Here is a 144,179-nt window from a genome sequence, read left to right as displayed (position 1 = left end):
ATCATCCAAGCCTCACTACCTCTAGTAGCTTCACTCTCCCTGAGCCTTTCTCTTAACCAATCCACCCCATTCTAGCACCTTCTAACTTTTGCTCAACTCTGAAGTTGGCCTATTCAGGTAATGAAGAATGAGAAAGCCAGATCAAGAGCAAACTTTATGTTTGTGCCAAGGCTGCAGAACCACTCTGCTGGCCAAGCTGAGAAATGAGTCCCTAGTACAATCCCATGTGTCTGGCTCCAGGTCTCAAAATACCATCAACAACAAGCATGCAGTTGGCAACTACATCTTTCAGACTTGCTCATAAACACACACCTATATATATACTCACATATCACATTTCCTTGCCCAATGAGGTAAGGATGCCTTTTTTGCCTTGAGTTTCTAGTAATAACCTAAACTATGGTGGGCTAAAATGTCACCCAGCTTATGGTGATATCCACAAGTGCTTTCTTAAGAGGTTTCCTGACACCAAGGCTTCCAATTTTGGTATTTTTAAAACTGCTTGCACATTAAAACCCCCAAACCTCTGGTATTAAAAAGCAAGTGTGCAGATAAAACAGAAACACAATCTGCCCATGAACAAGGAGATTGTTAAGCTAGTTTCAGTGTCAAAATGTCATCTCTGCTGGTATATACTTTTTTAATTCTCTGAAAAAAAATGTTTCTTTTCATCTGTTAAAAATTTAAAGTGAATTGAAAACTCTTTGGGAATGCAACCCCTGTGTGATTGACAGTGACAAGCACACATACCTTGAAAGCTCCACTGTAATGTTTATACTTAATAAAAACAAATACTGTGGCATCTGAGAGTAGCCTAGTCAGCCATGCAGCTTTCTACCTGGCATCTTGTAAATTAATCTGGGTGTTTATGCTGTAGATCATTCATGATGAACATATTGCTATAGCAACATGCATTTCTTCCATTTTTTTCCTGCTAATTACACTAACATCACCATCAGCTACTAAATCTTTGAATTACTAATGAATGTATGTGAAAAGCACTGTCTTGATAACACTCTTTCAATATGTTCTCATCTACAAAGTAAGAAAGATGCATATAATTTCATTATATTTAATTTATTGTTAAAACTTGTCAATAGAAGGTTAGTCTATACTCAAATTTGCATATGCTGAAGGATTTAAAAGGTGTCTCTATAGAACAATATATATCTCAAAGAAAGAGGGCCTGGTAATTCTGGGTAGAATTATTTATTCTGATGCCCATTATCATACCATCTTCATCAGTTGTATCTATATTAAACTAAGAGTTGATCACAAGGAAGTATTATTTAAACCTATGAACTGCTCAGACTCTCAAGTTTCTGTAGCTCAACCACCAATATTATAAACATTCAAATATACTTAAATTAATCCTCTATTATTAAATTAAGCCTCTATATTAAATTAAGTCTTTTAATAGAGCATCTAACCAATGACTACAGATTTTAGTTGATATGCAGCACGTAGGTAAGACACCTCAGTAAAATGTATGTTCATCAACACTGTAAGAATAAAGACAGCCCCATCCTAGTAATTCCCCAAAACACTGCGTCTTGAAAAGTTCTGTTTGGTATTCATCTCAGTTGCACATTGAGTATGTTGAAAAAAGCTTTTACTCTTTCAGGCCATCAAAGTTCGATATAGGTCACAGAAACAGATACTTACCAGTCATTTACTGATGTAAATTATTAGTGCTAACTCCAAATATATCCAAACCCCAGCCAAGTTGTTTAGGCCCCAAAGCCTGGCTTTTTAGTAAAGGTGAAAATTTCTCAGATGATCCAAGAAGGGTGAAAATAGAGGTTCTCATCTACTCAGTACACACATGAATATCAGGAAAAGGCAAATGACGAATAGGGTGGTCAGGAAGATACTGGCATTGTCCTAACTAAATAAACGACTTCAGTAAAACTTGATGATCATTTGGTAGCCATTTCAGCCAGACTGTCTCCAAACAATTTCCTCTTCCGGATTTTTCTACCTATTCTAGATTAACTAGAATCCAAAAGGAAAGGAAGGAAGTGATCCACTGAGACTTTAATATGGTACCCAACATACTAATTTCTTATATGTTTTTCCTAAGCTTGAGAATTTTGATATATTATTGCATCTCTTTCCTTGTAAGAATTATGAATATGTGAAACTATTTCCACATATTTTAATGTTGATGTGTAGGAATGAGAAGAAAACATTTGTCCTGCAGCAAAACAGAAAAAATTAACCATCAAAGATTAATGAATCATAAAGATCATCAAAGCAATTACATTTGTTGAGATCAATATTATTATTTCTCTTACCACTTGCTCTAGCATCACTAAATTAAACACTGAAAATTCTGAAATGATGTACTTATCAAACATATTTCTTCTTCAAACAGACTTTTTTCTAGCTGTGCTCAATTTGATACTGCAATATCCCCTTCTTCACACAAAAAGTAGAGAGGAGAACCCAGAGAAGATTTTCATCTTGTGATCAAACCATTCGATAACTGATACTCTGGGGACACAGGGTTTAGTAGAAACCACTAAAGTGAGGGACGGGTAGTGAGGATCAGCTATTTTTCTCTGAATGAAAATGGAGCATTCAGAATCAGTCTGTTGCTGGTAAGGTTGCTGAGTATCCATCACAGACCACACACAGCCCTCAGGAACTCTTCTGCCAACACATAAAGAAGCTGGTGTGTGAACAGATTTGACAGAAGTTATTTAAGGGCAAATAATTCAAGATATCAGGCTATTAGTTTTATTACTTAACAACTCTAAATTCATAATGTATGTACACGTAATTTATCAAAGGAAAGGTTAGAAGGATGAAAACTGCTTGGCCCTTCTATTGGTCTTGGCACAAAAAAATATCTGGCTTCACTACAGGGATAGGATTTATAAGAAATAAGCCAAATTTGACTTTTTAAAATGAAGTGGGGGAAAAAAAAGTGTAGGTGTTGGTATAAACACAAGGAAATATATAGGAGAACATATAACAATAGTAGTTACTAGGCAGGTGAGGTTAAGAAAGGAGCAAGTTTCTAATATTTTCTTCCTGTGTCCTTTCTATTTAAACTCTTAAAACAAGCATGAGTTCCTCTTTTAATCAAAAAAATAATGCAAATATACTTTTCAAAAGAAGTGTTCTACCTGAAGAGAAAGGACATGAGATGTAGAAATGAAGTGCTTCCTCTTTTACTTATATATCAAGAAATTTCCATTTAGAAGACCCATACTTGAAACTTTTTATGAAAGAAAAATAAGTACAAAGCTTTACAGAGGAAGACTTTTTTTTAGAAAATTTGTAAAAAGAACATTGCTTTCTAGCTGAGACCATGAATGGCAAGTTGCAGCTGAAAGTGAATTTTTAATGCTTAGTTAAAAGTCCTTGATAATAGAGGTTTATTATACAAGCATTAACAAATTCTTAATTATATCGGTGTTTGCAACAAGTCCAACTGCATTATCCTAGTGGTTCAGCACCTTATGTATATGTCTATCTGATTCCATTAGACTTCCAACATAATCAATACAGAAAAGACTAAAACAATTAGCTTCCTTTTCTCACTCTCAAAGTTGGTCAGAGAGTAGCCTAGAAATAAATATTCTTCATAATGTGGATTGTTATGGGCCTCCAGTACCCAGGAGGTTTCCAACATGGTCCTTACAATAGTTATCATCATGTACTTTATGTTCATTCACACTCAGTCTGGTCTTTCAAGGGTAGAACCTAATCCAAAGTGTTCTTTTAAGAATACTAAATGATGGGGCGCCTGGGTGGCTCAGTCGGTTAAGTGCCCAACTTCAGCTCAGGTCATGATCTCGTGGTTCACGAGTTCGAGCCCCGCGTTGGGCTCTGTGCTGACAGCTTGGAGCCTGGAGCCTGCAGCCTGCTTCCGATTCTGTGTCTCCCTCTCTCTCTGACCATCCCCCCATTCATGCTCTGTCTCTGTCTCAAAAATAAATAAACGTTAAAAATTAAAAAAAAAAAGAATACTAAATGAGAAAACACATTTTCAACTTTTTGAGGCAACAAGAACTATTATAAACATTAGAAAAGGATGAAAATATTTCTGCGTTTTCTCCCGAGAAGGAGAAAAACTAGACTTTCCAGTTATCTTATTTCTGTACTGAATCCAACTATGGTTTGATTGAACAGAGTTGTTTTTTTTTTTTTTTATTGTTCTGTTTTTGGCCAAAAAGCCACATGCCTCAAATTTTCCTTTATGATAAGAGCAAATATAATCATTGAACTATTTAAATATGAATAAAATCCCATTAAATTCCTATACAGAAAATCAAAGTCCCTTCTTAATAAAAATGCAAAAACCCAGTGATGCCTTATTTAGAGACCAAATGAAATGTACTCTACAAAATGTGATTTGAATTCACATCAGAGAAAGCTTATAACAGGCCAACTTTTGTTAACTAACATCATCTTTGCATTAACTAAGTATCAGTTATGGAAGCAGAGCAATTCTGAGCCAGGATAGTAGACTGTGGTTTGGGTCCCTACTGCAGAGTGCAAGGAGCAGCAGCTGAGGAATCAGAGATGCCAGCTATGCCAACAGGCAGCAGTGTGACCCCAGGCAAGGACCTTCACCCAACAGAGAGGCTGTTTCCTCAATGATCAGATGCAGATAGCAATGTCTCCTCTTCTTATCTCAAAAAATTACAGGACAGCAAAAATAGGATAAAATTAGTAGCCTTCTCATCTTTCTTCTTCATATTTCCTAGACAAAATTATTAGGTAGAATTTATCATGTGTCATTATATGTTATCCTTACATATCTCCCCCCTTACATTGCACATTCTTCTAATGCAGGTACTGTGTCTTTTTTTCCCCTTTATATACCAATTATTGTAGGATCACAGTACATGCTTGTGGAATAAAAAAAATTGCTTATAAAAACTAAAGCACCACATAAGTGCAAGATGTTGGGTATGTTTTTGCATTAAGAGAAGAGTCAGTCTCAAGAGGAAAATCTTGGGGCACTCAGTCAGTTAAGCGTCTGACGTTGGCTCAGACCATGATCTCACGGTTCATGAGTTGGAGCTCGGGTCAGGTTCTGTGCTGACATCTCAGAGCCTGGAGCCTGCTTCAGATTCTTTGTCTCCCTCTCTCCCTGCCCCTCCACCACTCACGCTCTGTCTCTTTCTCTCTCAAAACTAAATAAACATTAAAGATGAAAGTCCTTCTGTGAGGTAGCCATTTTATTCTCCAGGACACTGTGCCCTGAATTGATGGGATCCAGATTTCTCTCTGAATTCAGTACTAGACCACGGCCATCATCTACTAAGCCCGTGCTTCCTCATGAACAAGTTCTTTGAAAAACAACTTGCCTTTATAGTTTATATTTCCCATGTCACATTGAATGAAGTATATTTCATGGCAGAAGTATGTGTTAAAAGGAATGCCAATAATCCAAATAAAATTGAATATTAAGCTGGAGGCTTTCTAAATAAGATCCCTAAATACAACCATAAGATCACTGCATTTGAAGAATAGTTTGCACAAACATGTGCTCTTTATTCTCAAATAAACAAACAAGAAAATCCAACATTTCCAACAAGAACAGTGCCCAACATTAGAAAAATAGTCTTTTCCATGTACAGAAAGAAATCTACTTCAAAGGCAACAATGGCTACCTGTATTCTAGCATCACATATATATTAATAATGATTTCTTTGCTTCTATTTTTAGAATGATAAGTTATCTTTTTTGGCTGGAGAGAAATTCCAAAACTATTGACCAAGACCTATAAATTTCTGGAATCACTCAAATAGTACATAAGAGAATATCATAGCAGCAGATGACCAACAAGACCAAATAACAAGTCAATGGATGTGGATAAAAACATTCCATTTTAGTAATAAAAAGAATTCCTTTAGCAAAACTAACATTCTTTAGATAAAAAAGAGAATTTAGTAAAATAGTAATTTTCATGCCATGACTGCCTAGTACATAGTAAGTAGCCAACAAATGTAAAACAAATGATTAAAAATCAATACAGTGATTGAGAAATATGTTAAAAGAAAATACAAGCCTCTGTACCAATTCCACTTCTTAATCTTTAATATAAAGTCCTAATTTAGCATTTCAAGTTGTTCATTTTCTTTTTTTCTTTTTTGTGTTATCTATTATTTGTCGTATTTCATTAGGACTTCTTTGCTGCAACATTTTGCAAGTGTGAAATTGAAGAGAATCCCAGTGACTTGAATAGGATCAAATAGTAAATTGATGACAGAGTTGCCAATGCACTAGAATTCAGTGTCAGAATCTTCATTACCACCTCAGACCACTGTGTTGTTCTATTCAATCCCCTATTAATTTTCATCCCATTGGAAATATATATAAAAATACACACACATACATAAATTTACATACAGTGAGCAAAGCTGGTATACTAATTTTGATGGAAGAAAACATATATTTCAATTATATTCCATAAAATCATATTGCTTCTCCATTAAAAGGTCAAATTTTTTGAAGGAAACTTTAATTGTTGAAAATATAGGAAACTGGAATGTGGATAATAAAAGATTATTTTATAAAAGCTATTTTTTTAACTTCCCAAACCCACACGCGAGTAATTTAGTCACTGGAATTCCTTGCTACTTTAGACAAAAATTAACAGAGTGGAGAAAAACAACTGGTAATTAAATCAGATGAGAAGGAAAGAAAAGAGGTGGCTTAGCTAATTGATAAAAATCTCCAAAATCTAAGTGGTAGTGTTCTAAATTTTTTGCCACCAAGGATTTCCTCCTTTAAATATTCTCCACCAAGGGATCTATGTTTTGAAAGATCTACTTTATGATACAAATTACACTTAATAAGTTTTTAACAAATATGAGTTAAATCTTACAGCACTGAGTTGATACAATTCTAGACAAAAGCAAAGACCCTTATTATCTTCCATAACCATATTGAGGGTAAATATATACTTCCTCTTCGGTGCATTGAAGCAGTGAAATGTCTTACCCTAGATCTCTAAGGATTCATACTGTCAACTAGTGTATGGTTGAGAATCCAATTTTTCCTTCACACCCCAAGGTTCATACCTCCCTCCTATTTTGAATCCTCATGACACAAAGAGTCACTGATGAATTCATCCATTATTTTCCTCTTGGTACTCAACCATCAGGAAGTCCTGCTAAATGTACCTCCACAGAGTATCTCCAATTCTTCCACTTCTGTTTCCTCTACCACCTCTCCTATTTAAAGCACCATTATCTTTTCCATGGACCACTGTAATAGCTGCCAACTAGGGCTCCCTGCCTCTATCTTCCTCTTTCTAAAATTCATTCTTCATATAATACTTGAAGTTTCCTTCTTAATGTGCCAAGCAGATCATGATGCTCACATATTTAAAGTTCTTCAGTGATTTCTCATTGAATTTAAAATAAAACCTAAGGGGTGCCTGGGGTGGCTCAGTCGGTTAAGCATACAATTTCAGCTCAGGTCATTATCTCCTAGTTTGTGGGGTCGGGCCCTGTGTCGGGCTCTGTGCTGACAGCTCTGAGCCTGGAGCCTGCTTCGGATTCAGTGTCTCCCTCTCTCTCCGCCCCACCCCTGTTCATACTCTGTCTCTGTCTCTCTCTCTCAAAAATAAACATTAAAAATTTTTTAAAAATAAAAACAAATTAAATTAAAATAAAATAAACTCAGAATCCTTATCATGACCTATAAGATTTTATAATGATTTGACCCATTCCTTCTTCTCCACCTTTACTCTAAAACCACTCCTTCCCTAGACTAGACTCACTAGTGAGGTCATCAGCCTCACTACACTTCTTTACTTTCCTCAAACAGGTCAAATGCATTCCTTGAACATGCCGTCACCTCCACCTGAATTCCCTTGTGACTGATCTTCCCACAGCTGATCCTCCTCACCATCCCGATCCCACTTCAAATGGTACCTATTTATAAAGGGCTTCCCTGATGCCTCAATATCTCATAATTCTTTGACACATCTTCTACCATATTACATTTTTAAATTTTTTACTAGCACTTTTATTACTACCTGAAACCATCATATTCATTTATCTGCTTACTTGTCAATATCTCCCAATTAGAATGTTAGCTCTATAACAATGGGGAGTGGCACATGGTAGGCATTCAATAAACAGCTGTTGAACAGAAGAATGAATTATTATAAACTAATTCTTTCAACTGAACCTATGTGGGAATATGTCTGATCTTCTCTACTAAATGTGTTTATTCATTATGGATGTTCACTTCTGTTCTCCTTTTCCTGCACATGGTAGATAATTAATCAATTCTTTGAGTGAATGAATTTAAAAAATCCATAAATCATTTTAGTTCCATCAGAGACTTCTGTGCTAGAAACAATGATACACTCTGGGTTATGAGGAGTAGAGTTTGTAAGTGGAGGACCAAAAAGGAAAATAAGAATCAATCCTTGCCCTCTATCTGGAGAAATGCAAGGAAGCAATAAACTATACACAAATGGGGTAAAATAAATACAACTGGAAAACAAGAATTGAGATTAGGGAAGGCAGCTGACTGTGAACATGAGCTAGAGCCCAAGGCAGGTGTAGGCATACAAGGAAAATACAACTGAAGGTGGAGAAGATTTGAGTGCCTTCTTAATTTTACAGAAGTAAGAAATTCTTAAAGAAGAGGGAAGAATGATAAATTAGTCCTCCATTTACATGTAATTTCCTCCAAGAGGTTTTCTCCTTCCTTCAAGGTACTGGACAGGGGACCCCATAGCGCTCCTTAACTTCCTGATTAGAGAATCTACTCCATTGAATTGTAATTGCCAGTTCACCAGTTTGATTTCTTCACTGTCAGAAAAGCAGCACTGTGGTTATTTTACCCTTTATCACCAGGTTCTGGCAAAGTACTTAAATCATGGTAAAGGTTCAATAAATGATTTTAGAACAAAAGGAGGAAGAAAGTAGGTAAGGAGAGGAGACAGGAGGAAGGAAAGGGGAAAAGGGGGGCGGGAATGCAAGACAGCCTCCTTCCTACCCTGCAACCCCCACCCAGCAGTGGGGTGAGCAGCATCTACTCTGCTGCCCACCATTCAAAAACCTGGATATGGTTCATCAAATGAATGTAGTTGGCAGAAGAAACTATTAGCAGCACATCAAATACACCATATTCATAGTAACAAAAAATAAAGCCAGTTCCAAAAGTTGTATTTATAGGTTATATCTTTTGCAGGCTTTAATTGAAGAAACATTTTAAACATTTATCCAGATTTTAAAACCATGTATTAGTCATTTATTTATTTTATTCTCATACATGTGTTCAATATTTAGGCAATTTACTATTTTTATCTTAATTAAGATGTGTCTTTTTTAACTTGTAGCAAGCTAAATCCCACATACTGTCACAGCCAGAAGTCTAACCTCTAAACTCCACTTGTTTGACTGGGTGGGTCCTTACCATAACAGCCATTCTGTAGTGAGGGCATTTGAAAAAATAAGTTTATATGGTGCCTCATTTGAAATTACCCATATATTTAATACTTGAAACATAAACGGGACATGGTATGAAAGGGTTTCAATTCTATGTACTGTGCATGTATTTCAGTCTTCCATTTTGCAATGAGACAAGGTCACTCAGAAAAACTGAATTTAAAATATACATGAAATAACCTTCCTTGTCCTTATTTAACAAGGAGATTGTGCTAACCTTTGATTTCACCTTTTGCTTTGGAAGAACATGTACAAAGCTAAAATTGCTCCTTAGACAACACAAGAATGGACAAGTGCAGTTTTAAACCCAGACTGACAAAAGGCTTCCTATTCAACAACTCAGTGCCTTCATTAATATCAGTTTCTTCAGTTATAAAACTGAACTTTTAGGTGATAATAATCAATGAATAAATCATTTAAATATATAAAAGCAATCTTATTTTTATATTAGCATATTTACTTTTAAGTGGTACTCACTTTTAATTTATAGTAATGTGAACCCTATTTATCATATGTCTGTCAACTTAATGTGTTTGTGGCATAAAACTTATCACAACCAGCTAAGAATTTCTGAAACAAAAGTGGGGTGTTTCCTGCCCTCGCAATCAAAATTTCCAAAGGGGTCTCAGAACATATCCATATGTACCGAAGTATATCTAGGCCAATTCAATTTTTAGATCTTGAAAATATGGCCAGAGTTTTCTAAGACCTATACTATATTTTCTGCTTCTAGATCACATAAGTTAATCTTAAGAATATTCGTTTATGAACTCAGTTTCTTTGCCTTTATTGCATTGGGAAGGAAGGCAGCAGTATGGGAAACACTGAGCACAGAACTCGGAATCAGAATTTCTGACTTTCAGTCCTAGGTCCATCCTTTACTACCTCCAGTTTTGAGAATCTAATTTTCTCTCCCTGAGGGTCTTGGAACCCAGTTTCTTTGTCAGCACACAGGGATAAGAATGCATATGCTGGAAGAAGTTAATTGACCACAGTGAAAATATTATCCTAGGAGCTATGTATACAGTGCTATTATAAATGCTCATTATGACATTTCCATAATCTGTACAGTTCATTCTTTACTAAAGGAAATGTGTTAAACCTTCCAGACTCAAAAAAGTAAGAAGTAAGGAGTTCTGACAAGCTTTCTAATCTGGTGTTAGGTTATCTGCATGGAGTTGTATGTTCCTAGATCTAAACAGAGTCATATCGCACAGACTCCTTATACTGAATATTTTCCTTGACAGTGACAAATTCCTGGTTGCCAAACTGTACCGAAGATGAATGTACTTGGGCAAAATAAGAACAGAAAGAAAACACCTCACTTTGGATAGTGTCTGGCAGGCCCTCGATATAATGGTTGAATGAACCTTCTCTATGGATAAGATGAAGGTCTTTTTGGTCAAGGCTTTCATGGGACAACAATCTATCAGTCAAATTCCCCCATTTTAGTTTTTAATCCAATTTCCCTGACATTGTCCTAATAAATAAGGAAGTTTTGCATTAATGTCCCCGTAGTCTTATATGAAGCCAGACTTCATAATACATTCAGCTATTATGGGCCAAAATTTCCTCTTAAAAGTCAACTTTTCTATATATGTTGGGTTTAATAATTTTGCCAGCCAGTCCAAACATGGAGTAGTCTTTCATGTATCTTTATTCTCCTTTTTTATAACAATATGAAAAAAAATCATGTTTGTGAGAGAAATCTTTGAGCATATTTTCTCCATGCAGATTCTGGAATTCACCTAAAATAAAAACATGAAGAGGCATGGAATATGATTGGGATAGCTAGCAGACCAGAGCTGGCACTAGTGAATGCCAACTAATACAATTTTTATGGAGTAAATATATTATTTTGCTGTTTTTGAAATGAATTGCAGAAAATGAAATATAATTCCTTTTTAGGCAATTTTTATAACTCTAATGGATTTAAAACAAACAAACAAACAAACAAGAAGCAAGTGGACCAAAAAATAGAGCTGTTTGACATCTGGGACACTCCTACTTTGCTATCAGTTCCAGGGTCTGCTGCTCGGCTCTTATTGACCATGTGCTTCTGATCTGGTCTGGTGTCTGAGTGCTGCCTTTTTCCTACTTAAAAATGAAGTCAGCTGCCCTGCCATCATGGTGTCTCTCCCACCTTTAGTCTCTGCCTTACACAGCTCTGTCTTATGATGGTTCTTTGTGTGGATTTCTTCCTCCGAAATTGTTAAAAAGGAATAGAGGTTTAGCAGACTGTGGCAATGGGCAAACAGCCTGAAAATTACAGGGGCAGAAGTTGAACAACACTGTATGTTGTTTTTATGAAAATACAAATTGCTAAGAACAATTTGTTAAATGCAGATATATCTTAAATAGAGAAGTCCTAACATTGTAGTCTTAAATTTTTTACAGTTATACATAGGTCAATATTATTTTAACATTTAATTATATTAATGGTAAGCGATTTCCATATTCATTAGATTCCATATGTAGTCTGAAAGACCTGTACATACGGAAAAATGGAAATAACTCTTCCTAGCTGCTGGCAAGAAATAGTGTTTTGTTGTGTTGCTGTTGTTGTTGCCATCGTCCATGTTTGTGGTGATAGTTGTTTTTGTTTTTTCGTCAGATATGAATGTGCAGCAGAATTAGATGAAAAACTGAATTCTAAACACACTCTCTTCTTTATAGATTGAAATAACTTCCTGGTTATCCTTCTAGGTGTATACCTACATAAACATACCACTGGTACTTTAAAATTAAATGTAGGGAAGTCATTACAAAGGCAAAATCTACTCAGAGGAGCTATTAAAATTGTTTCTATGTTTCTTTGCCGAGTAAGCTACAGAAACAATATGATGATCATTTATTTGACGTGTACTTTACATTTCATGTGGTTACCATATCAAAAGCAACAATTCTTTGAAGAAAATAAAATGAGGACATCATTTGTCCTCAAAAAAAAAAAAAGAAATATATATATATATATATATATATATATATATATATATATATATATATTTAGTGAATGGATGCAAGGCTATACTACCGAATGACTCCAAGCAAGGAAAGTGAAGCTCAGAGAAACTAAGTGAATCACCAGAGATGGAACACTAATAAAATTTAAGATCCTGGTCTTGAACATAAATATTTTGATGCTAGTTTCATTGTGCTTTTGAGTTTCCTATTATTCTTTTTCCAACAATCAACACTGACTTTCATCTACTTTTCTGCTACAGATCTAAGCTATGTCAGGCAAGTAAAGTCTAATACAATTTAAAAATATATCAACCATATGTAGCCATTAATTCTTAGCATTCACTCTTTGATCTTTGGACAAATCTGGACTGTGGGAAACATACTTGGGAAGAGATGCAGTCAAATCAGAGTCAGGAGAGAAAAAAACAGGGAGCCCTTACTGATGTAAGAGTAGAATGAAAGGAAAATACTGTACTCACTTTCAATTCATACTGGGGATTCCACTAAAAGCAATTTTTCCTCATAAAGAACAGAACAGCATTGGACATTTCCTGGACCCAGAGTTCTCAACCAGAAAGGCCTAATCAATTACAGGGTGAGCAGAAACTAACTAGTTTCAAATTACATTCAATTATTATTACATACTATAAACCTAAGTTTCAAATGACTTAAGCAAAAGTTAGAGTCACTACAAGCTTATCCTTATAATAAAACCACTTTTCATGCACATCTCAGTATTGCTTCTCGAGTCTTAAAAGACCGAATGGAATAACCATTGAGACTCTGACTTGCTCAGATTCCAAAGCTTATCCGACATTGTCTATGGGAAGTTTGAAGATTTCAAAATATTCTCCCAGATAGATGGGTCTAACCTGCTGAAACATTTTGTACATATTTCCAAAGACCTGTAAGAAGAGTAAGTAGGCATTCACTGGGGCCACTGATTTCCCAAAGGATGAGGAAATGAGAAAGAAGCAACATTTAAATGAACCTAGCTGCTCTGGACAATTAACCCAATGAACCAAGAGGGACTGTTCTTGTATAATCATTTTGCTAGTATTTGGCTGCAATCTAAGAGTGAAACAAACATGAGTAACTGAGAAATATTACACTGTATATGAGTTCCAACTATATTAATCCCATCTTTATCAATGTTCTTAGGTATGTTCAGAGAATGATGGCATTTTTTCTTGTCTGATGAAGAAAGGTTTTTCTGCGACAAGAAATTCCATCATTTCTGAACTTTTACAACTGTGTGCTCTACCTATCATTTTTGTATGCTTCCTTAACCAGCAAATGATGTGGTAAAATTGTGGGTAGTGGCAGCATGAAGAACAGAACCATTTTAATTTCTCCCATCTGGCATATTAGCATTAATAAAAGATGTTTAAAAAGAGAAGCCTTGAAAGGCTTTCACCTCTTGATTTAACAAGATAATAAGGAAAGCTTGCAATCTGCCACTAAATATAACTGATAAGAATAAGAGTAAGTATAATGTGATGATCACCAAGATTAACCTTTGAGACAATTTTTTTAAAACCTTGATGATTATAATACAATCATGTTAAGACTAGCACTGAAACTGTTGTTGTTACTTTTTAGTACAAAAACAATTGGAAAAATTCTATTTCATAGTAAAATAAACTATACACATTAATAGAGCCAAAATTAAGAAGATACCTACAACTGCTTTACCTGTCAAATTGATGATAGTGGATCTCCCACTCTGTGGAGTTAGATGGCTTAGTATTGCTACGGAATCATTACATTACTGGTTTAAATTAAGTACAGGATAATACTGATTGTGCATTTCTATCTTTGTTTCACCTAGTTTTGTTGTTTTTATAGCACCACTCTTCTTACTAACACCTCATTAATATTTTCTCACTTACCCTGGGTTTTTGATGGGACAAGGGGGAAGATTTTACTTACCCTGGCAGTTTCTCAATTAAAATGGGATTTGGGGATCTTATTCTTCTTAATTGAAAAATTACCTGAGTGGTTTGTCCAAGTTTTTCGTATCTTTGTTGGTTGATCTTTTTGACCACAACTACAGTTCAGAAGAACACCACAGCTGACGACTACATAGAGTAATAAAATTGAACAGCTCACAGAGGAGTATAACACAAATGTAATCTCAATTCATTTCTTCAGGTTACCCTTGACTGTGCATGAGTTATTTCAGATGGTTATCACACAGGATAAGAAACCAGGCTGGGAATAAAATTTTGCTTACAAATATACTTGTTTCTACCAAAACAGATTTATAATAGGGTCAATGAAGTCATCTGCTAATCCTGATATCAACATGTACCTAGAAAGATAAGAACATACCTGGTTACATAAGTGATACCCATGTTAATCACTACTTTTAAGTAAAGGCCAAGTTTTGTTTTATTTTGTTTTGTTTTGTTTTGTTTATTCAAGGCAAAATTTAGTAGTGTGCTGCTTGGAGCTGAGTAATAAAAGATGTTCCTAAGATATCCTTACTGCACATTTTAAGTATCTGCAAAGCAGGAAATTTATTTATGTAATGAACTGATAACCACATAAGGAGTGTATGAAGACTTGTTAGTTTCACCTTTGCACATATGGTATTCAATCCTGAAAGCTACCTTTGTATTACTAAGACAAAAAAACAAAACACAACAACAACAAAAGATCTACAGCAATCACAATGAATATATACATATCCTGTAATTATCTCTACTATATATTTTGTTTAAAAGTCCAATGCAAAAAGCAATGGAGACTGAGAGACAATAACAAGAATTCTGTGCACAGAATGAGGGCTGTGGTCAATAGGAGAAATGACAAGCCTATGGTAACCATGGCAGATTTGTATTTTTAGACAGTCTCGATCAAAATCATTTGCCTAGAATTTTTTTAGAGTGGAAATCCAACTATAAAAAATATCCTACACAATATTGAGGGCCACAAAAATATCTAGTGTACTTAAATCACTGAAAATTAGGAAAGAAGTCTTTATTCATTCTTCATCTAAAGAAAGCAGGGTATTTGGACCTTTGATAGTATCCAGTAAGAATCATAATTTGTCATATACTGTGTTCAATACTGTTTTTACTAATCCCAAAAGTAAGTATATTTCATTTTTGTTTCTTTTAAAAATCTAAAAAGCATTGAACGTTGAGTTTCAACAAAGTGCAGAATAGATAACATGTTCTAACAGCAATGAGTATTATATTTTAGATGAAAAGATTCACATGTATCACAAAATTGTTTTCTCTCAATTTTTCATTACTAAAGACTGCTAACTCTTGTTTTAAAATTTTTTTAACGTTTATTTATTTTTGAGAAGAGAGAGAGCATGGGCGGGGGAGGAGAGAGATAGAGGGAGACACAGAATCTGAAACAGACTCCAGGCTCTGAGCTGTCAGCACAGAGCCAGATGCTGGGCTCGAACTCATGGACCATGAGATCATAACCTGAGCTGAACTCATATGCTTAACCAACTGAGCCACCCAGGCGCCCCAAGACTGCTAAATCTTCTAAAGAGCACATCATTACTACTTTCATTAAAAAGAAACATAACTGGGGCGCCTGGGTGGCGCAGTCAGTTAAGCGTCCGACTTCAGCCAGGTCACGATCTCGCGGTCCGGGAGTTCGAGCCCCGCCTCGGGCTCTGGGCTGATGGCTCAGAGCCTGGAGCCTGTTTCCGATTCTGTGTCTCCCTCTCTCTCTGCCCCTCCCCCATTCATGCTCTGTCTCTCTCTGTCCCAAAAATAAATAAACGTTGGGAAAAAAAACAAAAACATAACTGTATTTCTCTTAAAGGCACAGAATTAAAATGGGATAAGAGGCAATTGGTTAATTTTCCCAGAGCTAAAGGATATGAATAAACACTGTTTTCACTATTTCAAAGACTGTTTAAAAATACCAGTGAAAGGGATGCCTGGGTGGCTCAGTCGGTTAAGTGTCTGTTTTCAACTCAGGACATAACCTCATGATTCCGAGTTTGGGGCCCCACATCAGGCTCCGTGCTCATGGTGTAGAGCCTACTTGGGATTCTCTCTCTCTCTCTCTCTCTCTCTCTGCCCCTCCCCAACTCATGCTTTCTTTCTCTCTCAAAATAAACACACATAAAAAATACCAATGAAAAAGAATTTTTTTCCAATTACTCTTAAACATCTACCTTTTGCAAAGTAAAGAATACCTGACTGAATGCCTTTCAACCAAAAAGAGTAAAAAAGTCTCTAGTAAATAATTATTCACTATGGATCTGTTGTCATGGCAAGTTTTTTCTGGAAATTTTGGAATGCCCTTGATAGTGAATTTTCTAAGAATTATACGTAATGTTAAGACATTTTCTATTGGGGAAATAAGTCATAAAGGTCAATTCTTTGTTTAACAAAACCACTGGACATGTATGTTTACTACACTGCTTGAATGGCTTTGGTTTTCTTGAGAAGAAGCTGATAAATTCAAGGTTTTCTACTTCCATTTCTCAGAAGTTCTCAAGACTCTCAAGGTCATGAACAACAAGGAAAAACTGAGAAATTATCACAGATCAAAGGAGACTAAGATGCAATGTATTATTCTTCATTAGATCCTGAAACATTAATAGAAAAATCAGTGAAATATGAATAGCATAGGGTTTAGCTAACAGGTTTCTTCATTTTAAGAAATGTATCATGGTAATATAAGATGGTAAAAATAGGGAAAATTAGGGAAGGGGGTATATAGCAACTCTCTGTACTATCTTTCCAACTTTTATGTAAGTCTAAAATTATTCCCAAGCAAAAAGTTCATTAAGAAATAATTGAGTAGAGGCAAGGAGTATATGGGAAATATCTGTACCATCTTTCAATTTTGCTGTGAATGTTAAACTGCCCTAAAAAAATAAAGTCTTAATAAAAACAAGTATTAGTCACTTGCAGAAAATGAAGTAATAGTCATAAACAAAGAGCCCAAAAGTAAACCCTTGCATATATGATCACATTGTTTTCAAAAAGGGTGTCAGGGGCGCCTGGGTGGCGCAGTCGGTTAAGCGTCCGACTTCAGCCAGGTCACGATCTCGCGGTCCGGGAGTTCGAGCCCCGCGTCAGGCTCTGGGCTGATGGCTCGGAACCTGGAGCCTGTTTCCGATTCTGTGTCTCCCTCTCTGTCTGCCCCTCCCCCGTTCATGCTCTGTCTCTCTCTGTCCCCCCCCAAAAATAAATAAACGTTGGAAAAAAAAATTTTAAAAATAAAAAAAAAAAGGGTGTCAGGACTATCCAATGGAGGAAGGACATTGTTTTGACAAACAATGATGGGCAATCTGGAAATCCACATGCAAAAGAATGGTGTTTGACCCATGACCTTACATTATATACAATAACTAATTTAAAATCAATCAAATCCAAACATAGGAGCTAAGATAATAAAACTCTTAGGACACATAGGGGAAAAGCTGCATGGCCTTGGATATGGCAAAGATTTATGGGATATTGCACCAAAAACCCAAGCAACAAAAGAAAAATGGATAAACTGGACTTCATTAAAATGAAAAAATGTTTTTTGCAACAAAGCCCACTAAAAACAGAGCAGGGGGGAAAAAGGCAATCGAAAGAGGGAAAGTATTTGTGAATCACACATCTGATAAGGGATTGATATCCAGAATATATAAAGAACTCAAATAATTCAACAACAAAAACATATAATCAAATTAAAAATGGGCAAGAACTTGAATAGACATATCTCCAAAAAAGATACACACTGGCTAATAAGCAAACAAAAAGATGCTCCACATCACTATCATTAGGGAAATGTTAACCAAGGCTGTAACGAGATTCCACTGCACAACCATCAATATGGCAATTATCAAAAAATAATAATAAATAGAAAATAACAAGTATTGCTGACAATGTGGATAAACAAAATATATTCAGCCTTACAAGGAAAGGCAATTCTGACATAAGTTGCAACGTGGGTAACATTACAACCTTGAAGACATTGTGCAAAGTGAAATGAGCCAGATACAATAAGACAATATGGTATGATTCCACTTATATGAGGTCAAACATATAGAGACACTAAGTAGAATGATGGCTGCCAGGGACTGGGGGAAGAAGGAAGAGGGAAATGGTGTTTAATGGGTACAATGTATCAGTGGAGAATATGAAAAAGTTCTGGAGATGGATGGCAGTGGTGGTTGTACAACAGTATGAATATATTTAACACCACAGAACTGTTCACTTCTAAACATGGTTAAAACAGTACATTTTGTTATGTATATATGAACACAATTTTTAAAATTAAGATAGTTTTCATAATAACACGTTCAGTTTTTCTTTTTAACTGATGTATACACATTGCTGTGATTATTTCCAGAGACAGAAATCAGATGGCTGAATATAACAAATGGAGAGAGGAAACTAGATTATAAAATCAATTGTGACTAGAAAGTTAAGAAATACCCAAAACCAGCTAACGATACATCATTTAAACATGAGAGAGAGCTAGCAATAAGCAATTTAAGCTTGTTAGGTAATTTAATTTAGAAGAAATCTCTAGAGATTATTAATGACTAACATACTATTAACTTTTTTTAAAAACAATAGTATTTAAAACATTACTTTTCTTGATACTAGTCAAAGAAGCAAAAATAAAAGATAATTAAAAAGTATTCTTTTATATAAGTAAAAAAAAATTTTATCAAACATTTCATCTTTATTGAGATATATGCTTAAAGCATAGCATTATAATAAGTGAAACAGGGGCACCTGGGTGGCGCAGTCGGTTAAGCGTCTGACTTCAGCCAGGTCACGATCTCGCGGTCCGTGAGTTCGAGCCCCGCGTCGGGCTCTGGGCTGATGGCTCAGAGCCTGGAGCCTGTTTCCGATTCTGTGTCTCCCTCTCTCTCTGCCCCTCCCCCATTCATGCTCTGTCTCCCTCTGTCCCAAAAATAAATAAACGTTGAAAAAAAAAATTTTTTTTTTAAATAAAAAAAAATAAGTGAAATAATAAACTGGCTTAAAGAAAAAATCTGAAAAATATCAGCAAATTGGTTTTTACTTTTTATTTTCTTCTAAAAATATTTTCATTCTCTTGATATGTTTTTCCTCATTACAATTCCTTTTTTCCCAATGCCATCCTTTTCATTCTTTGTCTAGAACAGTCAATTAATAAGAGGCAAAGAGATTTTTATCTGTAGAATTTGTCATGGTAGTCTTTATGACATGGAAATTGAAAAAAGAGTTATTCACTCATTCATTCACTCCTTATTTAATTAAAAGCCTATTGTGTAAAAATTTGTTCTTGATATTGTGTTCTAGTCAAACATTTTATTTCTGGTCTTATTTTGCCTTATAGTATAGGTCTCCTCTTTGTCACTATTAGTCTTGCCTTTTTATTTTCTCCTTTCCAACCCTAAGGCCCTTTTTTTCAAAGCTTTCCAAAATTCCTTTTGATGTATCATTTCTTCTTGATGAATCTGAATCTTACATGCCAGTGCCCAGCACACAGCAGTTGTTCCATAAATGTGTTGAATGGATCCACTGAACAAATGAAGAGGTAAATCTTTACGATCTACTCCCACCATCAAGATGTAGAATGCTAGGTGCACTACCCTGAGTTACAAAAGCCTTAAAGGTAACCAAGTAACAAAAACAAACAAACAAACAAACATAACCAAATAACTACCTTTAAAATGTTTATAAATGTTAACTTCAAAGTTCAATTGAAAACAAAATCAAATTTATACAAAAATCTGTTCTTACATGTTCTTCAAACTCATTAGGTTGCTAGTAACTTCTTTTTTTTATTTTTTTTAATTTTTTTTAACATTTATTTTTCAGACAGAGAGAGACAGAGCATGAAGCGGGGAGGGTCAGAGAGAGAGGGAGCTACAGAATCTAAGACAGGCTCCAGGCTCCGAGCTGTCAGCACAGAGCCCGACGTGGGGCTTGAACTCACGGACTGCGAGATCATGACCTGAGCCAAAGTCGGACGCTTAACCGACAGAGCCACCCAGGCGCCCTGTAACTTCTTTTTTAAAACCAAAAAGCAATTACAATGCTTAAAATGTACTGTCTATGTTTGATGATGGCATTATCTATCAATGCTGAAAGTATTCAACATTCAACAATATTGTTTAAATTTCACAGAAGTCTAGCAAAAGGAAAACAAGAAGTATGCATCTAGCTAATTCCCTGAGTTATAAATTTAAAACTAGAATTTTACCAAGCTTTAGATACTTAAGGACTTAATTTATCATGTAATTCTGAAATTCACTACAAGGATTCTATCACACAAAACGCATGGCTATATGTACATAGCTTAATGATGACAAATCCTGCACATCAAATTCTACTTTTATTTAAATTTCTCTTTTTTAAAAAAGGCTTACCCTTAAATCAGAGACATAATCTCTTAAAACACACCATATGTCTTTTCTTTTGTAGCACATGGTTTAGAAGCAGCCTTAATTAGAGTCAACGTATTGTTTGGATTCTTCACTGCCATTTCCCTTATCCTGTTAAGCACTATAGCAAAGTTAGCCCTGTACCTTTGTGCAGGTTGAAGATCAAATTAGTGTAGAAAAGGCTCTGAAGAGTCTAGAAAACCCAAGTGGCTGCTGCACAGCATTAACTTGAATCAACACCATGTATTTACCATTCTTTTAAGAAAACAACATAAAAGACCTTAATTTTGTTCATAGTGTCAAATAGTTATGACACAAATGTTACTAAATATCAAGTGAGAGGAAATAAGTTATAAAATAACTCTGGACTTGTAATCCACTGAGCCAAGAGTATATGGTCATATAATTACAGAATTCCAGGAAAGATCTAGGGCTGAGTGTCCTTCATAGAATTGTAAAGCTTATTTTGGTTTGAAGAACTGAATGTCTCGTCAAGTTCACTCAGGAGAATTTAATATCATTTGATTATCTCAAAAGCATGCAAAATACTAAGTCATTTTATTTAACATCTGACCTGATATCCCTCATTCCTTTTCTCATCCTCAAATTTCCAACTCAGTATGTTTTTTTTTTATTTCAAGTTTTTATTTAAATCCCAGTTAGTTAACATATAGTGTAATACTAGTTTCAGGAGTAGGATCTAGTGATTCATGATTTACATACAACATCCAATGCTCATCACAAGTGCCCTTCTTAATTTCCATCACCCATTTAATCCATCTACCTACCCAGCTTCCCTCCATCAACCTTCAGAGTTTGTTCTCTATAGTTAAAAGTCTGTTTTATGGTTTTCCTCTTTGTCCCCCCCCCCCAGTGTTCATCTGTTTCATTTCTTAAGTTCCACATATAATTGAAATCATATGGCATTTTTCTTTCTCTGACTTATTTTGCTTAGCCTAATACATTCTAGCTCCATCCACATCATTACAAATGGCAAGATTTCATCTTTTTTATCACTGAGTAATAGTCCATTGTACATAAATATACCACAACTTTTTTTTATCCATTTGATGGATATTTGAGCTATAGTGATCAAGACAGTATGGTACTGGCACAAAAACAGAAACATAAATCAATGGAACACAATAGAAAATCCAGAAATGGACCCCCAGCTATATGGTAAACTAATCTTTGACAAAGCAGGAAAGAATATCCAATAGAGAAAAGACAGTCTCTTCAACAAATGGTGTTGGGAAAACTGGACAACAACATGCAAAAGAATGAAACTGGACCACTTTCTTATACCATACACAAAAATAAATTTAAAATAGATGTAAGGCCTAAAAGTGAGACAGAAAATCATCACAATCCTAGAGGAGAACATAGGCAGCAAACTCTCCAGCATTGGCCATAGCAGCTTCTTCCTAGATATGTCTCTGGAGGCAAGGGAAACAAAAGCAAAAATGAACTATCGGGGCTTCATCAAGTTAGAAAGCTTCTGCAAAGAGAAGGAAACAATGCATAAAACTAAAAGGCAACTTCTGGAATGAAAGAACATATTTGCAAATGGCATATCTGTTAAAGGGTTAGTATCCAAAATCTATACAGAATTTATCAAACTCAAAACCCCAAAAAACAAATAATCCCATTAAGAAATGGATAGAAGACATGAAGAGACGTTTTTCCAAAGAAGACATAAAGATGGCTAACAGACCATGATAAGATATTCAATATCACTCATCATCAGGGAAATCCAACTCAGTGTTTGTATTTAAAATAAAATTATTTCAGGGGCGCCTGGGTGGCGCAGTCGGTTAAGCGTCCGACTTCAGCCAGGTCATGATCTCGCGGTCCGTGAGTTCGAGCCCTGCGTCAGGCTCTGGGCTGATGGCTCAGAGCCTGGAGCCTGTTTCCGATTCTGTGTCTCCCTCTCTCTCTGCCCCTCCCCCATTCATGCTCTGTCTCTCTCTGTCCCAAAAATAAATAAACGTTGAAAAAAAATTTTTAAATAAAATTATTTCAGGGTATTTGGGTGTCTCACTCGGTTAAGCATCCAACTTTGGCTCAGGTCAAGATCTTACAGCTCATGAGTTTGAACCCTGTGTCAGGCTCTGTGCTGACAGCTCAGAGCCTGAAGTCTGCTGCAGATTCTGTGTCTCCTTCTCTCTCTGGCCCTCCCCCCTGCTCATGCTCTGTATCTCTCCCTCAAAAAGAAATTAATAAACATTTTTTAAAAATGTTTAATAAAATTATTTCATATACACAATAGAATATTAGTCAGCCATAAAAAAGCATGACATCTTGCCATTTTTGACAACACAGATGGACCCAGAGGGTATTAAGCTAAGTGAAACAAGTAAGAAAGAAAAAGTTAAATACCACATGATTTCATTTACATGTGGAATCTAAAAAACAAAACAAATGAACAATTAAACAACAAAAAATGAAAGAGACACCTAAACATAGAAAACAAACAGGTGACTGGGGTGCTTGGGTGGCTCAGTTCGTCAAGCATCTGACTCTTGATATCAGCTCAGATCATGATCTCATCGTCCATGAGATTAAGTAGAGCATTGGGCTTTGCTCTGAGCATGGAACTTGCTTGGGATTCTTTCTCCCTCTGTCCCTCCCCTGCTTGTGCTCTCTCTCTCTCTCAAAATAAATAAACAAAAACACAAACAAAAAACTGGTGGTTGCCAGAGGAGAAGAAGGGTAAGGGACGGGAGAAATAGATGAAGGAGATTAACAGATACAAACTTCCAGTTATAAAATAAATAAGTCACAGGGATGAAAAGTGCAGCATAGGGAATACAGTCAATAATAATTCAATAATTCTGTATAGTGAGAGAGGATAACTATACTTAACATCGTAAGCATTTCATAATGTAGAGAATTGTCAAATCACTATGTTGTATATTGAAACTAACATATCAACTAAAGCTCAATTAAAAGTTTTTTAAATAAGCTAAAATGAAATGATTTATCTTGTAAAAGAATTTAGTTAGCCTGCCTTCTTATACAGTGTCTTTTTTTTATCCAAAGGCTTTAACCAGCTATGCTTTTGCTTTGGTTCAATTTCTCCCTTCTTTGACCTTTACATACAATTCTATTCATGAGCTTTTCATCTAAACTGCACAGCAACGTCATGAGTTCTCAAAAACCCCATCTCTGTCGACTATGCTTGTGAGAAAAGTTTTAAAAATAAAATAATCACAACACACATTATTCTCATTATTTTTTCTTAGAATATAATTAGATATCAAGAATAATTTGGGGATAACAATTGTTTAAAAAACCATCAGTAAGCATCTGTTTTTTACAAATGACTCTCCCAGGCTCTATGGTAGAAACCAAAACACAGGACCTGTGTCCTCAAAGATAACTGAAGTATAAATCAGTCATTAATAGAAGAAATAAAATGTCTCCAGTACAGTAAAATGAATGTACTATCAGAGGTTAAGATTTATCACAAATGTTTAACTAGCCACCTTCATTCTTATATTTTTAATATACTAAACTTTGAAACTCATCCTTACTTCTTTGCGTATCCTTATCAGCTGATTACTCCCTCACAAATTCTAAGTCACTTAACATTAGACCAATACTTGCCTCTCTTCTAAGTTTCTGACTCTATTTTCCTTCTATTTTTTGCTACTTCTCATGTGCCTACCTCCTAAGTGCTGGAATTCTCAAGATTTTATCTTCTTCTTACTCCACACACTCTCTGAGGGGCATGGTTCTGACACACATGTTTCAGAAGTCCTTTGATACTGCGTCTTCAATTCTGTGGTTTTGATGTCATGGACATTTTTAATAATTCCTCAAAAACAATCATTAAATGTTACATAGATTTTTTATTTTTTTAATGTTTATTTATTTTTGAGAGAGACAGACAGAGCATGAGTGGGGAGGGACAGAGAGAGAGGGAGACAAAGAATCCGAAGCAGGCTCCAGACTCTGAGCTGTCAGCACAGAGCCCGACATGGGGCTCAAACTCACAAGCCATGAGATCATGACCTGAGCCGAAGTTGGACACTTAACCAACTGAGCCACCCAGGAACCCCATTAGTTAGATATTTAACAATTGCCAATCCTAATCCTCTCACATTCCAAAAGGATACAGCAAAATGACTTCATCAAAATATTCCATGAATGACAATGGGAACATTAAATTAATCAAGTTCAAAATGTTTTCCTCACATCCTTGATAATAAAATCTTTCTAAATGTCCTCTCTGATGATGATATATAATATATTCCCCAGACTTCATTTGTCTTTCATCTTTAGGCTTATATTTTTAATAGTTCACTAGATATGTCTACATAGATATCCTACTGGTTCCTTTAAATCAACAAATTCAAAGCTGGATTCATTTTCTTCTCTTCCCAAAGGGATTGACCCTCCTCTCTTGATTAACAGCACCAAGATAGGCCCAGCTGCCCCAATAAGAAACTTAAAAGCCATCTCTGATTTCTTTATTTTCTCCTACATACAAAGCTTTTTAAATCCAGTCACTTAAGATTTTTAAAAATCTGTCAAATATGCCCCATCTTTCTATCCTCAGTGCATGGTTTGGCATTCAAAGCCTCCATCATCTTTGGGTGCAACAGTCTTGTAACTGGTCTCCTAATATGACTTGAAGATCCTTCAATCCATATTCCATGCCAGAAGCATCTTTCCACGACTAAACCTGATTGTGTTATTTCTCTGCTTCTAACTGTGAATAGTTTCTTACTGGCCATAAGAATATGTTCCGCTTCTCTTTTCAGAGTTATCACTGCCACTCCCTCACATGCATCCTGAAATCTAACCATACAAAATGCAGTACAATTCTTTTAACAAGTGCATTTTTAACGGTTCCCTGCTTTTGCAGATGCCCTTATTTCTTCCCGCCCGTGTCTATCTAATGAATGCCTAATTAGTTCAGAATTCCCACTGCACCTTAAATACACTTCCAGGAGTGTATGTCTCCTATACTACTGTAATCATTTTTTTAAATGTTTTCCTTTTCTTCTGCTTGAGTTATTCAAGGCCTAGTATCCCAGTTGTATTTGGATATCAAGGGCATGGAAGAATGTGGAAATTTGGCAGTAAGAAAATTTTGGTAAAGAAATAAAGGCAATCATTATGCATATTTACATAGTATAAAAGTTTCTGATATACTTCTTTGAAGAAATACTAAGTCTATGGAGAAGAGAGGTGCATGTGTATGTATGACTAAATTTGAATCAAGAGCAAACCTTGTGACGGTATTGGATTTTGGGCATGCAAGAAACAACTTCTGTCCATCATAAGCTCACTTTAATACTCTATTTAGTTAGGATTAACCTCACCTTTTTCCTAATATTTTATCTGCAAAGTCAATCACTAGAAAATCAACTTCCTCTACAACGTTGCCTTTTAAAAGTCCATTGACTTATGATAAGCACAGGGTGTTGTAAGCACTAAATCACAAATTATACACCTGAAACTAATATTACACTGAAAAAAAGAAGTCCATTGACTGTTTCCAAATAGTATAATCAGAAAACAAAGGGACAATATAGCTGTTTAAAAATAATCATGACAAAAGCGTTTTCAATGTGGTTATTAGCTTGCCCAACACAGAAATAGTTCACTAATCTGGGATTTTCAAAAAGTTACAAAGAATAAACCTTGCCTTAGTAAGATTTTGTAAGCATTTAATTTTTCAATGCTGCAAAATAGACTTGATCAACTGTTTTCCCCCATAAGGTTCTACTTTAAGACCTCCATATGCTCAGTTTTAATAATCTGCTTCCAAAACCAGGAACCATTCCAAATATGAGTTATGGAAATATTGTGCTTCTTATTAAAAACAACATGAAAAGAAATATCTGAAACCCAGGTATCAATCTGTAAAACACATAGTGGCAGATCCATGTGAAAGGTTTGTATGAAGAATTACTACTTAAAATCACTTTTACTGAGGCAGTTTAACTCGTTTCACTAGAAGTGAAAATTGCTATGACAAATATGTCACTATGGAGGTCAAATGGTAATTTGCACATGCTAAACAGCTCAGCAGGAAATTACATGTGATCCTCAAAATCACTAGCATTCCCACCAGAAATCATTTTATAAGACATGGAGGTCACATGGATTGTGTTAGGGATAAAACTCTTTCAAACACATGTTCCACCCTCCCCCTAGGGAGGAAGGAATTGAAAGGTATGGAGAGACGTATGATCAAGGTGTTTGAAGTTAGAGAAACGTAAATTAGCATGGTTATGGAAAAGGGAACTAGAGAAAAGTATCATAAGAGACCAAGAGAAAATATATGCTTAACTTATTTGAATCTTTTGATACCATTTTATCACATGGTATTAGTAAAATGTAGTTATGCTTATGTATTTTGTTATCAAAAATATTATATGAAAAAGAAGAATATTATGGAAGACTACTTCATGTTACCTCAAAAGGAGTTGCTGGGGTATTTAAACATATTTACTTCGTCTGCATATACCTCTTATAACAAATAAGATTAAAGTGAGTAGTCTGGTGCTCTGGATGAGTGTGCAATGGAAAGGGAATGACATTTAGCAGTATCCTGTACTCTTTTATTCACCTGTTGAAGAATGCTGTTTCCTGTTAACAATCCTAGGTAAACAGAGATTTTGAACACTGCAATAAAATTGCCTTAAAGTATTATTGCGCTTCCTTTATTTCAATGATAAAGCCCTGTGAAAAATCTCTCAAGGAAAAAAAGTCCAGGAAAGAAATAGTCCTTTCTTTTTGGACAAAAGAAAAATACACCTATAACTATCTTATGTTAAAACTACATCATCCTGGGGCACCTGTGTGGCTCAGTCAGTTCAGTATCTGACCATTGATTTAGGCTCAGGTTAATATCTCACAGTTCCTGGGTCCAAAGCAAAGAGCCTGCTTGAGATTCTCTCTCTCTCCCTCTCTGCTCCCTCCTCCCCAGAATAAACATTTAAAAGAATTTTAAAACTATCTCATCTTATCTCAAGCTTTGACGTCTCACATCTTTCCTCCCGTCTTGTATAAAGCTTTCTACATCTGGATGTATACTCATCCACTTATTTATTCATTTTTTAATTATATTTTAATGTTCATTCATTTTTGAGAGACAGAGCATGAGCGCAGGAGGGGCAGAGAGAGAGGGAGACACAGAATCCGAGGCAGGCTCCAGGCTCTGAGCCAACAGCACAAAGTCCCACATGGAACATGATCTGAGCTGAAGCTGGATGCTTAACTGGCTGAGCCACCCAAGTGCCCCCACTGATTTATTCTTAACTGAGCACTTATTTTGTCCCAAGGACGATGCCACAGTGGTAGTGGCCAAGATACACTGCACTATTCTCAGGGAGCCTTTGGTTTAATAAGTAGTACAAAGGAAGATGGCAAGTACTAAAAAAAGGGAACTATAAGCTGCTGCAGGAGCACTAAGCAAAAGTGTCTAGTCCAATTTGAATGACCAGCAAGAATTCCTAGAGAAGACACACCTAGGCTCAGACATAAAAAGCATGTAGGTAGAAGTGGGGCAGTAAAATATGCTAGGCCAAGGAAATGTATAAACTGTCTAAAAGTATAAATGTATAAAATGGTCTAAAAGTTACATGAAGCCAAGTTCAGTCAAGAAAAGTAAATATCTTTTATACAACTAAAGCCTGGAACTCATGGAAAACTTCTGAGTAACTAGGCTGGATTGACTGAGATCATGGAGGACTCCTGTGAGCCACAGCCCACTACCTGGTGTAATGGGAAGCCTCTGGAAGTTTTCCAGCAGGCTGTGGTAATCAGCTTTGAACTTAAAAACATGATACAAGGGTGCCTGGGTGGCTCAGTCAGTTTGGTTCAGGTCATGATCTCACAGCTCATGAGTTTGAGCCCCATGTCGGGCTCTGTGCTAAAAGCTCAGAGCTTGGACCCTGCTTTGGATTCTGTGTCTCTGTCACTGTGTGCCCCTCCCCCACTCACACTGTTTCTCTCTCTCTCTCTCTCTCTCTCTCTCTCTCTCTCTCATGCTCTCTCTCAAAAATAAATATTTTAAAAAATGTTTTTAAGTATAAAAACATCATTCAGACTGGCATATAGGTAAGGAGTGGCCAAGCCTGGAGGCTGAGAGGCCCTTAGAAGATTGTTTTAGTGATCCAGGTGAGACATGACTGTAGTATGGATGAGAATGTGGCAGTGAACTAATGTGTGAATGCGAACCAATGCACAGAAGGAAACTGGTTACATATAACTGGGCTTAACAGAGGGGCAGAGATCAAAGATGTGAGTTGAGAGCCATCTGAACATAGATGCTATAGAAACTACAGCAAAAATGAGTGTATCTAGTGAGAAAAGTAAAGGGTCAATAATAGAGACCAGAAGAAACCCAAATTTAACAGGTAGTTAAAAGATCCCACAAAAGAGATGAAAAGAAATAAAAGAACAGCAAGAAGAATATGAGGTTTCTAAAGCCAAGAAAGAGAAAGGGCTCAAAGGAGTTTATGTTAGATAGTACCTAATGTTCCTAAAAAAAATCAAGGCAATGTACATTAAGAACCGTCTTTTGGATTTAATAATAAAGACACAGATGAGTGAACTTGGCAAGACAAATTCAGCAGAGACCTAGAAGCAGAAGTCAAGTTATTTAGGTTCAAGTGTAAGCAAAGGTAAGATATAAAGGCAGCTGAGTGTACCACTCATTAAATAATTCTAATCAAGAAACACAGTAGAGGTATATGTCAAGTGGAAGGGCTCTGAAAGAATGTTTGTATATAAGGTTTTTTTTTATATGAGAAATATTTGAACTGTGAAAACTGATCAATAAGAGACCAAAGTAAAAAGAAAGAGGAGATACTTGAGAAGATGATAAAAATGCTTCAGACCATGGGCAATGGCATTAATCAGGGTAGAAGGAAGCACTGTCACAGTGGAAAGTTGGTGGATAGTTGACAGAGTTTCTTTATGATGGCTGACATTTTCTCTTTGAAGTTAGAGACAAGATTATCTGCTGAGAGTGAGGGAGAAGGGAAGATCAGAGGTTCAAGGAACATGAAGAAGTGTTGAAAGCACCACTGTGGAACGCAATAGAGACAGCCAACTAATGAAGTGTCACTGGGTTCTGCTGAGGGACACTGATTTCAGCGATCATGAATATAGAGTGGCATCTATGTTCAAGTTTGTTTGATCTTCACAGGCTGCCAAACTGCAGTGATCTAGGTCTGGCCCAATGACATTTATCCAGCACTGGGACTTTTCAGAAAAGTTATGACAGAAGGACAAGGGGGCAAGACAGTTGAGGATACTGATAGCACATCTAAGTTGGGCTGAGAAAGATGTGAAAACAAAAGTAAACTTGTCCAGGAGGGTGAGGAGTTCCCACATTTCCCAGGAACTATGTGGTAGAAAAACATAACTGAAAGAACAGGAACCTTAAAATTCAAACATTATGGAGTGAGAGGGTTGAATTTGATGCCTTAGAAGAAGCTTGGGGTTATAACAAGATCTGAAGTACAGTAATAGAATAGGATAGTTGAAGTGGCTTTGAGATAGACATCACAATGGCATTGAAGAGAAGGAAGTGAAAGCCTAGGTTGTCAGAGGTCATCCAAGTGAATACTGAAACCCTCCAGATGGACAGCAGGATTTGAGATTAAGAGAAGTCACTGTTGAACTCTTCACTGAAAGAGGGGGAAAAATACTGAAAGATGTTTTGAGTAATGCTGTAGTTTCACAGATAAAGACCATTTCACCTGAAATTCTACCTGAACAGAATATGATGTTCTTTACAGGTACTTGATGATAACAATGATGGAATGCTATAAATAAGGAGCCCACGCTTAATCCAAATCATGTCATTTACAATTTCTGTCAGAGAGGATGGATTTCTACAAACTACTTCATCCCAGGAAGCAATTTGTCAGGGAATGATCAGCAACAGAGAAGTCAATCTTATACCCACTGAAACTACCCCACTGTTGATAGAATCACTTGGATAATATGGTTAAACTATCTTTAACTGATTTAAACAGAGAAAGAGGCATCTGATTTAGCCTCTTCTTAATGTCTTAGGGTTATCATTTGTATAAGAATTACTAAACTTGGTATAAGCTCATATACTCTTGAGTCATGGTTTCCCCAACATTGTTAATACAGATGGCTTGTATTATCTGTTCAGTATGGACTCTTGACCCTATCCCAAACACACTGAATCAGAATCTCCAAGAGAGAAGAAGTAGAGAAGCAGAGTCCTTATATGCCTCCCCAGTGATTATTATTACCAGGGATGTTTGAGAAACAATAAATAGCCTTAAGGTGGGCAGCTTTTGATTTCACATTAACTAGATCCCAGTTACATCTTCTTAATTAAGAGCTTTTCTGCCATTTTCCTTGTTGCCAACTATCACTTCTTTTTGCTACTGATGTTTCTGTCCCAAGAGGGCTTTTTCTTCTCATCACACTTAATTTCAATTAAGGCAACATAGAAAATGAGATAGCCAAGTTTGTTAGAATTCCAAGTGAAATACAAGAATGTAGGCTCTGGTTGATGATCAGGGACCACACCCACGAGTAAACCATACACATTTTTAATTTAAAGATTTTGTAGTATCCATTCAGGTTCTATTCATTCCTAGATGTTCTTGTCAACTGTACATATAATTGTGATATAATTTATTCTACTATAAACAGAAGTTTAGAGTCAGACAACGCAACAAGGTTTGGTTCAGTTTGGTTTGTGAATCTTACTAAATGTTCTAATTCCCTTCTAGGTATCTGGCCTAATATGGATTACTGCCTACATCTATTTTTTAAATGATAGTGATAAATTGCCCTTAAGGCTGGATTTAATTTATTTGATGGAAAGAAAAAAGGTCAATTTATTTACATACCTAAATTTCCCAAAGAGAAAACCATTAAATAGATTGCTGAATTTCACAATTAGACTAATTTTTTCTATTTGGCTATCAGTCTCTGGATATCTTAATCTGGATGACCTGGTGAAGACAGAAGAAGAAAAACAGTAATTTAAAGCACTAGAAAATGGCCTGTTTCATCAGCTGTAAAAAAATAAGACTTCAGGTTGTCTGGAGAAGCAGGCAAGCATTCAACAGTTGGTGAATAAGTGAGCATTTCCTGACGGTGTAAAACTACTATGAATTTGTAGTGACTTTGGAGAAAAGTGAAGGTGGCCCTGCTTTAAATCTTGGTTTTGCCTGATCTTAAAACTGTGGACTCCATGTGTTCAGGCAGGGTCTATATTCTCTTAGAGACTTGTTTAAAGATCCCATGTCAGCCTTTCTGCTTGAAAAGAGAGGCTGAAGAGTCTTCTTGAAGTGTAATTAAAGTCCCAAAGTAGTTGGCTTTCTCAAAATGCTGAGCCTCACCCTCCTCCAAGTTGTTTGTGTAAGCTTAACAGGGCCACTGCAACCTGTCCCCCTATTCCTTGCTGTGCTATTGAAACACAGTAAGAAGACCCTTTGAGCCAACCATCTGCTCTTCAACTAAACTAGCAAGCATTTTCTTTTCAGTAATTTATTGTGGGCGTCTTTTTATTTCCAAGTAACTGTTGGTAAAAATTCATGAATTAATTGGGAAAATAAACTAAACAAAGACACCACTTTACTTTCAACATGGAAGACTTAGGGAAGCAAGGTATGACAAGACCACATGGCATTCTTTACCATGACAGTTGGCCCCAAATTTTCCTAAACCTTATAATTTAGGCACTTTCCAATGAGACTCTGAGAACAATTGCAACAGTTGTGGCTATAAGCAAGCATGATGCAAGATTTACTAATAAATTGTACTGCTTTATAATTACCCGTGAAATAACAACACTTGACCCTGATTTATTTTGTGGGCTGCCTTTTTCTCTCCAAGCATGCTGAAGTCGATTTTTTCCCCCTAAAACCAGATGTTTTAACATTTCAAAGAAGATGGATGGAATGCAAACTCAAGACCAAAACTGTTTTAGGTTTGCATTTGTTATTATTGTTATTAAAGAAAGGGCCAGGGCTCTACGCAAACTGGAAATGAGCCAAAATTCTAATTTAGATGACAGTGGCCATCTTGAAATTGTCTAAACATACAAACAGCTTTGTTTCCATTTTCTGCAAGCACAGAAGCAAGGAAATACGAAAACTAAATCAGACAATAAAAGAATCATTCTTCTTTGAAGTTCAATGTTATGTAACAACAGCCCATTTTACTTTATTTAAGCCTATTACGTGCCCTATTGCTTAGGATATGAAATTAAAGATGTTAAGGTTTAGTTAGCAATAAAACTTATCAGCCCACAGTAATTTTTGCTAATATTTTGACTGACAATTTTACCCCTGTGTCTGTGACTGCCCCCTCTGACAACACAGGAATTTACAATAACCTGGGAATCGGGAGTAGAGAAGTTTCCAAGAGCCTTCTCCAAAGTGAGAAAGGCAAAGGGCTCCTGTTCTGTTCTCTTGATTGTATCCATCTGGTTTCAGAAAAGCAGCCACTCAGTCCACTCTAGGGCCAGAGCTCCTAGGTAGTGGTTCCAAATGGATAAGGACAAGGAGAGGGAGGTAAGAGATAAGATAGAAATGCATGGACCATGCTGATAACTGCAGTGACAATAATAAGGAAGGCTGACAGAGTGACATGTAGAAATGCAAGTCCATTCTAAGCCAGAACAGAAAGAGCCCTTTCCTAAATAATGATTACTTAGGTAATCTCTCTTCACTAGATTAGATCGTTGCATTAGTGCTTCATTACACTTTATTTATTTTAAATAGATGGCTTTTGCTAACTAACCAAGGTAAGTACTTAGGAGAAGTGGATTGACAGGACTTTTTTGATAGCATTTGCACAGCATCAGGTTATAATCACTGATTTCTAGCTGGCAGAGAGCCCCTTGAGGCACCAAAGATTTAGCACAATATAGCTGCCTAGAGAAATGAAGGCAAGGCTCATAAAACGATGCAGTGCTTTCCTGTTGCTATAGAATCATTGTTTGCCAAATTACCTTAAGGGAAAATGGCCTTCAGAGGGGGTTGTTTATGATTACTTTATACAAAATGGAATTCTGAAGTAGAATAGAAAAAAATGTGATTTTGGTATGCCACCTTTTTTAGACAAGGCATATCATGGGACATTATAAATCAGTAATATATCGCTCTTGTATGTCCTGGGGAGACAAATACAATGGCTAGTACACATCCAGCAACAGCCTGATATAGTCCGTGTTGCAAGGAAGGAGACTGTTGACTATATGCTGTGTTAAATGTGCTGGAGTCTGAAATAGAGAGTGATGGAGTGGGAGTCTTCTTTCAGTCATGCCACAAATATTTGAGTGCCTACAATGTGCCAGGCATATTACCATGGTGAGTAAAAACAGAGTTCGTAGCTTCAGGAACTCACAGGATATTGGTCAGTACAGGATATTGGTGAGTGCCACAAAAGACGGCGGCATGGGTGAGAAGAGAGGGTGATGGGGAACAAAGATCGGAAGGTAGGAGAAGGCCTAACAGAGGGAGGAGGAAGCTAGGTGGAGGAGGAGGAGGAGGCACAGAAGGCCTTCCAAGTGGAGGACACAGCCTGTACACTAGTCCTACATTGGGAGGCAGCTCTGGCAGAAGGAGGAACAGAAAGGAAGACTGAGAGGGTGGAGGATAAAGAGCAGGCAGGGTACCCTGGGAAATGAGTGAAGAGAGCTAGGAAGGGTCAGATCATCTCAGCCTTGTGAGTTCTGTGAAGGAAGAAACCCCAAGAGCAACAGGAAGCCACTGACATGTTTTAACTGTAATCAGAAAATCCCAGGAAATATGATACAGTATTGCTGCCCTGGCCTACAATTCAAACCCACCCCCTCTGCTTTTTTTTTTTTTAAAAGGAATCATGGCATTATACATATGTTCAGATACTCTTTTTTCTTATTCAAGTTATAGTCTCAATTAAATAAATTCAACAGAGACCTACAGACTCATGACCCTAAAGCAGAGCTCATTTCGCCTTCTGCTCAGCACATTAAGAAAGGGTCTAAACAAGATTCTCTTAAACATCAAATGTCATGAATTTTAAAATATTTTTTCATGACAGTAACCAAAGAAAACAAAAGGAGCATTTCGTGGGGGTCCCTGCATGATTATTTTACAATTTCTTAAGACATTTCTAAATTGTGGAGAGTGGCTAATGTTTTCCTCTCATACGCTGATGGTAAAAGCAAATATTTACAAGGTAGGCTGTCCAAGAAAGAAATAGAATCCACATATAATCTGTTTTTATTGCACTGTCTGCTGCTCAATTTTATAAACAGCTGCTGGCCAAATGTAATTCGAACCCAAACCCAAAATGTTGTGCCTTTTTGTTGAAGGGAACAGAATATTTTACTTAATTTATGTCAAAGAAACCGTTAAGAGTCATTAAGGGCTTCGGGTTGGGTGGTTTGTTTTTTTGGCAATTTGGAATCTCATTTTGAAAGAGACGACAAAACCACGTAGCAAAATAAGAATTATATTGTTATAAAAGGCCAGTACGAGCCTAAATCAGAGATATTAGAGTATGCACTTCCAATCATGAGTAGGTGGCACAAACATGAATCCTACTGAGAAATAATGAGATGTGTGTACATATGAACCTCCTGTGTATCTTTTTGAAAACATATCCCCAAGAGAAAATGACATAAAACAACTTGCAATTAAACTTTATTTGATGCCAGATGAGAAACAAATGTTTTAGAAACTGTAATTTTTAATATAATAATTTTTCCTTTGCATGTGCAGACCAGCAGCTCCTTATAACACACCAGTTCTTAGCCAACATTGATTTCTAAAGTAACTAATGGAGGCTGAAATTTTAATTGCATTTTCCCCTTAATTTGTGTATTTACTTTGAAAGACTTTTTTTGGAGAAATGAATTATTTGAGCTTCACTTCAGAGGTCATGGGACATATAATATACACCATTATGAAAACAAATACTTTATAGACATTTCATAATAAAAAGTAGCAGATTTCTCAATCTATTATATGTAAATAGCTCATAAATTTCTCCAACATTAAAGACTGGTTCCTTTTGGGTTTCTAAACAGTACAGAAGTTGTTCCTAAATGTTTCAACTACAGGAACCCCATTTTAATGTCAAAAATTTTCAAGCATCTCTGCCCACAAGATAAGAGACATCATCCACTGATTAAAAGAAAGCTCAATGGTAAGAAAACTATAATTCAGTAAGTTTTAACAGAATGTATGTTTATAAACAGAAGAGTTTATGCATACATTTGAAAAACAGCACTACAACCACATTCAAGATATACTAGCTATTTGTTCTAAAGGTAACGAGCCCCTACAGTCTCTATCATAACTTTCCTGGAAAGCCCCAATGCTGGCTAAATCTAATTTATACACACACACACACACACACACACACACACACACACACACGTACATATATGTGTGTATGTATATATATATGTATTATATAAATATGTATATATGTGTATATATTATATGTGTACTATATGTGTATACATGTATACATGTGCAATATATATGTATATATTACATATATGTATTAAGATTATTATAGATATATATGTATATATATATATATATATATATATATATACACACACATATAAGTAAATAACCAATACAGTGATATGTAAACTCCATTAAAACAACCCAAGAGGTTTAAAAATTGTGGATCTTTTCAAAATGACATTTCACATGGAAAATCTTGGAGTAAAAGAGATGAGAAGCTGGAAGCAGTTTCTGCAATACATCACTTGACAGGAAGTTAAGTTATCAGAATGAAGTCTTATAGGTAACAATCTCATAACCATACATGGTGTATGTCCTAGTTACCATATAGATATGAAAGGTCCATTAAGGTTCCTTATCAGTTGTATATTGGTGTAATTTAGAGAGTTTGATAACATGAACCTGAACTGAGAAAAGTCTCGACACAATGCCCTGTTATCAGACATCTAACTTTTGAGTTTAAACAACTACAATACATAGACTTTCTCCTGTCCCTACCAGAAGACATTGTCTTCCTAAGCCATGAAGCTGAAGGTATTAATTTCATTCCCTTCTAATATTTTTTTCTTGGGCAAAACACCCTAAACACATACCAGGCTCCTAGAATAAAACAATACAGTGCAATATCATTAGTTAACAATTAAACACAGTCTGCCTATAGCTTGTTTCAATTATGTAATACAATGAACAGTCTCTATGGTAATCTCCCAGATTTTCAAATTAATCACATACATCATTGAGCCCTTTTACAATGATTCTCACAAATGGTCAAGTTTTTATGTGTTTAGTTTCCACCACTGAGATGCCTTTACACCACGCTGAATAAAATTTTGCATGATTTTCCAACTCCTTTCCTACTAGGGCTGAAGGCAAACCATCTGGATGCTCACTAGGTGGCCAGGGACCAGGGTTAGCTTCTGAGAAGCTGTGCTCCAAACCAAATCAGAAAAGGAGAGAGAGCCAAAAGCCATATGGGAAAAGTAAGGCTAATAACAATAACAACAACAACAACAACAATAATAATAATAATAATGCTAGAAAAGGAGATCAAAACATTTTTTAAACAAGGACATCAGAGACCAGAAAAGTAAGGCACTCAGAGGTCAGTGTGATGAGAAAGTGGGAACCACAGAATGAGTTGTGGAAAGTGGAGGTACCTGGAATGTAATTTATATTAGTGTTTATTCTCACTAACCAGCAGGATTTTTGTCCAGGTAGGCTTCCTTGGCTTAAAAAGCCAAGAACAGAATGACTAAACCTAAAGGCTAATTTAGTCTCTAAACCAATGACTGCTACTAGCTTGAACTCAAATTATTAATTCCATTTACACATTCTAATCTTGGAAAATCCATGAATTCGACTTACATCCTATTAAATTTATTATTGGTTTATGTAAACATTAACTTCTTTTTTCTAGGCTTACTACCCTGGCAGGAATTTAAGGGCAGAGTCACTGTTGCTACAAAGAAATTAGATTCTTACCCAGAGACATCTGGACTTGAAATCTGTATTCTTTCATCTCAGAAAGAGCAATAAAATCACCACTATTATCATCATTTCCACTGTTCCCTCTCCTGATGTCACCATATCACCTAAATGTTAAGTGGACCTCTCCTAAGGGTGTCATTATGGTTCAAGAAAGAGGAGCAGACTCCCTCCTTGTGGTCTATCTCATGCCCCCAAAGGTCAGACACAGTGCAAAATCCCCAGTAATTATGCCTCTTTCATGGCTGCCACTTGTCTCTACGATGGCTTTCAAAAGCAACTTTTGACAAAGGCAACACCAACAGGTGGGCCTTCAGGCAACAGTAGCAACTTCTAATTCTATTCCCAAAAGATCTATCTGACTCTTGTTTTCATAGCATCCTTGAGTCCTTCTTTAACTAACTGGATAATGGACAATTTTATATTGCTCTCCACAACCACTATAAGCAAAATTTCCCAAACTTGGTTCCTTGAGGCTAGCTCACACACACACATATACACAGCCAACAGTATCGCTAGCTCTATATTTGATTCCATACATAAATTTAATACGTGGGCATAATGAATAAATATATAAAGAACTATAATTGTCATGCTAATTCTCTGGTTTTAAGAAATGCAAAGAAGGACACCCAGAAGTTAAAAGAAGGATCATCTAATGACTTTAATATATACAGTGATACAGGGATACGACTTAACCCTCAGGTTGATGTATGTTGCTGATATGAGGATCATTGATCTACATTAGCACTTTACAATTGAAAAATACTGTATGGTTTTCTTAAATATTTGTCACATATTAAAAAATTTATACTTCATGATCTAATATAATTGAATGGGAGAGTATTAAATGAATGACCCATATAATTGAAAGGGGGAGTATTAAAAAAATTAGTGATGTGGTTTTCAAATCGCATCTAAAAAACAGGTAAACAAGTGAAAATTCAGAGTATTTCAAAATGCTTCAGCATGCCTGCTCCAAAAGGTTACTCCAAGTCATGGCTGCATCAAATGCACTTAAATCCTCTACAGGGTAACACAGTTCTGCCAACAAGCTGAACTTGGCCAAATCCTTTATTGCCACATTAGGGAAGCAAGCACTCTTTTCCCCTTCCCCAAGTCATGGGTCAAGTCCTGTCTTTCCTTTGACTATGGGTAAAATCTCACACTCTATTTTTATGTTCTTCTGGAATAAGTTTGAGTGGAGCCTATTATGCTTCAAGATAAAGTCTGAAATCCAGAACTTAAGAGACTTGAGAAAAGCCTATTCATATTTCATCTCATTTCTGTAAATAAAAATTCTATGGACACACTTATAGCCCTAGAGTTCCTCTAATGAAAATCTCTAAATATACTCATCCTATCAGTGTTTCCTAGAATAATGATTCTTTGGACATATTTTCTTTTAGTGCTTAAAATATTTTCTTTGCAAAGAATAGTCTTACTCAAGATTTTCCAGCTTTCTCTTACATTTTCCCTTTTAATACTTAGTGACTTTAAGGTCAAAGTAGTGAGGAAGTGTGTGTGTGTGTGTGTGTGTGTGTGTGTGTGTGTGTGTGTTTATCTGTGTGTGTTAATTTCTTTCCATAAAGTTGACTTTATAACTTGGTTGGAACATCTTGCTTTCCTGTAAAAATCTATGATCAGTAAATTAATTGCTATGCTGCCTATGGCATTCATTCTGGCCTTCTTTTCTTTCTTTTCCTTCCCCCTCTCCTAGACCCACATTATTACAATTCCTTCCTCCCTTCCCTGAACTGATCATGATTAGAGATTTAGATCCAGAATGTACACAAAAGAATTTTCCATCAAGAGGCTTCACATGCACATTTTTCCTTTATCTAAAACATCACTCTCTTTAGTCTCTATAGCGTACAAGGTGTTACCTAGAAAAGGATTTTGCTCAAATTATCCAAAGCTTTGTTCATTTATCAAACCACTGTCCACACTTCACAAAATGAATAGCAAATGGCTCCCATTCATTTTGAACTGATAACTTGGACTAAAAGTCATTGACTTCAATGCTAAAAGGCATGGAAAATTCCCACACTCCACCACCAAACCCTGACCTGAGATATTTGTTCTAACGTTCACAGGAAGCCATAAATTGTAGAATACATTCTACCCTGTTGACTCATAATTTGTAATGGAATAATATACAGTTTACACAGCTCTATTCTCCCCCAAAGCATCTTAAGGGTACATTAGGCATCTAAATCCTTAACAAGGAAAATGTATTTTCCCCTGACACAAAAGGCATAGTGCTAGTAGGTATTGGTAGTTATAAGTAGGCTATTATTGGTAGGTATAGGTAGTTGCATTTCTCAGAGAATGAGAGAAAATAAGAGACTGAGAGAGCAAGATATAGACAGTTGATTTGGGGATTGGAGAAAGTTGATAAACTAGAGTGCAGTTGCGATAACTTGCCTGTATTTTTTTTTAACAACTGTCTTTAAAACAAATATCAGAGTAAATTTCCCCAAGGATATATACTGCTCCAGACTACCTTTGAGATATAATCCTGGCTGGAGAAAACAGGACTATGCATATCTGAAGAAAGTTTGCTGTTTATACACACAAGAAGTTAGTCACCATTACCCATCAAATTCCCTCGCTAAAAACCTTAAGACCCTCTTTTAGCTCTACTCTCAACCTTACGCTATAAGCTATAGTTAACTATCTTTGGGTCTATCACCATAATTTCACTCTTAATTTCTCATTTCTTTGCAGCTCCTCTCCATCTCGTCTGGCAAACACCCTCATCATCTTTCCTAACTTCCTAACAGAATTCCATTACCAGTCTCCACCCATCTTCTGCACTGCTACAGGAGTGATTGTTCTGAAACAAAATTCTGATCATGTCACTCAAAAGTTAAAATTCTCTGATGGTTTCCAATAACCTACAGGGCCCACTGAATCTCCTCAGAAATGAAGAACATCACCCTTAACAATCCAGCCTTTTCATATCTTTTCAGACTCACATCTAGCCAGACTTCTCTCCCATCACCTCTCCCCTCACCCCTTCCCTTCCCCTTCTGGAGATGTATAACACACTCTTCTATTTTGACCGTTGTCTGAAATGTATCCACTTCCCTCCAACTGCTTTATTTGATCAATTATTTCTTTGTTCATATGCCTACTATTATATTTATTGAATTGCATATAACTATTCACTCTCAAGAAGAGTTCTTTAAAATCACAACATGTGTCTAAATCATCTTTGAATTATAGTGCTTATGAATCTCTTGGTATTCAGTAAATGTTTAATATAAAATTTATGGAACAAATATAAAATAAAATCCATTTTTTAAAAACCATTATGTTTTTGCACATAAGAAAACTACAGTTAGGAATTCTCACCCTCTTCAGCTCTCTCACTCCGTTTCCCCACCTTTCCTGGAACATGGCCCTTCAAAGTATAGCTCCACCACCACCAAGCTCTAACTCCCACCATTGCTAAGCTGAATATTACCCTCGAGGTCCTGAAATATTCCCCTACTTTTCCTTATTTTGTCCTGAGATTCCATTCTCTATAAATATACAAACTGCAGAGGCTCCTGGGTAGCTCTGTCAGTTAAGTGTCTAACTCTTGGTTTCAGCTCAGGTCATGATCTCATGGGTTTGCAAAACTGAGTCCTGCATTGGGGCATCGAGCTGACAGAGTGGAGCCTGCTTGGGAGTCTCTCTCCCTCCCTCTCTGCCCCTCCCTCTCCACTCTCTCTCAAAATAAATAAATCCAAACATTAAAAAAAATAAAGATACAAATTTCACATTAATCTAGTATTTTGCCATCTCATAATGGAATTTAAAATGTCCATCTAAACAAAGAAAAAAATAGAACCTTTTTTCTCCCCATTAGTATTGATCTCCAGGCTAAGGAATGGTCATTTGTAGATATGCACCTATCCACAAAGAGCATTCATTGTAAAATCACCCAAGGGTAAAGGAAAATGTCAAGATGCTTTCAAAAAGAGCTATTTGGCAAGCTTTTAATTACAATAAGCCAATTAAACAAAACAATAACCATTAGAATACACTCATGTAGTAATCAAGTCTTGGGATGATTTTGTTTTGATGACTTTTATGGTTGGAGAAGAAGCCAAAGTGGCTTTGACTTTGACAGTTTTACTTATTTCAGATATCACAAATCATATCAATTAATCAATAGCCTAACAGTTTTAGATTTCTTGAATTATTCTCTTCATATTCTGGTCAGCTTGTCTATAAAAAGACCATTTCCACTCATAGTCTCTAATGCATACAAAGCTAATACCATGCAGTTTATCCCATTTGAGGTATGAAGTTCACTGTACATTTTTTAATGTTTGTTTATTTTTGAGAGAGACAGAGACAACGCATAAGCAAGAGAGAGGCAGAGAATGAGAGACACAGAATCCAAAACAAGCTCCAGGTTCTGAGCTGTCAGCACAGAGCCAGAAATGGGGCTTGAACTCACAAGCCAAGAGATCATGACCTAAGCCGAAATCAGATACTTAACCAACTGAGCCACCTAGGCACCCCTCAGTGTACATTTTTTAACAGCAGCAGCACATTGAATTCTGTTGTCTTAAAGCAAGACCATCACCCTCTTCTGTCAGACAATTTTGTTTTCAACTCAAGGAAACCTCCCGTCAATGATGAACAAAAATATCAGTTACCATGGGGTGCCTGGGTGGCTCAGTCAGTCAAGCATCTGACTTCGGCTCAGGTCATGATCTCACAGTACTTGAGTTTGAGCCCTGTACCAGGCTCTGCACTGTAAGCATAGAGCTTGCTTTGGATCCTGTTTCCCTTTCTCTCTGCCTCTCCCTCCCCTCTGTCTCTCTCTCAAAAATAAACATACATCTATTTATTTATTTATTTATTTATTTATTTATTTATTTATTTATTTATTTTGGTTTAGATACACAATGGAATACTACTTGGCAATGAGAAAGAATGAAATATAGCCTTTTGTAGCAACGTGGATGGAACTGGAGAGTGTTATGCTAAGTGAAATAAGTCATACAGAGAAAGACAGATACCCTATGTTTTCACTCTTATGTGGATCCTGAGAAACTTAACAGAAGACCATGGGGGAGCTGAAGGGAAAAAAAATCAAAAATAAACATTTAAAAAAATAAGTAAATGTTAGTCACCATGATCACTTGCTTTACCTCATTTACCTACAGAAGAGATTTGTCAGACACTGTTTAATCCAGTGTATTCCAAAGTCACCTGTAAATTAATTTCGCTTTATATAATGACTCAATGTGGTTAGGGTCAGATGTTGAATTCTTTCATTTCTCTTTTCTGTCACTTTAAACTATGCATACTCAGGTCTTTATGATATATTGCAGTTTCACTAACACCAAGCCACTTTTCAAGTTTTAGAAAACATCCCCCTTTCAAAGATAGGGCTGAAATACTTATAAATACAAATACTTGAAGAGCTGATTGGAAAACTACAGAAGACGTTAGCTTGAAGTCTTCATCTTCTCAGAAGCTTGAAGCACTTTGTACCTCACAAATTCTGAAACTGAAACGTAGTCATTCAAGTTAATTAATGGCCACAACTGGCTAGCTTCCAGGATCTATGGACTGTCCTGCTCTCCCCCACCCCTGCCCCCAACGTTCACTGTGGTAAAGGCAACCACAAGATGCTATACACCCCCGGGTCCCACACCCTTCCATCACTCTACAGTTAAAACTATGATCAGCAAACTAAAATTACCATGAGCTGTTGTTTCTTTTTATTTTTTATTTTGAGTCATATAAAACTGGCTAAGTTTGTGAATGCATAAGAAAGAAATGTTCCCTTATTTTTTTCTGATTGTTGTAAAGTTATATATCTTTGTAATTCTGCTTTTTTTACTATGGTGATCAAAACTGAGATTGATTTGCTCATATGCCATCTCTCTTCTAAATGCTATACCAAGTTTTGAAGTTATACATAACAGTCATTTTTATAGTAAAGTTCTTTGGTTTTCTCAGATCCAGGGTAATTTCTTAATCACTCTCATCTTCTATACCTATAAAGCCTTAGGATTTCTTCTTAGATCCTAAAAATCTTCTGCAAAAGTTGTAATTGTCATGTCAATGTGCTTTTTCCTTCACACATTATAGAATAAGCCTAGATGAACTCTGAATTAAATTAAATGCCATTATTACATTGTTTTATAAAACTTACAAATGAATTTGTAACTGTAGATAATCCAAAACAAAATCTGAAATAAGTTAAAATCAGTGGAAAATGTTTTAGTAAACCTTTTTGTGATCTATTCATTAAGCAACATAAATATTTCAGAGAAATTTATAAATTAGACACATAACTGAAACAAACAGCCACATAGCAAAATTCTGTTTTACCAAAATTGAGCAATAGTATTATAATATTTTGCTATAAAGAACTGTTTTTTAGAAGAGATAGATTATTTCTTCATTTGTGTAAACAAATATGAATACACATGCAATAAAAATATTGAGTAACTGGCCAAGATGAATATATTTTACAAGAGCTGTGTCCCTACAACTGTAACACACAACTGTGCCCAGATGTGGCTTAATGCAAATTAATTCTTTTCTTCTTTCATTTTACCTCAAATTTTGTTTTTAGATGATTTGTGTCATAGGAAAATTTTCTAGGAAAGAAAAAGAAAACTTGCTGAATAACTACAGTTCCTTATTCTTCACACCTACTCTATAATCAATAAAAATGAACAGTACATTTTGGTCCAAGCAGCTCAGAAAAGTTTGAGTTTGAAAACATTTGTCTCTTCTGTATCAATTGTATAAGTGTCATTTTATATGCCATGATTTTAAAGCCAAATGAATTAGAAGCAGCTATGCACATACTGATCAACTTAAAACTGTTAGTTCAATGTCTTTTCAGAGGCAAATGTCACATTGAAAGTTTTATGAGAAGGGAAAAAAGACAAGCCATGAATCCTTCTGAAAACCTAAATAAGTCACATCACTCAGGTGCAAACAATTCAGGAAAATTTAAGCATTTTGTAATTTTTCTTTTATAGCTTTCTTTGGAGACTCTATGAAAAGGGACATATACAGATTTTTAAAATAAACTTCAATAATTAATTTGGGAGGACAAATTATTCTTGATGATCAAGCTAAAAAAGTGATAACAAAAAGGTGAAATAGTGAAATTTTAATGATTCACAGTAGAGCTCACACATGTGCTTTGAGATCTTGTCTCCCAAGGTTCTCACACGTTCTCCTAGAAACTCCAAACAATTCCAGTGTACTGATGGGGGCTGTAACAGTTGAGCCCCTAAAGTCACGTCTGTCACTCCAGGCTAACTTTATACGTAATCACACTCAAAAGATCTTGCTGTCTTAAAATATGTTTTAAGGGATGCCTGGGCGGCTTGGCGGTTAAGCATTCAACTTCAGCTCAGGTCATGATCTCATGGTTCATGGGTTTGAGTTCCACAATGGGCTCACTGCCATCAGCACAGAACATGCTTCATATCCCCTTACCTGTATTGTATGTGTCTGTCTGTCTGTCTGTCTGTCTGTCTCTCTCTCTCTCTCTCCCTCCCTCCCCTCAAAAATAAACGTTAAATTAAAAAAATGAATTTTAAAGTATGTTTTAAATCTGACAATAATCCCCATCCCCCAAATTCCTTTTTCTTACTCATAATCAAGAAGACTATCTCTTTCCATCACTATAGTTGCTGACCAGATTTAATGTGTTAATTTTAACAAGAGTGCCTGTTTCTGTTGTATTATTTTTCCCATTTCAGCTTCGTGTGTCAATGTTTGGGTTACACACAGAAAAAAATAACATAAATAATATCATATACTACCCCCATAATATCAACAAAAGTCTGAGATCATAAAAGCCCAGAAGCAATCCCAAAATCTCAATGTCTATCTTTTCAAATCAAACACTGTCCAAAAACAACTAAGTATTAACAAAACTAAGCAGTTTGCAGTTTATTTTATTTACCCATCAAATCATATCTCAGTCAATGGAGAGTATAACCCCAGATCCCCAAAAACTAGTACTTAAGGATCACTATCTCAGTAAAATCCACTAGTATACTGTTTACTTGACCAATCTTTTATAAATCAAACTTGTCCCATGTCCAATGTTTCATATTTTATATAGTTAAGCTTAAAGGTAGTTTATTTTTGCAAAAGAATGCTCTTTTCCCCTAACAATATCTTAACAGCTGTTTATACAGTGGGCCAATTTAACCTCCTAGCAAACTCTGAAAGAACTCACACCACCTGGCCTTATGAGTTGAACTAAAACCTGACTGTGGTACAACTGTGGAAAAGTTATAAAGGTTATCTAATAAAAAAAAGAAATTGGAATATTACCAAACTGAATATATCTTCCAATATCAACTTAATGGTTTGAATTTATAATTCAAACTTTACTATGTTGCATTAGTATTCATGGTTTCTTTTATATATTCTGAAATGTTAAAATATAAAATGTAGAAATATCTATTATCATATAATATCTAAATATTATTTCAAAAATTATACTTAAAATATAGAGCATAAGAATGAAATTTAAAAATAAAACTCTTCATGAGACATTGGTGACAATAGTTTATATCTCCTATGATGCTCAAGAAAAATTCATTGCTTTCATATTGTTGTTTCATGAAATTAGATATTATTTTTCTATTCATAGAAATCTAAGATTATTTTTATTTTTTAATGTTTATTTATATTTGAGAGAGAGACAGAGAGACAATGCACAAGCAGGGAATGGGCAGAGAGAGACAGAGACAGAATGTGAAGCAGGCTCCAGGCTCTGAGCTGTCAGCACAGAGCCCAACGTGGGGCTCAAACTCACAAGCCGTGAGATCATGGCCTGAACTAAAGTCGGATGCTTAACCAACTCGGCCACCCAGGTGCCCCAGAAATCTAAGATCTGTCCTGAGAAAATACTGATAACACAAGAATTGACCATAAAAACAAATTTAGACCTTTTTGGAAGAAGACAGTATATATAAATTAATAAAGTCAGATTCTTACAAATGAAAGCTCAAGACAAATAATAAACTAGTGAAAAGTAGTTTGCATTGGAAAGGCTGTAGTACCTCTCATTCCATCCATGTTTATCTCCAATAAATACCACATGACTATTCTCAGCTACCCTATGGGCTTATGTGCTGCATATATATTTATTAAGCACTTGTTTCCTTTGAGCATTAGTAGGAGCTAAATCTGTCTAAAGATACATTACTTAGAGATTTCAAATCTAAGATAGGAGCAAACTATCATTTAATAACAGAATCACCTTCCATGCACATGCATTTTTCTAGACTATAAACAGTGAAAATACATGAATGCTTTGGCAGTCTCCAAAAATTAAATATCACTGTTCATCCCTGTTGCTTTCATTTTTGGAAGGCACACACAAAATCAATGCAATCAAAAAGCAAAATCTTCTCTATTTTGGTGGTTCTTGTTTTGGTGTTAAATTTATCAACATAAAGTTTATAACACGTAAACAGTGCTCACTTTTGCCAGAAAATAATTATATGCTTTAGATAATAAAAGAATGTCCATTTAAAGAATATGTCAAAGTAGGCATGATAAAAAACATTTTTAAATTTACTGGTATAAGGTATTCCACACCAAAAGCAACAAATGAACAGAAGTCTGTGTCTCCAACAGTGTGAATATGCAAGAGCCATTAACACTAAAGCGAGTTGTATACTCAGCCTTGAGAATTCAATAGGTCTGCCTTCTCAATAAATATTTTCCTTTTAATGTCATTCATATCCATAAATTACCAAAGTACCTTGCCACAAGGACTCATCTGTTTGCAATCTGGTCTGATATGAAATTGTTCCAAGACAGTCTGTCTTTTAATATTTGGTAACGTATTTTTAACAAGGTGCTCATAGTTATGTGGAAGGAACATAGTAAGACATTGAGTTCTTAGGAAGGAAGACTTAGGAGTCCTATAACACAACACTTTTAAATTATATAAACCAGAATAAATAAATTTGTATCAAAATGTAAAATAAGAGCAGACAAAAAAACCTAATCAGTGAACACATTTTATTTAAGAAACTTGTGATTCAACCTACTCATTTGCTGTAATGTTTTTCTAGACACAGGAAAAGACAGTATACTTCTATTCAGAAATTGAATTTTATAAAAGAGCAATGTGAATGAATACCTTTATATTCTACATTATAGATTGCATATTTAATTACTTAATGTATAAATAATTTAAGTTTGAAATAGACTTGAACTTTTCATTTCCTAGAATTTTGAGATATATGGCCAAGGAAGTTTGACCCTTAAGTTAATCTATTTCTCTAAAAATCCATGTACCCAAAATGGTTCAGACCTAGAAAGTGTCAGCTATGTGAGTTAAAGTCCTACCTCTGATCAGAGGTTCTCAGTCAATTCTCCAACAGGCATAAATTCCTTCAATTTTCTCAAACTTAGGGATAATTTCAGCCAGGCATTCAAAACAGAATACTAAGTAGATCTACAGAAAAGTGTAAGTTATGACATAGAATAGCCATAAATGTTTTCATTTACTTCTCACTACAACTTCTACAAGACATTAGGATCTAGTTACTATTTATAGCTCCGTTGCCAACTTTGATTGTCTGTGACTGTAGCAGTGATTGTACTGCTCAAAGAAATGCTCATTTGGCCCGAAAAACAACATCCTGAATATTTTTAAGACATGACACGCAATTTAAATTTTGTCCAAGGTGCAGAACAAAGTCGACTAAAGTGTTGCCTAGCCAGAAATGACAAATAAGACACATTTCTCCAACTTCCTTCCATATCCCTTTTCGATAAGAGAAACCAGAAAGAGCTTTGAACAAACACTTAGCTGGGCTGATAGTGACAACTGGTTGACTTGATGTTCTTAGTAACATCTTAACTCCATGGAGGTGGTGAATGTGGTTCAAAGTTGAAAATTTGTGACTTGAATTATTCACCAAAATATGTCTGCTTTGAGAGGACAAATGCAACATTTTCTAAGGCTTTTCAATGTTTTCTTTAAAAGGCAGAGTACCTCAAAGCTTTAGCCAAATTTTTGTGGTTAGATTTCTTCTTTTTCTACTCTCAAAAATTAGTATAAGCAGATCATAGTCAATGAGGTCAAAAATGGTCTGCGAGGATCATATCTATAAAATTTGGTAGCAAAATATACTAAATAAACCACTGACTCTAAGTCAGATCACCTCAGTTAGAATCTTAGTTCCAACAGTAAACCCCGGAAGTTATATAATCTTTAGCTTCTTTTGTAAATTGGGAATAATACAAGTTTAGAGATGATTAATTGGGTCAGTACCAGAAACAGAGCCTGGCATACAGAATCACTATATAAATTCTTTTCCACTTTCATCATCATCAGCAGCAGCATCAAACTATTTTGTCAGAAGTTAAATTAAGTAATATATATGAGTATCTCACAGACTGTTATTTAATCTAATTATCCAACTGCAATAGAACATTTTTAAAATCACCCTTATTTATTTATTTTTATTTTATTTAAAATTACACCCAAGTTAGCATAGAGTCAATAATGATTTCAGGAGTAGAATCCAGTGATTCATCCCCTATATATGATGCCCCGTATTCATCCCAACAAGTGTCCTCCTTAAAGCCCCTTGCCTATTTAGCCATTCCTCCCATCCAAAACCCCTCCAGCAACCCTCAGTTTGTTCTCTGTTTTTGAGTCTCTTATATTTTGTCGCCTTTCCTGTTTTTGTATTATTTTTGCTTTCCTTCTCTTATGTTCATCTGTTTTGTATCTTGAATTCCACATGAGTCAACCCATATGATATTTGTCTTTCTCTAATTTTGTTTAGCACAACACACTCTAGTTCCATTCATGTTGTTGAATATGGCAAGATTTCATTCTTTTTGATTGCCAATTAATATTCCATTGTGTGTATGTATATATGCATATACGTGCACATACAAGTATATATATGCATATATACATCCACACACACACATATATATACACACACATATATACATACACACCACATCTTCTTTATCCATTCATCAGTCGACGGACATTTGAGCTCTTTCCATACTTTGCCTATTGTTGATAGCACTGCTATAAACATTGGGGTACACGTGCCCCTTCAAAACAGCACACCTGTATCCTTGGATAAACACCTAGTATTGCAAATGCTGGGTCATAGGGCAGTTCTATTTTTAATTTTTTCAGGACCCTCCATACTATTTTCCAGAGTGGCTGTAACAGTTTGCATCCCACCAGCAGTGCAAAAGAGATCCTCTTTCTCTGCATCCTCACCAACACCTGTTGTTGTCTGAGTTGTTAATTTTGGCCACTCTGACAGGTGTGAGGGGGTATCTCATTGTGGTTTTGATTTGTATTTCCCTGATGATGAGTGATGTTGAGCATCTTCTCATGTGTCTGTTAGCCATCTGGATGTCTTCTTGGGAAAAGTGTCTATTCATGTCTTTTGCCCATTTCTTCACTGGATTATTTGTTTTTTGGCTGTTGAGTTTGGTATATATTTTAGATACTTTATATATTTTAGATACTACCCCTTCATCTGATATGTCATTTGCAACTATCTTCTCCCATTCCATCGGTTGCCTTTTAGTTTGCTGATTTTTTCCCTCACTGACAATCACCCTATTTTAAATATTTTTTTCTATTTTAAATACTTTTGTAGAAGCAAGTATCTAAATGATAAGCAAATATTTACAAGAGCAAGCAATTTTAATACCTTAAACAGTATATTAACATTGAAAACCTTTCTGACACTTTGGCTCACAGATGTCATGGTCATTTTACTTATGTCATAACATTTTTTTACCTACTGATTAGTTAACATTTTTGTGAAGGAAGTTTAATTAGCTTTTAAAGTCACAGAGTTTGGGAATAAAGCAAAAACAAACAAACAAAAACCAAACAGTTTCTGATCGTCATTAGAAATTATTTACATAAACAAGCATGCTTGATATAAATACCTAATTTATTTATTTATTGAACATAAGAGTCAGTAAAATTCACAACCTGTTTTAGGACAGCTTAAAGTAGAGAATTCCTTAAAATCTGACTTTGATGTTTGTTGAAACTGCCAGTTCTTAAGTAGCCATTAGGACTTTCTTCATCAAAGATGTCACTCTAGGAAGACACTTTTTTTTTTCAATATATGAAATTTATTGTCAAATTGGTTTCCATACAACACCCAGTGCTCATTCCTAAAGGTGCCCTCCTCAACACCCATCACCCAACCTCCCCTCCCTCCCACCCCCCCATCAACCCTCAGTTTGTTCTCAGTTTTTAAGAGTCTCTTATGCTTTGGCTCTCTCCCACTCTAACCTCCTTTTTTTTTTTCCTTCCCCTCCCCCATGGGTTTCTGTTAAGTTTCTCAGGATCCACATAAGAGCGAAAACATATGGTATTTGTCTTTCTCTGTATAGCTTATTTCACTTAGCATCACACTCTCCAGTTCCATCCACGTTGCTACAAAGGGCCATATTTCATTCTTTCTCATTGCCACGTAGTACTCCATTGTGTATATAAACCACAATTTCTTTATCCATTCATCAGTTGATGACCATTTAAGCTCTTTCCATAATTTGGCTATTGTTGAGAGTGCTGTTATAAACATTGGGTACAACTGCCCCTATGCATCAGTACTCCTGTATCCTTTGGGTAAATTCCTAGCAGTGCTATTGCTGGGTCATAGGGTAGATCTATTTTAATTTTTTGAGGAACCTCCACACTGTTTTCCAGAGTGGCTGCACCAATTTGCATTCCCACCAACAGTGCAAGAGGGTTCCCGTTTCTCCACATCCTCTCCAGCATCTATAGTCTCCTGATTTGTTCATTTTGGCCACTCTGACTGGCGTGAGGGGATATCTGAATGTGGTTTTGATTTGTATTTCCCTGATGAGGAGCGACGTGGAGCATCTTTTCATGTGCCTGTTGGTTATCTGGATGTCTTCTTTGGAGAAGTGTCTATTCATGTTTTCTGCCCATTTCTTCACTGGGTTATTTGTTTTTCGGGTGTGGAGTTTGGTGAGCTCTTTATAGATTTTGGATACTAGCCCTTTGTCCGATATGTCATTTGCAAATATCTTTTCCCATTCTGTCGGTTGCCTTTTAGTTTTGTTGGTTGTTTCCTTTGCTGTGCAGAAGCTTTTTATCTTCATAAGGTCCCAGTAGTTCATTTTTGCTTTTAATTCCCTTGCCTTTGGGGATGGGAAGACACTAACTCTAAAACACATGATGAAGAACAGCTGGGGTAAAGATGGGGCAATCACATATATCCTGCTGAGGGACACTGAGTAAGAACTCTCCCCAATCATGCTCCAAAATTCCCTAAAAGTCACCAGAAGAGATGATTTAAATATTCTGCTGTGAGGGGCCACTCTTAATTTTCTGGTGTTCTCTTTTATAAGATATTCAAATTAATTACAGTTGTTTCCAGCTCTGACTCAAATGAGTTTCCAAACTGAAACAGAACATGGTGTGGGAAAGGCACTAGTGAAAAGAATTCTTTGCTCGAAAACATTTTCCAGACTGTTTAGCTTCAGGAGGAAAATGGTAGTAGTGACAGGAGGTATGTAGTGTACATTTATGCCTTTAGAAAAATCTGATGCCCCTTCCTTTTTTGTTCCTTTTCCTTTACAAAAAAATAAAAAAAGCAACAGAAAATTTTATTTACCTTCCATGATGGTATAGACAATTTGTAGTTTTACTACTATTTGAAAGAACAGTGAAAAAGTTGTCAGGTTTTGTATTTTTTAAAGTATTTCTAAGTAGTTTTTTTAAAATTAGTATTATTTTTGGATCTTTCCCTTCCATTCATGCCATTTAATTAAAAGCTACTAGTAACAGAAATACCAGGTCCACTCATAATTTACATGTGCAAAGTTACCAGTGTTGCATGCCTTATAAAAACCCATGATACTGTTTAAACAAACCCCTACATGAACACAATTCTTCAAAACTACACAAGATCATCTGGCCAAGAATACCAGCAAGATTCAATGTTACTGCCTTTAGAACTGCTCCATCCTAGTTTGCATAGTATATGGACAATTACATAAACTTGAATATACAAGTCCTATATGCCCAGTGTTCAAAATTTCCCCAATGGAATTTTAGCTTAAGATAAATACCTGAATTCTTTCCTTTCAATAGAGTGTCAATGAGTCTCATTTATTAATTTATTCATTTATTAGTGAAATAACCCATAGAACTTCTGCTCTTTGTACTAGAATACTTTTTTACTGCAATAATATATAACTTTTTTAGACGATATCCAACAAACTACTGATGAAGAGTATAAGCAGTCTAATGGCCTGAAAGAGTTCATAAGGTTCTCAGTATCTAACTTAAAATTATAAAGTAGAATGTTACTCTAGGAACATTCTGGACTTGGAGGCTTTGTTTTCAGGATGAAACTTAAGGCAGTATACCGCATCAACCTTTCAAAAACAGTGAAAGTGTTTAAAAGTGTACATGATGGTTGTAGCAGAGGTCAACACTGAGTCCAAATAATGTACCATCCCTGGGATAAGCAGCCAGCTGCCTGGGGCAGGTTGATTACACTGGATTGCTTCTATTATGGAAGGGGCAGCACTGTGTTCTTACTGGAATGGAAACTTATTGTGCATACAAATTTGCCTTCCTTGTGCACACACCTCTGCCAAAACTGCGACACACAGACTTGTACAGTGCCTTATCCATGGTCATGGTATGCCACACAGCATTGTTTTTGATCAAGGAACTCACTTCACACAGTACATCAAGCGTGACAATGGGCCCAGGCTTATGGAATTCACTGGTTTAATGAGCTGGCTTGATAGAACAGTGGAACAGCCTTTGAAGACTCAGTTATACTGCCAGCTTGGTGGTAATACCTTCCAAGTCTGGAACAAGGTTCTTCTGGAGGCTGTATGTGCTCTGAATCTACATCTGAAACATAGTGCTATTTTTGCCACAGCCAGGATGCACAGATCCAGGAATCAAAGGGTGGAAATGGGAGTGACATCATTCACTATTACCCCTAGTGACTCACTAGAAAATTTTTTTTCTTCCTGTCCCCAAAACCTTGTGCTCTGCCAGCCTAATTCTTAGTCCTACGAGAGGGAATCCTTCCACCAGGAGACACTATGATTCCATTGAACTGGAAGTTAGGAATGCCACTGTAGGCTTCTCATGACTCTGAATCAACAGGCAAAAAAGGGCATTTCTATGCTGCCTACAGTGATTGATAATGACTACCAAGAAGAAATTGAACTACTACTCCACAGTCATGATAAGGAACATATGTCTGGAGTAGAGGAGATCTCTTAGGGCATCTCTTACTATTATCATGCCTTGTGGTTAACATCAATGGAAAACTACAACCCAAATCACACAGGACTACTAATGGGCCTGACTCTTTAGGAATGAAGGTTTGAGTCACCTCACCAGGTCAAATACCATGACTAGTTGAGGTACTTGCTGAAGGCAAAGGGAATACAGAAAGAGTAATGGAAGAAGGCAGCTATAAATACCAGCTGCAGGGTGCCTGGCTCGCTCAGTTGGTGTAGCATGCAACTCTTGATCTCTAGGTCATGAGGTCAAGCCCCACATTGAGGGTACAGTTTACTTAATTAAAAAAAAAATTGTGGGGGCGCCTGGGTGGCGCAGTCGGTTAAGCGTCCGACTTCAGCCAGGTCACGATCTCGCGGTCCATGAGTTCGAGCCCCGCATCAGGCTCTGGGCTGATGGATCAGAGCCTGGAGCCTGTTTCCGATTCTGTGTCTCCCTCTCTCTCTGCCCCTCCCCCATTCATGCTCTGTCTCTCTCTGTCCCAAAAATAAATAAACGTTGAAAAAAAAAATTTTTTTTTAAAAATTGTGGGTTAAAAAAAATACCAGGTACAACCACATGACCAGAACGAGGACTCTAATTATCACCTTTCCTCCTTATTTTGTTGTTGTGTGTGTGTGTGTGTGTGTGTGTGTGTGTGTGTGTGTGTGTAAGATAAGATATACTGACTTTATACCATGGTATTTAAGTTACAAGATACCAAGGATAAAGGTAAACACCACTTACAAACTTTGCATCCTCTTCTGGGGAAAGATTAAGCAGATATTAGGTTGTACCCAGGACAGTTGTATTATGTTAGGCAGAAGTGTGACTTTGTCATCTTTATTTGGAGATTAAGTATGGTTTAAGGATATATCTATGGGTGCCAAAATGACACCCATAAGGGTAAAGGATGTACATGTGATGATTAATTTTACATGTTAATTTGTCTGGGTCATAGGATGCCTACATATTTGGTCAAACATCATTCTGTTTCTGTAAGGGTATTTTTAAATGAGATCAACATTTAAATTGGTGGACTATAACTAAAGCAGATTGTCCTCCAGAATGTGGGTGGGCCTCATTTGATCAGTAAGGCCTGAATAGAACAAAAAGACCATATTTCCCCAAGCAAAGTGAATCTGCCAACAAACTGCTTCAGACTCCATCTGTAACACTGGCCATTCTCATTTTACATCAAATGGCCTTCAGACTCAAACTGGAACACTGTTTGTCCTGGGTCTCGTCTGCTAGCCCACTCTGCAGATTTTGGATTTGGGAGCCTCCATGATTTTGTGAACCGATTTCTTTCTTTTTTTTTCAATGTTTATTATTTATTTTTCAGAGAGAGAGAGAGAGAGAGAGAGAGAGAGAGAGAGAGAGAGAGAGAGACGGAGTATGAGGCGGGGAGGGGCAGAGAGAGAGGCAGTTACAGAATCCAAAGTGGGCTCCAGGCTCTGAACTGTCAGCACTGAGGAGCCCAACATGGGGCTCAAACCCAGACTGTGAGATCATGACCTGAGCACCAAAGTCAGATGCTTAACTGACTGAGCCACCCAGGTGCTCCAAGCCAATTTCTTATAACAAATATCTTGTGTGTATCTATACACACGCAAACACATCCTACTGATGCTGTTTTTCTGAGCATCCTAATATAGTGGATAAATTAACTTTTTGTCATGAACAAGTTTAACATACCTTCTTTGGTCATCCTCCTAACCTTTGTGTTATTCAACCTGTCTCTCTCTGTTTTTGTTTCTGACCCTGTTTCTGTCTCTCTGCTATCCTCCTGTTTCCTAAATTCATGGTATTCACCAAAGAACCCTTTCCTTAGCAAACTCCCTTCCTTGAAAATTCCATTTAATATTAATTTCAACTAATACTTTAAATAATTGTCAAACATATACTTCCAGTCTGACCTCCCTCTGAAGTTACAGATCCTCATTTCCAAGTGCTTAATAGCCATCTCCATCTGGTTATTCATCAGATATGTTTAAAACTGAACTATTTTTTTCTTCTAAAAGCTACACCATGTCCTATTTTCCTTATTCTGTTAATAGCGCAACTTTCCACCCTGGTTATCCTCAGCTCAAAATCTCATTTACTCTTCACTTTCTCTTTTTATACACAGCTAGTTGGTGAATCCTGGCACATTTTCCTCTGAAGTATCTCTGGCATCTGTTCTCTCTACTCCATCATCCATACCTCTTTCCGTGCCATTCGCACCTTGGTTCAAGCCCAAGGTAAATACCTCTCGCTGGATTTCTTCAAGAAATTTCTAACAGGTTTACTTTCTTCTAGGCTCTTCCCGTTCATCCATTTTCCCTACAACACTGGCATTATTTTCCTGAAGGAATCATACAAAAATCTTAAGAGGAAAAGAAATAAGTACCAAGAGCTCATGAAAAACTCTTTCCACCCAAACAGATGCCCTTTCCTATTTCTGTTTGGAGGGACTGACCTTAATAAAGTCAACCCACATTGTAAGGATAGCTGTGTTATTGATGCAGTACAAGATCAGTATACCACACACCAAGGATGAAGGATGAGGTATAACTCTAAGGGTGCAAGGCAGAGTAAAAACAAATTCCAAATTCAGGATAATAGCAAGGGCTCAACAACTTGAAAGAAAGAAATGGGAAACCACGGAGGCTTCAGACAATATAGCCAACTGGAGGGGAAGGGCAACCAACCACAGAAACAGGGCTATTCTAACTATTCATATTCTCTCTCTCTCACTCTCTGTATCTCTCTCTCAATCTCTCTCTATTTCTATCTCCTTTGAAAATCCAAAATAAAGTAGAATCCTTTCTAAAGGCATTTACAATTTCCCATTTATGTTATAGTTGTTTTTATACCTCGTATCCTCCTACTTTTCTGTAAGTTCCTTGACAACAATTTCTGATTCATTATGGAATGCCTCCCCTACAACAGCAGTTGTCTTGCACACAGTGAACACAATAAATGTTTGTTAAAATAACACATTTCAGTTTTTGATGACCTGGTACATTAACAGTAAATGCAACTTTAACAAATAAATTTCTCCCTTTCTCTTTCCTATCACAGCTTTCTAAGAACCCAATTACATACGGCAATAAATCAATGCTATGAAATCCTCATAAAGACAGACACATATTTGGATAATAATAATGATAACAGTTATACATATATTGCACTTATGATGTGCCAGACACTGATTTTTCTATACATTAACTCATTTAATTATTACAACACACCTAAGATGCCAGTACACACACAAAAGAAAAAGAGAAAGAAAAAGAAACTGAGGTACAAAGAGCTTAAAGAGTGTGCCCTAATTCACACAGCTAGTAAGCAGCAGAGTCAGGATTCAACTCCAAGCATTCAGGATCCAGAGTCCAAAATCTGAATGCCACTCAACAAAGTATAACTCTTATCATATTCTCCTCACCACTCAGGAAAAGGCCCAAATGGAAGGGATGATCTCTGGTTTGAAGGGCACATCATCTTCCAGCTCACTCCAGAGAGTAACCCTTGAACCGCTTCTCAAGGGTGGATGGAAAGCACTCTAGAGCCAAGAGCATGTGAGGGATCAAGGATTCCACTGGGAATTTTTTAAATGGCAATTGTGCAATAAAAGTTCTAGTAATATATCTCCAATGTCATTGTATAAGGCTCTGGGTACAGGGAGATATAGAAAATGACGTGTTTTAAGGGTGTTGCCTTTGTAGTAGCCTCAAAACCAAAATTTTCTAAAAGGTAAAGTAGAATATATGTGAAGACCAGAATCACGAATACCCTTACTGCACACACCCTGCTGTGAGTTACTCTTTGAACAGAATTGCTGCTTAGACTTCAAACCACCACTGTGACCTCAAGAGGTTAGCAGAAAAGAGAAATTCTTTGGTTCAGAAACCGTAACATGGGTATAATGCCATTTAAAAGTACAAGATTTAAAACTCAATGTGACTTTTTGGAAAAAGTCAGTCAATTCTCTTCTGAAAAAGAGGAAAACTCAATGAAGTATAATGCTTTCAAATTCCAGATTGATATACAGACCTAAAAGCAGTAAAATATTATTTTTCCCATAAGAATAGATGCTATGTTCTTAAACATCAAGTAAATCACATTTGTGCAATGATCATGTCCATACCAGGTATTTTTAAATCTGTGACAGTCTTTTGGTTGTGAAATGACAGTTATCTGCTAGTGCTCTGAAGAAAGAAACATTGAGTCCATGGAGAGTGCATGACATAGCAAATGGAAAAAAAAAACCCAAAAGGCAAATCAGGCAACCCTGGTCTAAAGCAGTAGATTTAAACCACGTATCTATAGATTTGACTGATCATTTGACTGATCTGTGTGAACTTATGACTGAACTAGGGGGAAGAAAAAAAACACCTCTCAGGTTTTCATTAAAGGGATATTCCTAACTCACATCTCAAAAGATCACAGGGTCATATTTTTATAATGGTCTCCCAGAACCTCTCCTCTGAATTCAGTAATTTTTGTCTTTAAGCACCTAACCAAAAAGGGATTTTTTCTTTGCTCCAAGATACTAGACAATAACTAATAATAATTATTGTTGCTGTTATAAAAATAAGAAAACAAAAGGGGAGAGAATGGAAAGAAAATATAGTTTTGAGTCATTTTTTATAAAATGTATGAAGTTACACATCCCCTTCTCTTCTCAGAGGAATTTATCAAAATAACACCTTGCTAGTTTTCTCTAGTGTCATTCTAACCATGATCATTATACTAACACAACATTTTGTTAGTAGACTATTTGGTATATAATGACTAAATCTCTAATACAGTAAACACTTGTTCAATACAACAGATGCTTTTAGACTTCCTTTAATGGACTGATTAATAAAAGAGTAACCACTGGTAGAAAAAGAAAAAAAATTCTAGTCACTTTTGATGGAGAAACTATTACTACAAGACTTACGTGATGTTCATAGCCTCAAGTGAGTGATTTTATCATTCTAAGCTGTTTAAAATAATCAGCCTCATAAAACTTTAATGACCACTACTTTCTCTGTATTTATAGAGAAGCCTCCTCATTCATTTACAAAGAGACAGACTAAATTCTCAAATACTTGCATTATTCAATTCTTACATGGCATGAGCTTTCTCTGTTCCAAGTCCCAAATGTATCCAAATTGGGTTTAACCTCATAAAACAAACTGCATGATCTCTAGACTTTTCTATACAAATTTCAGACTACTGAGAGGATTTAAATATTGTGGATTTTTAATCTAATTTAATTAACTCACTACACTGAGTCCACTGCAATATAGCTTCACTACTCTTCCTTAGACAAAGAGATTACTATATAATTTATTGGGATGATGCCAAGAGCATATAACTAGTAGATCATCTATAACAAGCAAAGTGGAAAAGCATATTCCCTCTGCACAGGTGGATGATAGTATTTGTGCCAAATAATATAGCATTCCTCTCCCTACTTGGTATTTTAAACATGCATTTTGTTGTCAGGCTCCCTGCCAATAGGCTGCATGGGTTGCAATGGAGTCTAGCTGATAATTCAAAAGGTGAGTTAATTAGGGGTTGCAGTTTGGAATGTTATCAAGCTACTGCTTAGACAGCTATCTGCTTTCCATACAGGTGTGAAATATTGACAGCAAATTTTAGAAGTGTGATGACATTTTTACCTTTCATTTACTTGATTAAATTTTTATATGGCTCCTACTTTAAAGGAAATACAAACCCTATCTTTGTTCAAGTAGCCCTTTGCCATTAGAAAGCACTATGAGTGTTCAAAAGAAATGCAGTGTTAAGTATATGAACCAAATATTCTTGAGACCTCATACATTCTTCCATTATAACACTAACGTTGATTTTGAAGTATATCAGCCACAAGTAACCATTTATATTGCCATACCTTTCAATCATATGTTCTAAAACTAAGATGACACTGAAGGCAGACCACAGTGAAGCTTTGCTGGTTTACAACCATGCATTTCAAGACGGTCACATTTCCTAGACTGATAATAGTCCACAAGAGAGAAAGGATTCCAACTTCAGGGCTATGTTTGTTTAATCTCACATCAGGAGAAGCAAAAACTATAAAAAGGCTCCAATCTTGATGTATACCTGAGAATTTATCTGGGCGAGGACTAGATGAAAAATTTAGCCACAACATAAAAAATTTAGCCACTATAACATTCTATCACATATGTCTTATCTTAGAAAATTCCTAGAAGGAGTTCATTTTTAAATGAGTTTATTATACTTAGTGAGCTTTAAATACTTAGTATCTAAATATCCTTTTAGAGTAGCCTTATTTTTTCCCAAAATACTAGGAGAATATGCATGATCAGGAGATAAAACAATTAATTGTGAAAATGGTTTCTATAAAATTGATGTTTCCTTTTTTCCTCATTTCTCCCAGTCAAAATCACATTTCCCAATGCTGTTCCTTTATTTCTTGATTTACCCCAAATAAAAGGTAATTTTGCTAAATCCCCAAGTCTTATATTTGTAGAATTGTATAACATTCTTTACATATGACCTTTAAATATGTTTGCATATTTAATTATGTTACTAGCAATGATAAAGATGATGATAGTGATGATAGAAATGAAAGCATTTAAGAATAGAACTGTTTTTAAAATTGTTAAACCTAAAAAAACCACCTAGTTTTGGTTCTTTTATGTATTCGTAGAAAGTAAGTATCCTGACTCAGTTCCACTCAAAACTGAGCCTCAGACAGATGTGAAAATATGCAGTTTAATTGGAAAGCCAGCCCTGGAAGCAACAGTGAGGGAGTGAGGAGAGAGGCAGGGGAGTAAAAATGCAAATGTTAAAAGAGTTTAATATTGGTTTTGCGTCCGTCAGGGCTCAATTCTGCTGGGACCTCTGAAACGCACACAGAATGCCTTCCAACACTGTCCACCTGAAGGAGCTACCAGTTCTTATTTATCATTGTTCAGTGGTTGCCCCCTGAGAGCAATAAACATCCCACACTTAAATAACCCACACTTCTCAGCAGAGCTCATTTCAGGTCATAGCTGACAGAAAGCCCAGAGGATGAAAGCTGAAAGATACACATGCTATGCTTGAGATGGGACACCACCATTCAGAGACAAGACTGGGCTCAAAGGAACCATGCAGTGAAACTATGGCTGCAAGTGCGGGTGGCTGAAGGGATAGGACAGGGGACACCAAAGATGCCCGCTACAGTAAGATTTAAGTTATTTTTCAAATGAGAACTTTTCTACTAAGTTTGTTTGAATTTTTAAATTCAGTCTCAATCAAAAAGTAGTTAAGCAACGATATGCTTTACTCTATTTTTGTAGGAAAAGAGAGGATTAGCTAAGAATTCTTGCTCCAGAGCACAGACTGGTAGTTTATTATCATAAAAATTTGGTCTTTGATAAGGTAGCCCAAATCAGCTCTAGTGAAAAATGGTATTAGGCAGTAAAATGGTCAAAATATACATAGCAGGAAGAAATTAGAAAAATTCCAAGATAATTTGAAAATTGTGGTAAATGAGATTATTGATTGACAAATAATTCACTCACTTCTTCCTCCACGCCTATCTTAGAGTGTTACATCGGTAGCCTTTAATAAATCACACCTCCAGATGTTCCAAACTCCTATGTAATGGCTCTGTGACTGGCTTTAACCAATAGGACATTGCCAGCTCTGATGCAAGCAGAAGCTTGGTAAACATTTGCACCCTGGGCATATCCTTTTTGAACTCTACCCCGTGAAAGGCAGGCATCATACAGGCAGTATCCTATAAAGAAAGAAAGGCTAAAGTACTAAATGACAAACCCTGGAGGCGGAGAAGCCATCTTAGATTTTTCTGACACTAGCTGAGCTCTTATCTTAAAGCAAATGTTTATTAAGTGACTCAGTTATACCATGTGAAGCAAAAGAACTACCCATAAAATCATGAGAAATAATAAAGCATCGCTGTTTAAAATACTCAGTGCAGGTAGTTTGTTTTGGAGATGATAAAGAAGTTGATGCCAGGAATAGAAGTGTATACAACAAACCTAGAATATATGGCATTGACCATGGAGACCAGAAATGAGAGGAGACCTGAAAGGTGGCAAAGTGGCAGTTAGTAGAGCTGAGAAAGCAGGAAGAAAGTGCAGTTGAAAGTTGAAGAGAGGGGAGACTTTTTTTTTAAGATTTTTAAATAATCTCTATATCCAACATGGGGCTCAAACTAACAATCTCGAGATCAAGAGTTACATGCTCTACCAACTAGGCTAGCCAGGCACCCCAAGGGGAACCTACCTTTTATTAGTGGAAAGGTAAACGAAATTGTTGCCTGTGATAACTTTAAAGATAGAAAATGTATTTGAGGAACTTGTGGATATCTCTTTGTAAAAACATGTTGAACATGTCAGTTAATTCCTTTTACCCTCTTAGGATAAGGTACTGCAAGACAGAGATGATCTAAAGATAGAGTGGTCAATTTCCAAGCAGAGTTTAGAGAGGATATTTCAAACCCAGGATTTGATGTGCAAAAAATGAAACTCCTTATTTTCAGCCTTTCCAGACAGAAAAAAAAAAATCTCAAGTGAAAAAACTGATCTCAAAGCAAAGGTAAAATCTAGAGTGCTACCAAAATACAAGATCAAATCAAAGATGAAGGTGTAATGCCCTCTGTTAAGACTTGAAAAGATTTATCTACCCTGTCAGCTGGGTAAAATGACTTAAAAGAATTTTCAGGGCATTGTTCGTTCCACAGCAGGCAGCCTCAAGTAGAGAGGGACTGATCTGGAAGAGATTTATGAGTGTGGTTTTCATCTAATGGAGTAAATTATAGTTTGATATATAGAAAACCCATACGTTGTTTAAAGGAGATGAATCAGCGTGAGAAACAGTTCAAATTAAAACATGTCCGTGGGCCCCGAACCCTGCAGGCTGAAACAGACTTGAAAATTTAAACAGCTGCAAACATGCCATTTTATGGAAAAAGAAGGATGAATCAGAGAGCAAAGTCAAGCACTGAGACAGTGAAGCTTAGAGCCAAGAGTATGCAGCCATGAACAACAGATGGAGAACCATTTCCAAGAAGCATAATTGGAACCTAGTCAAGGAAAAGTCCCTGAACCCAGAACAAGGGGAACTAAGGACATGTGCCCAGAAGGATTACAGAATCGCTACGGGCAACAACGATTATGTGCCTTCAATTCCTCCCCTTTTCCAATGGGAGCCTCTATTGTGTTTTCTCTGTTCCTATTTCACCAGTATGTATTGGGTGTGTACAGAACAGATAGCTTGCCTTTTTAGTTTACAAGCCTTTGCTACCCAAGAAGCTGTGTCTGAGGAATAACATCCAAGAAGCTACACATGAAAAGGAATACGATTGTTTAAATGATACAGCTGATGTGGTGCTGAAGAAAATGGCTTGGATTAGGATTCTGTCTCTTTAATCTCCAGTAAGGCAATGAAGTTCTGTGTGCCCTGATTCTCTCAGCTGTCAAAGTGAAATGTTGAACTAGTGATTCCTGAAGCTGCTTCTTGTTCTAAGGTTTTATGACTCTGTAACTCTTAAGTACTAAGACATACAGTTGTCTGGTTACTTGATTTATATCACACACTGTCATGTTATTTGTCAGTGCTTTGGCCTAATCCTAGAGTATAGCCATGATTTTTTTTTTTTAGCCATGATTTTAACTGTAAATACCTGATGTTCATTTAAAATAAATCTACAAATTAAGTGTAATTTTTCTCAGAATTTTTGAACATGAGAAAAATGTACATCAGTGCTACATAATTAAGTACCATTTATTTTCTGCACTGTTTAAGCAAGCTACAGATATTCAATTGCCATTGAAATATTTTTGTAAACCATGCAACCTTTTACACAAAAGATAATTATGAAATAGCTAACATTCATTTGACCACAACCAATAAATAATTTATGAACTGGGTGTTTGAAATTATGCAAATATTCTAAATACTTTTTGTTGCCTGTACATCTGAGTAAGTATGATTCAGAAGAAAGTGTGCAGTGGATTAATAGATTCAACATTGAAGAGATTTGCATTTCTACAGAGTTCTTTTCTTTGCTGGCTCCTACTATCTTTAGTATCATGGCTCAGAAAACAAGCTTGACAATACTGTCTCTAAATGTATTTGAATATCCTGGCATCCCTATTCATCAGCCTCTTTGATGCTTTAAATGTCTTTTGCTTTCTTTCCAGAACTCTTTATGAAGGCAGAGAGATATGCTTTTAGTAGAGTATCCAACTATCTTATAATACACACTAAATGGAGGAGAAAATGGGTGTCTTTAAATATTTGATAGATCTGTGATAGCCCACAGTGGATCCCTGTTAGAGTAACTTGCAGAACAGGATCATTACTATGACCATGCATCAGGTGCCACAACAATCACAGCAATGACCAGGTACCACTGACTCCATAAACTATCTTCACAAGTTGAAAGCTTCTTGACGCCGATAAGTTGTTGGATAAACCCTATTAGCAGTTAAACGAAGAAAATGTGTTTGATTTTGGATTATAATCAAATATAAGAAAGCTTTATCACATTTAATGGTGTATCATCCAAAAATATTCCTCAGAGACTACTAAGAAGTCTGAAGGTCATTTATTTTCATTTCTTTCCACACCCTGGGGTGGGGAGTAGGTGACATTTCTGTTAACGAACATATTTAGAAGTCTTCAGTTTTACGACTCCAGTCAATGTTACTATACTAAGATACAGTATTTTTATTGCTAGTAAATGTGCTCTTGTTTCATGTGACAGCTTTCTTTACCCAGATGCACCTTGGTCTCTGACCGAGTTCGATCACAAAAGGTAGGTAATACATGTATTGATAAACTGGTACCTTCCTTTTTTTTTTTTTTAATTTTTAACGTTTATTTACTTTTGAGAGAGTGACAGACAGACGGAGTGTGAGTGGGGGAGGGACAGAGAGGGAGACACAGAATCCAAAGCAGGCTCCAGACTCCGAGCTGTCAGCACAGAGCCCAACGCGGGGCTCAAACCCACAGACCATGAGACCATGACCTGGGCCAAAGTTGGAGGCTTAACCGACTGAGCCACCCAGACGCCCAGATACCTTCCGTTGTTTTAAACATTCAATGAGCATGTGAAGCGTAAGACGAGGGGACTGTACTGCACAAAGAGCTATGGACTGGTAGAGACACTTGAGTACTGTTTATCTCAAAAAGCCTTCTCCCTGTAACGTCAGATTTTACTTAAGAGCTATCCAGCATTTTTCATATATCCAGAAAAGAAAATCCACATCATGTGAGTTCATGTCTTCACTAACAGATGCTTATTTTCTGTGAAAGAAACAGTTTCACTTAATGCTGCTCCATCTTCCATCACCACAAAAACTTCCTAAAGCAACCATTAGGTTTAACTGTTAACCCAAACCCAGGCCTTTCTCTAGTATCTCTTTTCTGTTGGCCTTACTCACATCCTCACATATCTTCCCCTCCATCCAACCAACATTTACCTCCTTTTTTAAAGAGTTTACTTTTGTGTTTTTCTACACCGAGAACCCAAACCCACAAACTGACAACTGGAACAAAGAACTCACTTTCCTTAACACCATTGTATGAATAAAACTGGCTTATTTTACTTTTATTTAAATGTGTTATGTGTGTCTTTTGTCCTACAGTTGCACAGCACAGGAGTGCCCACCTGCCCTCCTCTCCCAGAAAGGGAAGGTGGCAATGTTTTCTTAAGTTATCCATAAATACTGAAGCAAGAGAACACATCAAAAGCTAGGCACCCTGGGGATTGCTTACTCTGTTCTACATAGAATTCAGCTGAGTTAACTTTAAAACATTCCTTTTCATTTAAGTACTCCCTTAAAACAGCATAAAGGATAGACCACTATATAAGCTGCTTACAATTTCTACTGCACATTTTATCAGGAAAGCTATCTATCCCAGATTTCTTCTCTTCAGAAATATTTTAATGATCCGAGGTCACACCTCTTAAAAAGAATGAGGTCTAGTTTTACATAAGAAGGTCCAACTTGTAGGGTTTTATTTTCTTTTTATGCTCAGACCTCACAAACCGAGGACCACAGCCTTCAAATAGCATTCCTTGTTAAAATTGAACTTAGAAAAGAAGGTTATTCTACCTCAGAATTTTAAATAAAGCTTCTACAACAAAGTTCAATGTTCCAAAGCTTTAAATAAATCTGAATTAAAGCAGCACTCCAACACTGAAGTGTTTAAAACAGGTTGCTAATCCCCTTACTTTTGAAACATGGCTGGGGGAGAGCAGTGTAGACCTAGGATTGCTTCTTAAAGTGGGGACCTCAGAACACCTGCATCACAATCACCTGCAGTGTTTACTGAAAACAGAATCCTGGGCCTGACCCTCCTCAACTAAAGGAGAATCTCTGTGGATGGGCCCCAAACCTGCATCCCTGACACATTTCCCAGGTGGTTCACGCACACACTGAACTCTGAGAACCACTGTGGGGACACATCAATGTTGCCAAAGAAGTCCAGCGGGCACCAACTCTTAACCTGCTGAATTCTTCCATTTCAGGAGACTTAGTGCTTTTAAGTTGAACCTCACGACCACCATCACGTCGAGGCCAGGATTATGCTAGGAAGATTAAGGTCTTTCCGGATATTCAGAACTTTTGTCTCCCTGCTGTCAGCAACTAAGGAAGCTGGCAAACGCTGGTCTCTCACAGTAACATTTAGTGCCGGTCAACACACCGTATGGGCTAACATCTGAGCCCAGAAATAGGAAAGGCGAGTATAAATAGATTTGAATTGGGGTTGGACAAGGATTTGGCAGGCAAAAAATGACTGTGTGTTGATGGGGTGGGAAAGGATAGCTGCCAATTCAGGGATCCGTGGTCGAGGAGCTTCCTGACCCCCGTCCACCCCAGAAGTTCCTGTGAGCTCTCTGGACTGCAAGCCTTTGGCTATAATTAGGGGGGGGGGTGCTGCTTTCTCTGGCTGCTTCCATATGCATGTTAGTTGTGTTTGGCATTCAGCAGCAGTGTTTGAAGAGTGTCTGGCCCCCACCAGCATTTAGTTGAGCCAGTCAGTGGAAAAAATGACAATGGGATCTGGCATAGAATTCAGGTGTTAAAATACCTTTATTAAAATAGAGGAAATAGCACCTATTAGGAAGTGACCCCGAGCTACCAAATTTTATTAGACTGGGAGGAGGTGTTTTTCCCTCCTTTAAAGCATACTGTAAATTCCCTTATGTCTTTCATGATATTTAACTACAGAAATGGGTGCATTCAGTAATTTCAGATTTTCAATGCTATATTTATTGCAACTCACTTTGTGTAGTATCGGGGAATACCGAGCTGAGACTTGGCACGTTTCAATAAAACTTTCTGTACATATTTAGCTAAAAAAGAAAATCTGATGGGGTAGGAGAGAGAGTCAACACTATTGGCAGTTTCCCATTAGCAGTGCAGGAGGTAAAAGTCAAAAATAAAGCCTGTGGAGTAAGTCGGAACATGGCATCCAAGCTTAAAAGAAATGCCATTTCTCTTTTTCATCCTGAGGTGGGAGAAGAGGCTTGACAGAAATGAGTGAAACCTCACTCCATAATGTTCGTCTGAAGCCAGCCCGCCAGCCTGATGTCAGCAGTGAGTAGGCTGAGCTGTGGATGAAGCGGGCCATGTCTGCCCTCCACAACTCAACAAAACCGCTTTAAAGTCAGCACGAAGTGCTGCCTCTCCCCTCTCTCAATGAAAAGCATACTTCTTGATTAAAAATGCATGTTTCTACTTTATGCCAAAACAAGAGAGTATTATTTTCAGGATGATCATAGAAACCAAGTTAAATGTGTTTCTTATTTCAAGAGATAAAAAAGCATCGCAACTGGGTGAAGAAACAGGGCTGGATGTTGGTTTAATGTAGCACTACTATGCACGTAATTTATTTTGAAACTCAGTGATATACGAAAATCTTCAGCATTTTTGACAGAATGAGATTACACACCCATCCCCCCTCCACGCATTAAAGAAGGAAAACCTTGGCTTCGCCTGCCAATGTTATAGATAATATATATGTGTGTCTGCATTGTAATACCCCTCCCCTTATTTCCACTTTCAGAGACAGTACTTCCTGAGATAATTTAATTCATAAAGGGTTCCCATAGGAGTAAGGTGGATGGTCAGGAAGACATATTGAAGATAATTTGTAGCCCTGTTGGACAACTTCTCGAGTCAGTTTGATTCTTCCTTGTCAGTCAGGAGACTCAAGACAGTTCAAATGTGGATGGGAGACACAATGTGTAAGGGATCCAACCTTCTTTCCCAGAGGGTAAGCTGTTTTACAGGCCATCAGGCTCAAGGGGACTGTCTACATATAGAGGGAGGTTTCTTCCAGGCTTGAGAAGAAAGAGACTACAGTCTGTCCCTGAAAACTAAGTTACTAGATAACATTTCCCACATCTTGCCTTCTCAAGCATAACACAGAGATTATGGGTGAATGATGCGGTGGGCAAAAGAGAGGAGATATGAAAAGAGACTAAAAATATATATAAAGAAGATTTATTGTACACAATAGAATAGGGAAACTCCTACATTTTGGCTACTTGTTTACTCTAGAACATTATTAAAGATGACATATCAACGGGGTTGCCTGGGTGACTCAGTTAGTTAAGCGTCCAACTTTGGCTCAGGTCATGATCTCACAATTTGTGGGTTCAAGCCCCGCGTGGGACTCTGAGCTGACAGCCTAGACCCTGGACCCTGCTTCAGACTCCGTGTCTCCCTCTCTCTCTGCCCCTCCACTGTTCGCGCTCTCTCTCTCGCTCTCTCTCTCTCTCTCAAAAATAAATATTAAAAAAAAATTTTTTTAAAAGATGACTATCAACTTGATATTCTCAACCTTAAGAATCTTTTTCAGAATAAATTCATCTATTAACACAAATATGACCATATTCCTTTGGATGTTTTCTCTTTTACATGACTTAATAGCTTTTTTAATCAACTCACATAATTTGAAGCTTACTCATCTGTCATTCTTCAAACCAGAAGCTCTCACCAGCAGATATCTTTTGTTTTTACTAGGCCAGTTAACCTAGACCCAAGAGGAATCTCTTAAGTCATTAAGGTTTAACTTTGTTTAATTTAGGCTTAGCATTAAAATACATGTCATAGCAGAAAAATCTCTTGAAAATTATTAATCTATGAATAATATTCAGAATAAATATTTATTAGTCAGAATACTTGATTAGACAGCATAATGCATAGCACCACCATTCCACATGATAAATTTTTCTGTGATAATGTACTAAAAAGACAGATGGTAATATTAAAATGTGTATCAAGAATAGCTAAATTGTAAAATTATGTGAAGGGCCATTAATATGTAAAACCTTATAAATAGGGAATTAATTAATTAATTTAGTATCTACTATATGCCTGATAATATATAAAGTACTAAAAGGCATCCAGGCAACAAACGGCATTGATCGCTTCTTTCCTTGAGAGATTTATAACACAGATCTGATATTCACATGAGGGACTAGAGATAAACACTACAGAATATACACTTAGGAGAATGAAACACAATACCTAAGCAGTATAAACGACAGTATCAGCAGGTAGAGACACTGATCCAGCAAGGAGGGGAAAAACAGTTGTTTCATTGTTTCAAAACTAGCAACATTGTTTTCAAATCAGCAATACCTATAAATCCTGAGACTTCACAAATGGTATCTAAAGGGATGCCTACCATGCCAATATGTCTTGAAACTTTGCACAGCTCACTTTTTAGTTCAATTTCAGTGCAGAACTAGAAGGCTTATGGCATTATATAAAAACGGTCTTGAAAGTTTCACGTCCTGAAACATCACAGACATAAAAACCTCACGCTTCTTCCTCCCAACACAGCCAACCTCTTTCTCAGGTTGAGTACCCTGGGCATGGAAAATTGCTAGACTATTGGTTTGGAGTATTGCTGGGACCGGTGCTGTGCTACCACTACTACTACCCAGGCATAATTGGCACTGCTAGCTCTTTAGTTATTGTTACAGCTGCTAGGGGTCTTTTAATAGGTTATTTAGCAAAAAGAAAAGGGGACAATTGACCCTGGGTGGTTCTCAAATGGTGCTATTACTGGTTTGTTTTCACAGATTGGCAGTACCCTACAACAGGCAATGTTCAAGAAATAAAATTACAGTTGTATTAACAGCTTCAAATTAGGGGTATTTTTTCAAATCATTGTGTGGGGTTTTAGTGGTGCAAGAAGGAGTGGTTTTAATTGGGCCTTCTTCCTTAGATGGCTTGAGAAAATCTCTTCAGCCCAGTAACAGAAGGAAGGGGGAGCCAGGACAAGAGCCACAAGGACAAGAGCTACATTATCACTTGATGAAACTGCTGGTCAGGATGTGACAAAATATTTTTATAATTTATTCAAAGGATTAAAATGCTAGGAACGGGTCCTTTGCAGTAGGACATGTTATGAGGTTGACAGATCCCAAGTGGGGGGAGAAACTTCAGAAGCTGCATCGCCCCAGGTTCCCGCATAATAAAATGATCTTCTGAAAAGTTGACTAGCATATTTTGGCTGTGAGCACCAGAAAATACCACAAACAAAATATTTGTATAGCTTATAAAACACTCAAGCTGAATATTAAAAGCATCTGTTTTCAAGGAATATAATTATAAAGTACTTCAAGTGAATCAGGAGGCAGGATTCACAAAACATTAAACATGTCGTAAACAAGCCATTTGACTCATCCAAATACTATGGGTAAGAGATGGACTGCTGATTTACAAAGGAAGACCTTCATTGAAGATTCTGAATCAGAAATCATGACAGCAAGGGTCAAATGCTTCCTGATGTCGTTCTGGGATGAATAATTCTGGGCCATTTACCGAAGCATTTTAATATTCTTTTCTTTTTTTTTTTAAAGAAAAATGTGGACAAAGGTAGCCTTAATATTTTACCTTTTGAGAAACATGTAATCTGGCCAACTCATGCAGTCAAGACCACTCTGGCAGAGTATGTGCTGATAGTGAACATTAGAATGAATTATACACCCATGAGCTGTAGACACTATCTGTAAAAGGGCATCAACTGTCATTCAGGAGTGTAAAATTTAAATGTGCTAATACACAAACTACTTCTTGTGTTTTTATTTGGGCATATTAAGAACAAGAAGCTTCACGGTGGACATTACAAAGTCAAATGTAATTCATAATGGTACTGCTGTTTTGTAAAAAGAGAGCAGACAGAATCTACTTTCTAAGATTAAATTGAAACTTCCTTCCCCAAATGTTAAGCTAAAATTATGGGCAAAATTCTTTTCTCACATTTGCATCATGGGACTTAAGCCTGTTATTCTTTCCTCCTACAAGACAGGCTCCTGGGAGTCCTGCATACTTATCAGGAGCAAAATATTGGATTTGACATCTGCAATATACATCTTTGTTGAATGTTGTCCCAAATCAAAATGAAAGCCTGTTTTACATTGTTCTCCTGAGGTCTCAGGAAAGAGTTTGTCTTTTTACAGTCTCAAAAATGATATGAATTTTCAGACTGATAGTCTCTGAAAGCATTAATCCAGTAGGAATATGTCAATTAAGATCACTTTACCCCACGTACCCGTGCATAAACTTTGTATTACTTACAGGAAAAGATTGTAGAAGGAGGAAAAAGAAGATGGGAAAATTGAGGAAGAACAAAACATTGTGAAAAGAGGAGGTCACTCGGTGTAAAAACCGGGTGCTTCGAAAAGCAATGGGATTCTGAGGTCAGCACATCCTGATGTGCTCATCAGAAAGTTCACAGGGAGCAGTTGCTAAAATGGTAATACTCTGAAACAAGTATTGAAGGTTTATGTCCTCTTTTATAAAACTCTCACTCTCCTTTTTTGCTCATTTAATGTGCTTTATTTGACTGCTGATTGGAGTATTCGACCCTGACAGTTCTCTTCACAGACCAAATGTTAAGGCTGAGAACCTTTAGCAAGCCACACAAGCACCAGCCTGGGGACCCAATGACATCTTTGAACTGTGGCTCTTTCCTCAAGCTTGATTAGAGATTTTATCCTCACTGCCAAAGGGAATGGGAACCTTTAATGAGAAATGGTGTTTTGTGCAGGAGCCATTGATACAGGAGAGAGAGGGACTCTACAAATTAGAGGCTAGCATGGCTGAAAAATAGGGCTGAAAAATCACTTTAAAGAATTGTACCATTATAAATCACCATATAATTAGGCATGCAATACATAAAAGGAGCATAAAGCATATGGAGAACAATCTTTGTAGATATTGTTAATATGAATCTGAAATGCCACCATAAATGTTTTGCTACCTCAAATTCATAGTGCTGTAAGAGTTTGAATCAATGAAAATTCTACCATTTGGAAAGGGAAAATATATATTATCACATCTCATGGTATTTGATGTTCTTTTCACTATAAGAACACTTTTTTTTTGGTTTTGATATGCAAGATTTCAGAAATGATGTATTTCCACTGGTGCTATTTTACTTGTGCTATTTCTTGATGTTATTAATTTAGAGAGTAACTGAAAAATGACTTTTTTTAAAGAAGAAGTACAAATGCTTTCTGTAAATCACTACCCTCTGAACTCTGGCAGGTATGCCATTAAACATGAATTTACCTGGTTTGATTCCATCCTTTCCTCTGGAGGAACAGTAAGCTTATAATTAAAAATCTGAACTAGAGATCCAAAAGCTCAACTAATATGGTGACTATTACTTAGAAAATTAATTAATAAATTGTTGATGGGATTAGCTGTTAAGTTCAAATTTTTCAGTAACGGAGATCCATTATATTATTCCATAGGTCTCCATGAAGTTAGTATAAATTTTTCTCTATGTCTCTTGGATATAATTAGATGGATTTTCTGTGTATGTTGTGATACTTAAGTCACATTCACAATTTCCAAAGAGAGCCTCAAATCGCTCAGGGGAAGAAGCATACCTGGGTTCTAAAGCTTTCTTTTAACGGTTGCTAATACATAAGATGAACTTAGAACCACATTATTTTTATCTGTCAGGATTTCAGTGCTTTGATCCATTCAGGAAAACAGAGTTCAAAGTTTTGTACAAGCTCAGGCATAGATTATATGGCCTGCAACATGACAAACCCAGCAGGAAACGGTCATGAGATGCTATGGCTCCTTCTCAGCTGGGCCATTATTCTAGCAAACTGATTACCCCACCACTGCATGCATGGAAGGCGAATTTGAACTGTGATTTCTATCAGTGCTCTAGTTGTCCTCTTTTCTCTTTCCAATGTTTTAGCCATTGCATGTAAAGTACTACTGAGACACTCTGCCCTTTACTTTTCTTCCAAGTTGTTTTCTCTTCGTTCAGAAAGCACAGATATGGTCCAAAATACTAGATGTCACTAGTATGTAACTAGATGTAAACTACATCTATTCATGCAAGTTGTAGTTACTCATGCAAGCTGAATATTTTTAAGACAAGGAAACTATTGTTTTTAAAAAGATCTCTATTTTAATACAACCCACCACTGGTGCTACAAAAATGTTTGTTTTAAATATTTTAAATATTTAACAGTTACCAGTTGCAGTACAAAGTAAGGTTTAGAAATAAAAAATATAGACTTTATGAACCAACATAATTAATTTTAACTTTTAATTATAGTCCAACGTGGGAGTCCCATGAAGCTGTAATTCAACAGTTCACAACATTTTCTATGCCTGACCCTGATCACTTTACCTGTCATCAGCACGAAGCTCAGGATTCTGCAGGCTGTTGGCTTGTCACCCAGCATAAGAGCCAACTCACCCAGCTTTGTGTTGTATGCAGATTTCATCAGCCTTACATCAACATTTTTTATATAAAAGGGAGAGGAAAAAAATAGCCAATTGATTTCTGTGCATATATGGGTGTACATACCCTTACAAATATACACATGCATCTTGAGAACCACTCTATTTTTTAAAGTATTTTTGAGCCAGTTGCTAAGGGAGAGGGGTAAGTTTTTATGTTCCTTCTTTCGCTTTTAAAAATATTTAACCTTTGTTATTGCAACACAGTATAATAGATTTTCTTTTTTAAATTAAAATGTCAAAACGAAGGGCGCCTGGGTGGCTCAGTCATTGAAGCATCTGACTTCGGCTCAGGTCATGATCTCACGGTTCGTAGGGTCGAGCCCTGCGTCGGGCTCTGTGCTGACAGCTCAGAGCCTGAAGCCTGCTTTGGATTCTGTGTCCCCATTTCCCATTACCCCTCCCCTGCTTGCACTCTGTCTCTAGCTCTCAAAAATAGATAAATGTTAAAAAAAAATTTTTTTTAAACGTTAAAATGAGAGTTCCTCTCTGAGCCTCCATTTCAGACAAACAATAACTTATCCCAATTACAGCAACCTTGTTTCCTTGCTTATTTGTTTTTGGACCTGAGGTACATAGAATTTAGGTTAAGCATAATAGTTCATAATGCACCACCATCATTCATTTATGCATGGCCCTTCTACATTTTTATTGCACACTTATTTATTTATTACATAATGAAATCTATGGACTCTTTCTTCAAGCCAAGAAATCAAATATTAGCAAATAGGTACATCTGTTGGGATGCTCATCCTCCTCCCCTGCCCCAGAGTATCCTCTTCTCAGAAATCACCCTGGTCTGGGATTGCATCATACTCATCTGCATACTCTATCACACATGTATGTTTGCCTGCACAACAGACACTTCACTTTTACTTAGCTTTGGACTTTATAAACAGGACTCACCCTGTCCACATCTTTAGAGACTTGTTTTACACTCAAGATTATGTTTTTAACGTTTTCCTGTGCTACTGTGTGTAGTTGTAGACCACGTTAATATTTCCTGCTGTATAATATCCTATTATGTGACTGTATCATGTATTTTACTTATTCTTTCCCTAAAGGTTATTGGGAGGTGTGGGGGTTTTTTTCTTTTCATTTGGTTTTGCTGTTATGACACTTCACTATAAATATTCAAACATGTGTGGAAGTCAAATACCTGGGTCATAAGATAAATACATATTAAATCTTACAAGATAAGGCCAAACTGTTTTCTCATTTGTTGACGCCTATTTTTTTTTAAATTTTTTTAAAGTTCATCTTTGAGAGACAGAGAGAGAGGGACAGAGCACAAGTGGGACAGGGGCAGAGAGAGACAGGCAGACCGACAGACATTATCAGAAGTAGGCTCCAGGCTCTGAGCTATTAGCACAAAACCCAAAGTGGGACTTGAACTCATGAGCTGTGAGATCATGCCCTGAGCTGTAGTCAGGCACTTAACCGACTGAACCACCCAGCCACCCACACACCTATTTTTTTAAATTATAGCTAGTATACAGTTAATATTTAAGTGGAAACTTGAATAGATAATATATGAATATGTAAGTTGAATAAATAATGAATCAATACAACATTCTCAAAATAAATAAAGAGATATATAATGAAAGTTGAGTTTTCTCCTATTCCTCTCCTTTAGTCTTTCATGACTGTTCTCCAGAAACAAGGTTTGTTACAATCTTAAATACACTATTCTTTTAAAATGATCAATGTCAAAAATTATTGTTTGAGCACAAACTTAATTTTTGAAATATCCAAGAGATATTTAGGGCTAATTTTAGGAAAGTAACAAATAAAATTTCAAATCAAAATAATCTAGGTCTAAAATATAATGGTTCAATGTGATAAAAAGTATCTATGGGAAAGTTACAGCTGACATCATATTAATGGTAAAACACTAAATGTTTTCCGCTAAAGATGTAGAACAAGGAAAAAATGTCTACTCTTAAAACTTCCACACTAGAGAGACCTTAGCCTATAATAAGATGAAATGGTTGGAGTGGGGTTGGTGGGGAATGAAAACAGGAAAGGAAGAAGTAAGACTATCACTATTTACAGATGGCATGAATATTTATATAGATAATCCTAAACAGTCAACTGGGAAAAAAGTTCTGGAACTACCAAGTGAATTTAGCAAGTCTCAGAATAAAAGATATACACTATAGATACACACTATGTATATTATGTAGAAATAAAAGATATATATATATATATATATATATATATATATATATATTATGTAGAGGTGTAATTGATATATATATAAGCAAACAACTGGAAAATTAGTTACCAAACAGTTCTATTTACAATAGCATAAAATATTTAGAATTTAACTTCACCATAGATGTATAAAATCTGTATCCTGAAAACTATAAAATGTTGCTAAGAGAAATTAAAGAAGACACAAACAGAAGGTGTGACATATCAATAGAATATGATGAAAAATATGAAAATCAATTAAAATATCAATATTTTAATGTGCAACTGCCCCAAAGTTAATTTATAAATTTAACCATATCCCAATCATAACTGCAGAAGTCTTTTCATATTAATTTACATAAGTTTGATTTTTATTTTATATAAATTTGATTTTAATATCTATATAAAAATACAAATAGCCAAAACAAGTTGAAAATGAATAATGAAACCAGAGGATTTACATCCCATAATTCTCAAACCCACCAAAAGCTATACTAATAAAATGGTGTAGTGTTGGCATAGGGATGTACAAGTAAATTGATGAAACAGAAGAGAGTCCTAAAGTAAACACAATTTTATAAAGATTTTTCAACAAAGTTACCAAAGCAATCCAACGGGGGAAAGGAAAAAAAAATTAACAAATAATGGCAAAATTTGGTAGCCATATGGAAAAAAATGAGCCTTAACTCCTACCTCACATCATATATGTAGTTATTTTGAAATGTATCATAGATTTAAATGAAAAAGCTAAAATTATAAAGCTCTTTAAAGAAAACATAGGAGAATATCTTTGTAACTTGAGTGGTTAAGAAAAGATTTCTTAGAAAGGACACAAAAAGCAACAACCATAAAAGACAAATTTATAAATTAGTGTTCATCAAAATTAAAAACATCTGCTCATCAAAAAACACAATTAAGAAATTGAATAAGCAACCACAAGCTAAAAGAAAATACTCACCATATATATATATATATATATATATATATATATATATAAAACAAAAGGTTTGTATCCAGAATATACAATGAGCTCCCTACAATGACTCAATAATTAAAAGACAAACAACCCAAGTTTACCATGGAGGCAAAATACTGGGAGGAACACTTCACAAAGAATGATATACAAATGACCAATATACACATGAAAAGGCATCATCAAGAAGATGCAAAGTAAAACTACAAGTGAGTGGCTAAAATTAGCAAGACTGACCATGTCAAGCACTGATGTGGAGGTGGAGAAACTGGCACCACACACTGCTGGCACAAAGGTAAAATTGTACAGCCACTTTGGAAAATGGTTTGACAGTTTCTTACAAAATTAAACAAACATCTAGCCTTTGGTCCAGCAATTTCAACTGCTAGGGATTTATCTGAGAGAAATGAGCACATATGTCAACAAAAAACTTGTAGAAAAATGTAGCCCAAACTAGAAACAGACTCCAGTGTGTAAGAGAAGAATGGATAAACACACTGTGCTACATTTATACAATGGAACACTATTCAGCAATAAAAACAAAAGAATTACTGATAACCACAATAGCATCAATGAATCTCACAGATATCATACTGAGAGAAAAACAATCACAAAACAGCATAGATTGTAAGATCCCATTTATACCCAAAAAATGGAATGGGCGGGGGAATTTCCCTATTCCTGGAGGTAATCAAGAATAGTCAAGGTGACCACTTGCAGGGGGCACCATGAGGTAAGTTAGTCTAAATGACCCCAACAGATCTTTCCAGCCTTGATCTTCTATAGTTATGTTCTTTTGAAAGTACTTCAGTTTCATAAACTTAGACAATACTAGAGGAATATATGTAATTGACCTGGCAGTAATTATTACTGTTACATTGACAAATGACTGAAATATGTTTTTGAAAAATCAGCAGGGTGCTGTTTTACAAAAAAAAAGGGGGGGGTGCAAATGGTCAAGGATTAAAGGGTGTTGCCTAATAAACATGATGGTTTATATCTTATAATAGTAATGCTGACACATCCATTAGTTAGGTCAATCATATCTTAGTACAGGCAGAGAAGGAGGAATGTAATATCGCCTAGTACCTGCCAGGAAGAACAAATTTGTCTGGCTTAGTAAAAGAGTTGCAAATCTTACTCTGCACGCAATCTCCTGTGATATGTTCTTTTGTTTTTTGTTTTTTGTTTTTTTTTTTTAATTTTTTTTCAACGTTTATTTATTTTTGGGACAGAGAGAGACAGAGCATGAACGGGGGAGGGGCAGAGAGAGAGGGAGACACAGAATCGGAAACAGGCTCCAGGCTCTGAGCCATCAGCCCAGAGCCCGACGCGGGGCTCGAACTCCCGGACCGCGAGATCGTGACCTGGCTGAAGTCGGACGCTTAACCGACTGCGCCACCCAGGCGCCCCTGTGATATGTTCTTTTGAATGAAAGATACTGAATAAAATCTAGCCTCATGCAGGTGTGTCTAACTACAGACATGTAGCTGGAAAAGGGAGGTGTATTTTCATAACAGTTTTAGATAGCTGAGCATGTTCTTTGATTCTATACCCAAACTCAACAAGTAGTCATTTCTTAAAGTTTAGTTGCAGTGTGGAACCTTAAGCCATGCCAATGAACTTATTCTACTCAGTTTCATTAAAATTAATTGGTCTATGTTGCAATTTGAATGGATCTTTTAACCATAAATGATTTTCTAACATGATACATTTATGATTTGGAAAATCCTTGTCCAGTGAGATATGCACATATCTAAATTGATACACACACACACACACACACACACACACACACACACATACATTTTATTATACAAGATCAAAAAATCATGTCTTGTCTGTACAGGCAACACCATGTTCTAAATGATAGGATTAGAAGAACTACCTGGCAGCAAGTTTCTGTCACTCTAAGTGATATTCTGGGGCATTTAAGTAACCTGTCCTTGAAGAAGATAGTACTAAAAAAGATAATTGCAATATCTAAAGAAGTGTTTAATACCCATTATTATCAGTGCTGATGATATCAGAAAAGTTTAAGTATTAAGAAGCTTTTAGGTTCATGGTAGCAAATGGAAATTCTCCAAAATTCTCATTTTCACTTGAAAGCTCAAATTTTATCAGTGACAAAAATGCTGTTCTTGAATCGACAGTCATTTATTTATGAGAAATTATCTGCCAAAAACCGAAATCTAACTAATCATATTGTTTTTCAGTCATTCTTTCAAATAACAGTGGTGTTCCATTAACGTGCAACTCAAAGCACAAGTAATGTTTCCTCAAGACAATCATGATACTTGAGAATGTAGCAGAAATGCTTTATGTGTACCCATTTTGTCACACAAAACATTATAAACATATGTACACAAGAGTGAAGATACAATAAAATTAATAATTTAACTGCTTCATCAAGAGCACTATTGAAGAGATATTGATTTATTTTTCTTACAAGTACGTGGCAGTATATCTACAGTACTGACATTGTAATTTCGATTTGGTGCCACTGCCTTTCTGCTAAGATTGCAGCAGTTTTCCCACCATTGCTCAATGCAAATGTTTCATAGTGTTGACTATGAAAAAGGGAGTAACATCTATGAAAATAGCTTCAACTTTGCAGTAGAGCCTCAAAGAATCAGAGAGACTCTCTAGGAGCCAGAGACCACATGTTCAGAACTATGGGGATGAGGGGCGCTGAGATTCAATTAATTACATAACATCCAGCATACTGAAGAAACTATTATTTTAAAAAGCTACTAGTATATATCCAGTGTCTTAGGAAGGAGACAAAATGCCCAACCCCTCTCACCCTAGTTTGTTGTAGAAACCAATACTACAATTTTCCATTTTCTAAGTCAGTTAGAAGCAAAACAAATCTTCAAAATACACATACATATACATGTATACACATAATTGTATATATAAGAATATACACAATATAGATATATACACACATATACATGATAAGCAAAGAGCTTAAACTTTTGTCATTATGGTTTTGAATAATATAAAATATATTACAGTCTTGAACTCTGTACTTTAGTTCATTTTTCTGTTTAGTGAGATGGAGATACAGCTTTAGTCACTAAAACTAGTTAAGATCTGGTTTCTTACTGCTCAAAGACTAGGTTTCCAACCATCCCAAACTCTGTAGCCTTATTGCCTAATGTACTACTGCTGTCATACCTAACATTGCTACACTATATTATTCAGAGAAGAAGGAACTCTGATATTTAACTCTTCAATCTCTTAAGTGCCTCATTTTGTGGGACAGATGCTAAGGGAAAGGAAAATTGACAAGAAAAGATCTAAAAAGACATAGTAATTAGCTGGAGACATCACTCCTCCCCCAAGACTAAAAAAACAAACACAACCAAAACCAAAAACAACAACAACAAAAAGAAACAACAACAACAACAACAACAACAACAACAACACACACACACACACACACACACACACACACACATTCTTGCATGGGAAAAAAAAAAGTGCCCTTTTAAAATACTGTAACAGGCACCTGGGTGGAGCATTCGGTTAAACATCCAACTTGAACTCAGGTCGTGATCTTGCAGTTCATGAGTTTGAGCCCCACGTCAGGCTCTGTGCTGACAGCTCCAGAGCCTGGAGCCTGCTTCAGATTCTATGTCTTCCTCGCTCTCTACCCCTCCCCCCACCTCTCAAAAATAAGCATTTAAAAAATAACACAACATAACATAAAATACTGTATAACAGAACTCTGCACTTTGTAGCTCACATCTGCCAGTCCATATAACATTCCTTCCCACACACATCCGTATTAGGTCAAATATGGATTTTGTACATGGATGAATAAAATAAAATATTTGTGAAAGAGCAAAATATCCGTCACATCCAGCCAGATATTATCAAATATCAAGCAGCTAACACTTAGATTCTTTAATGTTCACACTGTCAGTAACAGGACCCCTGTGTATTTAAACCAGGACTCTTATACATTCTTTTTATATTTGAGGAAATGTATATGAAAAAAAACCCACTGATATTATTATCTTCATTTTCCTATAACATCATTGGCTTCCTTCCACAAATACTTTTTGAGTACCTACAATGTGCCAGATACTGAATACTGCACTATCTCAAAGCATAGTAATATGCTTCAGTATGTTTGGCTTTTTTTAATCTATAGAAGTGATTACAGAATCTTTGAGAACCAATGCAAAAGAAACTGTACCTAGAATACACAATTATCTAAGACAGTAATAGCTTATTCCCTATAATTAGTTTTCCTCCAATCTCAGCTATCTTTTCTTCTATTGTGTCCCAACTTGCATGCTGATGACTGCTTGCTGTATTTTTTAGTATGTCCTGTAATGTAGTTATTTTTGGTGTTGATAATTTCCTGGCTTTTACTTTGACTCAATTCCACTCATTTAACAACATTGACTATTCACTTTGCAAACAGCCTACTCTTTCTCGCTTTGCTGTTTTTACTGCTGTCAATGAAATTTAGATTTTCTTATCTTCTTCCATATTTATAAACTATACATAAGTCTGGGATGACAATTTATCATGACACTTAAGGAAAATCTTGGGCTCTGAAGTCACACTACCTAAGTTTTGAATTCCAACTCATTTATGTCCTAGCTTTGGTATCCTAAGCAAATTACCTAAATTCTAGAAGCCTCTGTTTTCTCAACCACAAAATGGGCTAGTGATAGTAAGTTCTTCAAAGATTGCTTTGAGACTAAATGAGATAATGTACACAAAACTCTTAGCATACTACCTCAGGAGTGCATACTAGGGGACCAACAAATATTAGTCCAATGACATTAATATGATAGATTATATTCACCCTAAATTCATTTATCTTATTTGCTACAGCTTAATTAGAACACCTCCCATTTTCACTGAGGATGTTGCCTTAATACAAGGAATTAAAAGTAACTGTCACTCTTCCTTGGAATTTGAATACTCATTTGAAAGTTAAATAGCTATATTAAACAGTATATAACTAAAAATGCAGTAAGAGAGTTCCAAATGGCAAGTAACATGAGACTTCAAAGAAGGAAGAGATCACTACAGCCTGAATGGTCAAGGAAGGGATGAACTTAGCAAGAAAAGTAAAAATTAGTGGCCAGGACAACTAGAACCTTCATGGTAGAGTAAGCAACAAAAGTACATGACAAAAGCAGAAGAGAGCATGGCCTTTCCCAGAACATTCTTTGGCCTGATTTGCTTACTCTGCCTTTATGGGAGATCAGGTTAGAAAAGTACATTGAGGCACAATGGTGGAGAATTTGGGATGCCTAACTGAAGCATTTGAACATATAGAATAGCAGTCACTTTAATTTATTGATTTATTTGTGTATTTATAGACTAATCAATAAATACATATTGAATTCCCATTATGTGAAATTCTAAGTGCTAGAGAGGTAGCAGTGGAGAAAAAAAAAAATCCCAGTCTTCATGGAATTTCTATTCCATCATTACACCTAAATGCCTACAGGGGTACAGTAGGGATAAATCATGGCATGGTATTATGGTGAATTCTGTGTCAACCTGAGTGGGCCACAGGGTCCTTAGATATTTGGTCAAACATTATTCTGGGTGAGATTAACATTTGAATTCACTGCCTGAGTAAAGCAGATTGCCCTTCCTACTGTGAGTGAGCTTCATGCAGATGAAGGTTTGAATAGACCAAAAAGGCTGCCTGACTGCCTTCGAACAGGGACACTGGGTTTTTCCTGCATTGGGATTCAAACTGAAATATTGGCTTTCCTGGGTCTTCAGCTTGCTGACTGCAGATCTTAGGACTTAACAGCCTCCATAACTGTGTGAGCCATTTCCTTATAATAAATCTATAGAAATATATATACACACACATACAGAGAAACAAAACCTTAGGATGTATACATGTGTACACACACACACCCTATTGGTTCTGTTCTCTGGAGAATCCCAACTAATCCACGTGGGGCTGTGGGCAAACTCTAAAGTGCATGCCTTACTCCAGCTGATGGCTTCCATGTGAGAATGTGGCCCACTCTGCTAGATCATTTATCAAGAAAAGCCAGAAATCTGGGATTTTTACTATCTCAATTTTAAAGTACTGACAATAAAACTTAAAAAAAAAAAAAGGCACATCTCATCAGCTAAGCAAAAGCTTTCTAAAGATCATATGCATCCCAAGGCCCCCAGTTCCTTACCTCAACTTTAGACAATAAAGAGTCAATAGAGGTTTTCTGAGCAGGATTGTTCTTATGTCAGTGCATGTTGAGAATTAGAAGACAGGCCTACTAAGGACCCAGAGACCAGTTAAGAGGTCCTGGCTACAATCAAAGTTCAAAAGATTTCAAGTCCAATATAATGTCATAATATTGAGACTAGAAAAAAAAGGAACACTTGAAGATGTGAAGCTAACAGACAAGGATAAAAAACGAAACTTGTCACTCCAAGACAAGGATGACGATCAGGCCACTGGCAGAAATATTCCTTCTCTGACTGTGACAGCTACTTTTAAGTCTCTGATTTCATTTCCTTGACATAAAAAGGGAAAAGCTTGTTTTGCTAAGTACATATTTTGTGGTTGTTAAACCAACACTAATTAATTTATTAGGTATACTTCAAAACTCCAATGGCCTAAGAAGTAAGCTGACTGTTCACTCATATAATAGCCCTATGGGGTAGCTGCGTTCCCCACAAGGATTCAGAGATCTAGGCTTCCTTCCTTCTCTTGAAGCTACACTACATCATAGGATCTCTAAGTCCTTCCTTCGCTTTGGGTCAGTAGACAGTAAACAGCCTGGAGAATCCAGCAGGGAGTTCTTGATAGGCCTAGTCTGGTAGCACAGCACATCACATCTGCCCCCATTTTACCAATTAGAACTTAGCCTCAAGGCCATACCCAAATGCAAGAGACAAAGACGAAACGAATTTGATGATAAACTGGTGAGGGTATCACACTAAAGGAAAAGGTATTTATTCTCCTTGAGCCTATTTTCTCAATGATAAAATGAAATGTTTGGATTTGGTACTTTCCAAGATTCCTTCCAGTTTATTACATTTTTTTGTTATTTGAGTGGTTTATTAACCAGTAATGGAAGAAAATACAGTAGGAGCCAGAGTATTTCTACCCTTGGTCTATTATAGGACACATATAGAATAAAGTCCTACCATTTCTTAAGATATCTTATAACATTGTTCTAACTGATGAAAAGGAATATTCAAATTAAATATTTCATGGCATTTTATTAGCAATTATTTTAACACTGATCACATACAGCAGATTGACATCACACAGTATTTCCTTCCTGTATTTCTAGATAACCATAGATCTTTCTGTCGTAATGATGAGTATATACAAAAGGATAATGTACTTCTTTAGACTTTTACTTAATTAACACTGAATGGAATTATGCTTAGAATAAATAAAAGATGAACAGCTCTACTTTTCATTCTTATTCTCCCTTTTTCCTAACAAAAATAATTTATAATTTCAACTTTTCCTGCTGCTGCTCCAAAATCCTAGTTTTAAACCCAATCAAAAGATGCTAACATATTCCAAAGTGAGAGAATGCTTTGGATTCTGTACTACTCCTGTCTTCTTCATCTGTAAGAGATTTTAAGTCTTTTCTTTCCCAAGCTGCCAGTTACACTGAATTGTTCTGAAATGTGAATGAATTTTTTTTGTGTAAATATGAGCTTCCATCGACTACAGCAACAATAAGAACTTCACACTTGTCATTTACTAAAACCTGCCTTTTGAGCCCTGTCAGTCATGGGCCTCTACATGTGTGTTTCTTGGTTGGAGGAGCGTTGTTTTATGGCAGCTTCTGTTTAGGAATTCATGTTGCTACTTGGCATTTATGTAGTTCAGCTGTTAGAGTAAAAGGAAAGAAAACACGCAGGGGCGAAGGTTTCAGGAGCTAAGAGGGAAATAAGAACGAGCTCTAGGTTATGAAATAACAATGCCAGCCATGTGGCAGCAGTAAACCACAGGCACACCCCCTCAATTTAGGAAAGACAGTGTGACAGAGCAGACATAGGTCACACCCATCCTGTGGATCTAGGTGGCCGAGTGCTATTATGAAGGGCAAGTAGTGCCTGAAATATTAACAGTTACGTTCAACTTTCTAGCTTTTTCATTTCTTTACAAGACTGAGCTTGATTACAATGTGTGCCACTGAGTTTAGATGTGCTTAAAGCAAAGACAAAGAGCGTCTGGAAAAGACAGGCAAACGGATGAAAAACTAAATACTCTGGTCCCTAACCAGGGTTGACAGAACTGTGCGTGATTCATAATGTGGGTTCAAATATGCCCAGAAGTTCAGATATTTATCCAACATTTATCTGCATAAAACCATATCCCTTGGGGCTCTTGCTTTTTAATGGGAAAATAATAAGAGTACGCTTTCTCTGGGGTTCCCAATGCTTTCAGCTTATTAGTCTCAAATCACTAGGAAACTTGAATTTAGAGATTTGAAGTTCAGGGAGCAAGCTTTTTCAGAACATGTAAACAAAGAGCAATGCAAATTAAATTTCACCCCTTTTCCAAATAACTCCAGGAAAGGTAATATAGGTTCTCAATCTTGTTTAACTGACATCTTCTATTCGTGCTTTCCAAGGAGACAATGTAGTTTCCTATGTGCTCTTTGGAAGAGGTAGCTTATAAAGAAAGTGAAATAGGCAGAAGTAAAATAAAAAATGTATAGAACTTAACATATTTTTTCCAAAAGTAATTGCTTCCATTCTACAGGTGCTCCACATCTTTAAATAATTTGAGTCTTGCTTGTAATGCATCTTTTGGTTCATTGTAAGGTCCATACTGTAAAATATTTGTTTTATTAGTATTTTAATATTGATAAAGGAATATTTTCATAGCATCTTAGAAAACCTCTCTAAATCAACCAAATGCAAATGACTATGAATGACAAAATGATACCATCAGACTTTAAGATATAAGTACAACATAATATTTATAGCAGATTCTCACTCATTTCCAACTTTTTTGGGCACATACATATATTCTAACTTCATTTACGCTTACCCATTTTTTAGTTTAAAAAAAAAACCTTCAATCTAATAACTGAAATGGTATATCTACGATGGCAAAAATTATCCACACATTGTATGTATACTGTGTCCAACAGTAAGAATGCTTTGTATTTGTGCACAATGAGCAGTGTTCATACACTTAATATCTCTTCACTTATAATGGAAAAAAATGACAGCCCAGGATATATACAGCAATTTTCAAGCACTTATGGTTTCCTCCTTTTTAGTCATTTGCCAAACCAGAAGAGTAAATTAAATTGCTTTTTCTCTCTCACACTTAAAAATATATTTCAACAACAGTTAGAAACTTAGGACTTCATTGTTTTAATACAGCAAAGTAGTTAACTGAGGCACAGAGCCAATCAACTTTTTGTTTCAAAAGCTCAGCAACAAAAGTACTCTTAAGGTAACAAAATACTAGATGACTAAAAGAAAAGCTAATTATCAATTAACTCCTCAGTGTTTCCAAAAGAGGTAGGAGTTAGACATGAGACTAGATAAAATCATGAGTACAGTGTTATGCTCTGCATAGCACAAAACTGGGGAATTCGCTGACTTTTCTTTTCCAAAAGGGCTGATAGTATAATTCTAAGTGAACATCAGAAATAATGTCTTAAAAGATTTAAAAAATGAATGCTGTAAAAAGTTTACAAACTAATATGTAATCATAGCTTACTTTTAAAAACTGGTTAGTAATTGCTTTGGCAGCACACATACTGCAATCGGAACAATATAGAGATTAGTGTGGCCTTGGCACAGAGGATGTGTACGTTTGTAAAGGGATCTGTGTATGTCAGTGAGTGACAGGGACCAGGAGATGTAGGGAAGGTACTGACTATGAAGGACCACAGTGGAACTTTTGAGTGGTAACAGCAATGTTCTATATAATGATTGTAGTAGTGAAAATGATTGTATTCATTTGTCAAAACTCACCAAATTGCAGTCTTAAAATTGGTGATTTTATTGTGTGTGTTACATCTCAATAAAGCTGACAAAAGAATTCTGACTCTTTCACCCCATACACTAATTGGGGGAACATAATTTCATGAAAAGCGCAGGGGCTTTTCCCCTCTATTCTTTGCTTGAGGAACTCAGGCATGGCAGGACCAGCAGGTCTTATAACAATTCACCGACCACTTGCATTCAGATAAAAATTCACTATAGTTAGATACTTAAATAAATCATTAGTTCAATGGAATGTCTAATAGCTGCACATGACCGAACTAAGGGAAATATTGAGGAAACATGGAAAGTAGAATGATCAATAATCAGTAATGTTTTGTTCTCAAAAAACCAAAATACTTTAAGGAACATATGTTTCTTCAAGATAATTATTCAACTTTTGATCACAACAACCTAATTGATTTCTCCAACCATTCAAGTTAAAACTTTGAAAAAAATACATATATGCACATGTTATGCACAAAAAATGAGTTATGCGTTTTTCTCTCCAATACGTGCACTGAGGACAAGAGAAGGATGTTTGATGAAATCAATAATGTGGAAAAGAATTACTTTTGCCTTTTCTCCATCTAGACTTTTTTTTTGGCAGACCAGTCTGATGAGGTGGGAAAAAAATGAAGCTTGAAGAAAACAAAATTGAAGCTAAAAACAATAGAGAAGATTGATTAACCCCATGTTATCAAGTTAAGTGTTCAATAGCAAGGAGCTACCGGGCTTCTGCAATGTTTTCCTCTAAACTTTCAGCCTTACATCCGTCAAACCTCAAGATAACTATCCATCAAGGAGTCAAAGTGGCGAACAACTGTGTGGTCCTTTGATAAGGAACAGTGTCACAATTTGTCTCCGTCTCTTCCCACAGATCGCCTCTAATGGGGTAAAGCCAGGCCACAACAGCTGCAAATAGCCCAATGACATTCTTTAGTGTAAAAGAAATTCTCAGAAAATATGTGGAACAGCAATCTAAACAATCTTCAAAAAGTATCTAAACACAATGATTATTTACTTGTTTTATGACAATTATATTTGTTCTTTCTAGATACTAATATTGATAAAACCACTTTTTAAGTATAATTAAATGGCAGAATTATGATACACCTAAAAATGTGATGATGTTAACAATCCCCTGAGAGCTACAATGCAGCATCTATATACGTAAGTAACATTTAAAATCTATAGCTGGACTATATTAGCATTTATTCAAGGCCTACAAGGAGGTAATTCATACACTTAGATGTACAAGAGAATACCATTCTATGTCATCCAAAAGTGGATAGCCCGTCCTCTCTGAAAAAAAAAAAAAATCAGCCTAATGAAGAATGCTTAGTGGCACAGAAGATGACTATGTCATAATATTAGGAAAAAGAAAGCAAACTTTAAAAGCACGAGTTATGACTACAATTATGTTAATAAATATTCATGGAAAAAAAAGTGCTTGAAAGTTTACAAAGTATACCAACCGGTATATTAGTGAGATTATGGACAATAATTTTTTCTGCTCCCTGTTATGAATGTTTTCAAAATTATTTTATTATTTCTTGACATTTTTTTCTCTACACATTTGAAAACTTACAAGGCTTGCACTAAATTTTCCTAACATTCTGTATCTGCAAATATTAGTTTTAAAAGAAAGAGCTCTGTATCATCACTAGCAGGGAAGATGTCGTCTCAAGCTGACCTATTATAGGTCAACAGATCTCAGCCTCGTCAGTAGGAAGCAGCTCTACTCAAGGGTAATGAGAAAAGTAATCCTAAGTATTCTGATGCTTTGTCTTGCCACTCTGTCTTTCCAGTGGAATTCAATAAAGTGGAAACGGGGGAAGAGAACCTAAGATTAATGTTATCAGTTCAGAACCTCATGGAACACCCTGATGCCACCAAGCAAAGGAGTTATTCTTCTCCACCCTGAGCTCATTTCTCCACCTAAGTTATAATATGACTTCTTTTGCCTTCAAATCTGCTCTTGGAATTCATTTTAGACTGGTTTTGTGTATTAAAATATTTAACATGGAAACACTGAGTTCCCCAAGCTTCAAGCCCTTTTTTGAGAAGAAAGTCCTTTAGCCCATATATGTCCCCCAACATTCTCAAACAGTCATGGTTGTCTAGGTTTTTTTGTTTTGTTTTTCTTTTTGTTTTGGTCTTAAAGGCATTTTAATGTATTAGGCTTTTACCAAAATGCAAACACCTATTAAAGAAGTGTAATTAACTAGTATCATTTTCAGTTAACATTGATGTTGGGAGCGGACAAGGATATGGACAAAACAAGACCTTGGAGAATAAGACAGTGGCTAAAAATAGGAACTGCCAAAAGGAAGAGGAGTTTGTTGAAGGGGAAGGGAGGAACAAAGCAAATGAAATCTGCTTCATTCACCATTTGATCCCGGGTCAATCCTGTTGACCCCTGTTGAGTAAAAAATGTGAACTTTAGAATCAGAACAATTTGGATTCAAATCCTATCTCTACTTCCTAGTTAACTACGAGGACACAGATGAGTTACCTAACCTGTTTCCATAGTGTGCCTCCCTCACTATCCAATAGGGAAAGTAACATACACTTCGTGAAAATATTTTAAGTCATAAATGAGATAATTATGTATTTAACCATATATAATCAGAACTTTACAAATGTTCATTACTATTCCCTTTATATTCCTCTTCTCATTTTCTTCTGAAAATTATGGATACCACAGACTCCCTAAGTCCACATGTGCAGTGAATTTTGAAATCTTATTAAAGATTGTTAACTAACTTCATTGTCTTCATGATGGTCAAGACTTGGTTTCCAAAGGCCATACTGGCTCCCAAGGACTCTACTCTCTGTCTTAAAGAGAAGATCCAGGCCTGTTTTCTAGCCCTGTGAGTGAATGGCATAGATATTCACTTGTGTACTCTTGGATGAGGAATTCAAACTGCCTGTTCCATACTAATCTGTTACAGAATGTAATGAGCTCCCCAGATGTGGGCTGTGTGAGAGAGGAGCCACATGCAGAGATCAGTAGAGAATTGACTCTCATCACATGCCCCCAGATGAGGCCTCTGAAATTTGGAGGGCATCGCAAAAAGCCATGAGAAGCCCAGTTATGAGTGTGCAATATCCATGGACCGGCCCCAATTTAAAGTTTTACGCAACTTAAAAAACCTGCCAGAGATGTTGGTTCTTAATTAGCAACACATATCTCCTGAAAACTGACTAGCAAAAAGGTCCTAATTGTAGTGTCTTTAATTTGTCACATACAAACTGTTTGGAAGCCCCAAACTCTAAAACATCATGAAAAAAAATCTTCCAGGGGTGCAGGGTAAGGCATGACTAGAGTTCAAGCCAGTGGGTTTATTGTTAATTATTTTTTTAGTTTTTGGATCTAGGGATTAGAATAAAAAACAGCTCTAAACAACAATCTGTGGCATGTTAATTGGTTTGTACCTGATCTTCTCATGAAGTCAGCAGGAGTTTTGCCACTGAAAAACATCAGAAAGATGGTTTCTGCTAGAACCAAAAACTGCTACTAGCTATTGCAATTTGATGGGAAAATTAAATCCATATTATGTGTAATAATAATCCATGAGCATGCTCTAACAGCATTTAGTATGCAAGCATGATTCCTGAGAGTACTCGCAAATAAAAGCAAATGTGACTCAACCTTTAAACATGGGTAATGATGAAATTTGGGTCTAATAGACTAGAAATAGAATGAAATTCCTAACATAAAAAACAAGAGATACTTGGTATGTCCATTTTTTGCTTTACATTTCAAAAGCAAAAGAGGCAAAAAATTATTTTTACTGCAGCTTTTCCATCCATGAGGAACCACTTCACACACACACACACACACACACACACACACAGCCCTAATACATGAACATATCTTCTGGAGTGCTAAGCATGTGATATACATGATAAAGCATTGCTATTCCCAGAAATATGGCTCTAAAATAGTCATATGTGACTATTCAATGAAGAGAGTGTTTAGGATAGCCCAATTTGAGAAAGCTGTGTTACAAGATCAGATTCTATTTTTAGGCTGGATTTTTCTAGACAGATGTTGAAAACCCATAAAGAGGATTTTAAAAGTGTTATTACTGGTAAGTTATTGCACCCTTAATGTGGTCCGTACTGTGGCAATAGAAGCTTCAGGAAAACATCTTTTCTTTCTGTCTCTTTCTCTCTTTAAACTTTATTTATAGCCTTGCAAAAGACTAGCATTCACATAACCCGCCTTTGCAGGCGTGCCAGAAGATTAATGATATCGCAGTGTTCTTGAGAACAAAAATGTGTCTACCACTGTGTTGAATAATCTCTCCTTTCACACATTAAAAGTGAGATGAGGCCTACTTTAGAAAGCAAGGACAATGTGTCGCAAAGAGTTAGTTGGCTTAAAGACATACCCGTATTGCTATCCTGAATCACAAATTGTTTTCATGCATGTTATCTTGAGAATAAGAAAGCTTTTATCACCATCTCTTTCTTTAATTTACATAGAGCCTCAAAATCTGACTTTTTCCAGCATTTTTTTACAATCTGTTGCTTGTAAGAATTGAGAATTTAGAAAAAAATGTACATTGTGACCTCTTTTATGTCTATTCCCCTGAAATTTAGCAAACAAGAATGAAAGCTATTTAAAGATTTAAATACGACAGATAGAAGTCATTTATGGTAAAGCTGCTTTTACCTAGTTTATAGTAATAACTCAATTTTTATCAGAACTTTTCCTGATGCCATGCACCTTGCTAAGTGTTCAATATATATTATCTCATTTAATGTTTGTGAAAATCCCAAGAGACAGTTACTACCATTATCCCCTCTGGTGGAGGACAGAATTTATGCCTAGAGAGATAGAGGACTCACCCTAAGTCAGTCCTCCGATGAGTGACAGAACCACAACTCAAACCCAGGTTTGGAGAACTTCAACGTTATGTTCCTAATCACTATGATACACTGCCTCTTGGGCAATATTCATTTAATATAGATGTTTATTCAGCCAAGCAATACTTACAGACTGTTTATAACTTCTAGGAATTTCATCACTGGTATTTAGGTACATACCACATACCAGTCACTGCCACTGGCCTTTGGAATTATAAAAGTGAGTGAACTTAATTCTTACTCCCAAAATGTAGTGGGGTCAGAGAGCCAACTTAAGACCTTCTCAGGCTCTAATCATTCAGAGTTTTCTAAATCCACCTAACCTCATAAATCATTAAAATGCATTCACATCTCAAATTTAATACAATTCACATAACTACGTATGAGTTGAGTTACATTCACTTGAGATTATTTTTATGGGTATTTTAACAGTCATTAATTTTGATGTAGGTTTTTTTTCAAAACCTATAGCCAATTATATGTATTTTCCTCCCAGACATTTTTGCCCAGGTTCTCTGCCTATAATGCCTAAAAATACGTTGGCCCTAGTGGGAAAGACAGAAAAATGAACTGGGAAAGTGACAGAGTATAGTAAGAAAATGATACAGACATGTGCAAAGAATCACAGGAGCCAGAGGTATCACTTCACAGGATAAAAGACACTGAAGGAAAATCTTGGGGTATGAGTAGGAGCTCACCAGATAACAAAAGCTTCATTTACAATACTACTGAGCTACAAAAATATGTGATATATCCAAGAAATGCCAAGTAATACTTTGTGACTTGAGAATAATATTTGGGTCACATGATAGAGGAGAGAGATGGAGACTTACAATTCAATGTTTTAATTGTACATTTTCTTTTATTGGAAGGAAATTTTAATATATATTACACTGAAAATTCTGTTTCTTTACTGTACTGAACTTATCAGCTTGGTGTTCTCTAAAGCATAATATAAATTACAATTAATATTCTTTTGCAGATATTATTTTACTGCCAACTTTTCTAAAGGAACTACACTATTTAATTAAGAATATCAAGTCATTAAAACGTATTTATAAATTTGGGGGAATATGCTATATATATATATACATATAAACATAGTATTTATGGTTTGTACCATATATGCAATACAAATATTCATTATGTATGTATAGTATATACACCAGAAATGTAGACAAAAGTAGTAAATACAGAGTGTGTGTGTAAGTATATGTATCAGGGATTATATATAAGGTCTACAACCTTAAATTTTCTTCTTAAATTATGGGAGATATCCAGCAGAATTGACCAACCCCTTCACTTCTCAGTAAAAATTTTGAGCAAAAAAACCTGACCAAACAAAACAAAACAAAACCAAAAAAAACCTTTTAAAATAAATAAAAGGTTTGAGGATGAAACCATCTGCACAAGTGGGGAAAAATTTAGTTTGTAAACTTTAAGTACTTATTTTGAAAATATTTAATATGTTAAAAATAGTCTGTCTCCTTTGATAACTTAGTTCAATAGAAGAAGATGACAAAACAAAGAGCTAGGTAAAGGAATCTCTGAATTAAGTATCTTTTAAAATACTGGAGTGAAGATGCTGTTCCATATTAGTAGTTAGAAACAGGGAGGAGGTGTACTGGGATAAGACCAAGTAAAATAATAAACCCACCAAATGGAATAATACTACTACAAATGGAATTGGGACTTTATCAAATAAATGAGTCTTCACCTTGTGAAGGAGTTGGAAAAATGATGAATAATTATTTTAAAACATAGGCTGAAAAAATAGGCCATACAAAGGCAAAAATATATATATGAAAAAAGTCACAGAAAACAGAGAAAAATGCTCCCCCCAAACTATAACAACGTGAATGAAGCCTTTAGACCTATGCTTACTAAAATAAATTGACTGAATAAAATACAACATGCATGACCATGGCCAGACAAGACTTGGGTTGCTTCCCAATGATGAAAAATTTGTGGTAAGACTGATACCAAGATTAAATTATGTTGTGATGGCATCAAATGGGGCATCACCTAATTCTGTGTCTCAAAATCTTACTCCTAGTTTACTCTTGGTTTATTTGTACTGATGTTTTAATGAAATTCTCTATTTCCTCTTTAAAAAAAAAAAAAGCAAATGATGAACTTTGACCCATTTCTCACTATTCTTGCTAGAAAGCCCTAACTTAATATACCCCCCCACACACATATATATATATATATAAATACAATATATATAACATATATATTAAGTTAGTTTATTTATTTTGAGAGTAAGAGAGAGCACAAGCAGGGGATGGGAGAGAGAGGGAGAGAATCCCAAGCAGGCTCTACAATGTCAGCGGAGAGCCCGACACGGGGCTCAATCTCACCAACTGTGAGATCATGACCAGAGCCGAAATCAAGAGTCAGACACTTAACTGACTGAGCCACCCAGGCACCCCTGCACTTATATATTTTTATCTTCACATTCTAAATGGCCAACATTAAGCTACATGCTAAGGATATAACCTTGAAAAATATGGACATAATCCTGTTGGAATTTAAATCTAATAGGGTCATAGACGTAAATGGACAATTACAAAACAACATAATACATGTTATGATTTTTAAAAAAAGGTAAAGGGATCCCATGAGAAATGTCGAGAGAAATGATTTAGACAAATCAATGCTTTGCTTCCTGGAAGAAATAAAATCTAAGCTAAGACCTACAATATAATTATCAACTGACCAGAGAAGGATGGGGAAATTAGAGAAGTGTTTCAGGCAGGAGAAACAGCATGTACAAAATGCCAGAGGTAGGAAAGCATGGATTCTATCAAGATGTGAAAATTGGAGAGATAAGCACAGGCCACTTCACACATGTCCTTATTCACCAGGTCAAGGAAACTGATTATTCTCAAGCTGGAGAAGAACATAATTATATTCGCTATGTAGAATCATCTGCTATCTTCTATGTAGAGAAATGAAGACAGGATTAGAGGCAGGGAGACCAACTATAATATTGTTGTAGTAGGTCAGGCGAGAGGCAAATGAGAGTAGAGACAGTTGAGATAAAATAAGATTAAGGAAATATTTAAGATGAAAAATATATGAGACCTCATACTGTATGTGGTGAGCAGAGGAAGGAAAGAAACAAATATAACCCTCAGGTTTAATGAGCAACTGAGTAAATGATGGTACCATTTAATGGGCTGGTGGGGGGGACAGACATGAGACAAGGAAGATGATTAAGTCCAACTTTCAACATGTTGAGTGTGAAGTACATTGGGATGCCTAGTAGGCAAGTGGACATAGAGGTCTGGTGCTCAGGAGTGAGGTTTAGGCTAGAAAGAGAAATTTGGAAGTCATCGGCTTATAGGTTCCATGATAAATCAAATCCTAAGACCAAGTAAGCTTGGTCAAGGGAAATGGATAGAACAAGAAGAGCTAAGTGACAAAGGCTGAACCCTGGTAAAGCCTAACATTTAGATAATGAGAAGAAAAGGAGCACTCAAAAAGGACTATAGAAGAGATTGCACAGAAAACTTCACAGAAATGAGAAGAGTGGGAAGAGAAAGAGGGAGTGCTCAAAAGTGTCCAATATGGTTGAGAAGTTAAGCACAGCAGAAGAAAGCAGAAAGAAGTAGTCAACCAAGGCAAGGACTTAAGAGGTATCTATTTTCCTTGTAGAGACTGTTTGGTGACACAGTAGACTATTAGCATATATAAAAATACATATAGGTATATATACATATATATGTATGTAGGTAGGTCTTTACACACATGCACACTCATTAAATTATATAACAACATCATGGGGTAGGTACTGTTATTATGGTTTTTCCAACATGAGAAAATCAAGACACAAAGAAGAGACTATTTGTCCAATGTTACAAAGCTAGTAAGTGGTAGAGCCAGAAAATGAAATAGGTTGAGGACTTGAGTAGGAGGTGAAGGAATATAGAGAGGGAGTGCAGATAACTCTTTCTAGCAATATCACTGATTTTCAAAGATAGTTTTGTCTGGGCAGATTGTCTCTGCTTATCAGGTTCAAGCTATGTGGTGAATACTACCCAAATTGCAGACTGACTCTCAAGATAACAAATGGCTTGTGGAGAAATTCTTTTAAAAATCCAATGTGTTGAAATGGCAGTGATAACAACATGAAAAAACTTTTTTTTCCAAAGTACCATCTCCATCAGTTTTGAAAACAGTACACTATGTTGCTCCTTAAACCTAAAACAAGTATAACCCTGCTTGGAGCTACTCCAAGAATCCTTCCAACAAAGTTCTCCTAATGGATCCACCAAAATAACTGAAATCTTGAACACTGAGCTTTAAATTGTTTGTATGTCTTTATGAAATATCTATGCATTATCTGTTTAGAGAGCTGTCCTTTCAGAAACATTTGGGAAGCCAGGATCTGTTTGGTCAATTTGCTCCACCGTAAGAAATTAGTTAAATGATAATCTGTCACACAAGTTGAAATGTCTTAGTATGGGGGAAATACCACTGATTCGTGTGGAAGAGAAGAAATTCCTCCATAAATTTTTTTTAAATTTCCAAATGTTTAGGGAATATTGCATAGCCACATTCATCATCTGCTAGTACCTTATTATAAACTATTGTTGGATGAGAAACCACATTAAAGTATTTGCTATTTGCGGGATTTACTACTCTAGTATAAGTAAGTTTTAACATGGTATGAGAGAGAGCATAATTGTAATTAGAAAAATCTCTTTTTAAGCCAGATTTAGAAACAGAGAAATCTCTGGAGTTAAAAAAAATTTTTTTAAGTGAAAAAAAGATACCTACGTGAAATTGTTAAAATTATGATAGGCCAGCAGTTTTTGGAAAGTTTAGGAAACCACCATTCAATTACCATATTCAATTGGTAGTCTGTTTTCTGTCTCTTCATTAAAAAAAAAAAAATTCATATCCAGAAAAGAAAACCAATAATGTGTACAGTTGCCTCAAGATTTTTTTTTTTTTTTTTTTTTGGCCACAACTGCCTATTTTCCATAATTGAATTTCCCAGTGACAGTCCCATGAACTTTATTGCCAGGTTGACTAACCAAAGACACTCTATTACCCCCTCCCCATATGAAGAATTTAAGGGATGCTGAACACAACTAACATGAAATTGGGAAAGACAATGATTTGTTTTGAACCGCAAAAGGCATAATAATACTTACACGGGCCAAAATTTTGGAAGAAAATAAGTTGGTTTCCAATATTCTAATATGATACATTGGCCATGTCAAAATGAGGTTACATTGTCCCTAGGACAACCCTGAGATTCCTGAGGCACTCCTCCAAACCTCACCGTTCTACTAAACATGAAGTCTATCCTGTCACCTCAGAAAGAGGTTACAGTGCCGTCCTCCACTGACAAGAGACACCTTAGGAGTTGTAGCCTTATGCTTGGTCACAGACCTTATTTTAGCATTAGACACCTGATTTTCAAAGGTTATCTTTCCCAAATTAAAGGAAGAGTGAGACAGATGATGTGAGGGCTCCCTTGTGCTGACTGCAGTTTGCTTACATAAGATCCTTTAAGTTTCCCAATAAGAAACCATACCTTCCAGGTGATAAATGGGTCAAACTGACAGAATATTAAAAGTGTGGGAGGCAGGTTGGGAGAGAAGGAGGCTTTCCTCCTTTCTATTTCCAGAATGTAGTGTAAATGGGATACTCACAAGGTTTAGTCTAAAGAAAGAAAGCCATGAAATAATAGGAAATTGTGAACATAATAAGTAGGAAACACCTCGGTAATTTCTATTTTTCTACTACTGTGTTTTTTGTATGTTATTCATTGCTTTTAACCACTTCTCCCCTCCTTCTTATTTTTCCGATTCCTCTCTAGACTGTAAAATATCTATAAATGTCACTGTGGTTATGGGATTTAGTGATATCTGTACACAAATCCTTCAATTCAAACAATTACCATTAGATTCAAGCATAATGACCCAATGGATATCTGCCTTATATGAACTCTTACTACCCACAATACAGAGAAAACCTACTTGTACTGCCCTTCCTTTATTTCAAGGGTTATTACTAGGACCAAATAGAAATGACCTCCTATACCATTTTCATTCTATAATCAGAAATCCTCACTAAACTTGTTTCCAGTCTATTCCCAAATCCCTTTCTTTTCTGGCTGATAAAAGACTGAAGTCCCGAGTCTCAGGACCAAGGAATAGAAAAGAACACCATAAACAGGAGAATTGGAAAAAAAAAAAAAAGTTTACATGTTCATTCTTGATAAATGAGGAATTGCAATCTAGTTTTCCTGCCTCCTAGTCTCAACTGCCTCTTCCCTTCATGAGGGAGTCATCTCCTTGGTGCTTTCTCAGTCATAACCATCAAACTTATCTATCAGGACCTTTCTTCAATATACTAAATTAGCTTTAGTTTTTGCAATAAAAGTTGGCATGAATGAAGACTTTTTTTTTCCAGAAATGATACATGCAACTAGAAATCAGGTACCCTGAAGTCTACATTCCTCACTCATTAAAGACAATTAATGATCCATTTTGGCTCACAGAAGTTAAATGTTCCATCATCAATTTCTTCTTCCATTTTCTAAACAGAGACTCTCAAAGGCACTTGGTGAGCACATTGACTAAGACCACAGAGTCAGCTGATGCTAGTGCCATCATAATGAGTGTTCTTTGCAGGTTCATTACCTATTTCCCTTTTCTTCTAGGTCGCTTTGTCGATTTATATAAAGCACCTGTTATTTCAACATTATATTGTTGACTATAGTAGCAAGACCAATGTCAAAGACAGGTAGATTTTGGGTGGCTTGGCTCTGTATCCTGACAGCTCTATTATTCTTTGTCATTTGTCAGCAGCATCTTAAAACCCAGAAAAAAATCTACAGAGACCAATTGATCCATCCCTCTGTCTTCACACTGCAAAAGGATTATTTTTCCTTCCTAAAGTACTTGAGGCCCAAAGAGGTTAAGGGACTTTCTGAATGTCCCTCTGTTAATAGTAAAAGGCAACATATAGCCTATACCTCCACACACTCTTATGCTATTCATTGTGCCCATGAAAGACAAAGTAAAACTACCTGTTTTGTGCTGTCCATAGTTTGCAATCTTACCTTGAAGAAAAAGTCATCTACACATAAAACCCAAATTATTATACTCCAATGAATGAAGTCTACCAGCTACGTGGCCTGGGATAAAGTACCAACTTCTCTAAACCTCAAAATCCAATCTCCTAAAATGAAGAAAATAATAACTTCTTAGAGTTTTTTGAGGACTAAATGAGTTAATACATAGAATTACTCCTTGGGGCACCTGAGTGGCTCAGTTGGTTAAGCGACCAACTTCGGATCAGGTCACCATCTCGCAGTTTGTGAGTTCAAGCCCCATGTCGGGCTCTGTGCTGAAGCTCAGAGCCTGGAGCCTGCTTCGGATTCTATGTCTCCCTCTCTCTCTGCTCCTCCCCTGCTCACTCTCTGTCTCTCAATAACAAATAAATGTTAAAAGGAAAATTAAAAAAAAAAAAAGAAGGCTCCGAAACAGTGCCAGGTGTGCATATATATATATATATATATATATATATATGGAATTTGATAAACAGTAACGTTTATTATCACCAAATCCTGGTGATTTAGATATTAAAATAATTTCCCTTACAGCTTGAATGAGATGCATTTAGGAAAAATAAAGTACTACTTTAAACTTCACGTAGTAAACATGAAATATTAACCGAAGAAACTGTAGGGGCTAGGTACACAAGCAGCTACCAAAAGGGGTTATATAAACATGGCATTAACAACTGACAAAAAGGAAAAAAAAAAAAAAGATTGATGTGATGATGTGAGGTTCTTTGCTTGAGGTTGACAGTAAAAGAGGAAAACTTTGCTCTCTTACCAACGTGCTTTGCAGTTATGATCAAATTTAGCAAAGCGTGACCCCATCAGGTGGCAACGTGGTTTCTCTTACCTTAACTGAAGGCAGTCCATCCGAAATCCCTGACTTCTTCAAAAAACATGTAGGAATGGACAAAAGCTCAGACGTGGAGACACGTGTTGTGTAGGAGGGGCAAAGTATAGTGGCGCTTTGCATGTGCAATTACGTAAGTTTTAAAACATAGCTCATGGGTAGCAAATAAGAGCAATAAATCCTCTGGTATGCCAATCATTTTCCTAGTGGAGGCTCAGGTGAGACCTCTCAGTGTGGTGCCGCACCAATCTCGGGGAGAGGCAATGCAGTCATTGTAGCCGCTTCTCTTACCTTTCTAACGGAGTCTGTCTGGGTCTCTGTGGTGCAGGGCCGGGGGAGCTTCGGCCTCACTCCCAAGTTCTAGCGATGTCTCGTTCCTAAATACTTGTTACTTGTTCCTCTCGCGAGGAGAGGGGAAGTCAAGAACAACCTCGGTCGCCATCTTGGTGACGTCACTCTCCCTCATTCGCGCAGCAAGTGGTAACAATTTGTCTCCTTCACCTCTTTGAAATGCCCTCTTCCCTGTCATTTAAAGCACCACACCACCTAATCATTTTTATTAGTAACCCTTCTGGTCGTTCAATTGTTACTGTAAAGATGCCAAGCTGTTTCTTTCCAACCCCCCAAAATAAGTCCCATCCAATGACAAAGTTTTTAAATAACTTGGTGAATGAGATTCCTTTTACTAGTGGAATCTGGATATTTCTACTTTCTACTTACTACATTTCTACTAATGCCAGGACTGAATTTTGACAACAACAATTAGCCAGGAATTTACAAGACACAAGACTGCTTCTTCACAAAGAAACCATTAGCATTATAGATCAGCATTCTTTTAAGAATGAAAATTCAGATTGGTTTTTAACTTTGTTGGGACTCATTTACCCTTTTGCTCCTTAAGTGTACTGGGCAGAGTGGTGAACTGGTGAGTCCTGGAAATGCCCATTGCCATCATTCAGAGTTCTGATAACCCATTTTTTCCTTCATATCAGCTCTTCTGCATATAGAACAATTCATACACTTGCTAAAGCTAGAAAAGTGAAGCCTCCAGAGATATTGCTTTCCAATAAAGTAATAATGCTCCATTAGCTGTTTTGCTGTTACACGTTTTACCACAGACGACGACTCTTTAAGCTGCCTTCCCGTATGTGGCCCTGTGATAAATTTTATCAGTGGTCAGCGGGACAGAGTTGCAGGCTGGGCAGTAGCACAGTGGCTTTTTATCTAACTAAGTTCCCCCTACCATGCCCCCCACCGAAAGCGGCATTTTCTTGGCATAATTTATGTTGTGGCATTTCTGTCAGTAGATGTGGTGTCAGCAATTTCTGTTCCTAATGGAAGTTTACTTGGAAATGAGATACTTAGCCATAGAATAAAATTAAAGATGGGATAACACTAATAAAAATCGTAATGTGAAGGTGTTTGTGCCTGCTCGTATATTTAAAAAAAAAATCTGAAACAAGGATTGTCTCTTGCCAGAAAAGCTTGTTTTTTCCAAGTCTAAAATACTGGTACAAGTAATATGTAGAGAGTGCAACCATTCACAGTTAAAGCTAAAATTGTGTCAGCACATATATGAGAAGTTTCTACATTCCAGAGGCCTTATAGCACTGGCAGAATATTTTTAAATAAACTTTACTTATTTATTTACATATTTATTTGTTTGTTTTAAAGTTCTAGAACCCAGCAGGTTTAACCCAAATCGGGGGTGCTGGGACCTAGGGAAAGACCTGTACATATGATGTATATTTTTGTAAAGTTAAAAAACTCAGCCCAGTTCAAATTTACTGGAGAAATCATTTCACTGATTGAATAATCTTTGTCCCCACATGGTTTCTCATAATAAGATTTTCAATTACTCCACTGGAGGATATTGAGAGCATTTAGAAAAAGCTGCATTAAAAATGAAATAGCAGCAATGTTTAGACTTCTTAGCCAAAGGCTCCTGAGATAGTCCAAGCTCTAGAGCTATTTAGACTCTCAACTTGTCTATCTTAAAACAGGCTTTTACACAAATGGGATCCTCATTCAATCTGAGGCGCAGCAGACAACAGAAGCTGAGGTCGTAGTGCTCTTTCATGCGTCTACAACCTCTGTTACGATCGCATTCTTTTCCTCACAGACACATTTCCCAAGAAGTAAAAAAGGAACGTAGACACTGGGAATCCTCTGGACAGAGCTTCACTACATTATCATAGGAAGCTTCCTGCTATTGAATTAGCAACAGACAGCGTTTATCACTTACATTTTCATGTGTTTTAAAGTATTTTAAAAATATCTTGATGATATTTCCCCTCTTAACTAAAATTTCCTGGCTGACCCATCCATCAAATGAACTGTATCTTTGACTATTTGGTAACATTCTAAACCGAATGTGAAATGGCAGTTATTTTATGCACAAAGATGTTCAGAAAGGAGATCTGCTTCCGCTAATGATGCCACATTTCTGGAACAATTTTTCTCAAGTCAAACTGGCAAGAAGGACCCGAATTCCATTAGTTGAAAATTTTCACCCTTTTGAAATGATTTAAGGACCTGTCCTTAGTAATTGTGATTAAAGATGAATGTTTTGAAACTCAGTCCCATTATCCAAGGTGTATCTACCAGAGTCCTGCTAGAATTTTGAATAGACGGCAGAACAGCATACACGACTTCCACATACCGAAATGCCAATATATGTATTCAGCTTTGTAAATACACCTTTAAAAATACCTCGCCATATTTAGCCACTCCTAAATATGTATTTACACAAGTCTACACACTGTAAGTGTTTACCTGGGAGACAGGAAAGGTCTCTCTGGTAAATAATATGGGTTTTATAGCCTTTCATGAAGGAATTTTTTGTTTGCTATGTAAAAAAATCAGCTCCTCTCAGTTATAATTTAATAAAATTTTTCTTTCCCTGTAAATTTACTGCATAGCACTTTAAGTAAAGCACCGCAATGTTTAGGAGGAAAAAAAAAGACAACACTGGTGTTATCTTTGGGTACAGAGTGGCTTTGATTCATTTTGCTAAAAACTACAGAGGGCAGAATGCATGGATATGATTTCTGAAAACCAAACAAATAAAAATAGCCTGTCAGATATATCTTAGAGCTAAGGCTATCGAGTAATTACCTATTTTTTCAGGTTAAAAAGAAATTGGGGCTGCTGTGTGGTTAAGTGTCCGACTTCAGTTCAAGTCATAGTTCACAGTTCTGAGTTCGAGCCCCATGTCAGGCACTTTTCTGACAGCTCAGAACCTAGAGCTTGCTTCGGAACCTGTGTCTCCCTCTCTTTCTGCCCCTCCCACCCCCTCTCGCTCTCAAAAATAAATAAACATTTAAAAAATTGTGTAATTAAAAAAAAAGAAATCAGAATCTCTAGGAAGATCCAAATGATTTAGATTACTTTGCTCTGAATTTTGTAGATCATTGACTTAATTTTATACTTTATATTACACAAGTGCACATAGGTGAAGTGTTATAAACTGCTAAGTAAAACTGTGTTAAATTCAACATATGAACAAATTCTTATAGAAAAGCAGCATTGCCCAGTACAGCAGTCCAAGGACAGGAAATATTCAGTGCATACTCCTGGCTTACGAATATATGGCCTTGAGCAATTGAGTTGATCTGACTTATGCTTTTGAATTTGTAAATTAGGTTGTGATCTACCTAGATCTAATGAATGATGAATGTGCACTCATATATTATGTACTGAATACTAATAGAGTAAAATATCTGTTTTAAAAAAGACACATTTCCTTTTCCTTTTTTTAATTGAAAGATACAATGTGAAATAGAACATGATGCTTGGAATTAAAGAGACGTTCTATTATTTGATAAGTTCTCACAATCTATTCACCATCCCCTTTCCCACCTTCACTCTCCCCTTAGAATCTCAAGGCTTGAAATCACCTAACCTTAAGCAAGTGGACCCTGACTTTCATGAGCCACTTTAGGGTCCCAGAAATGGACATGGTTTACTTTGGAGTTCTTTCAAGTTTTGGGGTAGGTACCTTCTGAAGGTACCACTATCCTACTCAGCTCACTTCCTTCTAGAAGATAAATGTGCAGGATTTCCAGCAGCTTGTCTCTGGAACCACTGAAGATTTTCCTGTCATCAGTGGGCTTAGAGACCTACAAGAGAAGAACAAAAAGAGAAAGGCCCCTTACATGGATTCTAAAGACACTTAATAAATTACAGCTTTACAGGACTCTTCTTCTCTTTCTTTGTTCTGTGTCTTTCAAGAATTTTCCCTTTCAGAATCTTTCTGTGCATGGGTGCTTGTGCACAGAATATATGAGTTAGATTTATGTTAAGGAGGTGGGAAATATGGGCACTTTTGGCAAGCCCAGATACAGAAACATTGCAGGGCTTTTTTCAGGATAAAAATATACCAATTTTTTAATGGGCCCAATTATTTCACCCCCACATAAAATGCCTCTTGAAATTCGTCAGTGCAAAACAGGTGCTTGTATGCCTTCCTACCTCATCTCTAAACACAGCTTTGAAGAGATAAAGTTTATACACACACACACACACACACACACACACACACACACGGAGGTGTGAAAATGTTTACATCTCAAATTCAGATGTCTTAAAGGACTTTACTTTTAAGACTTTTTCTTCCATTTATTCTTAAATTGTTGAAAGATGCATGCTATTATATTATAAAAGATCAAAACAATCCTTTAAAATAAAAATATGATTTGTTTTACCTTTCAATGTACCAGAAATTTAAATACAATGATATTCTTGATGAACATGAAACAGGGGGTTTTACAACTTAGGTCACTAATTCCAATCTGATCCACAGAGTACTGAATACCCTCCAGCTGTCTATTAGGAGTATCGAAACTCAATGCAACAAATAAATATCTGATTATGTTTTCATACAAATTTTATACCTATTCTACTAATTGAAATGGAATATAATATACTATCCATGTATTCAATTTACCCTTTTGGAAATTATTCTGTCATCTTACATTTCACAAAAGGAATAGAAAATTCATTGTGTGCCAATAATACCCATACATATGCTCCAAAAGATACAAAAAATATATTCCCACCTTCTGAGTATGAACCAGCAGGATAGAATTCTCTCAGCTTCATCCTAGATCCTCACATACCTATGGACATGGCAGGTTAGAAGTATGACTCCTATGTACAGCAAATCCACTCTGGCCATAATGAATTATGTCCCAGGGTACTGCAAGAACTAACAGATGAACAAAATCACTGACCCTTACATTGGAATCAGAGTCAGTCTGAAGAAGCAGTGACTTCTGTCTCTTAATATCCCTTAGACATTTGAGAAAATACAGTTTCTATTCATTTACTTCTGACAGGTCACTCCACACCTTATCCCCACTAAGACTCAAAGACAAGTTTAGAACATCAGAGTATATGACAAGTACCTACTATGCTAAAACCTGCCTCTCCATCTCCTTGCCTGTTTTGCTAGAAACAAATGTGCTCTTTGACTCTCTTCCCTAAGGGTTCTTTCCTGTAGCTATGGCAATATTTCAGGACTCTTGAGTTCGGAGGCAGACTGAGACCTTCATCTTTTGGGGTGAGGGGTTAATTTGAAGGAAGCTCAGCTAGAATTAAATCACAACACTTTGTGTGGTTTCCAAATGTGAAATTCCCTATGTGATGGTCCTATTCCAGTGTGCACTGGTTACATCCATCCTGGATGCTTTGTGCTTAGATCTTAATGCTACCTTATAAGACTGCACAGCACTCAGGGAACAGAATACAGGGTCAAAAAAAATACAATCATATCCTACAGAGTGCAGTTGAAAGCATTGGGACTGAGCTCAGAAAAAAATAGAGGGAATCTGGAATTCCCTTCAAATATCTTTAGGACTATTATGCCGAAAATGGATCAGGATTATTCTGTAGCTTATTCTGGCTGAATATAAAGAACTTCTAATGTGTTGTGCTTTCCCAACAAAGAATGAACTGATTGCCTCAAGAGAACTTAGACAGCGTCCAGCACAGGCAGCCTCTTGGGAGTTAGGCTGGATGATCTTTCAGTCTCTTCCCAATGCTGAAGTTAAATGAATCTACAAAACTCACCCAGTCAGGAGAGTTCCAAGAGGACTCACAGAGCAGTTTCAGGACACTGTCAGAGTCATTCCAACTAGGTATATCTTCATTTTGGACCCTTCAAAACCCAGGATTTCTTTCCAGGAGGCTGAATTCCCTTGCACTGAATGTGACTGTAAAAATAATATGGATTCTACCATCAGAGAACCCTGGTTTGGAGTCCTGGCTCTCCCATTCTAGTAGTTGTGTAAATCTGAGGAAGTCAATGAACCCAAGAATCTCAGTCATCAAACTGAGGATTATTGTTCCCATCTCACAGGGTAGTTGTGAGCATATTAAATCATCTGTTGCAGGTGCATAAGTACATGGTGCATGGCCTAAAAAGCCCACTTCTAGACTTCATGATAGAGGATGGTCATACTGCAGTAAGTTCTGAATGCAATGAGCTCAGGTGATGTGTGTCAGGCACGTTCTTCTAAAAAGGTTCCTTTTTCCATTAAGAATACATATATTTATGTTAGTCTGGAAAGAAAAAAAGATCCTACTGTGGAAATTGTGCTCTAAACATATAAAATGTGATAAATGAAATAATAATCACAGTGATGAACTTTAACAAAATTTACATGAGATGAATAATGCAAAGGCAGAGGAAATTATTCTCTACTAGCAGCAGAAATCCTCTACATAGCACCCTCTTAATTTCGAGATTCTTCTAGTAATGCAGAGTCTATCTGATTATTATTGCTCCCTTATCTTTTTAAAACCAAAGCACCTAAGGATGAAAGTATTGGTCACAAGGATGATGAGAACTGCCTGAGTTCCTTCCTGAAGAGATCGTTTTCACTCTCATCAGATGACTCTTCGATTCCCCAAATAAAAGTTGTAATTTTCAACCAGGGGGTGATTATTTTCATATATAAATAGTTAGTTTGATCCAATTAAACTTCTGAGTTTATTAACTAGTTAGTCTGTATTACATAATCCGTAGCTATAATTATTATACACCATTATCTCTATATTTAATCAACTTTCAGGTATTAAGCCTATATTTCACACGGCTACTCCTTTGAAAGTGGAATCAAAGATCTTTGATCTGGTCAGTCTTTACAACATGCATGGTGTAATTTTTTTTTAATTTTTTTAAACATTTATTCATTTTTGAGAGAAAGAGACAGCGTGTGAGTGGGGGAGGGGTAGAGAAAGAGAGAGAGAGAGGGAGACAGAATCTGAAGCAGGCTCCAGACTCTGAGCTGCCAGCACAGAGCCCAATGCCGGGCTCGAACTCACCGACCACGAGATCATGACCTGAGCTGAAGTCAGATGCTTAACCAACTGAGCCACCCAGAAGCCCCACATGGTGTATTTTTTACGTGAATCTATACTTTTACCATCCCCCGAAGGACACTAATAGCCGCTTCTGGGTTCTTTTCAGTTCAAATAGGAACTTATATACAATTCACACTGAATTAGTAGTGTTGGTTATAGTTCTTGCTAAAAAGATTCTGTGTGCCCAGGAAGGGACAATTAGATTTGATGGAAACATTTACTCCTAACTTAGATGGGTAACTTTATATACACAGCTAAGTTAGGCAACCTTTTCGATGGCTGAATTCCCTCAGGTAGTCTGGTCACAATACATGACTTAATGTGGCATCCAAAGATGCCTGACTTTCAACTTGGGAGAGGATGGCAGTAGGGAGCTCATGTTCCAGGAACACAATTCTCTAGCCCCAGTACAAATGCTCTTGTTCACCGGAGAGGACGCAAAATATCTGAAAGCCAAGGCTTCGGGACAGTCCTGGCTTCCTGCCCTACTTTCATGTGGCAGTAATTTCCCTACACAAGAGGCAGAGGGCCTGTCCTTGACACAGTGTCTGCCTTGCCTCCCACACACAAACCCACAAGAAAGTCTGACCCAGCAAGTATTAAGAGAAAAGCCCTGACCTGACCACACAGCAATTCTGGGACATGAGCAGTAGCCACTGCCATGCCCCTGGCAAGGGTTTCACTGCATCCAACTGAAAGTGGGCATAATAAAATTCCTTTGTCAGGAGTCCCAAAGGAGTGCTGGCAATTGCCTGCATATTGTCCCCTTGGTAGGAAAGACTACGAACAGCATGAAATCTATGCTTTGGCAGCAAGAGAACTTGGTGCTAGCATTTTTCTAAACTGAAACAAGACGAATGAGTTGGCCTGACGCTTCCAAGTTATCTGATATGTTAAAATCACCTCTAAAAATAAAAACAAAAGACTTGAAGAAAATTATAAATCTTACGAAAGGAAAAAGATGGTTAGAAAAACTTTACATTTGTAAAGGATGGTGTTAAAGCATGTTGGGAAGGTTTGAACAGAGGAAACAAAGAATTGTGGACACCTAAGTTGTCTTAGTCTGTTCAGAATTCAAGAACTGAGGGGATGGGAGGAACAAACTCCCATGATAATTCAGAGAGTACTTACTTGCAATTGGTCAAAAGTCTCTTATTCAGTAAGTTATTGCAAAGTTCAGTAAATACCAGGCACTGAACTTAGGCACTAAACAAACACAAATATAAACAGATGCTGCCCTCACAAAAATCTATTCACAGAAACAAGGCATATGCCCTCTGGATAGCAAAGGATACATGGCAAAAACTAGAGAAATTTGACTGAAAATATTTAAAATGATACATATTCTAGGGAAACATTCATTTATCTTTAAAAAAAATTTTTTTAATGTTTTATTTTTGAGAGAGAGACAGAATGAGAGCAGGGGAGAGCAGAGAGAGAGGGAGACACAGACTCTGAAGCAAGCTCCAGGCTCCAAGCAGTCAGCACAGAGCCTGATGCGGGGCTTGATCCCACAAACTGTGAGATCATGACCTATGCCGAAGTCAGACGTGCAACTGACTGAGCCACCCAGATTCCCCTATCTTTTTTTTTTTAATGTTTCTTTATTTTTGAGAGAAAGAGACAAAGCGTGAGCAGGGCAGGGGAAGACAGAGAGGGAGACACAGAATCTGAAGCAGGCTCCAGGCTCCAAGCTGTCAGCACAGAGCCCGACACAAGGCTCAAACCCACCAACCAGGAGGTCCTGACCTAAGCTGAAGTTGGATGCTTAACTGAAGGCACCCAGGTGCCTTCATTTATCTTTTTTTCCCCCCAAAAATGTCTCCGTGTGATACCAGGCCTTCATTTTTTTTCCCCTCTCCACCTTGGTAGATTGCATTATTGATCAGAGACACTGTTTCAGTTTCCTACAAGGTCTCGATCATTGTTACCTCTCTTTTTTCCTAACTGGCTTCTGACTTATTGACCCAAAGAAGACAGGCATAGCCCTAGAAGAGGTTCAAGTTCTAAGCAACACAAACACAATGCTTCTTCCCAAAGGAATGTTTTGGGATTTCTTTCATGGAAATATTGTGTTTCCCAAAGAACCCAAATGAGTATAGAGGACGGTTTTGCTCATGGTCACCACTAATCTCAGGGAGCACAGATCTTGGGAATACAAAGACGAATACAGGCAAAGCTTCCAATCTCTAAGTTCCTGGTACAATGTGATAAAGCCACTTGATTATTTGCCATCTAATTCAATCTCAAACTGAATTTGATTTGAAAAACACAATGTTTATTAGATCAAAAACCTGGAGATGCTTTACAAAATACAAGACAAGGATATATAAAGTATGTATTAGCCAGGCATAGTGACACTTTAAAAGAGAGTACAAAAATGTGTAAATCTTTTCCCTAATATGCCCAAGATTTTAAAAGTAAAATGAAGAACCTGTCGATGAGTCTGAAACTGAACCACTCAAACCAGGCTCAATGTTTATAGATGATGAAGAGCCAAACCAATAATAATATTGTGGCATTGATTCTTTATGGTCTCAGTCACACCCACCTCATCACTTAATATATTTTTTCTCCTAACATGTGTTCAATCCTTTTTGACGGCTTGGCTCACAGCTTAGATAATGAAGCCAAACCATATCCCTTTGGTTGGTCTCAAGCTTGGCTGGACTTTCAATGACTTCCACATATTAAGAGCCACTCTCACAAAAAGCTTAATATAATCATAAAGCCACCTACCTAACAAGTAATAATCAGCATTTCTTGATTAGTTGTATAACCTAGTCACCATGTTTAGGGCTTTACACACAATGTGTCATGTAATCCTCACAAGAACCTGCTGAAGTAGGTAGCATTTGCTCCATGCTAAAGATAAAGGATTTGAGGCAGGGAGGTTAGGACTCTTCCAAAGTTATAGTTAGCAAATGGTGGAAACTTGACTCTGTCAGTACCATTAAAACTGCTACAGATCCACAGGGTGTTGTTGTTTAGCTATACTTTGAGGCAGATTTCATGACTCACTTTTGGAAACGTGGAAAGCTTCACATCGCTGCATCATATGAAGACTGGCCAGCATTTCTGAGACATCTGACTATGAAATAATTCACTCACCTTCAGATGGTACAGAGGTCTCATGTTCACAAACATGCAGTCAACGACGAACTCCCCACCCTCTGCCACCACCTGCCACCACCAACAGCAAAATTGCTGCACACCCACACTATTGATTATTTCTTCTGACTTGCAGGTTTTTGTTTCTTTTTTTGTTTGTTTGTTTATTTTTGAGACAGAGAGAGACAGAGCATGAACGGGGGAGGGGCAGAGAGAGAGGGAGACACAGAATCGGAAGCAGGCTCCAGGCTCTGAGCCATCAGCCCAGAGCCCGACGCGGGGCTCAAACTCACGGACCGCAAGATCGTGACCTGAGCTGAAGTCGGACATTTAACCGACTGAGCCACCCAGGCGCCCCTTGTTTCTTTTTTAATGTAGTCAACGTAGTACGGTGTCCCCTCTTGGCAGATATTGGGGGCAGGGTTACACAAATTGTGAGTTACCTCATGCCAAACCAGAAATAGCCCTGGTCCTCCCATCCCTGAACTTCAAAGCCAGCTCATTCTCTGCTGCCGTGGTGACTCTGCAGTGGTCACGGGCATGTAGCCTGGGTGGTCCCCCATATGCAAGCATTCCTTGAGCCAGGGAGCAACCACATCCCTGGTTCTGGGGAGAGGAAGGCAAGTGAGGAAAAGATAGAGCTGATAAATATACCCTGGCTTCCCCAAACTCTCCCTTGGAGAAAGTCAACTATATATGAGCCCAATGTGCTTGCACAAGGCAAAGTGTTTCAACAGTACACCACCGTCTCACACTGCCTAGTCCTTCGTGACTACAAGTTCTAATTCTAGCTCTGTCACTTACAAGCCCCAATTCTCAGCTCTTTCCGCCCATCAGTGTTTTTCATTCTTTGTTTCTCTGGATGTTGTACACTGGGCTTATTTGTTTGTTCATTTCCTGAATATACGAAAAATATAAAGTACTTCTTCCACATTTCTTCAGCATCTGACTGTTAGACAAAAGTACTAATTGATAGTAAGCAAGTACTCAAGAGTATTCAATTGGAAATCAGCTTTTGCATCTTGGAGACAGCAGGCAAGAGATTCCATGGAGGGACTAGACTCACCTCAGGCATATCTCTTCTCAGGAGAGAGAACAGAAAGTTGTTACACTCAGGATAACACTTCAGGAGAAGCAGGAACTTAGCAGCAACACTATCCCAGCCAAGCATTTGGAGAATCCTCTTTCTCCAGTCTGCTGCGGGGTTTTAACATGAGGGAAATTATCCAGAAAGGCCTGGTTGAGACAGAGAATCACCAGCCTAAGCAGCTCTGGGGGAGGTTTCTTTTCTTTACGAAACTCATAAAGGAACCAACCAGTCCTGGTGTTGAAAAGAATACCAAGGTTCCCTGAACTTAAAAAAAAAAAAAAAATGGTGTCTGGATGTTCTACAATCATGGGCTGCAGGGTTGGGAGGAAGAATTGGCTTTCCTTTGAAATGAGAAAATCCATTTAGCACCTTTGTTCGACAGGCACAAGGAGCAGATCCCATGGTCACAGTTGTTTTATCTAATTTTTTTCGTCCCGGTTTCCTTTGTTGTGAGTTCCAAGCTGCTTTGCACTCTTCCATCCTCTACAACTATTGAGTCTCTTCTACAGATGTGTAAAAATAAACAGGCCATTTCCAGATTACCAGCCAGCGACACCACATCCTGTGTGAGAGCTGATGATAAATAAGAGTGAGGCAGGTAGTCCCCCAGACACATCTGGGAAGCATCCTCTTCTCTGAACAGAAGCACACAGCATTCAATTCTAGCCAAAGCTTGTTTGGCCTTGTGCTCTGCTGAGTTGAAATGGTTATGCCATTTTTTTTTTCCTGAATCTAAAGATGATGTTTTCATCTGACATTTTTCCTTTTTTTAAATTTTGGTATATAAAAAGTAACTCCCCCAGGGGAAACTCTATTGGCTTTAGCCATGAGTCCCAGGTGTATCCTAATTAGCTCTAAAACTTATTAAAAAAAACCTTCAAGTTGAAGACAGCTAAAGAACTAGCAGCCACAGTTTGGGCTAATTAACTCTTCTGGTAACATCTACTGACTGGAAACTGTGGTCTCAAAGATTCTGTGATGCGGTAGCTACCCAGGATCTTATCTGCACTTTTAAATTCTTTTAAATTAATCAGCTTTATAATGATTAGCAACCTGAAATTATTTTTAGCTCTAGTTCTTATTTATTCTTTTCCCCTATTCCATTGATGTATTCTTCGCTTTCTCCTAGCTAAACCCTCCAATCTCTACTAATATGTAGGAATTTCATGAACCTAGCATCGCTCTCTCTTCTCCCAAACAGGCACAAACATACACTGAGGGGTAAGTGTAAGGAATAGTCTTTCTTTTGCATCCTTCACTTAGCATTTTCAGAATCGAGAGCAGACTAAGGATGGGCAAAGACAGAAGTATTGCCAGACTCCACTGTGGCAGACAATTCTCATATTACTCCATGGAATCTTAAGCTGCCCTCCCCATCTTCCCTAACTCCTCAAGGGAATGTTGTTTCCACTCAGAGCAGTCTCTTGGTAGCTGATCTACAGTAAAAGAAAAACCACACCTGTGGTTATATGATGGCCCGGGAGGGACTAGCTATAGATCCTTTAATCCTGCCCATCCTTCTGGGCTAGCCTATGACAGTCAGCAACTGGGCATGGAAAGACTGCAATAAAAATACACTCAATCCCACTGACCTGTCTCCCACCACCTTGTAAGGAAAGGTGTCCTTTCAAGTCAGCCTATGTTTTATCCAGCATATAATTTACATGGCCTCAGCAGGCTATTCAGAAGACTTAGACAAGAAATAAGAGGTTTCTAATCTTCTACTGAGGAAAAGGAATATTGGCCCAGAAATCAAAAGAGCTGGCCTCTAATCCCTTCTCTGCCATTAACTAGTTTTGTGACTCTGGAGAAAACAGTTTCTTCACGTGAACAGTAAGCCTCACCTACATTCAGAGGATTCTGAAGGCCCCTTCCACCTATAAAGCTTCTGTGAAAGAATGTACTCTTCCATTTGCTCCTTTGAAAACCAACTGCTATAACTGCTAACTTCTTTCCACATATAACATGGAGAAATCAGGCTCAAGGAAATCCAGAATTACATTTCATATAGAACTTTAAGGGAATTTTCTTTTCTTTTTTAATGTTTATTGATTTATTTTGAGAGACAGAGAGAGAGAGAGCATGTGAGTGTCATCAGGGGAGAGGCAGAGAGAGACAGAGGGAGAGAGAGAATCCCTAGCTAAGAATCTCTTCACTGAAAGCACAGAACCCGATGTGGTGCTCGAACCCATGAACTGTGAGATCATGACCAGAGCTGAAGTCAAGAAGTCAGATGCTTAACAGGCTGAGCCACCCAGGTGCCCCTGGAATTTTCAAAGACCAATGTTCACCACTGTTTTCTGAAATCAGAGAACTCTTACAGGCCAATGCTGGTTATAAGACCTACATGAAGTAAAATATCATTTTTCTGATATACTGATCACTAGTCAGAAGGTTAAATTCAGATTTCCCAATGAAGCAATAAAGCAACTCTAAACGTAAACGTTGAACTAAAATAAATAAATGTGACTATAAAAATAGAAATACCAAATGACCATTCTACTCCTTATTTTGTGCCAGACATTGTGCTAGAAACTTCTGCCTGTGTTACCTCAGCTTAGCATTATAAACACACTCAGTTCTATCATCCTTTTCTGCAATATACCCCCTAGGCCAGCCTGCCATATGTCCACCTTATGCCCACAGATATTGTATAAGCCAAAACCTTTGCACACAACCAGTTCAAACCCATCCTAGGATTTCCATAGCTTTCATCTCAACGCAGTACTTCCTGGAAGGAGGAAAAGAGTTCCATATTTGTCAAAAAGAAAGAAGTCTCAGTGTTTGCCTTTTCTTGGTACACTTCCTTCAAGTCTCTGGGAGTGTTTTATCTACACAAGGATGGTCACTCTAATGTCTGGATCAATATCTGTAAAAGCTTTTAAGCTGTAATAACCATGATCTTCAGCACTCAACATATCCTGACAAGACCCTCTCCATGTCAAGTGAAGTGGGTAAATTCTTAGCTAGGGATTTTTAGACCCACTCCTTGGCTACCAGTACTTTTAGTAGAAAAGTCCATAATCATTAAGCCAAAATGTTAAGGGGACAGGCATTCCCAATGATAGTTTTAATTTCCTTTAAATCCAACCAGCACAAACTTCATCACTACATAGTTGCTAACTAATGAGTTGAATTTTGGCAGCCCATTAATCTTAATTTTGTAAACATTGATTTTTTTCCCCCTAGGTTTTGAATGGAGCTAAAATTAGCATGAGTTTTTGTTTTGTTTTGTTTGGGGGGTCTTTTTTTAGTATAACCTCCATTTCAACTTCCTGCTACTGGATATTTTATTACAACAAACAGCTCTATCCTTGACCAGGGTCTAAAAAGAAGTCAGAAGAGTTCTGGGAATAATGGTCCCACCTCTCATCTTGTTTCACACACTTCCCCTGTCCCTTCTGGGACATGGAGCCGCCATTGACTTCTAAGGAAATTCACTTGAGGCTCAATTAAAACTATGGGGCACAGAGAAAAAGCACCTTTTCCTCTCCAGTAAGATCTGTTTCCAGGACCAATCCTATATACGAGGACTTTTGAGGGCTTTGTGGTATAAGACAAAACTGGGAAGTTCATGCCAGCACTCGTTCATTTGACAACTGCTGGTTCAACTCAAGTTTCTCTCATAAATGTAAATGCCTAAAGATTCAAACTGGAAGGATCTTTCCCACCAAAGGGAGTGTTCATGGATACCAATCTTTCCCCAGTTCTCTCCGGCTTCTTAGCCATTGACATTTAGCAAACAGTTTAGGGAACAGCAGTTTTATTAGTGTTGGAGACATGCGGTATGAACTACATTCTTTTCAGTTAAGCTATCTGAAAGAAGGTCATTTCACATCACCCATTTTCTCATTATGCTCTCTCTTCAGCGTGTTCTCACCTACAACAGGCTATCCATCTTTCCTTCTTCCTTTTTCCCCTTTGATAGCCTATTCTAGAAGGCTTTGAGTCCTTTCTCCTTATTTTCCTCAGAACTACCATAATGCAGCCTCCAAGACCGTCTCTTCCTTCCTCTATTATATGCCATCAGTCAGTTGCCATTACTTCATATTTCTACTGATAAAATACCAATCCAATCTCTGAGAATTATCTGATAACTTATGACAAACCAAACAATCACATTTCTTCCTTTGAAGCATCCTGACATTTATCACTTGCCTTCAAGATTTCATGTTACTCACTGAAATTCTAAAAGCCGTCACCAAATCAGTCTTGGGGAAGGGGAGAGCCTCTCCAGGCAGAAGGCTCTATTTGTGGTAATGAAGAATGAAGTCCCCATGCTCAGACAGCAGACAGCCATGTATAAATCTTAATTCTGCTACATATAAGCCATGTGTCCTCGGTCATGTTACATAAGCCCAGAAACAGTGGCCCAGATGGGGCGCCTGGCTGGCTAGTCAGTTAAGCATCTGACTTCGGCTCAGGTCATGATCTCAAGACTCATGAGTTTGAGCCCTGCATCAGGCTCTGTGATGACGGCTCGGAGCCTGGAACCTGTTTTGGATTCTGTGTCTCCCACTGTCTCTGCCCCTCCCTGACTCACACTCTTTCTCTCTCTCCTTCAAAAATAAATAAATATTTTTTAAAAATTAAAAAAAAAAAAACAGTGGCCCAGAGTCTGAACAGAATAGAGCACATTTAACAGTCAGGTTCTGAATTTTGCTGAAGCAGAGTAGAAATATTTCAAATCTACATCCACTGGAAGACAGAGTGGGATCAGCTTATATTAACTTCACTGGGTATGGGCTTTCACTCTGGATTTCTTGTTGTAGTCCAAGTGTGACAAAGGAGTTTCGTCAAAATCATCTCCTAGCAATTGACAGTGGTTCATTAGAACTCTGTGTTGAGGATTCTGAGGCCACTGGCTCTTAGGGAAACAAAGCATGATTGATTATTAATGTCTGACATGAGGAAGGAGAAAAAGGTGACTTATGTGTTTACGTCTGCCATCCAGGCAATGTAAACAATGGAGGTCAAGGAGGGCAATTTCAGCCAAAGAGTGACATGATAAAAGAGATGTTTTAGAAGATCAACTTGGCAACAGATCATAGGATGGGCTGCCGAGAGGGAGGTCAGGAAAACCAATTTGGAGGATTTTGCCAAACCCCAGACAGCAACCACCACAAACAGAAAAGAAAGGAATACATTTAAGAGAATGTAGGAACAAATCAATATACTTAGCATGACTTCTAAAAAGCCTTTAAGCTGATGGTATTTTTTAATAGATTTTATTTTTTTTAGAGCAATTTTGGGTTTACAGCAATATGCAACAAAGGGTACTGAGGTTTCCTATGTAATCCCTGCCTCCCCCATTATCAATATCCTCCACCAGTGTGGCACATTTGATACAACTGATGAACCCACACTGCCACATCATAATCACCCAAAGTCCATAGCTTACGTTAGGATTCACTCTTGAAGCTCTACATTCTATGGGTTTGGACAAATGTATAATGACATGTATCCACCATTATAGTCACATACAAGGTAGTTTCAATGCCCTAAAATTCTTCTGTGCTCTCCCTATTGCCTCCCCACTAGCCCCTGACAACCACTGATCTTTTCACTGTCTCAACAGTTATACTTTTTTCCAGAATGTCACAGAGTTTGAGTCATATACTATATAGCTTCTTCAGAATGTCTTCTTTCACTTAGTAATATGCATTTAATGTCCCTCCATTGGAATAAGCTTGGTAGCTCATTTCTTTTCAGGCTAAATAATATCCCATTGTCTGGATGTACCACAGTTTATTTACCTACTCAAGAACACTTCAGTTGTTTCCAGGTTTTGGCAATTATGAATAAAGCTGCTATTATCATTAATGTGTAGTTTTTGTTTGTTTCTTTTGAGAGAGAGAGAGAGCATAAGAGGTAGGGGGAGAGTGAGAGGGAGAGACAGAATCTTAAGCAAGTTCCAGGCTCAGCACAGAGCCCAATGCAGGGCTTGATCCCACAACCCTGAGATCATGACTTGAACTGAAATGAAGAGTCAGATGCTTAACCAATTGAGCCACACAGGCACCCCAATGTACAGGGTTTTGTATCAATGCAAGCATTTAGCTCTTTGGGGTACATCACCAAGTAGCACAAATGCTAGATCATATAGTAAGAGTATGTTTAGTTTTGTAAGAAAGTGGGAACTTGTCTTCCAAAGTGACTACACCAACTTGCTTTCCCACCGACAACAAATGAGAGTTCCTACTTCTCCACATCCTCACCAGCATTTGGTGTTGTCAGTGTTCTGGATTTTGACCATTCTAGTATGTTATCGCATTCTTGTTTTCATTTGCATTTCCCTTTTGGCATATGATGTGAAGTAGTTAAGGCATTTTGATTCTTGTGAAGGGTACCACATTGGCTAGTTCTTACATTAGCAAAGATTCATTTATTTCATTCATCCATTGCCCAGCACTGTAACCTAGCAGATAGCAAGATAAGAGGGCATTTGAAATACAATACAGGTAAGTTTTGACAAATGACAGATAAGTAAAAACTTGGATGAGGTACATTCCTAACATTAGTAAGTATTTTGGTAAACACAGTAAAGCTTTACCCTGGTAAAGCAGAGACCCCCAGAGATCCCCAATGACCTTGGGCAGAGGTGTGAGAAGACATTGAAAATGAATCTTGCCTTCTTCATAATTTTGACCAGCAGCTCTGGCCCTTTCTTAGTTCACTCACTTCTGTCTCTCCTTCTTGTGATAGGTGACCATGTGTATAAGGTACATCATGGCAGTTATACCAGATGTAAAGACACAAGGCTGATGTCAGGCCTTATTTTAAGGACAAGTTTTTTAAAAGGCCCCCTGGAAGATAGGGCTGAGGAAAAAGGAAGACACTAACTATAATCACTCACACTGCAAATGTATTTGTTAATTTATTGAGGGTCCACTATATATGAAACTCTGAACTAAAAACCATTTCAGACAAGATTGGGCACATTCAGGGTGCTATGGCCATAGAGACATTTTTTATTTGCCATTTGATTTCAAATTTGGCCCGTTGCTGTGCAGTAGTGTGTTGTTTAATATTTACTTTAAATATTTAATATTTACATCGCAGATTTTCCAAATTTGTTTTATTGTCGACCTTTAGCTTTATACCATTGTGGTTGGAAAATATACTTGGCATGATATTAGTCTTCTTAACTTTGTAGTATTTGTTCTGTGTCCTTTTATGTTATCTAACCAGGGGATTCTTCTGTGTGTACTTAAAGAAAAGTATATTCTATTTTTCTTGGATGGAATGCTTTATATATATCTTTTAGAACCAGGTATTTTGAAGTATGCTTCAAGTAAAAAATGTTCTGTTGAAAAACAAAATAACTTTAACTGAGGGCATTGTTTAAAATAAAGCATCAGAGGGGAGGTGGGTGGAGGAATGGGTGAAATAAGTGAGGGTATTAAAATGAGCACACTTATGATCGGTACTGAGTAATGATGTATAGAATTGTTGGATAACTCTATTATACACATTAAACTAATATAACACTGTATGTTGACTATACTGGAGTTAAAATTAAAAACTGAATAAAAATGAAATTAAAAAATAAAAATAAAAACTATTTCAGGGTGCCTGTGTGGCTCAGTCAGTTGAATGCTCGACTCTTGATTTCAGCTCGGGTCATAATGCCAGGGTCATGGGATTGAGGCCTGCATCAGGCTCTGTGCTGAGTGTGGAGTCTGTTTAAGATTCCCTCTCCCTCCCTCTGCCCCTCTCCTCTGTTCACTCACACTCTTCTCTGTCCAAAAACAAATTTAAAAAATAAAATAAAGTAAAAACCATTTTAAACTTGTAAGAATGATGTATATCCTCCAAAAACATAACTTTACCTAGAAGAAAAAAACATGTGTTTATTAAAATTGAGGAATACAGGAAGAGATGGCACAGGCCGTAGATGGCAAATGTCCCCACCTTGCAGGTATGCTACAAATTTGGTGACTGATTTGGGGAACAGGAATAACCATTCATGTAAGTGATGAATCACAGAGATGTCCCCAAGTTAGACAAATGCTAGGCAAATGGGAATAACCAATGAGGATGGGCTATTTGGAGACTGGCCCTGACTGGGGCTCCCTCCTTCCTGCACAAATGTGTTGATTATGTGAATCAAACTAGGCTTAGGGAAAGATGATTGGAACATTTCCTTAGACAATGGCCCATTTGAAAGGTCACTTCCTGCCACTTTCCATATCCCTGAGGGGGAATCCCATACTGGCTCCCAGTAAACAGAGATGTCTATGTTGAAAGCCAGGCTTCCAAACAAATCTGGCCTGCCAGAGTCATAGGGCTCTACTTTGGGGTTTAGAGATGAATTAAAGATAAGTATTCATGCTTAAATTTCCACTCAAATATAATGTAATCCGTACAGTTTTTCAATTTACAATCATTGCAAAGTAGCTGTGTTTTCCTCTACTTTGTTGACTCTATGATTTTTCATATCATCTGAGAAACAGAAATTCTTCACTCCCAAATGAGCAACATTTTGAACTCAACCCTGACCCTAACATGATAAAAATCTGTGCCGTTGAAAAGAAACATAAAGTGTTTTGTTGTTTTGTTCTGTCTCTTCCCCTGAAAGCCATCCAAGGGCAGAATCCTGTTGCCTTTGTTCACAATAAATACGACATAGAAAGAACATGGTATTTTAGACAGAGCTTTCAGAAAAATCCATATAAGGGCAAAAAAGAAACATTTGATGCTGAATTCTTTCCTAATTTAAGACATTTTGAGTCCAGTTTTTATTTAAAAAAAGGGGGGGGGATAAGAAGGATTCTAGGGCAAATGTTCCTGGGATTTCTTGTGTGAGCTGACAGTAGTAATCAGCAGACATTGTCCAAGTCATTGAAGTAACCCCAGTTAACCTAAATGTCTCCTCTGTGTGCCCAGCCTGTACCAGCCTGCACAAGGATCTCAACCCTTCCCCAGCCCGCAACCTTACCCCCTGAATCTCGGCACGCTTCAGTACTTCAGCATTTTAAACACCTCGGTGTGTTGGTTTGAAATTGTGCTCAAGTCACTTGGAAACATAGCATGATCCAATCCAGTGCTTATTAAAGCAGAAGATCTGTATCAGAATCACCTGGAATTTTACTAAAATGCAGAATCCTGAGTCCATGCCTGGAATTGCTGAATCAGAATATCTATGGGAGAGACCCAGCATCTGTATTGTTAGAGATGTTCCTATGGTTTGAACCTACCCGTGTCAAGAATCCCAGACTTTGAACTCTAATCTTAGTTCTGCTATTAAACATTCATTTTAGCCTTTCAGCCAGTCATTTTAATTTCTGCAACTCATTTCTTCAACTGTAACACAGAATTGTTGTGAAGTAATATATGCAGAAGTACTCATACATATTAAAAAAAATCCATTCACACATGTACTTGTGAATCTCTTAGATGATAAAGTGTTAGATCCAGGTATCTCTTTATTGTATTTTCCTTACTGGTAACGTCTTATTTCTAGCTGAATTTCAGTAAATAGTTGTTTAATGTACTATACAGCACAAGAGTTGGAAGCATTTGCAGCCTGATACTTACAGAAAAACAATTAGCCCCCAGGAGTCCACATCAATATAGAATTTATCTTGGGTGAATTTACATTTGAGCAGGGTCCTCCCTAGGACTTGAAGGTTAATCAACTATCAGAGTCGATTAAAGTTATTAAGACTATTGTTTGCTGTCTAACAAAGCTCATAAGGTGGACATGTAAGGCCTCCTTGCTAATTTATTTAATTTTCCAGAAGAAAATAGCTCAAGAAGCCTAGTACGTCATGTTGACTACCAAACATAGATCAGAGTATGAGTCAGGAGATTTTTTTTTTTTGATGAAAAAAAGAAACAACTCTTTTATTGAGGATGTTATTTTAATGTTTTTCATGTCAATACTTTGATTATTATAATCCTATTTTACAAATGAATAAATGGAATCACATGGAAGTTAAGGGGCTTTCTCTGACAGCCTGATATCAGTCAAAGTATCTGCTAATCACTTGGGCCTGGAAACACATCCTGCACCCACTGAGTGCTGAGGCCACCAGCTGACATTAACTGAGGTGTCTCACTTCTGCTCTGTCCTCAGGCTGACCAACTCCCTGTTGTCAAGTGAAATATTTCTTTCTTTAAATATGGTAAGGTCTTCATTCAGATTTTGGTCTGTTTTATAGGCTCTGGAGTCATTTTGTTTTGTGAAGTCAGGATTTCCAACAAGTTCGTTTTACATGGTAAAAAGAACACTGTTTTCTACGAATAGTTATATATTTATGATATTGACTATTTGAAAAACTATAAATGTAACAAGTATGTCAAATCCTAATTTCAATAACAGTATTACAAAGATGAGGTTAAATAATTTAAAATGGTCAATCAATATAAAGTAATTTAAGGAAAAAACATTAACATTTCAGTATCATGCAGATAGGGCCATTTTGCAGAAGGAGTAATACAAACAATTTGGGAAAGACTACTTTAAACTGACTTTACATACATGTCTCTGTTTCATTTTGAGTTGCTTTTATAGTTTAATCTTAAGAAAAAAACATTCATTTCTCTGTTTTCAAATTTTTCAGGGGCTGCTTCAAAGTAGCCTCTTTTGATCCAACAACATATATGTACTTCATTTGACTTTAAAGTGCTGAGATTATGACTGAAAATCACTAAACATAAAGAGAGTAATGACAGCTCCATTTATTGACTTTTGCCTTAAATTATACACTGGTTTTGCCATTGCAATATACTATTGTTAATTACCAGGACCCCTGTGATGTAGGTATCATTGTCCCCAATTCATAGATATGCAAACTGAGATTGTGGAGGTGGAATAATTACCTTCAGCTCCCTTATGAAATATGGGGCAAAAATGGAACCCAAATCTGTCATTCCCTAAAATCTTTGGTCTTTCCCCAATATATGTTACTTCTCTGCACTAAATTTCCTAAAATATATTGTTGCCATTTAAACTGTCTTACATAGTCAAGTTTCAGTGAGCACATTATAGTTACAGAAAAACCATAGGCTATATCTGTGCGTACCTTTAAGTGAATTGAATTGATTATATTTTTAATGGGTTACCTTTGGAAGGTTGGCCTCTTATTATATCTCCTCTTCTCTGAAGTCAACATTCCCCTGCTTCCCTTGAAGATGAAAGCATGACAACTATATTTGTATGTGAGACCCCATCTTCTATATAGCTAGGGGTCAACACCTATCCTAAGCCAATGTCAATCTGATTGATTTTCTTTCCTGCAAATCTGTTCTGAGGTCTGCTTTGCTAAATAGAGGACGTGTAAATTTGGGAGCTTTGGGGCAGTCGAGGCACAGAGAAGACTGAAGCATCCAGAACCAGAGAACTAGGCCTTGAGAAGAGAGAGAAAGAGTGAGAACTACTATCTGGACTCCTAGTTACAGCCTATCATGAGCCCCAGTTATTGCATTTCCTGCCCTTGCGTTATGTGAAGTCTCCTTACAATAAATTTTCCTGTTTTAATTAAGCTAGGTTGATGTGGATCTCTGTTATTACAACTAAAAAGGCATTAAGTAATACTCAGAATGTTGGAAAGAAATCTCTTCTTAAAAACACTTTGCAGTGAGAGATCTTGAATCATTCAGTCTCTTCTGATCATTTACTGGTAGTGACCATATATAAGATGATTTCACTTAGTTCTAGAACCCAGTCCATTTGACTGTATTATAATATACACACTTAATATGCACATAAATGACTCGGGTTCTTTGTTGGGTTTGATTAAGTTGTCTAAACACTTTTTCATCATAAAATATTCAAATGAGAAAATATTACATTCTCCCCTAAAGAGCAGAATCATAAAAGATAGTCTTTACCAAATAAACTCCTGTTCATCTCATTTAGGTCCCTTTTAGTTGTTTTTTTCTACTTATCTTGTCTTTAACATTCTTACTGGAAACTCCGGCATAATTTTTGACACAGACAAAAGTAGAGGCAGATTTAGTAACCAAAACATGTATATTTAAAAATTGTCCCTTATTTAGCATATGTTAATATGGTGGTTCATACCAAAGGAACAAAATAGAATCATCACAAGAAATGACTGCAAAACACAAGCACCCTGGATAATTCAAACTAAGCCTTATGGCTGGTTCAAACAATTTGGTTTTGATTTCATACATCACCAAAATGAGACATTAAAGAAGACTCTACATGGAGTGCTTTTTTGTTGTTGTTGTTCACCCACTTTTTCCCTTGGGTTTAAGAAAGAAAAAAAAACAATGGAAACCATAGACTTTTTTTCATTGAATTGATTTGTAAAAATGAGTTTGGCAATTAAAATCAGATTTTTTAAGAAAGAAAAAAATACTTCTGAGTAAAGCACTTATACTAAAAGTTTTAGCAGAATGTGGATTAAATTATTGGTTTTTAAACCACCCCTTAAAAATGGCATTCACTCTGGAATGAAAAAAACCAGTAGATCCAAAGTAGAACAAGATTTTGGCCAGTAAAACTAAGAACTAAATTAAAACTTGCTGTAAATTAATTGCAAATTTCATAATCCTAGAAAAATTCCGACTAAAACACCTTCCTAGCTGAAAGAAATGTTTTTCTACATGTTTCCTTTTAGTGATTGTTTCCGGTTTATTACAGAAATTTTCAGGCTATAGCTCCTGCAGTTTGATCCTCCAAGTAGATTTTGGGTAGCAAATCCACTAGCAAATCCAGTCTTTTGACCTTGTTTCTTTTGCCTGAAAGTTGTTCTTTTCAATGCTCCTGCCCAAAAGAAAAACAGGAAATCTAGATATGTGGGAGGTGCCCTTGCTCTGTGAGCTGCCACAAGTGATGGCAGGTGCTAAAAGATCAGAGTGCTAGCAGACCAGAGCTAAAGTCATAAAGCCTTGTTTTTAAAGAAAAAAATCTTGTTAGTGGTACATTAATATTATTGTGTGTCATGCCATAGATGAATTTACTTCTACTATGTAAACACTTTGCTGAAAAGGGGGGCTAGCAGATGTTGATTTTGAAAGGAAGAATTAATGCATAAGGCTTAAATTGAATATTTTTGTTCAAAACCTAAAAACTCCATGTGCATTACTCACTGAATCTATCAGACCACTACGAGTAATTATTAGCACTGTTGATATATTAGTATATAGCAGAGGAATTGACCATGCTGACCCTACACTGAAGAATAAAGCTTTCCATGAAGAGTCTAATTGAGATAATACCTCCCTAAATTCCCACAAAGGTGCTTTGACCCCTGGTTAGCGCCAGTGAAAACCTATAGCTGTTAAAAAGCAAATGCCTTTAAGCCTCCACCTAAACTCTTTTTACTGCTTACAGGATTCTTTTCCTGCAGAAAGAGGTATTTTTTTCTTTTAGTCTCAGTTTATATGTTGCCTCTTCTATGTTGAAGCTTCTCCCATGTCAGCTCCGGCCTCTCACCCAACCCCCCACTGCAGGAAAATTATTAAATTAATCATATCCTCCTCTGTGTTACCATAGCATTGTGTTAATACCTGTAGCACAGCACTTACATTGTATTACAATTAGCTCTGTATGCATGGATTTATCATCACGATCCTGGAAATGTATGAAAGTGGGAACAATATGTAATTCATTCGGGGCTTTGTTTATAGAAGGTACTCAAAACATGTTCATCAGAAACAAGTGAATAAAATCCTCTTAATGGAGGTGAACTCATGTATTCACTCATTCATACCTCTATTCTACAAGTAATGTTACTTAGGATATATCTTGTGTCTTATTGTAAAACATTTTCTCAGACACCTACAGGTCATTGAAAATCTTTCAAATTCTTGACATCAGGCAGTGGGCAAGGGCAGAGTAAAAGAGACAAGAAAACAATTCCTCCTGCTTAAAATTTTTGCCCTTGGCTATCTCTGATGCTAGACATATAGCAGGTGCTTGATGAAAACTTGTTGAATGATTGACTGATTGATTATAGCTGAAGTTCAAATGTTTTCTGTCATAGCAGGTGATAAAAATACCTGCTAAAATTTTCATCTTCTGCAAAAACTTTCTTATGAAGTCAAGTTTTGTCCTGACAACTAACCCACACAAGACTGATGTCACTCCTCATGAAAACCTTCAAAATTTCTTGTATGCATATCTTTATATTCTAAATGCATCCATTAATGTTTACGTAGTGTTTGCTCATGCTTTATGCCCCTTCCTTCATATGTTGATTTTCTCAAAGTGAGACAAAAGCCTTTTATCCCTGAACTAAAAAACCGTACATTTGTGCTTCTATAAACCAGGAAATTTGATTAATTGGTTTTCAGCAGGACAATGATCATTAACATTAACCATGATCACCTGGAGGCGGTGAAAGTTTTGGGGCTCCTTCTGAAATCTAATCCAACGACAAAGTTACATCTGGTGTCACGCTAGTATCAAGCATGGATAACCATATTCATACGTTCTTCAGCTTTCAGTTGGAAGAGACTTTCAAACTAATATATTTCAAGTGAAATGCAAGGATCTCTTTAAAAAAAATCTGGTAAAATGTGTCTGGATACAAACAGGGACAGAAATCATCTTCCTCATAGAGCACCTATTCCATTTCTGAAGAAGTCTAATTCTTAGAATGCACTTCCATTTACTGAGCCAAAATCAGATTCCCTGAACTTCAAACATTGATCCTGGCTCTAGCCTCTAGTGTTTCAAAGATTTAATCTAATCCCTCTTCAAATATTGAATAGCAGCCATGGTTCCCTCTAGGTATTTTCCAGTACAGCCTATAAACCTGACTAAATCTGTATCATCCAGCACATGTGTCTCTTAACCACAAGGACATCATGAGAGATCACTTCAAAGGCACTGCTCACGTACTAATGCCAGTACGTCTGTAACCACCAATTAAATAAGCGAAGTGAATTGGTCATGATTGCTGCTGAGGAACTCATGTTGGCTGTTAGTGATCACTGCCTGCTTTTGGGTGCACATATGCAATCTGCTTAATAATTCATTTGGCACTTGGCTCATTTTTGTTTCCAGAATCTATCTTTCATTCTATATCAGTCACAATTCAACTGGGGAGGGTGAGTCTTAGTACTTAAAACAGTGGAAGGGAGTGGATTTAGTACAGGGAATTGGTTACACAGACACCAAAAGGCTCACTGAACAGGGGGTGGTGAGGCAACCGCAGATCAGAAATAGCAGGAAGTCACTAGGACTTCTAGGCTAGAGAATAAAAGGGAGGAGTCTGTGATACCAGGGCCAGGGGTGACGGTCACCTGGAGAAAGACACAACTGTGACAGGAATGGAGAGCAGGAGTTACAGCTATAGAGAAGACATTACCTGAGACATTTCCAGAGATATCCCCCGAGGCACAGAGAAATAGGGGAAATAACCTGACTTGTCCCTTCCTCCAGCCCTTTACTCTCCCACTGGGCTTCCCACTGGCTTCACCCACTGGAGAGTCAGCTGACACAGAAATCTGGGAAACTGAAACGCAGCCTGCGGAGGTGGGGAGTGCAGAGCAAAGCAGAAGGGCAGAAATGAGTGCCTTTCCACAATACTGCATGACTCTTCAAAGACAACGTACTTAAAGAGTATCTCAGTACTTCTGATAATTACCTTAATTACAGCACTTAATTTATTATGGTTTGTTTTGGAGGTTTGTCCTCACATAAATGTCTTCCCTAACCTTGAACAAGCATGACATAACTGTGTTGTTATTGTTGTCATTTGCCTCCACATCTTTTACCAGTGTGTTGCATACAGAAAACAGTAAATTAATATAATTTGTCTGACTCTGGAAAAATCTAATGTTCTCCCCCAAAAAGCTCCTCTTTTATGATCTCCTCCCGTGTTTGAGGCTCAATTTCTGCTTAATCATTTTTGCACTATGTTCTTTAGTTTATAGTTAGTGTTAATAAATAATTAACTGGAGTTAAGTAGATCCAGTTTTCCTTCTTAGAGGGTTTACTAGACAGTATCCTCACTTACTGATAGTTTTTCTAACAATACACACCCAATTTTTATTGTTGTGATAAAATGCGTCATGAAAATGTTCAACTGGCATTTAAAGCATATCAAAAGGCTCTTGACATTATACTTTTACTTTTTAAGTAATTCCCTATTTTTCTTTTGAGATTTTAGTATGACAATATTTATAATGTATCCCTGGAACACATATGTTAGCATTTAAAAGCCAGGTAGCTTTGTAAAATCATCAATCAGCTGACTGAGTTTATGAATTTAACTCATCTTTCCCCAACAAAATGACAGGCTTTAACAGTGACTGACAGAATTGAACGGCAATTGTATCATTGTGTCGATAGAGGATGCACATCCAGCTTTTCCTGACCATCCAAAGTAATCATTTTAATCACTCACACTAGACTGGTCCTTAAATGGCAATATACAGAACTGTTCCATCCCATATAGTAGAGTCTGGCCACGGAAAGCTACCAAAACCTTAAGATGTGGTTCTTCTGAAATCGACATAAGCTATATGCACAAAATACACACCAAATTTCAAAGACCTGGTATGGAGAAAAGAATTCAAAATACCTTATTCATATTTTATATTGACTACGTGTTAAAATGCTAATAGTTTGGAAATACTGGGCTCAATAAAAATGTTATTAAAATTAATGTCATCTGTTTCTTTTTATTTCTTAAGTTTAGTTCCAAGAAAATTTAAAAATATATATGTGGCTAGCACTTGTGGCTTTCTTTGTATTTTTTTTGGATAGTGTTAGTCTAGGGCAAATGAAGAAGAGTGTTGGTGGAGACAGGGTGTAGCAACTAAAGGAGAAGTCATCTCTCCTTTTAATTAGTTTTGTAATAGCAACAGATTCAATGTCAGACATTTAGAAGAGACAATACTATTCTCTTCAGTCAAGCAAAACTCCCACTGTGGTTCCTAAGAGTTCTGCCTGAGTGAAACAAATGAGATTAAGCCCATGATGTTTACTTCGTACTAAAACATTTTCTCTTTTCTGAAACTTTCTTAGTATAGTGCTGGCTACCAGGCTGTAGAAATGCAGAATAGAGAAAGGATGAAGGAACAATTTGAAAGTGTTGTTTTGAAACATGTAACTAGTGCTGTCAGCTGCTGGTTCTTTACATTTTGTACATTTACATTTCCTGACTGTAGTTTAAGAACATTTCACTGCGTGTTACTATCAATCATCCTTAACCTAGAATTGCACTGTACATTAGTAACAGTTAATTGGCATATTTAAAGTAAATAGCTACTTAGTTTTGTTGTGAAGGTTTTGCATACAAATCTATAACACCACACGCTTTGTTTGTTTCGATAGCAAATATCCCTGTCTGCAACATTGCCACTTCTGTCAGTAGATGAATACAGATGCAATCACATTGAAATACCCTGCACACTCGACGACAGCCCAAATGACGTGCAGTGTGTAAGCAGGCACTCTTTGCCCATCAAATGATGCCCGTACAGAGGGAAGAACACAAAGACATGAATAGGAGAGGCAATGTGAAGTTTTAGAAAGATGGTCGAGAAAGAAAAGGGAAAAAATAAAACAGGAATTACCATTTTTCCTATGTGTTTTGTACATGTTAATGAGCTAAGGGAGATTACTTGGCATACATGGTCTTGGACTCTGCCATTTGTTCAAGGCCAGGTTCACACCCAGCAAGCAACATACTTCCCAAAGCCCAGGGAGAAAGATCATTCTGCTCCTCATTCCCTCAGAGACCAGTAACAAGTGGAATTCTCCTCCCTTGGCAGCAGGGCTAAAATGGGAATGGGTTAGGTATTTGATAATAGAAAAAAAATTTTTTTAAAAGGACCTCTTTCCAACTGTGAAGCTAATACTTCTATGAGATATACCTTAAAAACAAACAATCCACACTGTATTTTTGGTGAATGCCAGTGTCTCCTAGACCCAGAGAGATGAATGTTTACCTGAGTCCCAATATTTCCTTTACTCCCTGCACCAAGGAGTCAAAGAGATCATCTGGTAGGAACGTGGTGTGTGTTTGTGTGTGTGTGTGTGTGTGTGTGTGTGTGTTGAATTAGATGAGGTGTCACCCTTTCCCTCAGCCATAATTCTGTAATAGAATTTCCACAGAAGCAACAATAAAAACAATTGTTCCTATGGATCATTTTCACAGCCCATAAAAATCGTATAGACTGACAAAATGTTTAAAATGAAATTAACAAAATCACTAATAATAGTACAATGAGGAATCAGAAATCATAGTGATACTATTGTTAGCACTGAAAACATCACAACTCTATTAAGAGGTTAAAGGGAGGGAAAAAAAGGTTTTATGGAGATAACCTGGAAAGAGTTAATCACTACTCATTTCTGATTTTCTTTCTTTGATGAAATTCAAATGTGGAATACCAAACAAACAAACAAAAGCTTTACTTAAAATATCATTTAGATACATCATCATTAAGTAGGCTTTGTGACTTTTTCAATGGGCTAACCCAGCTCCGGCATTTTTCAAGTGCTCGCAATGTGCCAACACATCCTGCAAAGACAGAAGTGTTCTGAGCATGTATGTGTCCTTCATCTGCTTCCACGTACTACATCTACCTTGAAAGGGAAAAGAAAAACTGCAAACCATACCATCTCAAATAGTAGAAAACGTGAAGAGGGAACTTCTTTTCTCTTTGTAAAACTATCAGGGAGAATTTCCCATCTGTTCTAAATTTCTAATATTGAACTCTTCAGTTGAGATCCACAGTCTTTCATGGCTCATTGCAAATTTCTAAATAGATGTTTTGCCAGCACCAACTGAAAACTAAAAAGCCGGAATTCCTAGTGTTTGCAGGGTTCTTTATCCACTGAGGCTCTCTTATGTGAACTGGTAGCAATGCCATCCATGCTGCTTACCAGGCTTGGGGATGCACATGTCTCCTGATTGCACAGCCCATTCAATTCAGAACTACATCCCACTCCTTCCCAGAGTGACTGTTGTGTCCTTTTCCTTTCACAGTTATCATTAAAGCTCCTGACGGATGGTAAACGCATAGCTAGATTATTGCTATAACGTCCTCTTTGGGCGTGGATCCATTGTCTTTATTTCAATCCATCTTACATAAAATGATGCAGTTATGGACTCTAGAGTGAGGCCTCTTAAACTGTCTGAACATGGTTACTGAACATGGTTTTTATTTCCTCCAAACCATCATGGACTGATACTTAGGTAAACTAAAATAAAATGAACTTCTGGAAAAGTGATCACATGCTTGGATGCCACAGCTATGTCAAATTGCTGTAGAAGTTTCTAAATGCTGACTCTCAATTTCTGTATTTGCCTCATCATAGACCTTTCACACATTTGCTGATCAGAATCAGCGTGCAGACCACATGCTGACAGCACCAATGAACTAAATTCTATCATATCATCGTTATTTTCTAGGCTCACCATTTACATCACTCCAGGCCAAGCACAAAAAGTAAACCTAAAACTAAACTGTCTGTTCAGATGAGTTGCATCTAGAAAATACCTGAAAGATTCTTTCTCTCCCACTAAATATCCCCTGATCATAAAGCACATTAGGATCCTGTGTTAGATAAAATTGTCAAGGATTTTATGGCAAAGGGGTACCAATACCTTGATCAAAGTATGGAAGTGCAGGATACTTGAAAACATGGTGGCCACAAAAGGCTTATAGAGAAGCAGGAAAATGACCAAAAAAATCCCATCCAAGCTTATGAAAGAAAACTTTAACAATATCTTGCAAAAGGGACATAAAAACTGTACCAAAGTTCTTGTCACTAAGATGACCAAATTCAGAACTTGAAAGGCTAAATATAGGGAAAAAAAAGTTAAATGAAGTTCTTCTGTGTACTATCCCTCATACCCAATTTTATAAAAGTCATCAAACTGTTCATTTTATGTTATATAAGAAAAATATCCAGATGAATTTCTGAAATTTTGACTATATTCACTGATGTCAATATGTTGCAGAGATGCTAAGAGACATCTCGGTGAGATACTCACCTTCCAGCTGTGCCCAGGTATACCATTTGTCTTAAGGACTAAAATTCAGGGATAACAATACCCTCTCATCCATAGGCTCACAGTCATAATAATCTCCTTCTTTCTGGATTCCAATGCTTGAGCCAGATTACTTTTCATACTGTTTCTTCATATACTTTGCAACATGATCACATCGTATTTTTCTTCAAAACTCTGGCAGATTGTTTGGGCTAGAGATAGATGGAGACAAGAGGCACCATCTGGTGCAAGATCTTTATTCCTTGTTAGCACTACAGGAGTTCTGGTATTTTACATGGTTCAGGCAGTAGCAACAAATTTTTTAAATGCATAGATTGAGAAGGTGTAAGATGGTCAAATGGCCCTTGGCACTGTCTAAGCACATCACTAGTTTCGTTGGTGTAGAGTTGGGTTTTTTTGTTTTGGGGTGTTTTTTTCCTCCAATTCAGACAACCAGTGGCATATGGTTTCATGATTCACAAAGATGGTCCTTGACTATAGATTTGACGATCTCAACACAACTTCCAGGCTTGCCAGAGCTGTGTTACAGCAGAGAGAGCAAATAGCTCATGATATTTCTCCTCTGATGAGTAAGCTCCAAAATCACAGGTTTAAATTTGATCTGGGGCTGAAAGAAAAGGAACCATGCCCTCCCATGCCAGTACCCATGCTTTTTCTTTGTCAGAGGTGAGTGTCTATTTCTGCACCATTGATCCATGGCTTCAGGGAACAAAAGCTCAAATAATGCCCAGGTTAATTCTGTTGGCTTATACTGAACATATACGTTTGCTCTTTTCTCTATCTTTCTACTCTTTGGAACCCCAAGCCTTTCCTGAACTTTAGCTCCAGTTCTAAAAATCTAGCAACGATTTAATAGAATTTTTTTCACCTTTCACACACAAAGTCAGTGTTTTCTTTTTTTTTTTTTTTTTAATTTTTTTTTTCAATGTTTATTTATTTTGGGACAGAGAGAGACAGAGCATGAATGGGGGAGGGGCAGAGAGAGAGGGAGACACAGAATCGGAAGCAGGCTCCAGGCTCTGAGCCATCAGCCCAGAGCCCGACGCGGGGCTCGAACTCACGGACCGCGAGATCGTGACCTGGCTGAAGTCGGACGCTTAACCGACTGCGCCACCCAGGCGCCCCCAAAGTCAGTGTTTTCTAATGGAATTAGCTAAGAGTTGGGTGCCAGGAGATTTGCTCAGAAGCTATCACAGCTACCTTGTGAGGATAAGTGAAAAAATGAACTGGAAGGAACAGCGCTTTGGAAACAAACTAAAACATCAGAAAATGGGGCTTATACAAGTTAATCTTGACTGCAATTCAAGAATAAAGAGAAAGGAAACCTCACCTGTTGGCTCCTGATTTCAGAAGGCTCCTTGGAGTTACTGCTGTTGGAGTGTGTTGCCAAAACTTTGAAGTATCTTTCTGATGATCACATTAATGCCGTCTTAATCTCTGAACTGTTCTGCCATTATCCTACACATGTATGGTCCTCATTCTCCTCTATCCTGTCAGCCATTTCCTTTGATTCTTTTAAACCCTCCTGTCTCTTTCACGCTTACTCCATATACTTTCTTACCCGAAGACTCACCTTTTTACAGTTGTATGGGGCCATGAATTACAACTTTTTTCTACTGAGTTCTTTGGTCACTTATCCCTGCCATCCATCACTTCTCCACTGAAAGCCTCCTTTTTTTGATAACATGAAATGGTGCAGACATCAGTAGGGATGGTTGGAAATGAAGAAGGAAAAGAAGAAAGAACAAAAATAGGGTGCTATGCTGAAAAACGTAGATGTCAATATAACAGCAGATGGTGTAGATAAACTCACTATTAATAAGGTCAACTTGGTGCAATTACCACATGGCCGCAACTGTAAACCATACATACAACTCAGAAATATAACAAGCCCTGCAGGCAGTTATTCACTGATGCTCTTTAGTCAAGAGGTATGCCACAATTGATTCTTTTTGTATTTGTCCAACAGGCGGAGTACCTCACAATGTTGATGTCATTTGTCTTCAGAGCTAATGATTTGTGAATAGTCTTATTTTTATGTTAACAGCAAATTATCTCCTTCAAAGTTCAAAGGAAGATATCTGTGTGCTCCTCACACACCTCAGTTTCAAGTCTGTAATGGAAATCTGCTTCTTCTTGGAACACATGCCCCCAAAAGAAGAAGTGAATGTACACCACTCTGTCTTGATAAGCAGGAGAAAGCAATCTCCATGTAGTAGTTCATTTCTTCTCTACTCTGTATGTTGGGGGTGAAACAGAAGTTGGAGTCCAGGGAATGACCGACCGACAGTATGCTTTAAATTGTAAATTTAAATTGCGCCTGGGTGGCGCAGTCGGTTAAGCGTCCGACTTCAGCCAGGTCACGACTTCACACAATCCTGGCTTGGGAGAGAAATCCAGAGCTGGTGACAAATTTAGGATCTAAGTTGCTCTCAATAAATAGACCATCTCAAAATCTCCAGTGGTTCCCTGGTGAATATAAAATAAAGGCCATACTTATCAAATTGACATTTAGAGCTCTCCACAATTTGATAGCAACCTATCTGTCCAACGTTTAAACTATTTTCATTCACTAAGCTGAAGTTTCCTGTAGAAAAGTCTACTCACTATCACTTAATAAAACATTATACGGATTCTAGCTTCTGCAGTTTCATTTGCATGTATCCCTTTTTGAGATGCCCACCTCCTTACCTTTCAACTTATCTAAACATCTTCTGTTTAGATCCGTCCTACAGACTCATGCCATCTACGTTTCCTTCCTAGTTGCTTCAGACCTTGATGATCCCTCTCTCCCCTGACCTCCTACACAGCTGATTTCCCACTCTACCCATTAGGCTCTTATTATGGGCTATCTCTGATTGTTAGTTAACATTTTTTACACATGTCCTGTCCTCTCTATGAAATTTTGCTGTGCCAGATGTTGTGATTCGGTCCAGAGCGTAAATTCCTTGGAGATAATCACTCGTTTTTTGTGCAACCTTTACAGAAAAGGCACTCATTATATTTGTCAATGGATCATTTTATTGAATTCCTGCATTTTAAATATAAGTACATAATCAATGTTAAATGTTCAACTCCAAATTTCTCTAACTGTAGAGATGTTTGCCAAATTGAGTCTGGCTTTATAAAAGCATATTGCTAGGCATTAATGTAAGCCTGAGATAACACCCTAAAATCTAAGCTAGAAAAATACAGACTGAAAGCCTAAGAAATAGAGATAAAATTAAAAATTTCCTTAAAAAATCTGTAACAAAGACCTTTTTAAATATCATTTGTTTTTAAGGACATCTTTTCAATATATTTAATAGTCTGACCATCAACACGGTTCTAAAAGAGATTTTTATTTTTTTAAACAAGAGATCTGTAGGATTGACCTCATCTGGTATTCACAGCAAAAATAAAATATGTAAACTAGCTTGTGTTGAAAAAATGCTGAGACAAACCTGGTCAGTATATTCTCAGCTAAGCTCTGAAAGAAGCATTCTGAATAACCTAGGACAATGGAGCATTCTACAAGGAATTCAGGAAAGTAAATTAGAGAAGGTGACAGTGTCTAGAAAAATAAATATAGTGACAAAGACAAATTTTACACTGGCAGCAATGTGATTATATCTATATAAGACTACTGCACAAACTTTTTATACCAAAGTAAACATTCCATTCAGCCCAGTAATTGTAAATTCAGTCAAACAACCAAATAGATTGCCTCCACTCAATTACCTGGCTGGTCAACTGAACTGACTGAATGTTTAGGCATTAAAAATATTTGGCTCATAACTTAAAAGTGCCCTTAGAATGCAAAGAGTATATAGCTGTAAAAATCATTTTCTCAGCTTAAAGTAACACACAAAATGTTGTGCTACAGACCATCAGCTGTCCACCAAAATGTGTGCTCTGTCTATAGTGCAGAGTTGCTGCTACAGAGTGGTTATGGAGCCAGGGAGTCCATTTCTCAGTCTCCTTGCATTTAGGTGAGGCCACCTGGCTAGTTCTAGTAAAAAGGAAAGAAAGAAAGAAAGAAAGAAAGAGAGAAAGAAAGAAAAAGAGAAAGAAAGAGGAAGGTAGGAAGGAAGGAAGGAAGGAAGGAAGGAAGGAAGGAAGAGCAAGCCTAAAAGAGCCTAAGTAGTGAGGGTTATCTGGGGACTAAAATAGTTTAAAAAACAAAACAAAACACTGGTGCCTTCTCCCCAATTCTTCTTCCCCTGTTTGCCCAGGCTCTTTTCCTTTACATGTTTCCATCATTGCTACATTATGCTCCTTGTGGTTGAGAGATTTTGTCTTAAGTGTATTTCAGCTCAGGCTACTATAACAACAATAACAAAAATAGACTGGGTGGCTTAAACAACAGACATGTATTCATCACATTTCTGGAGGATGGGATGTCCAACATCAATGTGCTCCCAGATTTGGCTCTTGGTGAGGGCCATCTTCCTGGCTTTCAGAAGGCTGCTATCTGGCTATATCAGCATGTGGCCAAGAAAGGAAGTTCTGGTGTCTCCTCCCCTTCTTATAAGGAGATTAATCCCATCATGGGAGTTCCACCTTCATGACCTCATATGGACCAAATTATATCCTTAAGGCCCAACCTCCAAATATCATCATATCAGGGCTAGGGCTTCAACATACAAATTATAAATTTGGGGGCGGAGAAGGGACACAAACACTCAGTCCATAAGCTTTCTCTTCCCAAACCGGGTATTTATTAACTTCTGTGTGCCCACTCACAGCTTAAAGAGAGGCTTAGAAACAACCCCAATTATCCAATGAAAACGGAGACCACTATCCATGCATCATAATTCAATATTTTGATTATAATAAAAATAACGATGATGGTGATAATAATAAAAACTGAATGGTTTTTTGTTTTTAGTTAAGAATTTTTAAAACAGTTTGTAAAAATGAATACTATGTTTAAAGGCTTTTTTTTTTTAGTCTTTCAAAAGGAAAAAAAATATTTCAATTAAAACTGAGTTAGGTGAGCTTAAGCAATCTCTACAATTATTTAAAAAAAAAATGAGCCTATTGCAATTTATTCCCTCCAAGGCATTCACCGGGAAGGCCCCTGGAGCATTACATTAGCCTAATATTCAAGTTACTCATTCAAACAACAGTCCATCCAAGAAAGCCCCCTGCAGAGCCCATACTATTACTCAGTGCAAAGAACTGCATTGTTTTCCTAAACATCTAATTTAGAATGAACTTAAATGAGCTCTTATCTGCAGCACAGTCTTATAGAGCCGCCAACATTACCCTGAAGCTGGACCAGGATAAAATACAAAGTTAGGGTCCTGTGAACTGCAAAGGAGTGAGACAAACTCAATGTGCCCATAAGATCTTGGAAATTAAACACACTTCACCTAATTGTTCTACAATTTCTTTAACTGTTAGCTAATGTTAGCATTTACAAGGGAAACCAGTAACTTAAGCAAAAATCCTCCTTTTTTAAATATATAAATACTACTTTTCCTTGGTTTAAACTGATTTTCCCCCTTTCCCCTAACTTGTGCTGTTATTTGGGGTTTCCAAATATAATAGTGCTTCTGACCATTCTTAATTGCACCGTAATGGGTGTTAAGCACAGGAGTGTGTGCAAACAGACTCGACTTTTCTAGTCTTTGACTGTTCCTTGCCTCTGGCCTCTGTCAGAGAGGCTTGCTAACTACATCTCAGGGGAGCAATCACATAGCTTGACTCAGCCTGTGGCTCTGACTATTGGGACTTCCTGAAGTCACAACCACTTTGGCGTCCAGAACTGGGGCACAGCGTGTCTACTCTTCATAAAATCCAGAGATTGCAAGTGTGAAACGTGAGAGCTGATTAGGGATGCACCTTAAATGGTATCAAGGGAGCCAGTTAGCAATGCAAAATATGAGATAATATAAACATAACACTCACTGCCAGTTGATCACTTATGTGAGCGCCACGAAAAGCAAAACACAACAGAAAAAAAAATTGAAGGTGAGCAACAAATAGATTTCTTCAAAGATAATTTTGAGGGGCGCCTGGGTGGCGCAGTCGGTTAAGCGTCCGACTTCAGCCAGGTCACGATCTCGCGGTCCGTGAGTTCGAGCCCCGCGTCGGGCTCTGGGCTGATGGCTCAGAGCCTGGAGCCTGTTTCCGATTCTGTGTCTCCCTCTCTCTCTGCCCCTCCCCCGTTCATGCTCTGTCTCTCTCTGTCCCAAAATAAATAAAAAAAAAAAAAACGTTGAAAAAAAAAGATAATTTTGAATAAAAGTTCAATTTCATGGGAAAAAATGCATAATAAAATGATGTGGAATGATGTGCCAGAAAAAAATTGATATGTCTATTTGTCTTTCTGGAACTTGGCTCTGTATTAATCATTGCTAATGGGTATATCTAGTCCTTTTAATACATACACTCTTCCTTTCTTGCGTGTTATTGATTGAGAGAATTTGAAGTTAGAAGATGCAATTATTTTGGCTGTCTTTAAACTTCTGTGACTACAATAGAATGATTCCATTTTCTCTCTTAAAAAGCCAGAGTAATTTTGATTCAGGAATTTCTTTTTTAATTATCAGTTTTTAAGGAACATAGCATCATGCTTAGCAGAAGGGTCCTTTCTTTCTCAGTATTCTGGTGTAGCTACTCTCCTGTCAGCCTAGGCTTTCAGAGAGAGGAGAAAAAAATCTTCATAAAAGCTTTGGCCTAATTAACAAGAATGAACTAGATTTTATGATGAACAATTTATAGGCAGTTAATAGAGCTCATACACGGTAGCCAGGAGCTAGATAATTTATCATAAAAGGAATTTCAGTTACACTCCTAATCCCCATTCTCTTGATATTGCAACCAACTGCATTTACAATTGCCACTTTTATAAGCTTTGATTTACTGACAAATGATGCTGCATTTTATAGAGTCATAATGAAACTTACAAATGCAGTAAATACTTGTATCTCTGCCCATATGCTTCAAATAGCTTGCCAAACAATTTACTCTTCTACATTGTTATCTCTAGATGAAAATAATTTTTCAAAGATCTCCTAAGGATTCTTCATACTAGCACAAATAAAAATAAAAGTAATAGCAAATTGTTTATTAACCATCCTAAGTATTTGTTGAAAAGAAACTGATTTATCCACATTTTAAAAGGACTTCTGTAATGAGTTATGGATGATAAATACTTCTCAAAATTATAAATAAGATGAAATAGCAAATATCCAAACATAATTTTTTAAAGGGCAGAATTTAAGGTAGGTGAGATCCAGGAGATCGTACTGTCTCTTATCACTTGGTGTCTTATTGCTGTTCCTATTTCAGTTTATTTTATTTTTTAATGTTTATTTACTTATTTTGGGAGCGACAGAGAAGAGAGAGAGCACAAGCGGGGAAAGGAGAGAGAGATTGGATCCTCAGCAGGCTCTGTGATTTCAGCCCCGGGCTCAATCCATGAGTGGAGAGATCATGACCTGAGCCGAAATCGTCAGATACTTAACCAACTGAGCTACCCAGGCACCCCTCTGTTCCTATTTTAAAGTTATAACAAAATATGGCAACACATTGTGGGGACAGAACTGGGTGACTGTACATACCATCATATCAGCTTCATATTCTTTATCCAGTGATCTCTAGAGGAGTTCTTGAAGTCCTCAAATTAGGTAGCACTTCCTTCAGAAAGGCTCCCCTGACCACGGGCATCCCTTCTATATACCTTCTTACCATCCTATTCTTCCTCTTGTCACAAAAACAAATACAACTGCATTGCAACTGACTGATTAGCATTCATATCCCCCATTGACCATGAGCTCTAGAACAGTAAGGACCACCATATTCCAACTCTGGAGTCAAAACAGTGTCTGGGACATAATGTATTTGTGAATGAGTGATGTTCTTGGTTTCCAAGCCTGTTAACAAAAGTGAAAATAAATCATTCTAGTTGTATAATCCAGTAATAAATTTGGTCACTAAAATTAGCAGTGAACTAGTCTATATTTTAAAAAGTAGAACATTCAAAAGTCATGATTCTCTACTTCTTGCTCATGACCAGCATTATAAATATTCTTAAACATTATGCTCTATTTGGATCTTCCACATTTTAAAAGGGACATGTTATAATAATAAAAAAGTGATCAAGAAAATAATAAAAATAAGAAATGACTAGAACAGAAATTCAGAGGAGAAGGTCAGGGAAAGATGACAGTTTGGCCTGAAACAGATGTGCTACATATTACATTAATCATGGTCTCTGGGGACAAAATGAAAGTGCTGCCTATTCCTTGGGGGGGACAGAGCCATGGGCCATTGCAGAGTTGTTCAGTCCCCATAAGTAACCAATTCCTGATGTAACGGGCTATGAGATATCAGATTATATGCCTACAGGTCCACTCAACAAACCATTTTTTTCTAGTGATTTGGGATTTAGTGCTGCCTGCCAAACCACCAGTTTTTGTCCAGCTGATCAAATTACAAGCAGGTTTACCATCAACTATTCCCCCATATCAAATATACCTCTCCTTCATCCACGGTTTCTTATCTCTTATCTAGAGTTTATGAAGTAGGTACCATTATTTTTTTCAAGGAAGATATTTTTCTAGGAAAGTGATTGTTTTTCCTCTCAGATTCACCCCATCACCACAGAGAAGATGAGGCTCAAACAGCTGTCCCAGAAGGCAGGTCCCTGGCTGCCAAATCACCCACAAGAAGACAGAATCCCCAGCACATTCAGAATGGCTAGCAGGAGAATGCAGCTGGAAATATGCTAGTTTCCTCACACCTTTTCCAATTTATTCCCCATCTGTGGAAGTGTGGAGACCCAAGGCAGAACATGCTTCTAGCACTGTCTACTGAGGATGCCAGCCCAGCAGGGCCATGCCAGCCCATGACACCTATGAGATGTGGAACCAACAACTCTTTTGCCCTGAGTCAAAATAAAGCCTCAGAATGCTTTTATGATTCCTAATATAAACTAAAAATAACAGAGGTGGTTAGTTCAGACCCAAGATTCACCTTGGAAATTGTTCCTAATTGTACATATCCCTCAAAGTGTCTTTTCTCCAAATGGAATTGGTCATTGACATGTGGATGTGCTCCTAATAGCAAAATAAAAATATTCCCTGCCTGAAGCATTATAATAAAGTTGTCTTTTTCCATTTCATTGTCTCAGAACATTTAATCAATTGACATGACATCTGGGGCAGGTCAAAAGAAGCCACGACTATTAATTTATAATTGCAATAGTCATTAACTTATTGATGACATACTCGTATTACTTTAACTTATTTTTAACAGTTTTAGTTTTACTTTTTAAAATGTTTTTAAACTATACACTCACTTGGGATTCAGAGATGGAAACCTAGGCACTTTTTTATCCTGTGTTCCCCATTTTGAAAAAATCCAGCTCCAAGGAAAATTCTGAAGTGGACACATTTTGTCTGCAGAAAAGCTGGCCTCCCATTTAGGAGGGTTTCTTATTGCCTACCTAAGATCATCTAAATTTTATATTAAATGAAATTTTGAAAGTATATTTAATTCTCCTAAGTCAGAACTGGGTACATACCAGAAGCCCCAAATTTATTAACTCCCTTCTTTTTCCAGCTCAGGAAAAAAATCCTTTATCAGTTAGTTCCAAAAGTATGAGAATATCAATCAGTAATTGTCTTCTACCTGCAGTATTCTCTTCTCTAGTTATAAAATAAAAGACTTGTCTCCTTATTAAAGAAGGTGTATCTGTGTGTGTGTGTGTGTGTGTGTGTGTGTGTGTGTGTTTGGATTAGGAGGGAGAGAAGGAAAAGTGGAATGAAAGAAATACAAATACTCCCTAGGATGCTGAATGGCACAAAGAAAGCCATCACCTTGCTCTGCCTACACATAAAACCAAATTCCCTGCCTTCTCCTTCCCTACTCCCTCCCCCACCTCCTACCCCTCACCACCTCTGACTCCTCAGACCAGCCTCCAGCTTGTCTTTATCTTTCTGAATTCACAACCCTATCTTAATTCTGGTCTTAAGCTTAGTACTTTACTGACAAGACAAGGCTTGTCCTAGGCAGACAGTGGGAAGTAGATAACCATTAAAAATGTTTAACTCCAAACATGGGAACGGAGAAGCTAAACCACTTTGGTAACAATTTTCCTCAGTAATGAATATCATGAGGAAAAGCATTCCTTAGTACAATGGTGTGTACATGACAAGTGGTTGGGTTCATTTACTTAACATGTTTTGCGTAAGTTGTGATTAATTATCTACATTTTTTCTGATATTGTTTCCATCATACTGTGAATTTTAGTCTTAAACAATGGCTGTGTTTCAAATATTTGAGAACATACCAGACAGGCATCCTCCACCCTATTACCAAAAATATTGGAAATACTAACTAACTTGGGAAATCCGCTATCCCCTATTTCTTCCTCACCAAGCTTATAAAATGTCCACAAATATATACATTTGCACACAAATTTTCTTGCTAAGCAGAAGTATACTCACAAAGCCATAGTCACCCTCTTATTTGTATGGGCAAAAAGTCTTTAGAGCAAGGACTAAATTGCAGGTACAGTTCGGGGCATCTTTGAATGGCACACCCTTTCTACAGAATGTGGGCCACTCATCTAGACATCCTAGTATTTTGACATAAGCCCTGTCAGACAGAAGGTTCCATGCTACCAGATACACTTCTTTTGAAAATGTCATCCAGGGTAGAAATTGATTTTCTGCCTCAAATACAGCAGCTGCTCTGAGAAACCCCCTATCCTATTAAAAGTGTCCCTGCTCCACCTCCAACTAGACATAAGCCACATGACGGAATTGACAGATTTGTAGGAATGCAAAATTCCCACTGATTCATTCATTCATTCAACAACAAGTATATTTGCACTCAGTATACAAATCACTGTTGTAGATGCTTGGGGATATACAGTGAACAAGACAGGGAAGGTACCTGCTCTCATGGAACCACTTGCTATGATTTCAGGTAGTGTATTGTTATGTACAAATAATTTAAAACATGGTAATTTGCTAGAGAAAGACAATTTTGGATTGGACAGTCAAAGAAAACCTCTTCCAAGGCTCTGATATTTGAGCAAATCATACCAAATCAAAGTGAATAACCTGGTAGAAAGGACACAGGATTTGGACACAGAAGACTCAATTTCTAACTTTTTGTAGTCTTTAGGCCAGTTCCTGAAAGCCTTCTTCTTTTAGCATAGAATAGGAATCCCACTGGGAACATTTCTCATCCTCCCTAAAAAGGTTGATATTGGTTCAACTTGATGAGCTTTTCCATTATGATATTTATATCATGACTCAAACCCACTACATTCACCTTTTTAAATATGAAGATTCTAAATCAATGGTTCTCAACCCTGGGTACACAATAACTTGGAAACCTAACCCTGCTGGCATTGCTTTAGATGCTGAAGTCAATAATACAAGATGAGACAGTATGAAGGACTTCTAGGTGCCATCCACAAGCAGCTGAGAGAAGGGGTTGGGGGTGAATTGGTGAATCCAGAGTCACTGGATGCTTCACTGCTTTATAGAAAACCACCTGATATTAATGAAAATCTCTGAAGCAATTCAACATGTTCAGAGCAGATTTATCCCTGGTGGTTTAGCATAAGATATCTGTATCAGGGGCAGAAAGAAAAAATCGCGGTCATATGATCAAGCAAGATTCGGATTGGAGGTGATGTATATGTTTGTGGTGTAACCACATCTTTTTTTTTTCAAGTTTTACACGAGAAATCACACTCTTTTGAGGTTAAATACTGCCCTAGTCTCTTCAAAAGATTTCAAATTTCACACCTCCACCCACACATTAAGTTAGTAGTCCAAACCAGATGGAGGTTAGCACTTTAGGTTAGAATGACTGTCTGGCGGAAAGTCTTTACATGATTGCCCATAACTATTGCTTGTACCTTTAGGCCTATCAGCCCTTTGCTTGATTTCTGACATTAAACTGCATTTAAGCTATACCAAGTCTTACTCTGAGCTACACACAAAAATTTTCCACGCCATAACCATGTGGAGTGGCTCAAAAATAGTTTTTTGATAGGTCATTAGGAAGAACCAAGAAAGAATTCAAAGATGAGTCAGAGTGTTTTAATAAACAAACACATTCACAGGCCAGCACCTTTTCTCATGGTGCTCACATGTCCACCAAATGCTCATTTCTTTTTTTCTATTCACCCAAATTTTACCCAGTTTTCAAGGCTCAACTCTATCCTCTTCTTCTTTCTCCCTCTAACCTTCTAGAACTCATAATACATATATATATTCCATTGATTTCCGTGTAATTGTTTCTGTATTTGATTTAACTGAAGTATGCATGTCCCCATAAGATGAAAGATATCTCTACAAGATAAAAAGTATGGTTTGTACTGGTGTCCCTCAATAGCTTCCCTGCAATTAGACTAGAATCAGGCACACAATGGGGACTTGGAAGATGGGCAACAAATGAAACTCCTCTTGGAGAAGTTGCATAGGGCTATGGGATTAGTGCTTGACCTGAATCGTGTGTTCAGAAAGAAGCAGAAGAATGGACTCAGTAAGCAATGTTCCTGGCTGGAAACCAGTAGCTTTGGACACAGGAGGGAAGATCTCAAAATCTGAAAGCAGGACCAGATTGGAAAGTTAGTTCAGTGAGACCTCTATAAAATGGGCTTGCAGAATTCCAAGAAGAATAAACACAATATGTGTAAAGCAGCTATACAGTGAGTATAGCTCACTGTATGTATATAGTAGTAGGTGCTTGGCAAATAATAGCTAATATTATGATGGCCCAACATTATTTGGAAAAAAAAAGACTTGAGAGATGAGATATAAAAAATGAAAAAAAATAAAGAGATGAGATATAAAATATACAGGCAAAATTAAAATCTATGAGAAAGATTAACTGGGTCACAATGAACACTTGGATCCAAGTGAAATT

The sequence above is a fragment of the Prionailurus viverrinus genome, chromosome A1 (genome assembly GCF_022837055.1).
Source record: "Prionailurus viverrinus isolate Anna chromosome A1, UM_Priviv_1.0, whole genome shotgun sequence".
Classification (NCBI taxonomy): Eukaryota; Metazoa; Chordata; class Mammalia; order Carnivora; family Felidae; genus Prionailurus; species Prionailurus viverrinus.
The sequence above is the reverse complement of the archived record's forward strand: the minus strand, read 5'-3'. Positions refer to the sequence as shown.